The 101,850-nt window shown below is 45.2% G+C and overlaps 6 protein-coding genes across 6 annotated transcripts; 2 read left to right on the forward strand and 4 right to left on the reverse strand.

The window, feature by feature from the left end:
• Nucleotides 1-3,291: 3,291 nt before the first annotated feature.
• LOC149307753 (tetratricopeptide repeat protein 34-like) lies at nucleotides 3,292-13,451 on the forward strand. Its single transcript, XM_089537160.1, has 7 exons — nucleotides 3,292-4,598; nucleotides 5,135-5,360; nucleotides 7,190-7,382; nucleotides 7,998-8,164; nucleotides 9,153-9,423; nucleotides 11,859-12,073; nucleotides 12,933-13,451. The coding sequence occupies exons 1-7, from the start codon at nucleotides 3,307-3,309 to the stop codon at nucleotides 13,449-13,451; spliced, it is 2,883 nt and encodes a 960-aa protein (XP_089393286.1). The 5' UTR covers nucleotides 3,292-3,306.
• Nucleotides 13,452-15,846: 2,395 nt separating this feature from the next.
• On the reverse strand, nucleotides 15,847-20,195 carry LOC149307754 (kelch-like protein 38). The gene is made up of 4 exons (XM_089536803.1): nucleotides 20,123-20,195; nucleotides 19,347-19,425; nucleotides 18,051-18,278; nucleotides 15,847-17,284 (listed from the first exon to the last, which is right to left on the reverse strand). Exons 1-4 carry the CDS (start codon nucleotides 20,193-20,195, stop codon nucleotides 15,847-15,849), a joined length of 1,818 nt encoding a protein of 605 aa, XP_089392929.1.
• On the reverse strand, nucleotides 20,192-49,572 carry LOC149307755 (uncharacterized). Its single transcript, XM_089536805.1, has 12 exons — nucleotides 49,476-49,572; nucleotides 36,648-36,749; nucleotides 35,260-35,316; nucleotides 34,270-34,426; nucleotides 33,677-33,913; nucleotides 33,031-33,137; nucleotides 32,333-32,434; nucleotides 31,247-31,430; nucleotides 31,006-31,112; nucleotides 25,803-25,974; nucleotides 24,600-24,706; nucleotides 20,192-20,235 (listed from the first exon to the last, which is right to left on the reverse strand). The coding sequence occupies exons 1-12, from the start codon at nucleotides 49,570-49,572 to the stop codon at nucleotides 20,192-20,194; spliced, it is 1,473 nt and encodes a 490-aa protein (XP_089392931.1).
• Nucleotides 49,571-53,212, forward strand: LOC149307756 (guanylin-like). The gene is made up of 3 exons (XM_089536806.1): nucleotides 49,571-49,636; nucleotides 50,591-50,783; nucleotides 53,145-53,212. Exons 1-3 carry the CDS (start codon nucleotides 49,571-49,573, stop codon nucleotides 53,210-53,212), a joined length of 327 nt encoding a protein of 108 aa, XP_089392932.1.
• A 4,693-nt stretch (nucleotides 53,213-57,905) lies between these two features.
• On the reverse strand, nucleotides 57,906-60,802 carry GUCA2A (guanylate cyclase activator 2A). The gene is made up of 3 exons (XM_089534286.1): nucleotides 60,731-60,802; nucleotides 59,279-59,462; nucleotides 57,906-57,970 (listed from the first exon to the last, which is right to left on the reverse strand). Exons 1-3 carry the CDS (start codon nucleotides 60,800-60,802, stop codon nucleotides 57,906-57,908), a joined length of 321 nt encoding a protein of 106 aa, XP_089390412.1.
• A 12,585-nt stretch (nucleotides 60,803-73,387) lies between these two features.
• LACTBL1 (lactamase beta like 1) lies at nucleotides 73,388-87,825 on the reverse strand. The gene is made up of 8 exons (XM_089534391.1): nucleotides 87,672-87,825; nucleotides 86,842-86,926; nucleotides 81,064-81,205; nucleotides 79,395-79,504; nucleotides 78,232-78,389; nucleotides 77,655-77,902; nucleotides 76,322-76,427; nucleotides 73,388-75,959 (listed from the first exon to the last, which is right to left on the reverse strand). The coding sequence occupies exons 2-8, from the start codon at nucleotides 86,860-86,862 to the stop codon at nucleotides 74,981-74,983; spliced, it is 1,764 nt and encodes a 587-aa protein (XP_089390517.1). The 5' UTR covers nucleotides 86,863-86,926; nucleotides 87,672-87,825; the 3' UTR covers nucleotides 73,388-74,980.
• Nucleotides 87,826-101,850: the final 14,025 nt, after the last annotated feature.

Genomic DNA, 101,850 nt, shown 5'->3' on the forward strand with positions numbered 1-101,850 from the left:
GTCCCTTGCATTAAATGGCAGAATCAAGGTTTGCTTATGAGAATGTCTATATTTTTAAAATATGTTCAATTCGTGGATGCTTGAATCCGTGGATAAAAAATCCATGGATGTGGAAGGCTGACTGTACAGTGGGCCCTCTCCTTACCCGGGTGATCCGTTCCAGATCTTCCCGCATAAGGGAAAATCCGCCTATGCTAGAGCCCCATAGGAAATAATGGGGCTCGTGCATGTGGCAGAGCGGTGCTTGTGCACCATGGGCACGCACGCCATTGTTTCCCTCCCCGAGCGGCTTCTGCATAAGCTGGAAGCCGCGTAAAATGCATCCGCACAAGACACGGGTGCATTGTATAAGTATAATGACAATCCAGGCTTGAAACCAATGGATAAGAAAAGCAACCTCCATGTTAGGAAAAGGTTGGTGTGACAGGTATTGTTCCACTTATGCACCTCCTCCTTTTAAAAAATTCATGGGCTGCACTGTATCCAAAGGAAGACTTGGGATGTGCTTTAATATTTCATTAAGGTTCGTGGAGGTCTGTGCTTCTCTTTCTTCTACAATCCTCTGCTGTTTCTCTTTCTTGTGTTGCTTTCGAACCCAGTTTGGGAGATACTTGCCCCTCTCCGAATTCAATGCATTTAAGTCATGGAGGAAAAATGACTCAATTCTGTCGTCCGGGCGCCACAAAAGCCCTAGGGAGGTAAGGTAAGTTTTCAGTATCATTCTGCTGTCGCTTTGTGTTCTGCTTCTTAGCTATATTTATATGCTGTTTTCAACCTCTTTGTCTTGTTATTATATTTGATTATTGGCATTGCTTCAGCACTTTAACACAGGGGAATGCCACAACCCATTTCTTGTAAAAGGTAGATGTTTGCGGATCAGTGGTGTCACCTCCACTTTGATGACATGTAAAAGGGATCCAGGAGTCCATGTAGACCATAAGTTGAACATGAGTCAACAGTGCGTTACGGCAGCTAAAAAAGTCAATGCAATTTTAGGCTGCATTAATAGAAGTATAGTGTCCAGATCAAGGGAAGTAATAGTGCCACTCTATTCTGCTTTGGTCAGGCCCCACCTGGAATATTGTGTCCAGTTCTGGGCACCACAATTCAAAAAGGATGTGGAGAAACTGGAGCCATGTGTCAAAAGGAAGGAGACTAAAATGGTGAAGGTTTGGAAACCATGTCCAATGAGGAATGACTTAGGGAGCTGGGGATGTTCAGCCTGGAGAAGAGAAGGTTAAGAGGTGATATGATAGCCCTGTTTAAATACTTGAAGGGATGTCATACTGAAGATGGAGCAAGCTTGTTTTCTGCTGCTCCAGAGACTAGAATATGGAACAATGGATGCAAGCTACAGGAACAGAAATTCCACCTCAACATTAGAAAGAACTTCCTGACAGTAAGAACTTTTGCCAGTGGAAGATGCTTCATTGGAAAGTGGTGGAGTCTCCTTCTTTGGAGGTCTTTAAATAGAGGCTGGATGGCCTTCTGTCGGGGATGCTTTATAGAGAGTTCCTGCATGGCAGAATGGGGTTGGACTAGATGGCCCTTGGGATCTCTTCCAACTCTACAATTCTATGATTCTATTCTATGATTCTAAGGTGTCACCTGGTGTGGTCCATGCCCACTGCACCCACCTAATAACACTGCTGTTCTCTGCCATAGCTCCTCTGGTTAAAGGCCCAAGAACGTGCATCATTTTTCTTCTCTGGGACTAAGCAGGCAAGCCTACTGTTTACTGTCTCCTGGGAAACAGGCATGCAGCAGATTGAACTGCTGCCGCTTTTGTCTATTCTGTGGCTTTCTGCTCACAGAAGCTGCAGAGCGCATGGAGCACCAAAGTGAAAACACAGCCTTCACTGGCATTCATTGTCTCCAGTGGATTCAGGATCAGATGCTTTCCTTGTCCCCACCCAAGACTTTTATAGCAGGTGAGTTACTACCTTGTCTGCAGATTCTTGTTTTCCAAGTTCTTATTTTTGACAGGTGCCAATAGAAGGAAGAAGGAGTGGGTTAATAGGAGGAGGTCTATAGTCTTTCATTCCTGGTGCAAATCTCCCCCTTTCTCCTGCCACTCCAGTCTATATCTGGGAAATATGTGACGATAATGGGACTGAGCATATAAGCAGGAAAAAGTGGCTCAATCCTGGGTTTTCTGAAAGTGGGTTCTGCACAGCCAGCTTCGAATGCAGCCCAAACATCCATGTGCAGTGTACTTTGGTCAAAGACCGTAAATACATTAATGATGAGTGTGCATGCACCATTGGATTATTTTTCCCCGCCTTCCCACCATGCATGCACCATCACACAAACACACCACCAGTCACCGCCAATTGCATGCCCCCTTTCTCCCCATTTCACCTTATATCTGCCCGGTTGAACTGCCTGGTTTGTGGATGTTGCACTTACATCCACTGCATTATCGGGAACCTTTCCTGTGTGTAGTACTGTCACGTCATGGGGTGTGGGATAGCTGGATGGTGGCAACAATCCACAGTTGTGTATGCGCACTGAAACAAACAACACATATGGCAAGCAATGGCACCAATGGCTGGTCCTAGGGTGCATGCTCCAGACCGCTTCTGTATGTAGCCTTACTGTCCTGCATTTCCACACTGGTGTTGGGCTGTTCATGTGCAAGTGGATGATGCACATTTCCCACTTTAAATCAGAGTAGCAGAGCTTCTTTTCCTTCTTCATTCCTAAAGAGATCTTTTTGCAAACTAAAAGGAGTTTCAAAATACATGGTGAAAACAATGGGACAATATATTTACCAATTTCATAGTCCAATAGTAGTAGATTTCATAGTCCAGTGCTTAAACCACCACATCAACCAAGCTTCCTATTCCGAAATATCTTAATGGTTTTTGATAAGACAGTCAACCTTACGATTCCCTCAACCTAATTTTTAATTATCTTCTTCTCATTTTTTTTAAATTTAAAAACAAAAACAGCTTTGGAAATGAACTAGAAATGAAAGCCGGCGATAAAACGGTTTCTATGCTCAACTTGACATCCACGGATCAGGCCATGTATCTCTGTAAAGAAGGGGACCAACAGTTAATCGTCAATGAACTCTCCTTGGCCACCGCTTTCTATACAGCTGCATTCAGCTGCAATGGTCAGATAGCCATTGAAAAGGTGGCATCCCTCGGAGAAGAATCTGGCGCAAGAGTAATCGCCGTTTTGGAGAGATGGTGCCAAGGTGGAGGCCCCATTCCCCAGGTTCAGTGCGACATCCCAAATATCCCGATGCTCAGTGTTGGGATCGCGGCCATTTTCCTCTCCACCCTCAACCCCAACAACATGGTCGCCTCTCTGTACAAGATGGAAGCTTTGCTGAAACTGGGCCGCTACGAGGAAGTGGTGAGTCGGTGTAACTCTCTGGTTGGCACCCACCATTGCTTGGAGTTGGTCCTCACTAGGGCTTTGGCCTTGGTGCTGCTGAGGACACACTCTCAAAATGGCCTCATGGACTATCTCTATACCTTTACAAAACATCGAGAGAAGACGCTAGAGTTCATAAGCAGTCGGCAAAAGGAGCACTTGCAGCAGGTCGTCCATGCCTGCTTTGACTTCATCTCACTTGGGGTAAATGGTCATTGCACCCTACAAAACTGGCAAAGCACTTGCTATGACTTTCTGGCTACCTTAGTACCAGAGGACATCCGTGTCCGCCAGGTTCAAGCAGCTCACCTGTTTGAAAAACAACAATATAAGGAGTGTGTGTCTGTTTACAGTAAGGCTTTGGATGTCTTGTCAGCCAATGGTGCAACCTGGGATGACAGACAGCCTGGTCTTCTTATAGGCAGGGCAGCTGCGTACTTTTCTCTAGGTGGGCGAGTGCCAGAATTAATGCAGGACTTGATGGCAGCCTTTGAGTTTAGCCCCAGCTTAGCAAAGAGGTGGTTTGATGAGCTTTTCTCTGCTGCAGACATTGAGAGTATACAAAAAATCTCCAGAGCAGCCGTGGAGGAAGGGTTTGCATCCTACAGAGAAGCCGTCCGTACCAGGCTTGAAGTCCGAAGCGATGGCAACAAGGGGCTGCTCTCTGCAGTCATCTCCACCCTTCATTTCCTCATTCAGATTTCTCCAGCGGCAAGGCGTGAACTCAATGTGCGGCTGGCCGACTGTTACATCTTGGAGGGCGACATCAAGAGCGCCTTGGACATTTGCAATGCCCTTCTGGATTCTGAGCAGGAGACATACCACAACACCATTCTCGCCCTGCGAGGTTTCTGTCATCTTCATGCCAAAAGGTGTCAAGAGGCCCTCCGGGATTTCCAAAAGATCATAGAGCACAGCTCTCCACATCCCATCAGCTGCGTCAAGGCACTTTGCGGCCGTGGCCTGATCCGGGCTTGGGAGGGAAGCACTTACTTTACAGCCCTAGACTATATCACTGCCTGTAGGCTTAGATTCGAGGAAACCAGCTTTGTGATCAAGGCCTACATACCATGGAACCAAAGAGGCTTCCTTTTGGTTGTTCTCCAAGAGGAAGCACAGAAGATCCTTGAAAGGAAACAGAACGCAAGCAGCAGCTCAGCTCTCCAAAGCAATGCAATAAATATGCTGAATGGATTCCAGATGAAAGAAGGGTAGGTAAGGCTTTGGTGGGCCAATGATTAAAGACAGGTGAGTCAATTGTGTAGTGAATGGATTGTGATAATGATAAATTATCATGTTTTATTCAAATGTCTTAATTCAGCTTTTGTTGTAGATGTTGTGTGCCTCCAAGTCGTTCCTGACTTATGATGAGCCTAAGGAGACCCTATCATGGGGTTTTCTTGGTTCTTCAGAAGGAACTTGCCATTGCCCCCTTTGACAGTGTTTCCTTGGCTTTAGGCAACATCCTTCCTTTGCATCTGTCCTCCAAAGACCATCATTAAAACTGAACTTGTCCCCTTAGATCTATACCCATAAGGTTTTGAATTTCAACTGACATTCTCACACACACAACTGACTTAGATAGGTCTGTCTCTAGACTCTCCGCTCCATCCCATGTATCTCAGGAAGGAGGCTCAAGTCTATGAAAGCTCATGCTACCAGCTTCTTCCTTTCAGTTAATTTCAAAGGTGCTACAAGATCCCATTTATGTTCTGACCAGAGTCTTCTTTCTTTTTGCTTTATTCAGGAATGCATCTGCGGCTCACCAGCTGGCTTTTCTCCTGTTGGACCTAGATGCTTCCAGTGAAGCATCTCGGATCTTATGTGCTGATGCTCTGTATCGGATGGATCAAATGAACAATGCCCAGAAGATCCTTCTAGTGGAGCTCTCCAAAACATCACAGAAATCTGCTATCCTAGCTAGGCTGGCTCTGCTTCAGTTGAAGAAAGGCTTTGTATATGACTGTAACCAGGTGTGCAGTGGGAAAAATAGTTATGTCAAGTAGTATGTGGTCTACACATAGCTATGCAAAACATTAGATATCCACCAGAATTTTTGGGCGGAGAGCTGATAGTAGTGGGATGCGTTGGCCAGGGTATCATTGAGCAGAGGGGGCTCTCTATGGGTGAGAAGATGGATCTCCGCCAGCAATGGGGAACTGGAGAAGGATGCTTGGCCCAGTTTCTCTTCCCATTTGGATGGGAAGAGGAAGAGGCCACAAGAGGAAGATTTTTGGCCACCTGAGATTCTGAAGAGACTTGGGCCCCATTCCCACTTACAGATAAATTGGTGTGCGATCCGAATCGATGGATCGGTTCGACAGCAGAGCATGGTTCCCACTACATTTGTCCCAATCACATTTTTCCCCACTACATTTATCCTGGTCACATTTTTTCCCTCCAAAATAATCCACTTGTGGTTCACATTCAGGCATGGATCGATTAAAAATGGACCCGCTCCAGCCAGCCGAAGGGCAAATGTAAATTGATTCTGATCTGCATGTGATTCACACTTGCACAGATTTGATTTATCGAAAAAGAAGCAGAAAAAAATCAGCGTCAAAAAAGACACAGGTTAAATGGGTCTAGTGCAAGACACCCCCCCTTGGAAACACTTCAGCGATTTGGATTAAGTGGGAACCAGGGGTGTTTGAACCGGTTCAACCCTTTAAGCAGAGGCTGGATGGCCATCTGTTGGGAATGCTTTGACTGAGAGTTCCTGCATGGCAGAATGGTGTTGGACTGGATGGTCCTTGTGGTATCATCCAACTCTGTGATTCTGTGATTCTATGATTCTAACCCGATTCACGGTCCGATTTAAAAGGTAGTGGAAATGAGGCCTTGACAGGGTACTTTGCTTGTGGAGGTTTTTCTGTGCACAACCCAAGGTCTGACTCTGGACCTGTGTTGGGCAGAGAAAAGCACCAACCCAACTGCCCTGGTCCAAGACGTTTTGCTGCCTGAGACAAAAGGGCAAAATGGTGCTGTCTCCTTCCTCTCTTCCACTTGTGGAGTCCTTGTTGGAGCCAGGACAATGTCTTCCAGGGCCCCCTCCTCCTCACTTAAATTTTATCATATAGAGTTGGCTAAAAAATGTTTACACGGGGGCTCAACAGACCACCCCAAAAAGCCGGTCTGTAGCCACCTGTTTTTGCTCCCGAGAGAGTCCGCAGCAGCCAAACCGCACAGGCTCCGTCTGCATAAAAAAGAACCCGGAAAAAACAGGTTGTATTTGGCGGCGTAGGCGCCACCATCAATGTGCCATTAGCACACTGTGCCACGTCAGTGATGCAAGCGTGGCATCCCAATGTACGGATGCGGTGGCGCACTTGCGTCATTATGGCAGCCCCATGGGGACAGGAAGCCGCCATGATGGTGGCATCCGTACAGACCAAGGTTTGGGAGTGTGAGGCTGATGTACACTCCCGAACCCTAGAATTGGCACCAGCACGCCGCTTCCCACCCGCCTGTATTGGGCATTAGTTCTGATGTCCTCCTAATGCCCCCCTGCTGCCATCTTTTTCTCTGGGTCTTTCTACCACCCCAAGGGGGCAATATTGCCCACATTGACAATCACACTAGGATGGCTCAATTGCATCAGAGGCAACACTGGAAGAAGGCATGGCAAAAGCAGGGATCCATCCAGAGAACCTTCAGGACTTAGTTCACATAACCGCCTCTAATAAACAATAATGACTATGGCACAGTGACCGTCCTCTCAAATTAAAATCAATGTTATTCCAGAATCTGGTGGGGGTGCAATGTCTTAATTCATCTTCTATCTGCCTTTGCCTCCCTACAGTTTTTGAAGAAGATTGCCCAAAGTGGAGAGATATCCAGCTTCTTTGTTTTGGTGAAAATTTTGAAAGACGAAGACCGGACCTTAATGCAAAGGCACTGCCATTCGAGGGCTTTGACTGTCCTGAAGCACAAGCAAGGTGTGGACTACATCAAAGAAGCCATTGTCTACCTTTCCTTTGCCATCTCTGCCACTGGTAAGATGCTACAAATATTATCTTCCAGCAAAAAGACGGAGAGTGATCGATATGTAACTGATATGTCAAACTAGTCACCTCTTACCTTTATGTTTGGAAAGCTTTTTTCCTTTGCTTTCAGATACCTGTGTAAACCTTGACAGGTAATTCAAATCCTTGCATGCACTTTGGATTTGGATCCAAATTAAACCAGTCCCCAGTAAACCAGAGTTTCAAGACACCGAAAAGGGTGCATAGGAACAATTGAGCCAATGGCCCACCTTATCTCCCCATCCCAAACTGCGGAAAGGGTTCATTCATTCTCTCTATTGGAAAACCCACTGGATTCCATGGATCTTTGTCTGGCTTTGTCATGTTACCACAGTGATTCCCAAATTGTGGCTTTCAGGTGTTTAGGACTTCACTCCCAGGATCCCAGACCATTGACCAAGATCATTGATACTTCTGGGAGCTGAAGTCCAAAACATCTGGAGGACCAGATATTGGGAATCATTAATAGATCTTCCACATCTGCAAGAGCCATGAAAGCAAATATCATTTGAAGGTCAGCAATGGCTCAATAAAGAGAGTATTTGTCTGAATTTAGGGTTTTTCCTCCCTCCTTTTCTTATCAAGGTGGTTTTGCTGTGGATTCCCTTCTTGCCCGAGCCCGTTGTTATGGACAGCTTGGCCAAAAGAAGACAGCTATCTTCGATTTCAATGTGGTCTTGAAAGAAGATCCTACAAATGCTCAGGCTCTTTGTGGGAAAGGATTCATTCATTTAACCCTGAACCAGGAAAAGGTAGGATTCAGCTTTCATCATTGTCATTATCTTCATCATCGCCATCATCCAGCGGCTCTATGTAGCTCTTGCAAGGCCTGATTCCCACAACCTTTTAAGCCGGATCGCAATTTGGTTCAAAGCAGTTCAAACAACCCTGGTTCCCACTTAGTCTGAATCGCTGAAGCTATTTGGCGAGGGGGGGGGCATGTACCAGACCCATTTAACCTGCATATTTTTGACCCTGATTTTTTTCCCGATTCTGCGCAAGTTTGAACCACAAGCGGATCGGAATCGATTCAAATTTGCCCTTTGGCCTGCTGGAACCAAATCATTTTGAATCGATTCATTGTGAAAGTGAACCACAAGTGGGTTATTTTGATGCCAAAAAAAATGACAGAAAATGCAATTGGGGCAAATGTAGTGGGAATCGCACTCCGACGTTGAATCAATCCGGATTGCGCACCGATTTATCTGTAAGTGGGAATGGGGCCCAAGTCTGTCCTTGAATTGCTGTGTGTTCAATCAAACGTTTGTAATGGTAAGTCAAGGCAGCTATTGTTTTCTCATGTTTCCCCAAAGCAAACTATGGGGATGTAGTTTTGTGAGCTACTTAGCCTTCTATGTCAGAGAGCTCTGGTTCCACAACAAACTACAGTTCCCAGGATGCCACAGTATTGAGCCATGGCAGTTACAGAGGCATCAAACTGCATTATTTCTGCAGCATCAATGTGTCCTACAACATTTTGATAAGTCAAAACACTGTGTGAGAATCACAGAGCTACTCAATCATTAGGTATTCTAGTTTTCTGTGTTTTAGTTTTGCTTCGGATTGATACAGGCCACAAATATTTGCTGATTTCCAGGTTTCTCTTTCCAAAACCCCATTATCACCAAACAGAGTAGGAGGCGCAAAATGATCCTTTCCTTAGCAGCGCAGATGACGCTAACATGCATCATGTTCTCTTTTATCGGCATTTTATCATTGGCTTTTGTTTTATTCACATAGGAAGCTGTGCGCGATCTGACTGCGGCCATCAAAGCCGACCCAGTTTTGGCCGTTGCTGAAATCCTCTCGCTAAAGCCGCAAGCCCAAGCGCTGATCCACCGGTGCTTGTTTTCTCACTGCCAGGATGCACTGTCCGAACATGATGCTTGCAAAGAGCCCTGCTGTGGAGAGACTCTGAAGGATTGTGCCATCATTGCAGAATCGCTTGTGAAAATAAACAGCAAGGACGCGAAAAGTCACATCCTCTATGTGGACCTTTTAGCTGCTGATGGTAACAGTTTTCTCCCTTGCGTTATTAATTGTATTATCAGTGTCCTTCATTTCTGCATATTGATTATGGCTTATAGCCAACATGACTTGGATGTTGGAATATGCTTATCCAAGTTGCAGGTTGCAACAAATATAGAGGGGTAACTAATACCTTAAGGGACAGGATCAATATTCAAAATGACCTTATAATACAGCGCGCCTGCTCCATATGTGGGCGCGCCATACGCGGTCTTGCGCGTACACGCTCAAGCCGCGGCGAGCGCGCAGGGCGGAAGGGGCGGTGCGTCCCATTCAATTGATTGGGGTGCGCGCCCGTGGCAACCTGCGCACCGCCACGCCGCCGCACCACCATGCACGAGCCCCATTGTTTCCAATGGGGCTTGAGCATAGGCGGAATTCGTCTTACGCAGCGGGATCCAGAACAGATCCCCCACGTAAGGAGAGGGCCAACTGTATAAGTTAATATATAACCTGATAAGGAATGTATAGTACAATATGAATTTTGTAATGAAGGAACACGTTTGTCGATTTGGTTTTCTGGATTTTCATCTCTGAATTGAAGTAAATTGGATACAAATATAATAATAATAATAAATTAATTATTTGTATCCTGCCTTTCCCATTTTGAGGATCAAGGCAGGAAACAGCAAAGTTCAAATAAAAATTATGTAATCAATAATAAAAACATTCTCTTAATTTCTCCAATCCTCCTGCCCTCCCACTTTCACGTATAAATCATATCAATAAAACCATAGGATAAACGATAACATTATTCAAAACAATTAAAACAGGAGTGGCATTAGGGGAGGCAGGTTTGGACGGACAAGTAGTTATTTTCTATTAGGGGGTCAGTCTGGTGGTGCATGCACATGGTTGCACTGCTGCAGACATGCACCTAGCATGCCACCATTAAAACTGATGGGACTTGAGGTCTCATGGTTTTTGGCGTCCAAAGGAGTGGGGACGAAACTGAACCACCATGGATATGAAGGGCTGACTGAACCCCTAGGCAGAAAAAAAGAAATAGGATAGGAGAGCTTGACAATAGTACATGTGAAAGGGATCTAGACCACAAGTTGAACATGAGTCACAGCTGCCCCTGGATGTTTTAGGATTCAACAGCTAAAAAGCCAATATGGTCCTAGACTGCGTCAATAACAGTATAGTGTCCAGATTAAGGGAAATAATAGTGGCCCGGTCCAGACAGACGCAAAAGGATGCCCTTGTCACGTGCGAGGGGTGGCGCTTCTAGATGCCCCTCACCCCTCGCATGTGACGAGGGCATCAAAATAGTGGCTTCCTGTGCAAACGGGCACTGCCATTGTTACATACCGGACGCATAGCGTCCACACGCCGTGGCAGCATTATGATGTTGCAGGTGCATCATTAGCACACTGTGACATCATAATGGCGTCGCAAAGAGAACCTGCTTTTCGCAGGTTCTTCTTGGTTTGTGGGGAAGTCCCGCGGTCTGGAGGCTGCGGCTTCCCCGCGGACCAAAACTAGGTGCCAGGAGACCGTCCTTTTTGGACGTTCTGTCCTGCGCCAGTGCCACTCTATTCTGCTTTGGCCAGGCCATAGCTGGAATATTGTGTCCAATTCTGGGCACCACAATTCAAGAAGGATGTTGCCAAGATGGAGCATGTTCAGAGGAGGGTGACCAAGATGGTGAAAGGTCTGGAAACCATTAAGCCCTATGAGGAGTGGCTTAGGGAGATAAGTATGTTTAGACTGGAGAAGAGAAGGTAGCCCTGTTTAAATATTTGAAGGGGTGTCATATTGAGGATGGAGCAAGCTTGTTTTCTGGTACTCTGCAGCAGTGGTCCCCAAACAGTGCTCTTTAATAGATTTTGGATTTCAGCTCCCAGAATCCCAAACTACTGGCCAACATAGCTGAGGCTTCTGGGAGCTGGAGTCCAAAAACTCTTAAAGGTCACAGTTTAGGGACCTCTGCTGTAGAGACTAGGACACAATGTGTCCCAATGTCCACCTTGTTCTATGTCTGCTCACCTGAAGTCTGCCATGAGATATGCCATGCTCTTCCAGGTAGTTCTGCCACCTTCCAGAAAGCTTTTCTGGGGCACAAAGTGGAGGGGCTTCACAGATATGTTTAACCATGTGATCAACAAAATCCAAGTGTTCAATGTTGCTCAAGTTGTACATCATGTTGCCACTACCAATTCGGGTATTTGGAAAATCTGGCCCATATGTAAGACGAAAAATTTGGATATATACATATATATAATAACCCAGTATATAATCATAGAGAGGCGGGATTATTATTATTATTATTATTATTATTATTATTATTATTATTATTATTATCCAGTCCAAACTCCCATCTGGCCTCCTTTTGAAAACCTCCAAAGAAGAAGGAGATGAGATAACGTCTAAAAGAGAATTGATCTTTTGGTATTTGTTGATATTTATTGGCAGGGAGACACAAAGAAGCGTTGACTTACCTTGAGGAGACATTTGGGGAGAAGGTGCCCGATGATGCCACCAATTTGCGCTTTGGCTTGCTTCATGCCAAGGAGAGAAACATGACCAGCGCAGCCCACGTTTTGGCAAGTTTAGCCACACAGAACTATGAAGAACTAGGATATCTTCTCAACTTCTTAGACCTCAAGCAGAGAGAAAACCTTGCTCAGGTCAGTCTCCAGCTTCCTTTACTGCCAAGTATTTGCTCCCAAGGAGTATCTTTATTCCATGCTGGAACACCTAAAGTGTCTCCACAATGTAAGCTTGTCACTTCATTTCCATGCACAAAAGATTTTGAATTTGAATCGACATTCTCACACACACACACCAGGGTCTGTCCCTGGACTTCCGCTTCACCAAATGCATCTGAGGGAATGGACTTGAGTCTAGAAAAGCTCATGCTGCCAACTTCTTTCTTTGGTTAGTCTCAAAGGTGCTACAAGATCTCTCTACATATGTATGTATGTGTTTGTCTTGGAAATTATCAATAAATAATGCATACACACACACACACACACACACACACACACACACACACAGTGCGCCCGCGTCATATGCACTATATGTGGCTTTCAGCATATGCTGAAAGTTGCGCAGGAGCACACGGGGCACAGTGGGTGGTGCATCCCACTTAGATTAATGGGGCACATGCCTGTGGTGCACGCGCACTGCCTCACCACCACACTGCCACACTGCCGCCACATGCACAGGCCCCATTACTTTCAATGGGGCTCAAGCACACGTGTTTTTTCTTTACGTGGGGGGGTCCGGAAGGGATCCCCCACGTAAAAAAGGGGCACATTGTATATGCATTTATATATTATATATATATATATATGTGTGTGTGTGTGTGTGTGTGTGTGCATATTATATTATATTATATTATTAATTTAAAAGGAAAGTATCATGGATCTACATAGGATCCAATGGATTCTTCCATGGTTTATGAGTCTCAAATGGAATCGGTCTGACTTCAAGGAAAAGAACCAGTTTGGATTGGGATAACTAACTTTTTCCCCCTATCCATAGGTCGCATCCAAAGAAGGAAATGTATTGGCGAAGAAGCAATGCCATGCAAAGGCTGTTGGCTACTATTCGCTGGCTGTCTTGGCAAGCAAGAGTAACCCTCGATATCTTCGCCAGCGCTCCGCTTGCCTAGCCTACCTAAAGGACTACAAGGCGGCCTTGAAGGACATGAGTGTTGTCCAAAACCATGGGACGAATGCTCCAAGGACTCGAGTGAAAGACTATTGCTTCCAGGGCCATATGCTCTTGTCCATTTCAAAGGAGGAACTGGCAGTTGGGCAGTATATGAAAGCCTTTGAACTGGAAGAGTCCTTGACTCTGGCCAATATACCAACTGGTCACGATAGAGAAAGACTGTCCAAAGCATTCCTCGAAATGGCCGAATCTTGTTTTGCCATGAGCCACTATGAGGACGCCTGGAAGACCACAGAATATGGGCTGATGGTGGACCCAGATAACCATGAGCTTAAAAAGCTTAGAACAAGAATTAAGCGGGAAGCCTGTGGTTGCAGGGTTCAATAATTTGCTCTCTGTTTCCATTCTGTAAATGGTAGTTTTTTGTGGGTGTTTCGGGCTCCATGGCCATGTTCTAGAAGAGTTTATCTCTATGTCTCCGACTGATGCAGTGACCGGGGATGGCATCTCTCCTCTCGTGGCCTGTCTGGAGTCGGTAATGGGCTGGATGAGGGAAAACAGACTCAGCTTGAATCCAGAGAAAACGGAAGTACTTGTGATAGGTTCTCCTGGCCCAGGGATGGCGGTGGTTCCACCTGTCCTGAATGGGATCACGCTTCCCGTGAGGGACTCTGTACGCAGTCTGGGGGTGCTCCTCGACTCGTCGCTCCACCTTACATCTCAGGTGGATGCAACGGTCAGGAGCACCTGTTATCAGCTTCGGCAGATACGCCAGCTGCGTCCCTATCTGAGCCAGGGGGACCTAGAAACAGTGGTACACGCTCTGGTAACCTCTCGGTTGGATTTCTGCAATGCGCTCTAATGGGGCAACCCTTGTACCATACCCAGAAGCTGCAATTAGTGCAGAATATGGCAGCAAGACTGGTCACTAATACATCTAGGACCAGTCATATAACACCGGTCTTAAAAGACCTACATTGGTTGCCTATTCGCTTCCGGGCGCAATACAAGGTGTTGGTTATAACCTATAAAGCCCTAAATGGCTTGGGCCCAGGGTACTTAAAGGACCGCCTCTCTCCGTACAATCCGCCCCGCACACTCAGATCCACCGGGCAGCATTTGTTAAGAGTTCCGGAGGCTAGATTGGTTAACACCACAAGAAGGGCCTTTTCCATCTCGGCCCCCACCCTCTGGAACTTGCTGCCCATCGAGCTCCGTTCAGCAACCTCCCTGGCCCAATTTAAGAAGGGGCTAAAAACATTCTTTTTCAAGCAGGCTTACCCCTGATTCTTTGCCCTGAGAGTCCTCTTCCCCCCTCTGTCAGTTGTTTGTGATCTGGCACAAGTTCTTTTATTACTGTTTTAATGGTATTGTTTTTATAAATTGTATTGAATATTGCTGTTAACCGCCCTGATGTTTCGAAGGGCGGTATATAAATAAAGTTATTTATTTATTTTATTTTATTTATTCCTGACGTTTTGCCTCCGTCTGTGGCTGGCATCTTCAGAGAAGACGAATGGCCTTCTCTGAAGATGCCAGCCACAGATGGTGGTGAAACGTCAGGAATAAACTCTTCTAGAACATGGCCATGGAGGCCTCCCCAAACCCTCAAAAAACCATAGATGACAACCATGAAATCCTTCGACGTCACTTTTATTTTTGGCTTGTCTGCATAGGAGAGTATAATATATTCAAAGTGCTCACTCAACCAGTTGAAACAGAGAGTTCTTTGCTAACTCTTATGTTATGAATATGGTAATATTAGATGCAAAGCTGATGGTAATTTTCTAAAAACTCATTAAAAATCAAAGAAACAATGAACAATACTTAAAACAAGTGAATTGATATAGTAAGGGACGCCCTGCTCCATTGGAGGAGGAACAGCAAAGCCATCATCTTGCATCAAGAAACCATTCACACAATGCCACACTCTGCTTCTTGTTGTTCTTGTTGCTCTTTCTGTGTGCCTTTGACTCATTTCTGACTTACAGCGACCCTAAGGTGCAACTATCCTGGGGTTTTCTTGGCAAGATATGTTCAGAGGAGGTTTGCCTTTGCCTTCCCCTGTGGCTGAGAGAGTGTGACTTGCCCAAGAGCATCCATTGGGTTTCATGGCCAAGCTGGGAATCAAACCCTGATCTCCAGAGTCTAATACTCCAACCACTATGCCACACTGGCTCATCTCGTTTTAAAGACTATATGGTACTAAAAAGACCACTAGGCATCCAGAACATTAATCATTCGGACATAAGACAGACTGGAGGAATGGTCACTCTTCAATTCTACCTTCAAGGCTGGATGCCAATCTCTTAGACCTCATTCTCTGCAGGTAAATAGAGCCAGGGTCCTATTTACTTCAGTAGTAAGTTGCCTCTGATCGGGACCTATAGAGAAGAGGATGATTATGGCTGCACCCGCACTGTAGAAATGCTCCAGGTTGACTCTGCTTCAACTTCCATGGCTTAGTGCTATGGACGTCTGGGAACTGTAGTTTTGGGAGACATTTAGACTGGTGCCACAACAAACGACAAGGCCCAGGATTCCATAGCATTGAGCCATGGCAGTTAGAGTGGTGTCAAACTGGATTATCTCTGCAGTGCAGATAGCAGCACCCTACCAAGGCCACATTCCCCCTTTACTCTTTTATACACATAGCATAGCAAGACTCTGGTTCCCAGGAGGTCAGCAGTGGCCATCTGTAATTTTATTATAATTTATTTACAAGCGCCCAAGTGATTTCCACATATTTTAAAGGTAATGCAAGGCTGCCCCGGGCCATCAGCTACTTGCAGATAGCTGCGGTCGGGACGAGAGAGGTGACCTGGAAAAGCTGAAGGATGCGGGGTTTGGGTTGCAAGAGAAGCCCACATGCGAACCCGCTGATACCTTCCCGGGGCACTGGGATTTCCTTTGTGCCTCGATGCCAGCGGGGCTCTCCGGGTTCCCAGTGGTAAATCACTTTGTAGCGCTGTTCTAAATCCTCTCCGCCCAGCACATAAATCCTTTTGCCACAGTAGACCACCCCTGCGTTTGCAATCCCACGGGGCAGTCTGGGGATGGCAAAACTGCGGCTCATGTGGCCCGCTTCGTTGACAAAGAAGCACCTCCGGCTGCTGTGCCGGTTGTCAGCTGCCAGCTTCCCTCCCAGGTTGGCTTTCTTCTCAGAGTATCCCCCAATCACATAGATCCCATGGTCACCAGCAACAGCTCCTGCAGCAAAGAAGCCAATAGACAGAGGCACCTGGGTCCATGCGCTGGAGCCGATGTCGTAGATCAGAATCCCTCGGTGAAATAACCAGTGAGATGATAAGCCCGTCGCACCTCCCAGCAGGTACAGCTTGTCCCGGAAGACACTCGTAGCCGGGTGGCTCAGGGAAAATGGAAGCTTGGTAATGGTGTCCCACTTCCCCGTGGCCAGGTCCAAACTCTCGGCCAAGTTGAGGAAGCTTTGGAATTTGCGCCAACCACCGAGGACATAGAGCTTCTGGTTGTGGAAGAGGAAGCCATGTGCTACCCGGGCCAGAGACATGGAAGGGAGCTGCAGCCACTGGCCTGTGAAGGCACTGAACTCATGGACAGAGGTGGAATAAGCACTCTGATAGACACCTCCGGAGACGTAAATCTTATCCCCTGCAGAAACACAAGAAGCATGGGTCACGGACGGCAGGCCAGGAAGCTTCTCCCACAGTTCAGCCAGAGGCTCATAGCAGCCCATGTACGCTTCTTCAGTCTCCAGTTCTTGATACTCGCACAACTGGGTGTCGATGAATGCAATGTGTGGTTTGTACATCCCCCTTCTCAGCCCCTTGCTCTGACGCAACCTCTCCTCGCCATCCAGGATTTTCCACGTAAGGTGGAGATCCTTCTGCTGCTCCAAGTCCTTCTGAAGTTCATACTGCTCCTCCAGGCTCAACAACGGGAAACGGACGTGCTGCACTAGCTGCCCAAGAAGGGGTCCGCGCAAGCTTGGATGCCCTTGCACCCAGCGCCGCACAGCCTGGTAGACTTGGTACTCCGAAGCAACAGCCAGGTCACTGGAGGATATCAGGGCGAGCAGCGTGCTGAATTCCAGATGGAGGAAGCCGCCTGTCTCAAAAACCTGGTCAAAATTCCTGATGAGGAGCTGTACAATTTCATGAAGGAGGGTCCGACTCTTATGCACTTGGGCCAAGGAATACATCTCAAAGCAATTCTGCACAGAGAGGTTTGTAACAAGGAACCTAAAGGAAAGGGAGGGAGGAGAAGGATGGATATAGAGACTATCTCAAACATCTTATCTCCTTATAGCAGCACCTGCACTGCTGAGAAAACGACATTGTTTTAACTCTCATGGCTCCATGCTCTGGAATTCTGGGGTTTGTAGTTTGGTCCGATATTTAGCCTCTCTGTCAAAGAGCTCTGGGGCCACAATGAATTATAAAGCCCAGGAGTCCATAGCATTCAGTAATGGATGTTAAAGCAGTGTGCATTAATTCTGCAGTGCATAAGCAGCCTATATAATGTCCTCTCTCCCTCGAGCATTTTAAGTTCCTTCGAGAAGGACGTGAAGTGCAACAACTAGTTTGAAGACTGCCGCTTCTGTTACTGTGGAGAGACTCCATTCAAACAGGGTGTGTGTGCATCCACACTGTAGAAGTAATGCAGATTGATACCACATAAACTGACATGGCTCCATCCTACAGTGTCTTGGGATATTGTGAGACACCAGCACTCTTGGGAGGAGACAACTAAAAACCTTGTAAAACTACAAATCCCAGGATTCCATTGGATGGAGCTACTGCCTCAAACTGCATTATCTCCACAGTGTATATGCATCCATGAACTTGTCCACTTCGGACTTGTTGCCTTACGCCTGAGGGAAACAAGGATGGGTTGCAGCCATCTGTATTAGAGCCAGGATGCTTATCACGCAATCTGCGTTTGCACATGATGCTCGTGCATGTGCAGCTAAAGTGAAGTTAGGCAAAGCATGGCATGGGGGCTTACCGACAGCAGAGGTTTTGCAATGGAACAACCTGCAGCTTGCTGGCTCCTGCGAAGAAGAAGGGGGTCAGCTCGGGAGTGAGCTCTATGTCCCCTGTGTAGATGTATTTCAGAATGCTTTGGATGATCGACGGAGCCACGTCCTGAACCAGAATCTCTTTTCCATCAGACTCTTTCCAGCTATTGATGAAAATGTCCTGAAAGTAGGGGCTGATGGCTGCCAGCAGAGCTCTGCAGAGGAGAAAAGAGAGGCCCGTTTCCAGGATGCCGAGTTCAAATGCAGCTTGGCGCTAGGTCCTATGATCTCTAACCTTCCAGCCATGGGGAAAGGAGGTTTCCAAAGACATGGAGGATGGAGATGATGGATCCCTGTGGCTATTGAGAAGACAGGGTCTCTCATAGGGTGGCCCCCCAAGAGAAAGGCCTCGTGCTTCTTTAAACTCTGGTGTCTCCATCCAGGGAGTACTAGAACAATGAACAAGTAAGACACCCCAAGTTCAATCCCCCAGGTCTTCAGGAAACAATGGAAAGAGCCTCCAAACCCAGAGAGATTCTGCCAGTTGGTGTCGACGGTACTGAGCTAGATGAGTCAGTTTAAAATAGCTTCCAATGTTCTTAAGAGATTTCTGTGGAGGAAGAGCACCAGCAGCGCATAGGGCCTCCATCCCTTATTCCCGAAAAAACCTAAACCGAGTTCCTCAGATAGAACTTTGATTCATCAGTAATGCCTTCCCTCTGGGTGCACTTCTACAAGACTTGCATAGACATTGGTAACACAGAGAATAATGGTGTGCCTATGTGCATGCAAATGAAATGAGAGAAGAGAAAGTTATGGGAAACAACGCATGCACCAGTGCCAGAATCAGTGTTAGGAATAGAGTTCTCTATTTAAACACTCCCCCTAAACTACAATTCCTAAGATGCCCCAAGTGTGTGTGTGTTTGTACTATATAAATATAGTACAATGATTTAATCTTAAGGACCTCTCTTCTTGGGGTACCGTGACATCTTTTAAGTTCTTCGCCAACCGACAGACCTGAGGAATCCTTAGGGTACAGTCACAGCATGTGAAAGTGGCATGAAACTGATGTATCTGTACAGTGCAGATGCACTTCTGGTCAATGTTTTTATCCACCTAGCCCCAGTATAGCTGTAATTCTCCAGGCCCAGGTCTGTACCTATTATCTACTGCTTGATACAGATACAGAACATACAATAAATAAACTGGAGACAAATCGGGGAATGTAAGATAGGAAGCCAATAGGTCTCTGTGCCACTCAAGCAAAACCCATGGCCTACCTGTGGCAAGGGAACCTCTGTCCATCGGCTACAAGGACAATATCACAGAGCAGCTCTTCCTGGTACATTTCTGCTAGACCTGAAACCAAAGAAAGGATGAAGGCCAGCAGATGAAAAAAGGCATAGAAGTCGGAAGGATCGCCCAGATTAAAAGAATCACAACCAGTCCCTTTGGAAAAGACCATAACACTTGCTTCTTCTCCATTGGTTTGAAGCCTGAGATTCCTAACTCTGATTCTACGAATCAATGATTCTAGGAGTAAAGAAGAAGCGTGTTTTATATACCAAAAAATGTGCATTGAATGGGCACGCTTTGGAGAGGGGAAAAATGCATATCATTTTGTGTGAAGTTGAAGGCTTTCATGGCTGGCATCCATAGTTTTTTGTGGGTTTTTCGGGCTCTGTGGCCGTGTTCTAGAAGAGTTTATTCCTGATGCTTTGCCAGCATCTGTGGCTGGCATCTTCAGAGAATGCTGGCATGGAAGAGAGTCACACAGTATATATATACCCACTCTCTTCCATGCCAGCATTCTCTGAAGATGCCAGCCACCGATGCTGGTGAAACGTCAGGAATAAACTCTTCTAGAACATGGCCACATCGCCCGAAAAACCCACAAAAAACTATTTTTTGTGTTACTTCCCACACAAAAGATCCGGAAAGTGCAAATGAGCACCTGGCCTGATGAAATACAGGGGCGTACATTATGTGCATCGCTGCCGCTCCTCATATATTTTGGGATGTTTCAGCTCTGGACTCTTCTAAGCTTTTCACCTACCTTTTCTCAGGCCAAGCGGCCTGGGCTTGAGCATCGCAGGCTCCCCCTTCTTGTGGCTGGAGCTGGAGCTCATGGCGGCCGATGAAGGGAATGGACGAGATGAAAAGTGAACCCTGGCAAGAGAAGGAAAAGACAGAGAACTGGAGAGAAGAGTTAGTGGTACCTGGTGGCTTCTATGGAAGACTTTGAAGGAGTTATCCAGGGGCTGAACCTGTTTGGGGCCACGGGATGCAAAATCGGGGTGGTGGTGGGGTGGGGTGGTGGTGGTGGTTTGCCATTCATTACTATAGTGTAGTGGCATCACTAGGGTTGGTGTCACCCGGTGTGGTAACTCATGGTGCAACCCCCCATTGATCGTCTCCCATACCTCACTATCCATTGTCCTTAGTGATGTTTTTCATGATTCATAAATCCCATACATCACTGAATGTAATGGAAGTAGCAGTAGTGGTTTAAATGTTGGATTGCAATGTTGGACTGCAACAGAGACCAGGGTTCAATTCCTTGCTTGGCCATTAAACCCACTAGGGAGTTTATCACACTAGCGAGATCCTGCGGGATAATGGAAATTAAATGCGATATAATGCAAAGATAACCCAGAGATGCTCAAAGTTTATCACATTGCGTTGTGGTTAACGTGAAAGAACGCCAAGTTAATCCGCAGTTAAAGCAGAGGAAACCGGTAGCTTTTTCCATTCGGCACAATTCGGCACAAACCGAATTGAAAAAGCTGCTGTCTTCCTCCACTTTAACTGCGGATTAACTTCGCGTCCTTTTGTCTTAGCAGCAATTACTGTGACAAACTTTCTGAATTGGCAAGTTCTGTTTAAATTTGAACGTAACTTAACTCTCGTTTAACTCCCGTTTTCCCACGGGATCTTGCTAGTGTGATAAAGTCCTAGGTGACCCTGGGCAAGTCACGCTAGATGATCCCTGGGTTGCCTTCAGATCCGATGACTTAGTGATTGGACCCTACTCTGGCTCTGAATTTTAAAAGCTTTCCATAGTATTAGATGGGGATAAGTAACTTACCTTTTCCAATTGTCCCTAGTCTTGCCTTGCCAATTTCCCTCTCTCTGACTCTCTTCTCAGGCCAGCAAGCAACTCTTGCTGCCTCTGTCCCATCTCTGGGCCTTTCCATAAGGTGAGTCCCTGGTGCAAGGTAAACCTTTGCAGGACACTGTGAAATTTTGTCATTGTGACATCAGCTGGGTGTCTAGTTCAGGGTTTCTTGGCAAAACATCTGATTGGCTGGAGGAGAACCAATCCTGCCATGTTGGGTTTAAGTCTGTGGTTTGGGAACTGATATTGACTAGTGGGAAGGATCTTGGCTAGTAAAGTATAGACTCAGGGAAACCATGGTGTTGCATTTTAAAGATAGAGAGAGAGATAGATAGATAGATAGATAGATAGATAGATAGATGATAGATAGATAGATAGATGATAGATAGATAGATGATAGATAGATTTCTGAAAAGTCTATGTTTTCAAAACCTGAAGAACTGATCCTTTGCCCCAACCAACTTGGGTAGGTCCTTGAAAGTTTGGAATAGAGCCTAAGCCCTTTCAGACTACCCAGATATAGTGGTATATGCCATTTTATTTCGGCTGCCGTTGTTGCATGCCTTCAAATCATCCCCAAGTTATGGTGAACCTAAGGCAACTTTGTAAGTCGAAGGCTTTCATGGCCGGCATCCGTGGTTTTTGGTGGGTTTTTCCAAGCTATGTGGCCAAGTTCTAGAAGAGTTTATTCCGGATGTTTTACCAGCATCTGTGCCTGGCATCTTCAGAGAATGCTGGCATAGAAGAGAGCGGGGTATATATATACTGGGTGACTCTCTTCCATGCCAGCATTCTCTGAAGATGCCAGGCACAGATGCTGGTGAAACGTCAGGAATAAACTCTTCTAGAACATGGCCACAGAGCCAGAAAAACACACACAAAACTAAGACAACTTTATCTTGGGGTTTTCGTGGCAGGTTTCTTCAGGGGGGGGGGGGGTTGCCGTGGCCATACCCTGAGGCTGAAAGAATGTGACTTTCCCATGGTTACCCAGAACTCCCAATCTGAGCCACTCCATTCCAACTTTCTGTGGTCGGCTCATCGGATGAGCTGAAATTCCCTGCAAGTCCGTAAAAGTCCACTATCCCTTTGAATTTTCCCATTTTGGTTAGCTGTGAATGCTGTGTCTGTGTGAATTGCTATTTTTTGTGTGCATGTGGATGTGACATTCTTCTAAATAAACACTTTCTTAATTCCTCCAAACCTAGAATTATCCTCTTTTAGTACTGGTATATACAGGTGAAAATGGTCCAAAGGTTATCCAATCCTCTTACAAAAGCTAATTTTCGCAACTTGGGTTGGACTGGATGGCCCTTGCGGTCTCTTCCAACTCTATGATTCTATGATTCTACCTTTTAGGTTTAGGTAACAATTAGGTTTGTGTAACAATTGTTTGGGTAATAATTAACATTGTCCGTGGCATCATATTTCCATTTCTATGTATGGTTGTGAAAGCTGGACACTGATACAAAGAAAATCACTCCATTGGAAATGCTGGAGGCGAGTTCGGAGAATATGATGGACCGCTAAGAAGACAAGCAAATGGGTCCTAGAGAAAATCAAGGCTGAGCATTTCCTAGAAACCATGGCAATCCATCATATTCTCGGAGCTCACAACTCACAACTTTTGCAACCATATTTTTTGGTGGTAAGACAGAGTGTTTGGATCTCGCGTGGTTTGGATTGCAAGATCCACGCAACGCTTTAACCACAAGAGAACTCTGTTTTGGGGAAGTCAAATTTTGGCATTTCAAATTACCTGGTCTAGATTCTGCGGTGGGATGGATGAATTAGAAATTCTCCCCAAACTAAAAAAGTCAAAACTGTATATAGAGCATCAAGCGATGGTCACATCATCTTGCAGAATATCTTGGTGGGTCTCCAAAAGAGCTCTGACAGACTACAAATCCCAGGATTCCATGGGATGAAGCCATGGCAGTTAAAGGGATGTCAAACTGCTTTATTTCTCTGATGGGGAAGAGCTACCGCTATCGGTTTTGTTCTTAATACTTTGTTTGTTTGTTTGTTTGTTTGTTTTCCCAGCTGCCTTTGCAGATTTGGACACTAGACATCCAGTGTATCCAAAGAGAAAAGACGCAGCGAGGCAGAGTTTGGCATGCATTGAAGACTTTATTGCATTTTCATGTACCATCCACAGTGAGGCAGCAGCCACAAAGGGAAAGAAAGGATCAGATCCTCTTCCAAGGAGGAGCAGCCTGTGTTCATGGCTAGCTGAAGTCTGGACTTTGCTGCTACGTTTATGGAGAACCCTCCTTCGTAACTGGATGTTTTTGGCCACCTCCTTAAGTAAAGAGAACAGAAATTCAGTGTGCAAATAAATCAGGACTCATCACATTTTGCTTTACCGGCATAAAGACCAGTTTGGTTTGCCTTGGCCATTATCTAATGCAGAGACTGAGGGGTATAAGCATGGTATGAACATAGTCGGTGGTACGATCAGAGGAAAACTGAATGCAGAAAGTAATCACACTTGCAGTGATATGTATTAATACTGTCCATTTTCAAAATGGTTGCTTATAATACAGATATCCTGACACTTGACAAACTAATTGATACATGGAGGCCTAAAGTCTGTTGCTTGTCCTATTAAGTAGACCCACTTTAATTTAAATATCTATTGATTCATAATTTAATAATTGATGTATTGGGACTAATCTAATTGGGACAAGATTCAGGCTGCAATGTTCCAAGAATCCATTAATGCCAGTTCAGATGCTGCTGAGAGGAACTTGCTGATGTCTTACAGTTCAATGCTTTATCTTTTCCTCTTTGTTCCAAACAACTGTTTTGAAGTCAGTGGCAGAAAATAACTCAAATGGTATTCAGTCAACCCTTTATCCATTTATCTAGTTGAACTCAATGGGGCTTACTTTGCAGACAGTGTACATCAGATCAATTTGCGACTACAAACTGGCCAACAATGCTCTATATAAAATATCTTTTTAACTTGGTTTATAGGTTTTATGGTCCCTAATACAACATATATAATAAATATTGTCATTAATACGTCAGACTTTTTTTTTTTTTTGAGTTTGTGAATTCATTCATTCCACCGCAGAATCGAGACCAGTTAATATGAAATGCCAAAATCTGACTCCCCCCAAAGAGAGTTCTTTCATGGTTAAAGAGTCGTGTGGATCTTGCAACCCAAACTCCACCAGATCCAGACACTTAGCTCCTATTACCAACAATAAATAATCGCACTTGGAGCGTTCAATTTGAATTGTGAGAAATGTGGACAATGGACATATTAGAAACAATGCCAGCCAAGCCATGGAAGGAGAAGTGGCATGGAGAAGCAAGGTAGACAGGCATCTTGAGAATGGCCTGGAAACAGTGGCATTTTCGGTGAGGACAATGTAAAACAGCCCAGCTTTATGACCTGAACACTCACCTGAACAAAAGGAAGGTGGGCAGGTGAACCGCACTTTATAGTCGAAACAGAAGCCTCCTTTCCCCTGGTCAGCGTTGATGCAAGCAAATCCATTGACCACATCGTTCCTATACATGGGAGAAGAACCAGGGAAGAAAGGAGATGTAACAGAGACTCAAAGAGTGCCATATAAATAACAAACATTGCTCAGATATCAAAAGCCTGTATTATACACTGGCCTCATTCCCACTACCTTTTATACCAGATCACTATTCGGTTTGAAGCGGTTCAAATGACCCTGGTTCACACTTAAATCGAATCGCTGAAGCGATTCGGTGAGGGGTCCGTGCGCTAGATATATTTAACCCATGTCTTTTTGATGCTGATGTTTTCTGCATCTTTTTGGATAAACTGATTCTGCACAAGTGTGAACCAGATGCGGATCAGAATCAATGTAAATGTGCCCTTTGGCCGGCTGGAGTGGGACCATTTTGAACCGATTCATTCGTGAATGTGAACCATAAGTGGGTTAATTTACAGGGAAAGAATGCGATCAGGGCAAATGTACTGGGAACCACACTCTGCTGTTGAATCGATCCATCAATTCAGATTGCAAACCGATTTATTTGTAAGTGTGAATGAGGCCAAGGATGATAAGAGGGACTTTAAAAAGCAGATTCCATTTCCCACCTCATTTTCATTGTGAGTTTAAGTCTATTGGCTTTGCTTTATTCTTGGGCTTTGAATTTTGTTGTTGTTGCATTCCTTTAAGTCATTGCCAACCTGTGGCGACCTTATGATGAATCTATCACAGGGTTTTCTTGGCATGTTTCTTCCGAGGCGGTTTGCCATTGCATCCTCTGAGGGTGAGAGTGTGACTGACCAATATCATCCAGTGGGTTTCCATGGTTGAGCAGGGATTCGAACCCTGGTCTGCCAGAGTGTAGATGATCATTTGAACATGAGTGGCCTATTCAGTTTTTGATGTTGTTGCTGCTGCTGTTGGTTTACAGTGGCCTCTCTTTGCATGCAATATAATTTGCATGCAAAATAAAGTAGTGTGCCAAATCGCTACTGAGCAAGAACATGAAACACTACATGAATATTTTCACTTGCTATTGTTCTGTTTGAACGGCAACAAGGCAATGAAGAACTCTGCTCTATCAGCGTTAAGGTACTGAATCCATAAACCCAGCCGATAGAAAAAGAACGGAGGAATCTCACCGGGCAAATTTTTGTCCCGTCTGCTGAGCTGGAATACCATCCACGGTTTGAACCTCGAGCGCAATTGGCTTAGGGCAAATCGCATTGGGATATTCCTTCCTGAAATAATAAATCAGTTCGTAGTCTCCAGTTGCGCTGGGGTTGTCCCGGTTCAACCATTTTGTCTTGCAAACTAGGGATCGAGAAAACATGGCACTGTATTAGAAATAGTTCCAGAAGCATGACCTATTCCCCCAAGTTTCCCTCTGTTTATACAGTCGGCCCTTCTTATACACGGATTTTTTATACACGGATTCAAGCATACACGGTTTGAAAATGTTCCAAAAAAGTATAAATTTACCTTGATGTTCCATTTTTTATAAGGGACACCATTTTGCTATGTCATTATACTTAATGGGACTTGAGCATACACGGATTTTGTTATACACGGGGGATCTTGGAACCAAACCCCAGCGTATAACAAGGATCCACTGTAGTTCCAGGAAAACTAAACTCAATCCATTAACATCCCAGTCTTAGGACCTTACCGCACTACACGAATCCCACTCAGAAACAGGATTTAAGAGTAGAAAAAACCCACAAATTCGGGGTGTTTTCGGATGACGTTTCTTCTAAATGTGAAAATAAGGCAAATGGAAAGTGGACAAAATTGGCACCTTTTTAATTCCGAGAACTTCCCAAAGTGTTGATTTTGTCCATTTGCCATTCACTTTATTTTCGTGTTATTGCTGTTTGGGGCAAATGCGTCTGAAAAAACTCGTCACCCACACTGCAGAAACGGAGCAGTTTGGCACCACTTTTAGCTGCCATGGCTCAGTGCTATGGAATTCTAGGATCTAATTTTGTGGGACGTTTCGCCTTCCTTGTCAGAGAACTCTGGTGCCTCACCAAACTATAAATCCAAGAAATCCATAGCACTGAGCCATGGAAGTTAACGTGGTGTCAAACTGCTTTATTTCTGCAACACGGGAGCAGCCTCCGCTATGACTGAGGTCTCTGAGCCTTACTGCATTGCAAAAGTTAGCCGAGAGGCAGTGAGATAGAAGCATTTCTTCCATCGCTGCATGCCCTCGAAGCACTTCCATTCTCCTCCCGAGGGTCATAAAAGCATGCCTTTTGTCACGCTGGGAAAATCTGTTGAGCAAAAGGTGCACTCTTATGACCATCTCCCTCTGGAAGGAGAATGGAAGTGCTTCGAGGGCATGCGGAGAGGGAAGCAGAAAGCCACTTCTATCTCACAGCCTCTCAGTTTACTTCTATAATGCAATAAGGCTTTCTTTCACGCAGCTGTTCCACTTTTACAGCCATGGTTACATCCAATGGAATCCTAGGATCTGTAGTTTGGTGAGACACTAGTGCTCCCTGGCACATAATTGTAAATGGCTCCAACAAACTACAAATGCCAAGAGTCCATAGGATGGAGATATGACAAAATGGAATCAAAGTGCTATAACTGTGCAGTGTGAAAAAGATTGAAGGCAAACTCCCATTGATTCCAATCGATTCATCATCATCATCATCATCATCATCATCATCATCATCATCATCATCCTATTTATTTATATCCTGCCTTCTTCCCCGCATAGGAACCCAAAGCATGGCTTAGTCTAGACAAGACCCACAGTGTTGTAAGATGGAAAGCAGTCGAACTGGAAAGGTTAAATGGACTTAGGAGACTGCCTTAATAACTGTTGTAAAGTTGTCTGGCGCTTTCTTTTCATTAGGGAGATTGGACGATAGGTCTCAGAGAGCTAGGAAATTCCTGGAAGGCGGATGCCATTCCTTTGCAGTTGAAAATCGGTACGGCTGATGAAACAGCAGAGATCTTGCAAGATTAAATAGTTGCAAGAAGAATATTGAAATCCAAGTGCCATCTGATCCCACTACTTTCTCTGTGTTCGCCAACAATGTTTTAAAAGAATCACTGGAAATGGTCACTTTTATTTGAATTTTTTACCTGGTACAGGAGCTTTGGGAGTTGTTTGTATTGGCAGAGTGTCAATATGTATAGTCACCGGATTTATTGGAACAGAATGATCCTGACCTATGAAGGAAAAAAAAAAGATTGTCCTTATTGTTTTCCTTAGAAGGCTTAGCAGAAAGGGGCAATGTAGAAGAGACACCATCCCTGGGTCCAGCTAAGTACTATTTTATCAGTTTCGGAGTTAAGAAACCTGAAGGCAGTAGGGCAGCAAAAACATTGACTGTCATATACTTTAAATACTCCTTTCTTTATCTCTAGGGATGCATCTCCATTGTAGAAATGATGCATTTTCAGAGGAAACCCCACAACAACCTTGTGTTTGTGTATGTCTCCGTCACTCTCGACTTATGGATCTCAGATGGGTTTCTTAGCCAGGCAATACTCAGAGGTTGTTTTGCCAGTTTCTTCCTCTGAAATATAGCTTGGGAATTTCTTGGTGGCCTCTCATCCAAGCGTTCACCAGGGCTGATCCGGCATCACATTCCCAAATCTTAGGGGACCTGGTGCCTTTAGGGTACTTGCTATAGGATTGCCATAAGTCAGAAGCAACTTGAAGCAATGGCATCTGGTGTCTAATCTGCACTGCACAGCAGAAATAATGCAGTTTGACACTGCTTGAACTCTTACGGCTTGATACTATAGAACCCTGGGCTTTGTAATTTGGGGAGACATTTAGCCTTCTCTGTCAGAGAGCTCTGGTCCCACAACAAACTACAAATCCCAGAACTCTGTAATATCAAGCCCTAACAGTCAAAGCGGTGTCCAACTGCGTTATTTCTGCACTGCAGATCCGACCTGCGTTGTGTTAAAGAATCCCTTTAGGTTTTAGATAGGAATAGTCCCCAGCCTTGCCCTGAGGACTGAATCTGGGAAGTCCTGCATGCAAAGTATGGATTTGCTCCTGAGCAATGGCCCTTTACAACACAGTTGCAAAGTTCAGTTTGGAACCCTGTTGGCCGCTGTCCCAGCTCCCTTTTTATGCGCCTACGTATGTATAGGTTGGCCTTCCATTAAACACTCCCAATGGTATTTTATGGTGGGTCATAAAAATACAATCATGGCCACAAAAACAACCCTATTACCAATATGTAGTAAAGGGCAGAGCAACACACAAGAGAGTCATGACAACTGTTTTTAAAAGGTACATCAGAAAATGAGAAGACATGACGGGAAGGGGAAGGTGAGAGCTGCTTCTGGGCCAAGTAGGACCACGTCTGATGGTGAAACCATCGCCATCCTCCTCCATCACCGTTACCATCACCAGCTTTATTTACGTCCCTTTCCTTCTCCCAGCCTGGGACTCAAGGCTGCTTACAAATTAAACACAATTGCTGGACCTTTTACATTATGGAATGTTATCCATGCCTAGTTGTGCAGCAGAAACTCCTCTTTGTTGTTGTTGTGTTCCTTCAAGTCAACTCCAACTTATGGCGACCCTAAGGAGAACCTATCATCGGGTTCTTTTGGCAAGATTTGTTTGGGAGAGGGGTTGCCATTGCCTTCCCTTGAGGCTGAGAGAGTGTGACTTGCCCAGGGTCACCCAGTGGGTTTCATGGAATATTGCATCCAATTCTGGGCACCAAACTCAAAAAGGATGTGGAGAAATTGGAGAGTATCCAAAAGAGGGGGACTAAAATGATGAAACCATGTCCTATGAGGAACGACTTAGGGAGCTGGGGATGTTTAGCCTGGAGAAGAGAAGGTTAAGAGGTGATATGATAGCCCTGTTTAAATACTTGAAGGGATGTCATATTGAGGAGGGAGCAAGCTTTTTTTCTGCTGCTCCAGAGAGTAGGACCTGGAGCAATGGATGCAAGCTACAGGAGAAGAGATTCCACCGTAACATTAGGAAGAACCTCCTGACAGTAAGGTCTGTTCAACAGTGGAACACACTCCTTCCTTGGAGATTATGGTGGAGTCTCCTTCCTTAGAGGTCTTCAAACAGAGGCTGGATGGTCATCTGTCAATGGGGATGCTTCGATTGAGAGTTCCTGCATGGCAGAATGGGGTTGGACTGGATGGCCCTTACAGTCTCTTCCAACTCTATGATTCTATGAAACCCTGGTCTCCAGAGTCGTAGTCAAACATTCAAACCATTACCCTTGTACTGAATTGCAAGGACATGTAAAGGGACATCCGCCATGCCCAATGTACATAAGGACTGATGCCATGCCAACAAACCAAAAACATACCTTTCACTGGACTGCTTGAAGTGTTCTGGACTTGTTTCAAGGTGGGGTTTAGGGCAGGAGGTGTCACAGTCTCAGGTCCAGATGTGTTTGGAATTTCACCACCTGCCAAATACATATATATATATTAGTTGGGTGCCAAAGGTGGAGGACTGGTGAAACTGTGGCCTATAATTAACTTCAACCCTTCCTTTTCTGTCTGCTTAGCCCAGTCTTTTGTGATCTTTGTTGCTGTTATTTTATCCCACCTTTTTCCAAGTTCAGGTTTTTAAAAAGCAGTTAAAATTTTACAAAATTTAAAAAGGTGATAAGACTATTAAAGAAAAGGGGACACTCATAGGGCAGTCCTTTCCAAGCATAAAAATCCACTGCTAATGGATCTTTGACAACAAGGAGAGACTTATGCGATATGGCAGCCTTCTTGACCAGATGCAGGGCATAGTGTGATAAGAATCAAGCTTATTGAGGGCTTCAGTATTGAATTTATTGCTCTGGAAGTCTGGGAAACCCTCTGGGGTGCCATAGTAGAGGAGGAAGCTCCAGTTTTGTTAGTCTTGGATATCTAAAAGCAGTGTTGGTTGTTATACCTAGGATAAGGCTATATTTGGAGTGGCTTGATTCTGGATAGGCAATTGAGAGCCATTAAGTAGGCAATAAGACCCACTCCAGATAGAGATAGTTTGTTGATCTGGATCAACACAGTTGGCTGTATTTTTGGCCTTTCTTTGTGGATGTGGGTTTAGGGATTGCCATAGTGAGCAACTACACTTTAACATCTTATGGTAGTCCCTTGTGGTCCTTGTGGTCTCTTCCAACTCTATGATTCTATGATTCTATGATCTAGTGATGCACTCGTCCAAGCATTAGAAACAGTGTTTCCCCAGCTTTGGTCCTCCAGATGTTCTGGACTTCAGATCCCAGAATTCCTGAACGTTGGCCAAGTTGGATGAGGTTTCCAAAACAGGAATTTACCCTTGTAGGACTAAAATTTGGAAACCACTGCAAGAGAAGGATAGGAATGGAAACTTACCAGAGCAGAAGGACTGTGGGCAGGTGAACCGCACCCGATAGTCATAGCAGCGTTGTCCTTTCCCCTGTTCCTCATTGATGCAGGAAAAGCCAAGGGTAGCATCGTTTCTGTTCAGAGAATGAACCAAATATATTAGAGGGTCCAAAGAAAGCAACACCTGTGACCAAACCAAGCTTGCAGAAGCATCCCATTGAGGACCGCCAACTGCTCCATTTTGCAAGAGAAAGAGCGAAATGCTTACACAATGAACTTCTGCCCAGTTTCTGAAGCTGGGATCCCACCCACGGTTTGGACCTCAATGTCACTTGGTTCAGAGCAAATTTCTTGGGGGTATTCTTGCTGGAGGTCAGCAAGTAGTTCATGGTCCCCATCACCGGAAGGATTGTCCTGGTTGAACCAACGGGTCTTGCAAATGATAGGAACTTCTGTCAAAAGAAGAGGGAGGGGGTCAGTTGTATCAGGAGAAGTTCTTGCATTCCTTGGCTCAGAGGGATTTCCCACTCCTCTGAAGGAACAGTTCAGTTTCATCACCATTGTACTAGTTTCATGCATCTAAAGTTGTGGTCTCTACAGAGTGGGTTTTGTGTTTCTCAGGAAGGACTCCATCATCATCACCGATGGAGAGGAACCAGTGGTGAGAACATAGTCCTCTTACTACCACAAGACCATGACTAGTTTCATGCATCCAAAGTTGTGGTCTCTGCAGAGTGGGTTGTGTGTTTCTCAAGAAGGACTCCATCATCACCAATGAAGAGGTACCAATGGTGAGAACATAGTCCCCTTACTATCACCAGACCATGACTGAGTAAGGGATCCCTGCTTTGTTACCACTATGTCTCTTCTGAGGAAGCCCACGAAAGCTCATGCTGCTAACTCCTTTCTCTCATTGAGTCTCAAAGGTGCTACAAGATCTCTATAGATACTGATTCTACAGACTAACATGGCTACATATTTGAATTCTTGCATTATGATTGCCGCAGTTCCTATTATGTTAAAATTCAATATAGTGGTGGCCCCAAGGAGGGTCACCTTGCCTTGTGATTCTGGGTACGGTTGCAAACCTTGCACTGTAGTTTTTGGACTGGTCTGGACTTGTTCCAAAGTTGGGCTTGGAGCAGAAGGTCCAACTACTCCTGGTCCTGATGTGATTGGGCCACCTGTGGAGAAAGAGCCTGTGTTTGATGGGAAAGGATGAGATCTGGTTGAATGGACTATTCACATGCGCAAATAGGTACCCATCGCCTGTGAGGCATTGACAGGTAACCGGAGGAGTTGTGTACACATCCCAAGCTTCCCTCTAACAACAGTTTTGCTATTGCTTACTTACCTTTCACTGGGACGGGTGGGCTGTTTTGGGCTTCTTCCAAGGTGGGACTAGGGGCAGGAGATGTAACACATTCTGATCCTGGTGTAGTCTGGACTTCACCACCTGCGTAAGTAGGGAAATGATTTTACTATCAATTGTAGCTGTGTCTTTCTCATGAGTCTCCCATAGGCATCTGGGTGACCACCTCAGCAAAACAAAGCTGGACTAGATGATCCTTTGGTGCAATCCAACAGGGCTTTTCTTACATTATTATGCTGATGGATAGAGAGCCTGCATGGTGTAGTGGTTTGAGTGTTGGACTATGGCTTTGGAGACCAGGGTTCGATTCCCAGCTCAGCAATAAAACCCACTGGGTGAACGTAGGGAAGTCACATGCTCCCGGCCTCTGTCAGAGTCAAGCTCCAGTGTCACAAAAAACCCTACAAAATCCTGAATTTCGTACAACTGAACCATGCCGGTAAAAGTGCGTCAAACATCATTGACTCCGCAGTACAGATTAGGCCTTAGTCACAGGGGTCCCACAAGGAATAGAAGAGTTTTCTGTTGTCATTTGTTGCCTTACCGATTTTCAATGTTCAGAGATTGAGGGAGAGAGGTGGGTTGGAGAGGAAGAAAGCAAAGGAGAAGCAGATGCCAACAGTCAGATCCAGGAAAGGTTTAGTCACCAAGAACCAAGGAACACAGGTATGAACTCTTACCGGAGCAGAAGGACTGTGGGCAGATTAACCGGATCTTGTAGTCAAGGCATTTCTCTCCTTTCCCTTGCAGGCTGTTGATGCAGGAAAAGCCAAGGACGACACCGAACCTGTTCAGGGAATAGATGCAACAGCATTAAGAGGAACTCAGCAATGGAGTTTCCCCATGCAACAATATTGATGGGTTGAAGGTGCCATGTGTCTGTTGGAATGAGGACAATATCATTAAGCAGAATACATGAAGCATCAACCACGGCTGTACATACAGAGTGTGCTATTCAAGTCATAGACACCAGGTCTAACAAAGGAGGAAAATACATGTGCATGTGTGCACAGTTTTCAAGACTGTACTCTTGCCCTGCGATTCCTCTCCCTTCTTCTGAGACATGGAGAAGAAGGTAAGAGCCAAGTCCTGAGATCTGGCAACCTTCAGTTTAGGGTGTCATGAAAAGAAATACCCAGAAATTCATTTCCAATCGATGAACCAAAAGGCTTGCAATTCTCATGCAACTACTGAACCACAGTCACCCTAGACTTCATTCCATCTACTCATGTCTGTAAATAGGATATAAAATCTGGACGTTTGAACCCAGACCACCGTCAAACTCCCCCTCCCACCTCAGCGTTTTACAGACTTTTGAAAACTCACGCAAAGAACTGCTGTCCAGTTTCGGAGGCTGGAATCCCGTCCACAGTCTGGACCTCTATCGCTATTGGATTGAAGCAAACGGCATCAGGATTGCTATCCATGATATGGAGGAGAATTTCATTGTCTCCAATTCCAGAGGGATTGTCTTGGTTAAACCAACGTGTCATGCAAGCTGAAAAGTGGAGTGGGAAAAGGATTATGAGAAAGTAAATACCCAGTTGCCTGAGAGGGAAGCCGCTGCGGAAAAACGAGAAACAGCGATTGGAGGTGAATGGCCACAACTTTATTAACACAACAAAAACCATGACAGCAACCAAAAGTAGGGTTGGCTCCAATGCATAAGGTCAGAATCTGTCATCCACCAGTCCAGTACTGAATGGATGAACCAAAGCGCTTGATCTTGGCCAAGCTTCGGGATGGCAAGGGATTATGGAATAATGCCCCACGCTCCATCGATCGCTCAATCGATGATCGCTTATCCGCATATGCGCATCATTGCATGTCTATCCCTTGCCAACGGGGGACGCTGTATCGATGATGCCCCCGCAATGGCAACACTGCATCGCTCGCAACACCCCCGTGTCCAAACAGACTCCCAATCCAGCGCTACGCAGCCCTGGAACGAGCCAATCACGGCTCGAGCGGCCCCACGCAAGGCATTGTGGGGGCGCTTGAGCTGCGAGTGGCCCAGATACAGCCACGGGGCTTCCCTGCCAGCAACCCAGCCATCCCGCCGAGGCGGGCGGACGCCTTTTGTAAAGGGGAACGTGTCATCCTATATCAACTTGTTTCTTCCACTACAAGGGGATTTACTCAGAGTTTGTGTAGTGGTTTGAGCATTGCACTAAGACTCTGGAGAACAGATTTTGAATCTCGGCTTGGCCATGGGAGGCTGTGCACTCCAAAGTAATACAACACCCCAGGTTGTGCCTGAGATGAAAACTCTTTGAGTTCCCGTCGTCTAAGGTTCATTCTTACCTTTCTGAGGAGGTTCGGAAAGTATCCAATCAGAGTCGGTGGTTGGTGCTGGAGCTGTCACACATCCAGTTTGTTCACCGTCTTCTACAGAGATGAGAGGAGTAAATTGTGAGTCCAACTTTGGACAAGCAGAATACAGAATCATTGAGTTGGGAGAGACCCCTTATGTTTCTATCTCCAGTGAAACAAGAAGATAACCTAGATGAGAATGAGGGCCAGCCAGGCTACCAAGATGGCCAACCATTCTCCAACACAACGTATTTTCTTTCTTTCTTTATTAAAAAAGAAATATACAACTTTTATTGAGTATAAACCTGGGACATACACAGACCCAAAGATCTGGTTCAGGTCCAAATTTGGCTTTTTTTGGAAACAGCTCATTTCTGCTTGGACTGATTCAGAGCCAGTTATATTTGGACTCACATCCCCAAACCAAATACAAGTATGAGAGCATGAAGATTCATGCCTTCTTTGTCCAACCAAGGAAAAATGTTTAAAAATTAAAGTAAAAGTGGGCCAGCAGGTTTAGCAGATACACATTTTTAAAGACTATTTGCTTTTAAACTGGGGTGCCTGTGATTTGGTGTCTGTGGTGCCATTCTTACCTTCATTCGGACACTCGGCACTAGTGGTCTGCTGTGTCACAGGCGGAAGAGTTTCAACTGGAGGGAGAGTTGTTCGTATCTTCACTGGAGCCACAGGTATCTTCACTGGAGGTAAAGTTGTTTCTGGTCTCACTGGAGCTTGAGGCGTATGGGCTGGAGGAACAATTGTTTCTGGTCTCACTGGAACTTGGGGTGTCTTCACTGGAGGTAAAGTTGTTTCTGGTCTCACTGGAACTTGAGGTGTCTTCACTGGAGGGAAAGTTGTTTCTGGTCTCACTGGAACCTGAGGTGTATGAGCTGGAGGAACAATTGTTTCTGGTCTCACTGGAACTTGGGGTGTCTTCCTTGGAGGGAAAGTTGTTTCTGGTCTCACTGGAACTTGAGGTGTATGAGCTGGAGGAACAATTGTTTCTGGTCTCACTGGAACTTGGGGTGTCTTCCTTGGAGGGAAAGTTGTTTCTGGTCTCACTGGAACCTGAGGTGTATGGGCTGGAGGAACAATTGTTTCTGGTCTCTCTGGAACCTGAGGTGTCTTCACTGGAGGGAAAGTTGTTTCTGGTCTCACTGGAACTTGAGGTGTCTTCACTGGAGGGAAATATCAGAAATTGAGCTTAGGATGCAAGCTTGGAAGGTAGTGAATAGAAGGCTGTAATGGATTCTCTCTAAGCATCTATTTGATGCTAAAGAAGTGCCTACATTTCTATTATACCCTCTCTCTCTCTACACACACACACACACACACACACACACACACACACAGAGTAGATGGAACACGGGACTTTAGCAGAGAGCATTTGAGATTCTTAGATGCATCTCTTTGACCATTGGAAGTTGGATGCTGGGACAGATGTCCACTTGGTCTGATCTAGTAGGAGTCTTCATAAACTTGTCCATGAAATCCTACTGCTTCCTGAAAGGGTTCCTTTTGCTTATGCTGTGCTCTGGTTTTGTACTTGTAAAATACTCATATGACTAGGGCGTATTCATTTTCTAGGACACATACATTCTCTTTCATATAAACAAGTTGAAAGAGCCCTTTTCTTGGAACTTCACAACATCCAGATCTATATCCTTAATCTTTGTTTCAGGTCAGATGTGTGCAGCCTTTTACCATCCGCATATGCTGTTGGATTATTATTCCCCTTATATCTCAGCACTAGCCATGCTGGCTAGGGATGATGAGATTTGGAGTCCAACAACATCTGGAGAACCATCTTTGCTCCATGGTCCTTCAAGACCAAAACCTACGCATCTGGAATCTTGGAGCATATATGCTTGATCAGGGTTTTTTATGCCCTTACAGATCTGCTCCTTCTTCTCTATTTGCACCAGATGGTGCAAATGTGACTAGTGTCCCAATGGATCCTGCATTTTCCTTCCATCCTTACCTCCTTGCTGGCTTTCAGAAGTGGTTTTCTCTAATTCAGGCGGAAGCGTCTCGACCGGAGGGAGAGTCGTCCTTGGTTTGAGTGGACCTTGTGGGCGAGGAGCTGAAGAGAAAGATCAGATTCTCAGATTTAAAATGGAGTTCTGGAAAGAGATGGGCGGAGGTCCCCAAGATGGCAACTCTAGTCTCAGCTAGAATTGTCCCATTGTATCACTGGGATTCGCACAGGTATTGGCTCAGCTTTCATCATTCAATTGCAACTGGTAATTGTGTTCTATGAGACTTACTCTTGGGCAAAGGACTACTGCATTGCAACCTATTCTCCCTCTTCCAACATTCATAGGCAAAGTAAGTCTCTGAAGATGCCAGCCATAGATGCTGGCGCAACGTCAGGAATAAACTCTTCTAGAACATGGACACATCGCCCGAAAGACCCACAAAAAACTGAAGTACATAATATTGCTGTTGTGCATTTTCAAGCCATTTCTGACTTATGACAACCCTAAGGTGAAACTATCATTGGGGTTTTCTTGGCATGATTTGTTCAGAGTGGGTCTGCCATTGCCTTCCTCTGAGGCTGAGAGAGTGCGACTTGTCCAAGATCACCCATGGTTTTCCATGGCCAAGTGGGAGTTCAAACCCTGGTTTCCAGGGTCCTAGTCCAACACCCCAACCACTACACCACACTTTCTCATCCTCAGAGAAAACCCCACCTTTGCACAAATCTTGCCAAGAAAACTCTGTGATGGTTTCAGCTTAGAATGGCCATAAGTTGGAAAAGATTAGAAAGCACAGGACAACCCTATTCCCACTTACAGATAAATCGGTGTGCGATCCAAATCGATGGATCAGTTCAACAGCGGAGTGTGGTTCCCACTACATTTGCCCCAATCACATTTTCTTCCTCCAAAATAACCCACTTGCGGTTCCCGTTCACAAACAAATCAATTCAAAACGATTCGGTCCTGGCCGGCCGAAGGGGTAATTTGAATCGATTCCGATCCGCACGTGATTCACACGTGCGCATATTCGATTTATCGAAAAAGAAGCGGAAGAAATCAGCGTCAAAAAGAAGCGGGTTAAATGGGTCTGGAGCATGGTCTCCCTCTCCGGATCGCTTCAGCGATTCGGATAAAGTGGTTACCAGGATCATTTGAACCAGTTCAAAGCGATACACGATCCGGTTCAAAAGGTAGTAGGAAAGAGGCCGCTGCAACAGATAAATAAGTGCAGAATGCAGGTGCACTGTGTAAGAGATGCAGTCCTCTCCTCTGTCTCTAAACCCCCCATCTCTAAAGAGTTACAAAACCCTGAGTCCTGGGTCTTCCACCCTTCGAGGTTTGCATGCAACACCCACATGCATTTGTGTGTTACAGATTCCCGTTGCGCACCGCAAGAGGAGTGGCTGAACTACCAGAGGCTGAGAAGAGAAGGAAAAATACTGACCTTTGCTAGGAGAAGCTTTAGTTTCATCAGCACCTGCAGAAAGAGAAGCAGTTGTGGGCAGTTTCGGTTGGAACCATCCAGATGCTGGCAGCAATATCTGGTTTTCTTTAAGTGGATCACAGTATGTGTGTGTGTTTTCTATGTTGTTGTTGTTGTTGCTGTTGTTGTTTCTTCACTTACATCCTCCCTTTCCCATAAAATGAGGACCCAGAGCATTGTTGTTGTTGTGTTGCTGTGTGCCTCCAAGTGATTTGTCATGTGCAATTTTATTAATAAGGTCAGTATTATATTGATTGTATCTTTGTATTTTGTATTTATTTTATCGGATGTAATCCTGCCTCGATCTGCAGGGAGAGGCAGGAAATATAAATATATTATTATTATTATTATTATTATTATTGACTTATGACAACCCTAAGGAGAACTATAATGGGGTTTTCTTGGCACGTTCCTTCAGCGGGAGGTTGCCATTGCCATCCTGAAGGCATGCAACAATAACAACAATGTTTTTTTGTGCACTGAGGCACGTTACAGACCGCAAAGAAGGGGCGGTCTCACGCCGCTGCTGGTTGCAGCGTCCGGGAACCGCAAAAGCCAAATGGCGCAGTTTCCAGACGCTGCAAAGAAGGAGTGCGATTTTAGCGCTCCTTCCTGCGGCCTGGAAGAGACGCCGCGAGTGCCGAAGCGCGCACTAGCGGCATCACTTCCGCCGCACAACGTGCGGACTCAGAGCTTCCGCTACGTCAAAATGGCGGCACCCATCTATATGCGGCACCGCCATTTTGATGTAGTCATTACGTGCGAGGGGCAAGGCGCGTCAGGAAGTGCTGCCCCTCGCATGTAATGACGGCGCGATGACGGCGCCTCATGGGCCTGTCTGTAAAGCACCTGAATTCCAAGGGGAACGGGTAATTTTATTGAATGCCTTTCAATAAAGCCACCAGATCGATCAGAGGAGCAGGTGCCACCATTGATGCCCCAATGGTCAAGACGAATGGCAGCTGGTGGCTTCCAAATGAATGACGTGGTGAATCTCCTCTGTAGTTTTTTATGGGTGTTTCGGGTTATGTGGCCATGTTCTAGAAGAGTTTCTTCCTGACGCTTCGCCAGCATCTGTGGCTGGCATCATCTTCTGAAGATGCCAGCCACAGATGCTGGCGAAACGTCAGGAAGAAACTCCTCTAGAACATGGCCACAGAGCCCAAAACACCCACGAAAAACTATGGATGCCGGCCATGAAAGCCTTCGACTTCACAAACCTGCTCTGTGTTTTAGTATGAACTTTAAATGAGCTGTCCGAGGCACTGAACCCATTTTGCGCATACAATTCAACATCTTGGACAGCTTCTTCAGGTTCAATCCCTGGGCAGATTTACCGCTGTATTAATGCGGGAGACATTTGCTGTTGAAGATGTCAGGATAAGCAAAGAGGTAGCCACCTTATTATTATTATTATTATTATTATTATTATTATTATTATTATTATTATTATCCATAGGGGCCATTTTATTTTATTTTATTTTATTAACCAATAATATGTATTAGATTTTATATACACAAGTATGTAACAATCATATTCCAACACGCATCATGTTTTGCCACCAATTTTCCCATCTTCACGCCTTCTTTATGCTTAAACACCGCTATCCAATTTTCAACATTCAATTCAACTTAATTATTTCGTCCTCTTATATCGATGATCATTCAGATTTGCAACACGTTCGCTATTGCACATCTATTTCCCATTTCTCTTAAAGACCCCGCATCGAGATATTTAAAACAGTTATATACAATTGCTCTGTCACAAAGTTGACACTTTTTGCTTCGGTTAATACCAGTTCTGTAACATATATAGCTATTTCTTCTCTCTCTCTCTCTCTCTCTCTCTCTCTCTCTTTTAGTATTATTTTACAAAATAGCTTAATTGTTTTAATTGTTGGTAAGGACATTTGGGAATATTTTATATAGCTTTCCCTGTACTTCGTCTTTCCTTACAGTATTGCAATACCAAATTCCAGTCTTCCTTCCATGGATGGGGGACACCTGGCTGAATGAAACTACATGTGAAAGGGATCTGGGAGTCTAAGTGGACCACAAATTGAACCTGAGTCAATAGTGTGATGCAGCAGCTAAAAAGGTCAATGCGATTTTAGGCTGCGTCAATAAAAGTATAGTGTCTAGATCAAGGGAAGGAATAGTGCTGCTCTGGTCAGGCCCCACTTGGAATATTGTGTCCACTTCTGGTCACCACAATTCAAAAAGGACATTGAGAAACTGGAGCATGTCCAAAGGAGGGCAACCAAAATGGTGAAGGGTCTGGAAACCATGTCCTATGAGGAACAACTTAAGGAGCAGGGGATGTTTAGCCTGGAGAAGAGAAGGTTAAGAGGTGGTATGATAGCCCTGTTTAAGTATTTGAAGCGATGTCATATTGAGGAGGGAGAAAGCTTGATTTCTGCTGCTCCAGAGAATAGGACTCAGAGCAATGGATGCAAGCTCCAGGAAAAGAGATTCCAGCTCAACATTAGGAGGAACTTCCTGACAGAAAGGGCTGTTCAACAGTGGAACGCACTTCCTTGGAGAACAATGGATTATCCTTCTTTGGAGGTCTTTAAACAGAGGCTGGATGGCCATCTGTCGGGGATGCTTTGACTGAGAGTTCCTGTATGGCAGGGGTTTGAATTGGATGGCCCTTGTGGTCTCTTCCAACTCTACAATTCTATGATTCTATTCTATGCTTCCAGTGTTTGAGCGACCTTTCATTCAACAAAGCTGAAGGCAGCCTTTCAAACTGATGGGTCCTACATTGTGTAAGGTCTACTTCACTGAAGGGTTGGAAAGACTATTCAAATCTATTTCAAAATTGAATAAAGGGGGGGGGGGGACATGTTTCTTGGGTGTTGGGAAACCCTGACAAACTACATGGGCAAGAAACATCACATTTTAGGATTGGAGTGGAATAATGCACAGAATAATGTGCAGAATAATGCGTGGAGGGGGGCGTTGTACAGAAAAATGGCATTGTATGTGCAGAAAGGGACTTTAATGTGCAGGAAATAACATCTGTATAGAAAATAAGATTCATGCACAGAAAACGGCATTTTTTTTAGTAGATGAAGACAAAAATCCTGTGCCGAAGATGCCATTTTCTCTGCAGGAAATGTGTTTTCTGTGCAGAAATGTTTCCTACACAGATATATTGTTTTCTGCACAGATGCACACAAATGAAAACCCTCACAGGCATTTTATTTTGCACAGATCCAAGTCCTGAAAATTGCATTTTTCAATTACTTTCTATTGCAGCAAGGAGGAAAATGGAACAAAATATGTATGAGAATGAGATTTACTGTCAGCATCAGCAGCAGCTTAAATTCAGAAGTATAGATATATACAGCTAATGCATATCTGCTCCTTTCCCAGTTGCTGGACAAAGACAGAATAAGTAAATATGATGTACACTTACCACTAAGGGAGACAGCCAGCAATACTCCAATGAGCTGAAAGGAGAAAGCATAAAGTGGTTAAAGCCATACAAAAAAGGAGAGAGTGCAGGGAGGAATTACAATGTAATGCCATGTTCAACTTCAATATGATTAGAAGACTTTATTCCTGACGTCCGCCAGCACCTGTGGCTGGCATCTTCAGAGAATGCCAACCACAGATGCCAGCGAAACGTCAGGAATGAACTCTTCTAGAACATGGCCACATAGTCCGAAAACCCCACAAAAAACTATGGACGCCGGCCATGAAAGCCTTCGGCTTTGCATTCATTATGATCGATTTTGCTAAGATGTACATCTAGGTCCTGCAGCATGACTCTATGACCCTCGGCTTCTGAAATCAAACCTGCTCCGATGCATTTGGAGGCATTGGTGGGTTCAACGGTTAGAGTCGTCCAACTATCATGGCTCTGCCCATGATAGTTGTTCCGATCTTTCATTAGAGTCTGTCTATTTTATTTCTATCATTAGTTGTTTTTATTCTCTTTTATAGATGATAGCTCTTGAAATAAATATTTATACAGAACTGGTTTTAAAAAACAGTCAAAGGACATTCTGCAAACAGGATTTGGCTTAGAAAGTGATCGAAAGGAAAAAGATCTCACCACGCTTTGGAGTCCTCTCATGCCCGACATCCTTGTGGTCAGTGTAATGTGGCAGGACCTGGGGTCTGGAGGTTTTATGGGTTGCTGGACATTGCTGCCATGTGTAAACTGAGCTACTGCATTTCCTGTCCAGCTGCATTTCAACCCCGTTGACATTTGGCGAGAGGGAAACCTTTCCTTCTTATCCCATCCATCTTGTGCTTAGGTTTCTCCATCATAACCTCTAGCAATATAGAGCAGAAGACGCCTCTCTGGACACCATTCAGAAAGGCCAAGGGTCAACCATGAGAAGGCCATTGCTGGAATCCAGTTTGAAGCCATTGCTCCATGTCCTGGTCTCTGGAGCTGCAGAAAACAAGCTTGCTCCATCCTCAATGCGACATCCCTTTAAATGTTTAAACAGGGCTATCATGTCAACTCTGAAGAGGTCAACCTCCTTGAGAAGTTATCATGGAGGAGGGCTTCCACAACCTCTCCATAGGGAGACCTTAAAGGGTTCCCTGGAAGGTTTCATACTATGTCTGAGAGGTGTCAGATCCAAGGGTGTTACTAGGGGTGTGTAGGGAGTGAGAACCACACTGGGTGGCACCTTAAGAGGAGTGACACCACTACTCCCCAAACATTGAAGATGTGGGGTGAGCTGTGATTCAGTAGATGGAGAAAGGAGATGCTTGCTCACCAGTTAGTGAGGTGCTTGTGTCTTCTGCCCATTGAACCTTAAAGGCATGGGAGGGTTAGTGAAGCTCAATGGGAAGAGCAGGAGATGCTTGCCTTGCTTGTAGTCACAATGTCTTCTTCTCTATCCACTAAGGCAGTGGTTCCCAATCTTCCTAATGCCGCGACCCATTAATACACTTCCTTATGTTGTGATGACCCCCAACCATGAAATTATTTTCGTTGCTACTTCATAACTGTAATTAAATAGGTGTTTTCCAATGGTCTTAGGTGACCCCCATGAAGGGGTCCCGGCCCACAGGTTGGGAACCACTACACTAAGGCATGTACAGACTATACCTCTTCCTCCACCTTCCTTTCCTGCCTGGCCATAATATTTTAAAAGCAGCCGAGGAAGTGGTGAGCCAAAAGATTCATTCCCAGCCAAATCAAGTTCTACCTTGGAGAGTGGTGGAGTCTCCTTCCTTAGAGGTCTTTAAACAGAGGCTGGATGGCCATCTGTCAATGAGGATGCTTTGATTGAGAGTTCCTGCATGGCAGAATGGGATTGGACTGGATGGCCCTTGGGGCTTCTTCCAACTCTATGATTCTATGATTCTAAGATAGTCGGTAAGGATGCAATGGTAAGGAACATTTCATGACATCTCCAATAGCAATCCAATAATATCTTGATGGGCCACCCAATCCCTATCCCTGCTATTGTTAGTCCCAACTACTATAGACCTGATTTACCACTCAAGAATGGATCCAATGGGTTTGCTTTAACTAGGACTATCCAATAATACGTGGTTCTAAAGCAGAGTGCTTGAACACTGCATAATGTTCTTCTTTGATAGTGTTATTGCTTGTTTTGCAATTGGGCTTTCATTGGTTGAACAGTCCTGGATTTCGGAGCAATCGATCAAAGCAGACTTGGCCAGATGGGATTTGGCTAGTTAAATTTCTTAAGATGACTTTCATCCCTGCAGGCTTCTTTGGTTCCCTGGGCTTCAGTTGTCTTTTCTGAGTCACTTTCATCCTGAAACCTTCCTTCCTGCTCAGAGCCATTTCTTATCTCTAGTCTCTGTGTGAAGGTCAAAAGATCTGAGGTCAAACAAAGGTGTTTCGCAGTTCTCCCTACAGATACAGACAAGAAAGCAATGAAAAATCTATAAGGTTGGCCTGTCTTCCTTCCTTCCTTCCTTCCTTCCTTCCTTCCTTCCTTCCTTCCTTCCTTGTGAAAGGACAAAAAGAAAAGGCGAGAATCATAGAATCGTAGAGTTGGAGGAGACCCCAAGGGCCATCCAATCCAACCCCATTCTGCCGTGCAGGAACTCTCAATCAAAGCATCCTCGACAGATGGCCAACCAGCCTCTGTTTAAAGACCCCCAAAGAAGGAGACTACAGCACTCTCCAAGTGTTGCAAAAGTCAGCAACCATCGGGATCCTCAAACATAGCATTATAGAATGATAGAGTTGGAAGAGACCCCAAGGGCCATCCAGTCCAACCCCATTCTGCCATGCAGGAAATCTAAATCAAAGCATTCCCGACAGATGGCCATTTTTGTGGGGTTTTCGGGATATATATCCCACTCTCTTCTATGCCAGCATTCTCTGAAGATGCCAGCCAGAGATGCTGCTGAAACGTCAGGAATAAACCCTTCCAGAACATGCCCACAGAGCCTGAAAAACCCAAAAATCTACACATGTCAGTCATGAAAGTCTTCGACTTCACAGTTTTGGAAGTGATTGTATCCACAGTTGCATTAAGACTGTTGTTCTGGTGTTTTACCAGTGTGGTGGCAGGCATGCATCTACATGAAATCGATTTATTGCTGGAGTTTATTGCATCCGGCAATAAATGTATTGATTTGTAAATGTATGATGGAGCAAGGATGTTGGACTAGATAGGACTTTGTTCTGACCATGCATAGCTCTTCTTATCTTCTTAACTTCCACCATCCTCATTATTGGATGATAAGGACAAATGGGAATTGCAGTCCAGCAGCAGCAACATCTGGAGGTCCATACATTCATCATTAAGGTTGCCAGCATGAAAACTGGGGAGGACTCCTCCACCTTTAATGGTTGCGTAGAAGATGGTATTTCAGCCAATGTTCAGCCAAACATCTTGATTGTGTAAAGGAAAGGGCAACCAGGGAAGAAGGAACCCCTGTTGAAACTCTCTCTTCTACGCAACCGACGGGAGACCTCTCTAGTTTTCGCTCTAGCAACCTTATCCACCATCCTAGCCTACAGTCCTCACATTTGAAACATTGAGGGCAGAGAGGAAATGCTCCCGCATGGCTCTGCAAGTTGAACTGGTTTGGCAGTAGCTGCTGTGCACAACAGCCTTTGAGACTTTTACCTATCCTGTGGTGATGGGGCGATTGCCCCACATGCCCAGAAGAAAGGTTTCAGCAAACTCTGGCATGATTAATACACAGGACACCTGCATGTTTCCATAGCTTTCTCTGTCCTGAGGCTACTCTGAGGCTTTGTTTGTGGGCAGGTGATCCAGTGACACAGTACCTGCCTTTCCAAATGGTTGATAGACATCTGCAGAATCAAAGCATTGGAAGAGACCCCAAGGCACTTCCAGTCCAACTCCATTCTGCCATGGAGGAATACAACATCAGAACTCTCCCAATAGATGACTGACCAGCCTCTATTTCCAAAGCCCCAAAGATGGAGATTTCACCACACTTTGAGGCAGCATTTCCCACTGTCAAACAGCTTTTACAGTCACTAAGTTCTTCCTAATGTTGTGCTTAAACACCTCTAAGGAAGGAGAGTGTGTTCCACTGTCCTTACTGTCAAGAAGTTCCTCCTAATGTTGAGCTGGAATCTCCTTTCATGAAGCTTGCATCCATTGCTCCAGATCCCAGTCTCTGGAGCAGCAGAAAACAAGCTCGCTCCCTCCTCAATATGACATCCCTTCAAGTATTTAAGCAGGGCTCTCATATCACCTCTTAACCTTCTCTTCTCCAGGCTAAACATCCCCATCTCCCCAAGTCATTCCTCATAGGGCATGGTTTCCAGACCTTTCACCATATTAGTCACCCTCCTTTGGACATGTTCCAGTTTCTCCACATCCTTTTTGAATTGTGGTGCCCAGAACTGAACACAATATTCCATTGATGCAATTGATGCTTAAACCCCTTCCAAAAACAGAGTAGTATTGATCTCCACCGACATAATAGGTGGCATGTTGGCTCTATTTTCTCCCTCACTCCAAATCCCCCGAATCACTTGAAACAAGAACCACAGAAAGAAACGAAAGTTGGAACTCAGTATGGGACTTAGGTCTTTTAAAATGAAACTATGTGTGCAAGGAGTAGCACTGAGCAATTCTGCAATGTCTGTGTCTGGATGGCCATCTGTCGGGGATGCTTGGATTGTGATTTCCTGCATGGCAGGGGGTTGGACTGGATGGCCCTTGTGGTCTCTTCAAACTCTACGATTCTATGATTCTATGATTCTATGATTCTATTCACCAAGGGGCTGCTGTGATGTTATTGCATATGGGAACCCATGGAATGATTGACGCACGTCACGCACCATGTTCCTGTGCCATCAGCTATTCTATTTCTCTCATCAGCTAGGATATTTAGGGTTTTTAGGGTGGCGTAGGTTTAACATTTTCATTTCAAACATCTCTAGTCCCAGTGAAGAAGGGTTGACGGAGCACCTGGGCAACAAAGTCCCACCGAAAGAGGGAAAAGAAAGGGGAGAGAGCATGATTCATGAACTCAAAGCATGCCAGATCCTTCTGGAGATATATCTGAGTTAGCAAAACACAAGCGATGAAATCAACTGAAAATTCAGATTCAACCACAAGAGGGCCCAGGTTGACATTTTGTTGTTATTTGCAAGCAATTTAACCCTATGAATTAGAAATGTCCACATCTTCAAGACTTTCTTTACTGAGTCTATCCTCCTGTAATGTGATGTCCTCTTTTCCCTATGTATCTTACTAGTTCTGTGTCTGGCCCACCCCACATATTCAGGGATAATCATATTGGTCATATAACAAAGTACAATAACACCCGAAATCCACAGAACAGCGATACCTTTGTTGTAGCTGTTGTTGTGTGCCTTCAAGTTGTTTGAAGCAGACTTATGGCAACCCTTAGGCGAACCTATCATGGGGTTTTCTTGCCAAGTTTCATGGCTATCCTCCGAAGCTGAGAGAGTGTGACTTATCCAAGGTCACCCACATGGCTTTGAGCTTATGCACAAAGCTGTGAGGGAGTGCGTGGAGCACAAGGGGCAGCGCATCCCATTTAGATGCATGGGGCACACGCCTATGGCGTGTGCATGCTGCACTGCCATGCCACTGCATGCACAAGCCCCATTCACTTGAATGGGGCTTGCGCATGCACAGTATTTGGCTTACGCGGGGGGTCCAAAACAGATCCCCCACATAAGCCAAGGGCGCACTGTATTCTTTCTACCCTGCTTTGCCCAACTGCTCATGCATGTATAGCTATGCGGCCATAGAGAGACCTGCCACTTCCAGCTTCTCTCTTTCAGACAGTTTGTTTTGTGATGAGATGATTCACAGCCGGACGAGAGACTGCACCGGGGTTTATTATCGATGTGTGACGTCTTTTGGCATAAGTGTGTGAGCATTTTGAGTAAACAGTGTTTAACAACTTGAATGGAGATTTCTGGGGAGTAAACACACTGAATCTGATAACTGTTTCGACCTTAGGTTGAGAATATGGGTTTGCAGAGGAAGGAATTTCAAAAAAGGGAATTAAATCACCTTTTCCTTCCATCTCCCCTTTGCTTTATTGGTCCCATTGCTTTCTAGTTTACATTCATTCCTTCTGGAGTAATGGGTAGAAACATGTAGATTTCTATTCCATTAAAACATTGGCATTGGCATCTTGGACTTTGGAGCAGAGGGTTTGATTCTCTCCTCTGCCGTGAAATCCATTGGGCGACCGGTCATTTAAATCGTTTTAAGAACAAAACATAATTAAGCTAATTATGATTTTAAAAAAATATACAGCACTTTGTTAATCATAAATTAACAAAAACGACCCCTTCAAAATGTGAAACTCAGTCGGACTCAATGCAGATTCCAAAATGGAAGAGGATGAAAACCTGGAGAGAAAGCATGGGAAATTACTTGTTTGCATGATAACTGCAGCAAGATTAATATGAGCATCATTGTGGAAAAGGACTGAAATGCCAAGATTAGATTATTGGTTTATAAAACTATATGACTACATGGAAATAGATAAATTGATGTATAGGGTCTAAAAAGTCAATGGAAGAATTGAAGAAGGAATGGGGTTCACTGATTGATTTCTTAAAGGAAAAAGGGAAATTGCTATGGAAGGATACGAAAGAAAAATTGAAGATGAACCACAGATTTGTGATCAATAATACTAGATAAGAAACGGATGAAAGTACATATTGCTATACAATTTATTTAGGGTTAGAAGAAGTAAGGAAGTTGATGTTTTAAATTTGGTTTATAATTGCGTTGACGTTAGAGTTTATTGTTAGGATCTGTTTTCAAATTAATTTTAAAAATTAATAAAATTAATTAATTTTTAATAAAATTAATTATTTTTTTAATATGAAAGTCAATTAAAATGTGCCGAAAAGCTGGCACTATTTGAGTCAACTCCGATGAGAATTTAATATGGGGCAAAGTTACCGAAGAATTGACCCGTTCGATTTGTCTTTAAAATATGACGGCGGAGTAGGATCAAATATTGATAGTGCAGACTTCTTTTCTGACAGCACTGTAAAATAAATAATGACTCATATCCTCATTAATGGTTGATGCAAGAAAATATCCTTCACTCAAAGTTTCTAACAAGATTACTAATACAAATTGACTCTCATGCCACTGGGCAGCTGTTAATGTTTGGCCATGATGTGGCTCATAAGGATTGCAAAAGCCATCTGCCAACTCACTTCAGCTTCAATATGGGAATGAGGCTCTTTTGGGGGAAGCAGGGAGAGGATCTCTACAAGCATTTGATGGCATAGGTCACATAAAACATGGAAAGTCCTTAAAGGCATGAGAGTGGCCACTCCATCTTAGGACCTTATTGCACAGGCCCTGGGGACGTGATCGGGGTGGAATAAAAGGGGGCAGGATGGGAACAGAATGGGGGCTGTCACCCATTTTATCACACGGGATGCCGCCGACACCGCTCATAGCATTGAACCAAGGCAGTTGAAGTGGAGCCATACTGCATTATTTCTGCAGTGCAAAATCCTTGGCTATGCATTAGGTGAGATTCAAAGATTTCTTCAACCTACAAGTCTGAGATGAAGAATGACTAAATGATAACCAAGGTCAGATGACGAAAGCATTGTTTAAGTCCAATGGGCTGAAATGTATTTTCCCAGGTTCGTGAAGAGAACTAGGTCAGGGCCCTCCCCATGGTTGTTGCTCCCCCAACACACACATACACACACACACCTTGCTTTTACGGGATGGCAATAAATTGTCTCCAGCAAATATGGCCAGATTAATAAATGACCAAGCCTGGTCTGTGTGGAGGCTTTATAAAGCAGTCCCTGTTTGTGGGGAAGGTACAGCCGGAGGGAGTTGGCGCTCAGCAACAAGAGGAGACGACAAGCCTTTCTCACCTGGAAGAAGGAAGAGGACAAGTATTGGCAGCAACTGAATGCACAACTGTTCCAGAAGGACCAAGACCTCAGACGGAGGAATCATGAAGACCATCATGGTCCTTGTCATCTTCACAGTTCTGATGGTGGCCCATGTCTCCCAAGCTTCTGTCCAAGTCCAGGTGAGATTTCTACCTCCCTCCAAAAAATACCCCCTTTGAGAGGAATGCTTCTAAAAATTGATGGTAACACAATGAGAAAGTAATATGTTACCCATAAGTCATTCCTTTTGTATTGAAGAGGGCCAAATGCATTTAGTTTTTGAAGTCCATCTCCATGGCTTTCCTTTCCTCCAGACTGAGAATGAGGTTCCCCCACTTTTTTTATGGCGCATGTCTCTGTTTGCAAACAGCCACAGTCCCATTCCACAGCCCCCATACAACCCATTTTTTCAATGTTAAAAAAGTGAAATCAAAGTGAAATCAAAGCCAGGCATGCATTACATGGCTTCTTCACCAGCCTAACAGCACTCCAGAAAGCCTTCTGAAAGGGTTAATGGTACAGTAAAAGTTTCCCATGGAGGTAAAATTCAGAGACATAGCCATGTTAGTCTGGAATATCTGTCTGCAAAGGGTTCTTGTAGCACTTTTTAGATTAATCATGCAAAAGAAATTGTAGCATAAGCTTTCATAGAAGTGGTCTACTTCCAAGTAAGTAGACCAAGGTCTAATCTGCACTGCAGAAATGGTACCCTTTTGCACCACTTTAAGTGCCATGGCTCAGGATAGCATAGGATGGGGCTACAGCACTTAAGTGCATGAGTTCTAGAGTGTAGAAGCAGTTCAAAACATGCTTGCTCCATCTTCTAATGCACGTCTCCAGATATTTAAAGATAGCTATCACATCATTTGTTGTTCCTGCATGGCAGGGGGTTGGATTGGATGGTCCTTGTGGTCTCTTCCAACTCTACGATTCTATGATTCTATGATCATCTCAGGTTCTTCAAGGACATCTCAAATTACTGAGATCCCACCATGTCCTAAGGCAGTCTTGGTGGGATGGAGAGATCAGGCTGGGGAGATGCTTGGCTTGGCCTGAGATTTTGCTTACTTTATGCTTTGGTTGATTTGGGGTAGGATGGAGAACGTTCCTTCTCACTGGAATCTGTAAAGAAGCTGAAGGAGATCTTGGGAACACAAGCAGGACCGGCTTCGTCCCGACTGAAGAGCCAACTCGCCTATGTCACCGTCTGCACACACCCGGAACTCCCCAAGGAATTCTACAGTGTCTGTCAAAGGAAAGAGGCCCCCCTGGTTTTCAAGAGGCTTAGTAAGTAGGACTCTTCTCGTGTCATATTCCTGTTGCTGGGAAGGACTTTGCATCTTTCAGCAAGGAGGGATGAAGAGGAGCCTGGAAGCTTCCAGGCTCAAACTTGGTTGCCACCAGAACCAGCCAACCTGATGAACCTATGCTAGTTGTCCCCATTTCACCACTGATCTATCTACCCCAACAATCCCCCTGAATCATAGAATCATAGAGCTGGAAGAGACCATAACAGCCATCCAGTCCAACCTCCTGAGGCTCCCTAAAGATGAAGCAGGAGGGAGAGCTTGGAAACGTTCCTTTTTGGACACATCATCCAGAAGAGTAATATGTTTCCAGACTCTTGGCTGAGTTCTTCCTCTATCCCTTTGCTGCCTGAGAGCTTTTCATTGCAAATGGCGTGGGAAGGAAGCCCTGGAGATTATATAGAAGCAAGCTCAAGGAATCTCTGTAGTTACAGGTGGGGGCAAAATAGTTCGGCAACAAGGATGGCTCTTCCATTAGGCAGCAGATACTCTGAGGTGTTAGCATGGTATTGGAGGGAGCAACTGTGCAATATATGACCCCACATACTCATACACACACTTAATAAGCCTGTTACCATCAGGTGTTCCCAATATCCTTGTCCCTACTATTCCTGCTGCCCCCGACAGCAAAATTGCTGGGATTAGTTCTGCTAAGCAAAGTCCCCCTTGTAATGTTTGTGTTGCATTATTTTGAGATTCCCAACCACACCTCCAGCTCCTGTGTCACCCCATTTCAACTCCGTTTGACTTCTGTTTCTCTTCTGTTGCATTTCTGTTTTACCTCCATCGCATGTTGGGCAACAATTCTGTTGCTTGTCCCAAAGCACTTGTCTCAAACATGTCCCAAACTCAAACACTTGCTTGCAACCTCTCTAGACAACCATTGCTCAATCGTTTCCACACTCTCTCCCCCAACCCAAACCATTTAGCTTTTGCTAAATCTAGGCTGAGCCAAGACATTTTGTGGCTGAGCTGCAATTCTTTGCTTTATTGACTTAAACCCCTATATCTTATCTCTTTTAATCCTGGGCACTTGCTTATTTTTCCCCACTTGCAGGATAATACTCAGTGTGTGTGTGTGTGTGTGTGTGTGTGTGTGTGTGTGTGTGTTTAAAACTTAAACTATAAATAAGTATGCCCTAGGAATCATCAACTCAGAAAACTGCTCAGGGAAGACAGATACGACTCTTCCATGGATACCAATAGATTGTGGAAATAGAGGCAGGTTTTCCAATAGACCAGGAGTGAGGAAAGCTCTGCCTATGCAGCCCTAAGCCCTGTTTTTGTCCCCTTGAAGAAATCTCCCCAAACTAGCATGATTTTGGCTGGTTTTTGGCCACCAAATGCTGGAAACCATCCACAAATGCAGTGGTTTCACTCACCCACCACGAAAGCACTCCATATCCATGCGATCCCTGTAAAAAGAGGCAAAACTCTTTGGAAAATGCAGACACAAAGTATTTGGAAGTGATGTTGCATCATTTGTGTTGTCCTAGAACAAAGGGGAAAGGTGCATAGGATGAGACAGGACCAAAACCCGAACTCTGCTGCTTGGGCAGTTGCTCACTTCCTCTATTGTTGTTGGTTTTGTGTGCCTTCAAGTCATTTCCAACTTAAGCCAAGCCCAAGGGGTCTTCTGGGCCTGAGAGTGTTTGACTCGCCTATGGTCACCCAGTGGATTTCTATGGCTGAGCAGGGAATCAAATCCTGGTCTCCGGTGACAGTCTCGATTAATCATCTCTGATCCCACAGTTGCTTTTTTAAATGTCCTAGTTCAGTGATGGCGAACCTATGGCACGCATGTCAGAGGTGGCACTCAGAGCCCTCTCTGTAGGCACATGTGCCATCGCCCCAGCATAGAGTTTGCTACTAGAAAGCCAGAGGGACATGACACTTTGCAATAAATAAGTGGGTTTTGGGTTGCAGTTTGGGCACTCGGCCTCCAAAAGGTTCACCATCACTGTCCTAGTTTTTCTCTCCTCCTTATGCTTCCCCCTTTGCTCTCCGCTTACTTTGATTGTTGCAAACTGAATATACATTGCAAAAATAGTTTGCATTCAATTCAGCTGGAGGTGGAAGGAAAGAAGAAGAGGAGTGAAATCTGGTCCTTCCCTGAAGACTCAGACCAAATCAAAATGCTGCAACCTTTCTTAGTTTCTCTCTTCTTTCCCATTAATAACTTTTCCCATTGACCACACTCTGATGCTGCTTGGCCACACATGTCCCAGTGCTCATCCGTGAAATGTTGGAGGGTATGCTATCATTTGGTTTACAAGCGCAGGGAATGCAAGGACCTGTCGAAATCTCACAGGCAAACTGGTGTCTTCTGTTTCTCAAACAGGCCTCGCAGTGCAGAACACGGATCAGTGTGAAATCTGTGCCAATGCCGCTTGTACTGGCTGTTATTGAGGATGGAAGATGATCTTGACTGAAAGCGCCTTTGCCACAAGACAGAAGATGGCCCCGGGTCTCCGGCTTGTTCTTTTCTTCTTCCGGGTGCGAGAAGGAGTATTTGTGCCATTGTGAAACTTCAGGCCAATTCTTGAGATCTAGCACTTCCAAATCTTGAGCTACTCTGAAGCGGAAAGTGCTAGAAGTTGCATTCGGAGACAATTTTTTGGGACTCTGGACTGAAAGGTCTTAGGGGTGGTGCACAAGTTTAGTTACGAAGCACTCAACTTACTCTTCTCTCCCTCCTCACTGTCATTGCTTGCCTTCATAGTTATAACTGTTTCCTTGTTGATGCTACATTAGAGTGGAAAACAAACAAAAGACAGAAGGAAGGAAGGAAGGAAGGAAGGAAGGAAGGAAGGAAGGAAGGAAAGAAGGGAAACAAAGAAATTAGCACAGGCTTTTGCAGACTCCACTCCATTTTGTCAGATGCAAGAAGCAGTGTTCACCTCTGAATGCTACTGCAATCAAAAGGCATTCCTCAGCCCTCTTTAAGAAAAGGAAAGAAATACTGTGAACATTGGCACTTTTGCCTAACCATGAAAGTTTTAAATGTTGCCATTTTTAAAGTCCTCTCTGATTTCATTCCAAATTTTATTATAGTTATTTTGAAATAAGTCAGTATTTTTGGAAGTTAACATAACACCTAAATATTTCACCTTTTTCTTTATTGGAAAAGCAGTTTTCCCAGTAATGTTTTCAGCCTCTTTTTCTGATAAGTTTAACTTTAGCATCATTGTTTTAGATTTGTTTATTCAATACCCCGAGACTTTCCCATATTGTTTAGGAATTTGAATTAGATGTTCGCTGGGATTTGCCATGGGATTTGCCATGGGATTTGCTATAGTCATCACCCTATCATCCGTGTATGCCCTTACTTTATATTTAAGATTATCGTGTCTAATCTTATTCAAAAGAACCTCCAAAGTTAGGATAAATAAGAGCAGTGCTAAAGGGCATCCCTGACGCATGCCTTTAGTCCTTTTGCCCTGGTGCTAAACGCATTTATTTGGCAATTTGGAAGACCAAGGACAACATAACACTTACGTTTTCATATTTGGAAATAACTCCGATGTTAGTTTTTATCAATGGTTAAAAGCAGGCCTCTGTCCAAATGCTGCAAGGCTGTTGATATATAAACCCAAACGCTCTCTAGAAAAGAACCTAATAACTGTTACAGTGACATTATTTCTTGCTATATCACTTCCACAGTGTGATGTTGTTATACCTTGTATATTTGCAACAAAGTTCAAAGGCATGGTTGTATCCAGATACAAAGGGCATGTGTAGCACCTTGGAGGCTAAAGAAGAGAAATACATTTGTAGCTTAAAGTTTTGTCGACTCAGTCTACTTGAATCTGGTGGTCACATCATCAGATTGCATCCGACGAAGTAGACTGCATCTACGTTGTGGAAATAATACAGTTTGACACCACTTTAACTCCCATGGCTCCATCCTACAGAATTTGTAGCTTTATGAAGCACCCACACTCTGTGGCAGAGAGGGCTAAATACCTTGTAAAACTGCACATCCCACATTTCCATAGATGGAGCTAAGTACTTAAAGTGGTGTCAGATTACATCATTTTTATAGTGTAGATGCATCCTGAGCAGAACTGAGCAGTCATAGGGAGACAATGGCTAACTGCAAGGCTTTTCCACCAAGTACAAGTAGGCCGCTGGATTAATGCAATTCTTGTTTGAGGACGGGGTCCAGGGTCATATGCTTGTTATAAGAGCATTCACACTTATTGCTAAGTAAGGAAGAAGCTTCTTGTAGAACCCCATAACTCTCTACTGGAGATGGGGTTCAACAAACACCTCTCAACCCTGAACTTCTTTCGGCTCTACTTTCAGTATCTGTCTATTGGCTTTGTTATGATGCCCCTGTTTCTGACCAAGTCAACGGTTGCCAAAGTACCACCTCCAGTTCAGGAGGAGGCTCCAACGCTTTGGCAAGCAGTGCTTCCATTTGGCTGTTTTTTGCAGCCACATCTAGCAACTCTTCAAGATGAGCACTTTAAGAATGCAAATATGTTGTCGTCAGTGTACATGCCTCAATAAATATATTATTGCATTAGCACTCTCTTGGGGAGGTTTTTCCTATGGCTAAAAAGAGACATTGTTAGCAACTAACTGAAGAGGAGAAAAAGACTGGGGAATCTGCAAAACCACGGAAAACATTTTTGCCACCTTGGTTCCCTTTCACCTACTGCCTGGATTGATGGTAGAATTGTGGCAGGTAGTAAGTGGCTCCAATGTCAATGGGGCAGTGAATCTGTTGCATGACAAAGGGCCTGAACAAATAAGCCAGAATAAAGCTGCTTCAGGTCACTTTGGAGGTATGCTGTTTAAATGATGCATGCATCCTAAAAGGCCAGAAGCCATGCCAAAGCTGCAGTTTTATTCTGGCCTATTTGTTTGGGCCCTGAGTCTGGATTAAAAGAGATTTTATGAACACATTTAGGGCATATTGTTCAGCATCAGGGTCAGGTCCTGTAAACTTGAGGCTAAAACCTGGAGCAGACCTCACCAACTTAGAAGCCACCAACTGCCATTGCAGTGGCATCAGACTGTACTACTCCTGGTAGACTGGCCTCTTTCACCACACCTGTGGGCATCAGGAAGCCACAGGGCATGGCACGCATATCTCATAGAATGATAGAGCTGGGAGGGAAATTCCCCAAACACAAAGAACCTCCCAGTTGACAGCAAAACATTGTGATGAGAACCATACTCCCCTTCACAAAGCAAGCAAATTGGGAACCACAAATCAGTTCTTTCGGGTTTACACAAAGCATATGACACACTGATGCTTGGGTGTTGTACCTTGAGCTCCACTGCAAGTAAATCCAAGGGATGTGATCTACTGGGTCCTAAAAAGATCTTCTGCCAACTTTCCCTGTAGACTCCGTAAACACCTTTGTTATTGTTATTGTTGTTGTTGTTGTTGGGTACCTTCAAGTCTTTCCAGCTTATGGTGACCCTAAGGTGGACCAACAGGTGACTTTGGGTGAGCCACACAGCCTCAGCCCCAGATAACCATGTGATAGGTTCCCCTTAGGGTCACCATAAGATGGAAATGGCAATCCATTATTACATCTCTCTGTCTTCTTTCTCTTTTCATTCCTCACCACAACCTTATGACATACGTCAAATAGAAAGTGACGGTCATCACATCCCCCAAGACCTTCATGACTCAGTGGGGAGCTGGACTGGTATTCCCCTAATTTTAATCTGTTCCTCTAACCACTACCCAATGCTTCTTCTCAATAGCATTAATAGGAATAGTAAATGTTGTCTGCATTAGGAAAGTGAGGCCCAGTACAGACTCAGGAGAGCGGAGCATCTGCATGCTCTCGGGCCCTACTGCATGCCATGGGCGCCATCTTGGTACCATTTACACAGCGCATGCAACGATGTCATGCCTCATGCACCACGTCCAAATAGTGCGGCACACGAAGGATGGCACACAGCTGATCCAGGACGCTTATGGCGCCTTGGCAATGGTGGAGAAAGGAGCCACGTTTTGCGGCTCCTTTTTCCCAAAGCATCATTGCTGCACCAAGGCGCCTCTGTCCGCCCCTTTCTCCCAATCTGGCCCTGAGAAAGCTTTCTCTTGGCAAGTTCTTGGGTCCACATTTCTATGGCTATCCAGTAGAGGGCAGCAGGATCCTACAGTATCCATGTTCAGGAAAGTTGTGAGATGCCAAAAGCCCTTCCTTGTCTTTTTCTTAACATTTCAGGATTCTTGGGTGAACCAATGAACCTTTAAAGTTGCTTACTGGTTTCATTTTGGTTATGAACATTCTGTGATTCTAGCTCCAGAGAAAGAAGTGTGTAGACCCAAGAGTAAGAGAAACAGTTGGCCATAACAAGGAGGCAATGCCGTACCTTTTGTAGGTAACACGATGACTGGTAATACTATTAATTCTTGCCACATTAAGTGTACTTGATTCATAGAATCACAAAATCTTAGATCTGGAAGGGAAGATGAACAGACTCAGTCGAGAAAGCCCCAGCCCCAGGCCTGTAAGACTTGAGAAGGATATTTGATAACAGAGTAACTTGGAGGTCTCTCATTGACAGGGTCACCATAACTTTGACGTCAACTTTGCATCAGTTAACAAAAACAAACAATAGGTTTTAGGGCAGAGTGGCCCATATTTTAATGGTCATTTCATTTTAAAACAATAACATTCATCTTGACATTAAAGTCAATACTGCAAATCAGAAGCATGATGCAAATTTGCCATTCCCACAAATGGACCACTGCAGCTGGAAGCAGAAGATAGAGAAGGGAGGGAAAGTATATATAGCTTCTCTGTGTCACCATTCTATCCTGATTCCATTTACCCAAAAGTTCATATTCACACATCATTTCCAGATGACGCATTTCTCAAACTAACAATCACAAAGCACTGTGTAGCTAGTCCATCATTTTCTCTTTAAGAGATGGCTCATTCGAAGGCCAAAAGCTGAGCAGCAAGGGGCTGAGATGCCACAGCCTTCCATGTGTGCAAGTGAGCAGAGACATCGCCCATCGGGAAGGATGAAGCAAAGGCAGCAGGGTCAGAAAATGGAGACTAGCCAGTATTCAGCCATTGGGATCCTCGCTGAAGCCAGCAGAAATGGCCGGGAGGCTCTCTCCTTAGCATCCAGAGCAGGCAACATTAGCGCAGATCTCACAGATCTGTGCCTCTCTGGCAATGCCATCTGCGACCGAAAGAAAAGAAAGACAAATGATCCTTAGAGAGGGACCCCTTTTGTCCTTCAAGAGCATCCAAGAAAACCCATGTTGGATCAAACCAAAGGCCTACCAAGTCTGTCCTCGCAATGGACAACCTGTTACTTATGGCAGGGGTTCTCAAGCTTAGCTCTTTCATGAGTTTTTGGACTTCAGGTCCCAGAAGCCCCAGCCAGCATGGTCAATGGTTAGGGATTTAGGGTGCTGTAGTCCAAACAATCTGGAGGACGAAAATCTGAAAGCCACTAGCTTATGCCAGAAGGACATGAATGAACTCAGGCTTCCCAGCAATTGATAAACAGTGGCATTTCACTTCTAATACTGGAGGTAGTATATAGCCATCCTGACTACTATCTGTGGGTGATCCTAGCCTCCATGAGTTGATCCAAGGCTCTTTGAAAGTCAGCCTTGGATTCTTGACTGGGATACAACTTCACTATAGAAATAATGCACTTTGACACCACTTTAACTGCCATGGCTGCATCTTACAATATCCTAGGGTTTGTAGTTTGTACCCAGGGCACAATACAATCTGCTCAAAAATGGAGGTCTGCAGGCACCCATCTTAACTCTGGAGGGATGCCACAGCCGCAAGACATCCCTTCGGAGTTAAAAGAACTTGGTTTTTCCAGGTTCTTTCCCCGGCGCCTTGGTTACGTTGCGAGTGCGCCACTGTGATGTAACGGACATGCCACAATGTGCGGATGCTATGCATCTGTTACGTAAAGATGGTGCCGCCCATGTGGATGGGATGCCGCCATTACTCCACCGCCTGCATATAGTAGGGCTTGGGCCCATGTGGTTAGTGCACGGTCCTGAGCCCTACTATTGTGTACCGGGCCATAGTTGTGTAGAGAGAAGGCAGAACACCTTGTAAAACTACAAACCACAGGATTCCATCGAATCCATGGAACTGCAGCACTTAAACTGGTGTCAAACTATATGATTTCTACAGTGTATCTGAACACCTGGTCAAGAGTAATCTTGTAATCTTGGGATTACGGTTGCAGAATTCCCCTAAACCTAAAACTAACCCTAACCCTAACTCCTGGCAGCATGGATCACAGGGATACTGGGAGTTGTAGACCAAATGAGAACTTGTGCAAGCCCAGCTGTAGCCTATCTGGTCAGCATTAGACACTGCAAGACTCAGCCGATTTCCCTCCCATAGACTAGTCCAGCTGCCCATCCGCAGTTTGCCGCTTCTGTCCAACTATGAAAGCTTGCTGCCTTCTCTGGACTCAAAACTCAGTCAGGCAACTGCGATTGCCACATACCTAGTTGTCGGACCAGACTGTTGGCTTTGGGGCTGGCACAAAGAGGCTTAAACTCCGCGGGCAGCTGCGGGTTGGCGCACACATAGAGGGCTTTGTTGAAGCGCAAGCGAGGACTCTTGGGCGCCGCATCCTGGAGGTACTTCAGCTGCTTCACTGACTCAAGGGGGAAGGAGAAGTCCCCCACCTGTAGATGAAAAAGAAGAGAAAAGAAACAAATATCCAGGGTCGGTCCATCTCTTACTCCTCTGCTATTCTCAAGTGCCTTGAATAAATACCTGAATCTCTAAGATGGGTGACTGCAATGGGACCCCTCAGATCCCCAAAATAGGGGGGAAGGAATACCAGAAATGGTTAGATTCAAAATCTGTCTTTGAAAAAAGAATATTTTGGGAGGAGTTTAAAGAGGCTGTGACCTATATACAGTCGGCCCTCTCCTTACTCGGGGGGTCCGTTCTGGACCCCTCCGCGTAAGGCGAATTCCGCTATGCTCAAGCCCCAATTGAATGGGACGTGCCGCCCCTTCCGCCCCGCGTGCTCCCCGCAGCTTCAGCGCATAAGCTCAAGTCCGCATAAAGCACACCCACGTATGACGTGGGCGCGCTGTATGAGATACAGGGTTTCAGGAGCGGAAATTCACCCTCCGGAAGCCCAAAACAAAAGGGAGTCTTGATGTCCCTCAAAATAATCTGGGGGTAGGGAGACACATATACAATTGCCCCTCCTTTCTCGCAGACTTGGGTCCGCGGTCTTCAATATTCACGGAGGGGTGACCTCCGTTATTTCCAATGGGGCGCACCTGCATGCCATGCGCCCCACATGTGCTTGACGGGCACACACCCCATTCAAGCCTATAGAGCTTGAATATTGGTGAGCCGCCATTTTCGAGGTGGTGGTAGTGGTCCAGAATGGATCCCCGTGGAAATGGAGGGCCAACTGTACTAGCATTACCCTTTTCACTCAGGATCTGAGGATGTGGGCCATAGCTCAAGAGCCTTTGGGATACAATAAATCTCTTAGGTTGGAATCCTTTTGGTGACTCAGGTTAGTGTAACCGGAGTAAGTACTTTTTCTGATGTTACGCAAAGAGGTAGCCTATACCTCCTTGTCCAAGACCGAACTTATACAACAACAAATAAAGGACGCCTGGATGAATTTTGCCCCCGTCCCCAAGTCAGTGAGTCTCCAGAAAGATTTTGGATGAGATGGGATTGGGTCAATTGAGGGGTTGGGGTGAGACCATGGGTTACCACACCAGGTGACACCAACCCTATTGATGCCACCGGTGTTGTCCATGCTGTCTGCAAGCAGATCTCCAGATGTTCCAACAACCTTTTTCCCCCATCCTATATGGAGAAGCCAGGGATAAAACTGGGTATCTTTCGCATGCAAAGCATGTGCTCTGAGCTAAGGCCTTCTCCTTAAACAACATAGCTCTCTTGGGAAAGATCTTACCTTGACTGTGACCCCATCGGAGAAGGCCACCAATGCAAATAAACCGAGCGCCACTGCCAGGTAAGTATTCATGATGAGCTAAGACCACGGCTCTCTCTTGGAATGTCGCAGCAGATTGGATCTTTGGCTAGACAGCCACCAGGCTGGATTTTTAAAGGATTTGCTACCTGGTTATTGAATAACTATGTTATCATGGTACTGACTAGGACGGTTCATGCTCTCTTTCTCTGAAGATTGTAAAGTTGCAGCGGAGATTGCTATGCAGATGACAAGGGGAAATAGCTCCACCAAGAAGATAAACAATGCCCTTGTAATTTCTCAGGGCTTGTCAGAAATGCGCTCTAGGTTTATGGGGATCATCTATCCAGGGCTGGGATGGCACCAATGACAGGTGTTTGATGGATGACTTGAACAACCCAAGGACAAGAAAGTCACAAGGGGCCTAACCCTCCAGTTGAGAAACTGGAGCGGGTCCAAAGCAGGGCAACTAAAATAGCGAAGAGTCTGGAAACCATGCCCTATGAGGAACGCCTTAGGGAGCTGGGGATGTTTAGCTTGGAGAAGAGAAGGTTAAGAGGTGATATGAAAGCCCTGTTTAAATATTGGAAGGGATGTCATATTAAGGAGGGAGCAAGCTTGCTTTCTGCTGCTCCAGAGAAAAGGACCCAGAGCAATGGATGCAAGCTACAGGAAAAGAGATTCTACCTCAACATTAGGAGGAACTTTCTGACATTAAGAACTGTTTGACAGTGGAAGACGCTCCCTTTGAGAGTGGTGGGGTCCCTCTCTTTGGGGGGCTTTAAACAGAGGCTGGATGGTTTGGTATGCTTTGATTGAGAGTTCCTGCATGACAAAATGGAGTTGGACTGGATGGCTTTTGAGGTCTCTTCCAACTCTAGGAGTCTATGATTCTGTGATTCTATGATTCTATGCATATGGGCCACAGTGCCTGTTATTCATTGGTGGGCTCCCATCCAAGTACTAATCAGGCCTGAATATGCTTAGCTTTCAAGATCAGACAGGATCTGTTTCCTTTATAGTATTCAGACAACGGGTAGATGGAGCCAAAAGCGAAAGGGGTATTCTACCATTTCTCTTCCAACTGTGTGTTTGTGTCCCTGCCAATTCAGGACAGTTGTGGGGGTATGTTTATCCAGTGGACCCCAAATGCCACCTCCGTCTCACTGAGAAATGCACATCATTGCAACACTTTTTGCCTTTGACTCGACCAGGCTGAACTTTAGATGTAACAAGATGTTCCTTGCTTATTGGGGGAAATAAAATCTGGATCTTTTGAGCGTTTCAGGTTGTTAGATGTTGTGAAAACCCTTGACCTGTAATAAACATTTCTGCTTAGGTACACGAAAGATGTGTATATATATAACCCAGACTATACTGTTTTACAACAGCTTAGGTTAAATTTGGCTCCAGGGGAAACTATAGTAACTGACTACTGTTTTTGTTGAAATCATTTCTCAATCCGATTTCTGCCGGAGCTTCTGAGACAGCCAGCAAAGTCATGCAAATGTAAAGGTGCCATTGCTGTAAATATTAACATTAACAATTCACATTAGAATATATATTAAAGCTGTGCCAGTAATAAAGACAGGAGCTTAAAAACAGAAGCGTAAACCAGTTGCTGTTGTTATCAATTGGTCAAGTCAACTTTGACTTATGGCGACCCTATGAATGAGAGACCTCCAAAGCACCCAATCCTTGATAGAGTTTTGTAAGGTGGTCTTCCTCTTTTCCAAGTGCTTTCCACCTTATCCAACATGCTTGTCTTTTCTAATGAGTCATATCATCTCATGATATGTCCAAAATGCAATCATTTAAGTTGAATCATCCTGAGATCTAGAGAGTTCCAGCTTGAAGTCATATTGAGGAGGGAGCAAGCTTGTTTTCTGCTGCTCCAGAGACTAGGACCCAATGGAGCAATGGATGCAAGCTACAGGAAAAGAGATCCCACCTCCACATTAGGAAGAACTTCCTGAGAGTAAGGGCTGTTCAACAGTGGAACACACTTCCTTGGAGTGTAGTGGAGTCTCCCTCCTTGGAGGTCTTCAAACGGAGGCTGGATGGCCATCTGTCGGGGATGCTTTGATTTGGATTTCCTGCATGGCAGAATGGGGTTGGACTGGATGGCCATTGTGGTCTCTTCCAACTCTATGATTCTATGATTCTATGAATATACTCTTGGACCCATTCATTTGACTTTTTGGAAGTCCACTGTATGGTATCTGCAGAACTTCTCCAGGACACATCTCAAATGAGTTGCCTCTTCCTATCATCTTCCGTCCTTGTCCAGCTTTCCAACCACACATAGACATTGGAAATATCACGGCATGGATAACCGTGATCTTGGTATTCAAGGATATGTTTTTTACATTGAGGATCTTGACTAGTTCCTTCCAAGGCCTTGCCTTCTTCTGACTTCTTGACTATAGTCTCCAGTCTGTTTAATTACATGGAGATCTTTATATTAAAGTTCCCAAGAAGCTGATAACTGTTCTCTCTTCAATGGGGTCATGGACACTTTATTTTCAGTACTGTTTAAAAATCTGATATCCACCTTGACTCATAATAAAATATAAACAATATAATTTACAATGTTGGCTTTCCATGCTGACCAAAACTGGATTGGAGCAGCTGCCTTTCAGATATTGGTGAGAAAGAGGAACCGTCTTCCATCCTCATTCTTGAATGAAGACCAGTGACGCATGAAGTTCTTGGAAACATCATATAATTTTTGTGTGCAAACAGAAGGCCAGATATTGACCAGAATCCCAATGGTGTCTTACGCATGTGTAAGTTCCCTCTATGTTTTTCTCTGATATGGAATGGCTGCAATGATTTCAAGGTTGTGGAAGCTGAGTTGGACATTCAAGATACTGTGTAATTTGCACATGTGCACTTATGCATGATGAGCTACACACACTGTGCACTGTGGAACATTGATATGGATTGCACATTCAGATGTACATGCACATTTGTCTGCACATTCAGTTGCAGAGTACTGCAGTTCCCAATGAGACACAGTGAACAACTGAGTGCAAATTTGTGCTCAATCTTCTTGGTTGATACTATTAGACACATGAGCCCAAGAGAAAATATTGCAGCGTATGGTCAGCATTTTCATATCTGTAGCCCATGACACCCATTATCCCTGACCATTGGCGATGCTGCCTAGGATGATGGGACTTGTCACCAACCCCCCCGGAAGGTTGCTGTAACAGAAGGTGGTAAATAAGGAAAGTTATATCATGCCCTATAGGAAACAAGCATGGCATAGTAGACTGAGTGTTGGACTGCAAGTCTGGAGGCCAGGGTTCGATTCTCAGCTCTGCCATAAAACTCACTGGGTGACTTTGTACAAGTCACACTCTCTCAGCCTCAGGGGAAGGCAATGGCAAACCTCCTCTAAACAAAGCTTGACCAGAAACCTCTATGATAGGTTTGTCTTAGCGTCGCCATAAGTCGGAAAGTACTTGAAGACATACAACAACAAATATCCTGCACAGAATACAGTAGTCCCTTCCATTACACGGGGGATCCATTCCAGAGCCCCCCCTGTCTGCGTAAGGAAAATTGCACATATGCTCAAGCCCCATTAAGGATAATGGGGCTCACGCTTGTGGCGGTGTGTGGCGGCACATGGTACATGAGCCACGGGTGTATGCACCATTGCTTTTTCTGGTGTGCAGTGCTGCTTTTTGTGGCACGGCTTCCAGCGTATGCTGGAAGACACATATGACACGGGCGCACTGTATGCTGTTTTTTAATTTGTACAGAAAACAATACTTTCTGTACTCTAAAGAGCTTTTTCTGTGACAGAAAAGGCTGTTTTCTTTCTCCAAACAACCATTTGCGAATTTTGCACAGAGTAAGTTCTGAATTGCAAAGCATCTTTGAAAATTGTGATTTTTCCAAGGCTTTTTCAAAGCAGGAAGAAAATTGTTGAAATTACTCATTGCTTCCTCCGAGAAGAAACTGACTAGTTATATCTCTACGTCCCTGACATTGTGAAGAGAAATAGATCTTTACAACAAGGCATCGTCGATAACTATGTTCGAAACAGAAATACCGACAGGAACGTCGTGATAATCCCATGACAGATAACTTCAAAGCCATTTCAAGAGGTAACATTTTAACTCCTGCAAAGGGTACCAAAGCTATAGTAGTGGAAGCCTTGGTTTATAGGCCACTATAAACTATCAACGACAGTTCATAAGAGACTATAAACATTTCGAGGTTGGGCAAGAGAAATAATAATCATAATTATAAAATATCTGGCTAGAAGGTGGAAATTTTCAAGGTGCATTGCTAGCAGAGCTAACCAAAATAGGAGGGGAACATAAACTCATAATACATTTTGGTCCCTCCACAAAACTAACCCTAATTCAGCAATAATTTGGAGAAATCGTGACTAATCGGATTGAGAAAGATTAATCCTTTCTTCATCCTGGAGAGAGGTGAGTAGTGGGATGCCATAGGGCTCTGTCTTAGGTCCAGTGCTATTCGACATCTTTATCAATGACTTGGATGATGGAACAGATGTCACACTTATCAAATTTGCAGATGACACCAAGTTAGAAGGAGGAGTGAATACTCCAGAGCAGTGATGGTGAACCTTTTGCAGACCGAGTGCCCAAACTGCAACCCAAACCCCACTTATTTATTGCAAAATGCCACATCCCTCTGGCTTTCTAGTAATGAACTCTGGCAAACTCTGTGCTGGAGCAACAGCATGCATGCTCACAGAGAAGGCTCTGAGTGACACCTCTGGCACACCTGGATCCTTGCACTCCTGTGATGATATGTGTGCGCTAGACGTATGCAGATCATGAAAGGAGGCCGCGGCCAAATCCCCAAACAACAAACAGAATGCTATAAGAGCATGTTGTGCGCCTTCAAGTTGCTTCCAATTTATGGCGACGCTAAGCCAGTGTGGCATAGTGGTTTGAGTGTTGGACTACAACTCTGGAGACCAGGGTTCAATTCCCAGCTCGGCCATAGAAACCTATTAGGTGACCGGGGGCATGTCACATGCTCTCAGCCTCAGGGGAAGGCAATGGCAAACCTCTGAACAAATCTTGTTGAGAAAACCCCATGATGGGTTCACCTTAGGGTCACCATCAGTCAGAAACTACTTGAAGGCACACAACAACAAGGAGAACAAGGTGAATCTATTATGCTGATGGGCCCTGGCGGTTGCCCAAATAGGCTTTCTGGTTTCACCTTTTGCTCCTCTCAAGGCGGATGGGCAGGTAAGCTGAATTTTTTTATGTTCCCCTAAAAATGCATGGATTATTTATGCACTGCCATAGGCAAACTGGCACAACCTACCCAAAACAAAGCAAATTGAGGTCATTGCTTTGGAAAGCTTCCAGTCAAGCTCAGCAGCCATGGGTATAGCATACCCTCTGACATTTTGTAGATGAAAAGCAGGGCATGTGTGACCAAGCAACATCCAAGTTGGATCAAGATGGTAAAAGGTATACATGAGGAAGAGCAGCTGAGCTAGGAGAGGCTGCAGCAGTTTGCTATTGCCTGAACCTCTTCTTCAGAGGCTTTACCTGGGTTTGTAACTAGAACTGCAAACTAGTTGCAAAATATTGTATTGCATTGTTGTTGTGTGCGTTCAAGTTGTTCCTGACTTTTGGAGACCCTAAAGCATGGGTTTTTCTTGCCATGTTCCTTCAGAAGCAGTTTGTCATTGTAATTTTTTGAGTCTGAGATAGTGTGACTTGCCCAGGATCACCCAGTGGGTTTACATGGCTGAGCTGGGATGCAAACCCTAGTCTCCAGAGTCATACTCCAACTAATATAGTGCCTACTAAAGTTGACAGCAATGGCAAACTCTAGCTCCGTTACTCCTATGTTTGACCTTTATTGCTGCCTCTCCCCCATTCTTGTTTTGCCTATGGGTTTTACTTAGCAACACAGAATAAAAGTCCTTCAGGCAAACATGCAGCTGTTAGCATCTGAGGAATAAATAATGTAATGGCAAACAATGCACTGGATGTAGAGAAATGGAATCCCAGCCCAACCTAGCCTTGACACCTGAAACTCGCTGAATCGCAATGCCAAAGTCCATTCTTAAACATACGGCACATGGAGAACCGTTGGTGATAAACTGCATTATGGCCCCCCTGGTGACGCAGAGGGGAAACCAAATTAGTCCAGATGAATGGCTTCAAGGGATGTAGCCTATGACCGTTATCATGGTAATAAAGCATTCAGATCTTCAAGGATTTGGAGAGATTCTGGTGCGTGCCACAACATTGATGCCCACTTGACTTAGAAGGGAAAAGAGCACATGCAGGACTAGGATTGTTCTAGCAGAACCTGATTTTTCCTCCTTGGGGTTCCCACATACCAGTCAATGGAGTGTCCTCTGGGTATTCGCCTGAACTTTAAAGCAGCTATCTATGGTCCGGTACATACCGACCCAAAAGGGCAGGCTGGAGGCGGCTGCTTTTCCTGCGGAGGGACGCCACAGCAGCCAAACTGTGTGGCATCTCTCCACCCCATCTCTGCCCCCAAAAGAACCTGGAAAAACTGCGCAGACGTCATGAGTGTGCCATTGGCACACTTATGATGTAAGCCATGAGCAGTAATGTCTATACGCTGCACATCGCTTACGTCACAATGGTGGCCCCCGTATGGACAGGAGGCCGCCATTACACTGCCGCCATGATGTCCTAGGACAGTGATGGCGAACCTATGGCACACGTGCCCTCTCTGTGGGCATATGCACCATCGTCCCAACATAGAGTTCACTAGAGTTTGTCACTAAAAATCCAGAGGGACATGACACATTGCGATAAATAAGTGGGTTTTGGGTTGCAGTTTGGGCACTCGGTCTCTAAAAGGTTCTCCATCACTGTCCTAGGGTTAGGGACCGTGCGGTTTGTGCGCGGTCTCTAACCCTAGAATCGCCGCCTGTTAAGAAACTTCACACTTAAATACATATTAAAACTAAGGACTACAGATAAAATGAAGGACTCGCTCATCAAATAAACTGATAATGAATTAAAGTTGCAGATACTTCAACTGCTGCCACACTGCAGAGTTAATGGAGTTTGACAGCACATTAACTGTCATGGCTCCATCCTATGGCATCCTGGGATTTGTGGGATTCCTACAGTTTAGGAAATGAGAACGTCAGTGGGTAACCACCCTCCAAACTGTGTCTTATTCTGGGCACTGTGAACTGGGACAATTTGTACCAAATTTTGCACAGATGAAATTTGTTAAGCGTCCCCTGATGAAACCTTCTGTGTTACAACAGAAACCAAAGGGTTTCAGCTGAATAGGCCACCTTGTGAATTTTGCATCACGCCTTGTTCAACATGGTCAGCGGGTTAAATGCGGAGCCACATGGAGGCATGAAAATTTAATCCGGCAGCTCTTGAGCTTGCTTTGTAGACAGCAGCACAGGTCAGCTCCTCTGAGATGAGAATGGGACCAGGCTCCACGGCAGTCAAGAAATGCTCCTGACTGCCCTGCAGACGGAAACGTTGTGCTTCATTTCCAACAGACGCAATTTGCACTTGCAGATCCGAGATATGAGCTTTGCCCTGCATTGTGACAAAGGCCTCATTCCCACTACCTTTTAAACCGGATCACAAATTGGTTTGAATCGTCTTAAATGAGGATGGTTCGCACTTGAACCGAATCGCTGGAATGATTCGGAGAGGGGGGGCCTTGCGCTGGACCCATTTAACCCACGTCTTTTTGACGTTTATATTTTCCGCGTCTTTTTGGATAAATCAATTCTGAGCAAGTGTGAACCGGACGCGGATTGGAATCAATTTATATTTGTCCTTCGGCCGGCTGGAGGAGAAACATTTTGAACCAATTCATTCATGAATGTGAACCACAAGTGGGTTATTTTACAGGGGAAAAATGCAATTGGGGCAAATGTAGTGGGAACCACGCTCCGCTGTCGAATTGATCCATCGATTTGAATCGCAAACCGATTTGTTTGTAAGTGGGAATGAAACCAAAGTGAGTTACGCTATTGGCTCTAACCTCCCTCCTAAAATCAAAAGGTATACAGTCAACCCTCCGCATTTGCAGTTTTGACTTTTACAGATTTGATTCATATGTTCTCTCTAGGAATGTCTAGGTCCTCCAGTATTATATTTCTTTAAAAGAAATCTTCCTACCACCAGATGGCAACATAATGCAAAAGAAAAAGCACTGCTCCTTTTCTTCCAGCAGCAATTCCCAACTTTGAAGCAGAATCGATTTCAATTTTGCCATAGAATTTGTGTGCAAACAGCACCTAACAAGCAAAATCCCCCCGAGACACACACACACACACACACACACACACACTCAGCTATGCTGCAACAGATGTGCAAGGTGTCTGCAAGGTATAAAGAGTGGTGTGCATATTTGTGTGCGTTCAATGAAAAGCAGCGTAATCTAAATCTTTAAAACATACCGAATATTAATAAATCTGCTTTGTTTGGTGATTGTCATTTGTCTTGGTGCCTTTACTTGGAGTGATCACAGCACAAGAATGTTAGGCCTATACCGAATTGTTGTTGTTGTTGGGCACGTTCAAGTCATTTCTGACTTATGGTGACCTTATCATGGGGTTTTCTGGGGCTGAGAAGGTGTGACTTGCCCAAAGTCGCACAGCGGGCTTCCATGGCTTCCATGGATGGAGAGAGGAGCTGATTCTACTATGAAAAGGCACAAGACAGTGGAGAAGAATCAACTCCTTTGAACCATCCTTCCAGGTAGTCTATTCCACTGTGAGATAGTTCTTATACTAAAGAGGTTCTTCCCAATTTGAATTTGAATCCACTGGTTCATGTTCAAGGGTGAATCTACACTGTAGAAACAATGCCATTTGACACCATTGTACATGCTGTAGCTCCTTCCTACAGAATCCTGGAACTGGTAGTTTTGCAAGGTCTTTTTTGCATTCTCCACCAAAGAATGTGAGTACCTCACCAAAACACAAGCCCCAGGAATCGGTAGAATGGAGCCACAATAGTCAAAGTGGTGTCGGACTGCATTATTTCGGCTGCGAAGGAGCTCTGGTGGCGCAGCAGTTAAATGCCAGTTCTGCAACCACAATGTTGTTGTTGTTGTTGTTGTTGTTGTTGTTTAAATCTCTTTATTCCACAAGTGATTACACATCCTACAATCTCACATACAAGACAATAAATTTCTATTATATTACCTGAGTAGACTTACAAATCAAACATTCTTGAACATTCTCATGTATCACAAAAGACAAAAACTGATAAGATGAAACATAAAAGTGTTTCCTCCTTTCATCCATTCATAAGTACTTTTTGCTCATCTTAATCCACTTTAATAGGCTTCTCTCTCATTCTCTCTCTCTCTCTCTCTCTCTCTCTCTCTCTGTATATATATATATATATATATACAGTGCACCCGCGTTATACGTGGGCATACTATACACAGCGGCACGTCCCATTCAGATGAATGGGGTATGCATCCATGGCGTGCACACACCGTCGTGCCACCGCACTTCCATGCACATGAGCCCCATTCAAATGAATGGGGCCCAAGCATACGCAGAATTCACCTTACATGGGGGGGGGGAGGGTGCAAAATGGATCCCCCACATAGTCAACCCACCATTGACCCAATTATTTTTGTTGTTGCTAATAATTTTATTGTAATTTAAGATATTGGAAATTAACTTGCAGCCACAATGTTGTGAGTTTGAACCTGCAAGGCTCCAGGTTGACTTGGCCTTCCATCTTTTTGTAGGTCAGTAGAATGAGTACCCAGTTTATTGGAGGCAACTGGATCACACACTGTAAAACTGTGGTGTAGGGAGTGCGAATTCACTGATAAGCAATATAGAAATGTACCTGCAATTGCTATTGCTAGATGCACCCAATGTTGCCATCGTGTGACACCACAAGGACATTGGCAAGAAGACCAATGGCGAGAGGGAATTCCATTGGCACTGGCATTGTTTTGCTTCTGGGTGCAGAGCTTCATGGGGCATACATAAATAAAATGGCCTAAGACACTTTCACTAATCTGTTGGTGGATTACCTCTAAGCCGTCTTAACTCTGATCAGCCAAAAGCTCAGTCTAAATGAGAATGCAGAGCTGGCGGGATTCACTTTGGACAATGCAAATGCAAAGGAGGATGCGTCCAGTCCTGCCATTGTCCCATGATATAAAATCAGTTCTCCATAGCCACAGATTTTGTTATCCAAGGGTTCAACCATCCATGGCCATGAGAAGTCCTTTAAAAAATAAAACTTGACAGAGCTACCAAGGAGTGAAAATGGTTCAAATGAAGATATACCAAATAATGAATTATGTAGCCTCCCAGTTTCCTATATTCTTCACCCAAGATACCCGGCAAGACAGAAACGGCGCATAGATCAGCTTTCAGATGGCTCACAAGTTCTCCAAAACAATAATAATAAAAAAGGGGGACGTCAACGTTTATTCCCATTTTGAGGAACTGAAACGTCGCCAAGAGAATTTTATCGGGTGCATTAAGAGATTTCAGGTTTTAGATGCACTTTAAGAGCAGCTGCCACTGCTGCTCTCATTGCATGAACAGAAGCGAATTGATGCCTGGTGATCAGCAGGAAGTGGAGAAGGTTTTCCTCACATGCGAGCCACCCATGATCCTGGCAACCTCCCAGCAAAACCTGATGGCTCTATACCAGTGCTTCATGCTCTCTGTCTATACCTTGAGTAGCGCATGTCTTGTCTAAATCCTGCGAGGGGCATTTTGGAAATGGTGGGTGGTCTCTCTGGGAATTGAATAAAGTCGCAGGGAGGACTTGCCTAGTAGAGTATTGACCCAAGGCATTCCTAGTGGAGCAATAGGAAGAGGCCAGTGCCTACCTTGTTTGGGATTAAATATACTCATAGGCCTCATTCCCACTTACAGAAAAATCACTTTCCCATCTGAATCGATGGATCGTTTTGACATCGGATCGTGGTTCCCACTACATTTGCCCTAATCACATTTTCTAGCATGGAATCAAACCAAAAAAAGCCACTTGTGGTTCCCATTCACAAATGAATTGGTTCTATTTAAACCAGTCCCTGAAGCAGATAACGCACTTGTGGTTTGCACTGGGAAATGAATCGATTTAAATAGAATTGGTTCTTCCTTTTTATTAAAATGGCATGTCCGCTTCAATAAACCAATTCCAATCCACATCTGGTTCCCATTTGCGCTGAACCAATTCATTAAAACCGAATTGTGCAATCGAATCCGATTCGGTTCTGGTTCCCACTTGCGCTGATACGATTTGGTTGAAAAGAAGCGGGGGAAAACAGCGTCAAAAAGATGAGGGTTAAATGGGTCTAGAGCATGGTCCCTCTTTTGGAACTGCTTCAGCAATTGAGATTAAGTGGGAACCATGCTCATGTAAATCGGTTTGAGCCAAATCACAATCTGGTTTAAAAGGTAATGGGAATGAGGCCATACTTTGGAGGGAAAAGAATCTTTTATTCGGAGTGCAGAAACCATGAATAGCTTGTGAATGAATTTCATCAAGTCTTGCCATCATAACTGGCTGCCGGTTAGCATCCAGGCAAAGTACAAAGTGTTGGCTATTACTTTTAGAGCCCTACATGGCTTGGGTCCTAGGACCATTCTGGGTGTCACTGGATACATCAATTCATAATCCTTGCTGGGTGCAGATTCATAATCAGAGCCCCCTTTCTCCCATCCAACTTCTTTCTAATCCCGCGATTTCAAATTGCACTCCCATCGTATTATCTCTCCATCCTTAATCTTCTCCAAAGCCCTGAGGGTGACATGCCTGGACTGTGGGATTTGGCCTCTGACTACAATTTTCATTTGTTCGTCCCAAAAAGATGAAACACTGAGATTCAGGTCACTGCAGCAGCTCAAGTCCAGTGATCTCTAGCATCGCTCCTGCTTGGAGGTGCTACAAAAGGGAGGAAGATGAGAGTCTGCCAGGTCAGCCGAGGCAAAGTAGTATTCCCCTTGCGGCACAAAAGAGGTAGCCAGGCAAATATGGGAGGCTGCTTGCACCATTCGTGCAGCCTGCCTGTTATCCAAGGAGTTGTCTATGGCTGCATCCGCACTGCAAAAATAATCCAGTTTGAGCCAACTTTAATTGCCATGGCTCAGTCCTATGGAATCCTGGGAATTGTACTTTGTCGTGGCACCAGATCTCTCTGGCAGAAAGGCAACATATACATTCAATAATAAATATATTTTTTGCAATCTCTGAAGATGCCAGCCACAGATGCTGGCGAAACATCAGGGATAAACTCTTCTAGAACATGGCCACAGAGCCCCCAAACCCCGCAAATTACTATGGATGCCGGCCATGAAAGCCTTCGACTTCACAATAAATATATAAATACTGATCAATCCATTCTGATCAAAGCTCTTTATTGGCAGGGTACATTTTACAAGTGGTTTCATGTAGACCAACATGTGTGTCTACATGCATAACCCTAATGCCCCAGTCCAAATGCATACAAATGCGCACACGCTTACAAATACTATTCTACAACGGAAACAGGCAGACCACATATGAAGGGAGCTGGCTCTCATAAATCTCCATCCATTCACCATCGTCTCCTACAGTTTGTGTAAAGAAAGACTCGTCGCAAAAACTGACACGCTTTCCAAGGCAAACTAAGGTTTGGATGCCATTGGAGACCTCTTGAATGCTGAATGGTGCGTTCGCAAGTAAATTCCATTGATTCATTGGTTGTTCTCTAGTTGGGACTACCAACAGCATTCCAGCCAAAACCAGATCTTCAGGCCAAATCCCAAATTGGTGTGTGTGTGTACATGTTCATGTGGGTGCACATGTATGTGTGTCCACATTAGGGATGGAAAGAATATTTGCTGTTACTCATTTACCAGCTGGAAAATGGGTTCTCTGGGAAACCTGGTTGGAAAGAATCACGTAGAGGTCAGAATTTTGCAATTTTCACTTGTATTCACACATCCCAAAGTGTTTTGTGAAAATATTCTACCAAATGAAAGGTACTCTAAAAACACATGTGGGGAATTTGTGCAAAAAGTTTGCATTTTTGTGCAAAAATAAATAAGTAAGTAAAATTTTGCACAAGGAACCCACTTCAGTTTATTGAAACCGAGTTTTTTGCACAAGCACAAAGGGTGGTTTTTGCACAAGTCCCAAAGTCTTTGCACAGGATGCCCTGCCTGTATTTCCACATGGAGTACTTTCGAGAAGCATATTGGGGTGCATGGTATAAAAAAACGCATGGAAATATTCATATTCCCTCAAAAACTACAGAAATGAGTTGTCTTTCCATGCAAGGATGAAACCATCACAGACTGGCATCCCTAATCTACATGTGTTATATTTCTACAGTTCTGTTTAGCTAGGAAACAGGATCGTTCCTCTGACTTCAGCTGCCTCGACTCAAAGTATCGCTTCTGAACATGGAGATAAGTGCAGCCTTCTCAAAGGTGCATCTTCCTTGGCACACCGCTATATATGTAGTGCTCAAGTAGATTTCGAAAGGGGACCCAGACTATAGCCTCCCTTTCTCTCTTTCACGCTACTTCCTTCTCATACTCCTTCTTTCTCTCCACCTTTTACAACTGGTTGCATACCAGAACCTTCTCATGCTCAGAATCTAATCTAGGACATGTCCTAGTAATGTACCATCCAACTATCTCAATTTTGCAGGGACAGTCCCAGTTAATCCTCTGCCATCCCACTTTGTCAGATGCTTTTAGGATGCCCCAGTTTCTCTCTCCTCCTCTTCCCACTTTCCCACTTTGTCCTCAGCTTACTTCAGTCACTGCAAACTGAGCTCAAACTTAGTTCAGCAAAAGGGAGAGGAGAGGAGAATACTGCTCTTCCCAGTTGGCTCAGGCAAAAACAAACTGCTGCAGCATCTCCTAGCTTGTGTTTTTCCTCCTTAACAACTTTTGCCATCTTGACCACGCTCTGATGTTGCTTGGCCACATGAGTCCCAGTTTTCATCTGTGAAATGTCGGCGGGTGCGTAGCAACATGGCCCCACATTTTCTGTTTCGGTGGAGTACAATTACCCCCAAGATCTTAGGTCTCTGGAGCTCATTTGAGGCCTTGGAGATGCACATCTCATGACAGCGTGGCCTTTAGAAAGTCTGTCTGCCAGAAGCCAGCAAGTCCCTTTGGAGGGCAGAGGAAAGTTCAACCACTGGTAGGATGAAGTCACAGGTTCCTCAGTGTCTGCTCAAATAGTAAAATGGCCACTTTGCTGTTAGCAATTAACTGTAAAACACCGGCTTGCGATGGATCCGTAAGACGTTATATGTGTTCAGACCAGGAGCATCAAAGCCAGGGGATAATCCCTTGCGGTCAAAAGGGTAGAAATTGAAGAGCTGCCCATCTTGAGTCTCCAGGGACACTGAGGCCGAGCCGAGGTGCAGGGTGCATGGGAACTCCTTATCAAACACCACTTGGAAAACACGGTCCTCGAGGTGGTGCAGCTTAATGGTCCGATAATTCTCAGGGATCAGCTCCTCAATGTGTGGCCCAAACTGCTGCATCACCAGCACCCCTCCAGCCCCAACCTTGATCTCATAGAAAGTCAGGTTGGAATAGGTGTAGTAGCCTACATAAGGGGTGGGACTCGGTGGGGGGTTGAGGCTTTTTTCCGCTTCCCGGAAAGCAGATTCCATGGCAGGGATCAGTTGCTCATAGGTCTGTGCCACAAGGTCTCCTCCTTGGGGGCGAGGACCGGCCATCAGGACAATGAAGCTCAAGCGGAGCTTTGGGAGAAGGGAGAAGGTGGCGGAGTAGCCATCCAGGTCACCATCCTTCCTGATGATATCATACCCAAGTTGCTCATTGATTTCCCAAGGCGTGCCAGTCTTGTTGGCAAAGTACTCACTGGAGCACTTGAAGAGAGGTGTCAGCATGGTCTTCACAGTGTCCGGCTCCAGAAGGCGCCGGTGGTAAGTCCCCAAAAAGACCATTGCTAGCTTGGCAAGATCAGCAGCCGTGGAGTACATCTGGCCGGAAGGCCTGTACCAGCCCAAGTCATAGAGAGGGGCAGGTTGCCCGCTGCCATAGAAGCCGACAGCCATCTGGGAGCGGATGGGCGGTGTGATGTCGAAGCCTGTGTCCTCCATCCCCAAACGGTCGAGGATATTCTCAGACACCCATCGCTGGTATTCACCCTCGGCGGCATGTTCTGCTAGTACGTGCGCCATTAGGGAGAAAGCCAAGTTGCTGTAATGGCACCTAGAGAAGAAAAAGCACAAAGAATCTTTGTTTTCCTTCCGACTTGAGCAACTATTTTAGGACACCTGGGACATTGACTGTAGGCTCTGAGGGGATGGACCAGATAAGATTCAAAAGAGGAAACTCTCTGCCTAGCTCAGACATGACATTCTTGAAGCATTTGAAATGATCAAATGTCTCCATCGTGTTAAGGAGAACCATACCTAGGGAAAATTATTAGAAAGAATGGTATCTGGAAAGGAGTGAATGGGAAGAGTGACTTAGGCTAGATCAATTATGGAAGGAGGAATCATTTGGGCACATCCAAACATGGCACTAGAATTGCCAGGTTGCATAATGGCCACCTGATAAGGAGGTCTCACCTGGTTCCTGGGTCAGCCACCAGGACGTCATCTTTCAGTAGGGCCAAGGCTTCTTGAGTGGTCCCTTTCCACAACAGACTCGTGGAGCGCAGCCGCCGGGGCAAACCTAGGGCACCAAAGACAACCAAAGGGATGTCAAACTTCCCATCCATATCCTCTCCTTGTAAAGGAAGACGGAAGACAGGGGACCCATTTACACTTCAGAGTTATAGCCACCTGATACTATTTTAACAGCCATGGCTCAACCCTACAGAATTCTGGGTTTTGCCATTTTGAGAAGGGTTGAGCATGTTTTGCTAGAGAGCTCAAGTTCCTTGAACCAAATAGAAAAATTTAACTATACATCCCAGGACTCTTTAGGTGGTACAAAAGTGCCTTGACTGAGTACTGTATAAACACACAAGAAGCAAAAGAAATCTTGGCTCCCGAGTATTTATGGTAGCTTTGTGGAGCTGGGTGCCCAAACTGATCTGACGAATTAGTGACGGGACTGTCTGGGGATTCCTGGAGAAGTTATTTGTGCCAGGTTTCAGTCAACAATGTGCACACTCACATCCACATAGTGAGAGGATTTACTACTTAGGTCCAACACTTGGCATTAGCATGACTCACTTGCAGCAGAGTAAGAGTATTAATAGCTCAGGAATCCCAGATCGTGAACCCAATGTGCCAAATAAGTTTCAGCATCACACTAAGATGTGTTATCCCACATTAGCCAAGGTTGGCTTTCCTTTGAGGAAACCATGAACCTTCTGGGATGCTCAGCAGGGGCTTTGCCACAGGTGACATTGGCTGCAGAATTAATCCAGTTGGACACTGCTTTAACTGCTATGGCTCAGTGTTGTGAAATTATGAGATTTATAGTGGAACTATTTAGGCGTCCCTAATGGTGGAACAGTAAATCCACTTTAGTTCCTAGTTTGAACTACAATGGAGCTACTCAAGTTTCTGAACCCTGTGTGCCTTCAAAACATTTCTGGCATATGGCGATCCTAAGGTGAACCGATCATGGTTTGTTCTGGGGCTGAGAGTGTGCAACTTGCTAAATGGGAACTCCATGTGCTTCCATGGCTAACACTGACTAAACTCAAACTCTCTAGAGCCATAGTCCGATGCTCAAACCATGATGGCTCTGCTGAACCCTATTCCACCAAATTAGTTCAGCACCTTTGCTCCTTTGAAGCCTAGATGGAAAGCCAGTGCAGATTCACAGCCACCACCAGCCCACCCAGGTTTGTCAGCCCTGATCATCCTGGCATGAAATCTAATGTGGATCTTATGCGCAGACCTTGGGCAGGTCTTGGTCTATTCTCGCCCATCCACAACTCCTCACCTGAGAGCTGGCTGGCCATTCTACGCAGCGTCACCGGTGACGGCTTGAGGGGCAGCGATCCTTTCTCCAGGAAGATCAGTCCATCCGCTGAATACCTCTGCTCAGACTCCCTGAGCCGTCCCAGAGGGTTTTTAATGGTGAAGCTTTGGGCATAGCGTTCCAAAGGGTCATCGAGCGACGTCACCTTCCCTTCCTCCCACAGTTTGTATAGCATGATGGTGGGGAAGATCTTGGAGACGCTGGCAATCCTAATGCACATCAAGCACACACACACAATAAATAACAAGAGCAGCAGTTCTCAAACTGGACCTTCCTCCATCCCTCCTTAGAGAACTTGAAAATGGTAGAAAGACTTGGTAGACCATGGCTAAGACCCTATGTTGTGTAGTGCAAATCTCCACAAGTGGAGTTAACCCATGTTACACAGCCCTTGTATTGGATGGAAACCTTGCACAACTGAATATCATCAGGACCCGAGCCCCTCAGATTTCCTGCCTTATAGAAATATGCGTTGTGTGCCTATAGCATTTTAAGACTGGACGGTGGGTCAACATCATCTGTCTAGCCATAAGCTCACCTGTAAATGGTGTATTCATTGGGAATGCCAGAGAAGGGGTCGGAGCCATTGCGTTTCCCAAAGTTGCCTGTCCACAGTACGGTGTCATTGTAGATAACAATGGCTGACAAAGCTGGCAGGCCAGGGCTGCGGATTTTGTGACGGAGAAGCATATCCACCTGAGGAAGTTAGCAAGGAGAGGAATCCAAAAGGTTGTTCAGGCAAAGCAATATAGACTTCCATTTTTTCAGTATGGGGTTGGGGATGAACCGACTTTGGGCCTATGGGTTAGCCATTGTCTTTTACTAAAGTCTTGAGGTCCTCAAGGTGACAAAGGCATCTGCTTGGAATTCTAAAATCCTGACTCCAGGGATTTGTTTTGAGTAACAGAGCTGAACGATACTCAATACTCATAGTCCTCCACACAAAATCCATTCCTCATTACCCAAGCTTTCTTCATCTCACCAGTCTGCTTTAGGACCTGTGTTAATGTCAGACGGAGCAATAGCAAGTGCACGGAGGTCTACTGCTGTTAAAAAATAGGTTTGAGCATTGGACTAGGACTCTGGAGACCAAAGTTCAAATCACCGCTTGGCCATGGAAACTCACTGGACGACCTTGGATCGGTCGCATACTCTCAACCACAGAAAACCCCATGATAGGGTTGCCTTAGGGTCACCACAAGTTGAAAATGACTTAAAGGCACACAACAGCAACAACAAATCCAGTAATAGCCACAGTTTTCCAACTTTGGCAAGGACACAGGAGGAGGGCAGCAGGATTGCAATAGACTAATGGGTGCAAAAAAAGCACATTGTGGCCTAAATCCTATTGTTAGTCCCGACAAGAGTAGAATCAAATGGATTTATATATTTGTTGACTCACCATTCAACAATAATGTACTCTGTTCTAGTCTGTAAAAAAGGCTTACATTTGAAATAATGTGCATAAAAGTATGCATGATTTTCCTTTAACTTTTAGGGAAAGCATTGCAAAGCATTGTGGAAAGGGGAAGTTAATCCTATGTGCTAAATATGTATGGAACTTAATGGACAGATTTATCTATCCTGATCTACCAACTGATCTGCTTCTTCCATCTGCGCATATTTGTAGGATAGCACTAGATGATTCGCATGACCCCAGGCCTCTAAATGGTGTAATACATAAATCTCACAATGACATACCTTTTCCAGAGCATCCTTCAGGACTGGAATCGGATGGTCAAGAGGCACAGGGTCTGGGTACCGGGGACACATCTGCACCGCCTCTGGCTTGACCTCCATCACTGTTGGACCTAGGGACAAACCCAGATACACCGAAGATCTTAAGTAGTCATTATTGAGGAATTTTAACATGGTTGATTAGGATTCAAATATGGCCTCCAATATTAAATGGGAGGTTGTGCCAATATACATCACCAATGGAATGCCAATCTGAAATGTTCGCTCAGCTTTCAGACATAAGGGAAAGTTCTTTTTCTTTTGGAAATGGCTGAAAGAAATCTGAGGAAGGACTTCCAAGAGGGTGCTATTGTAAACTTCAAGGAGGACATGAAAATGGATTACAAGGCTCCACTTCTAGGGTAGGCATGGATGCAGACTGGCATTTCCCATCTGAAATCGGATGTAGACCAGCAGGACAGTCACTTGCTAGGTGTGCGAACATGGCTCACTTCCACTTATGGTTATGCTCTGGCTGTATGTTTGTAACAAACCAAATGCCACAGAAACACCATAGCTTGAATCCTGCTGGTGTCTTATATGTTTGTGAGTTCTATCATGTCCCTCATTGGATATTTTTTGTCTAACATGGAAAATACACATTCAGATCAATCTCGTAGAAGTGGAATTGTCAATGGGGCTCATACATGTGAATCCACATTGCATATTGATGTTCATTGCACATGGATGTGTATGCATATCCAGGATTACTTAGGGCCCAAACAGACAGGCCAAAATAAAGCTGCTTCAGATCACTTTGGAGGTATGCTATTTAAATGATGCATGTGTCCTAAGAGGCTGGAAGCTGCGCCAAAGCTGCGCTCTGGTCCTTAGGACTGGAGCATGGCTTTGGCGTGGCTTCCGGTCGCTTAGGACGCATGCACCATTTAAACAGCATACTTCCAAAGTGACCTGAGGCAGCTTTATTCTGGCCTGTCTGTTCGGGCCCTTAACTACACATGGAGAGATTTACACTATGCAATACCACTGTATGATATTGGCCTGTAGGCCTCCTGCATCCTTGCAGATAATATGTCCCAGAGCTTGGTTTTTTCCCCTGGGTGACAACTCCCAGCATCCCCTAGCCAGGATGGAATCAGGCTGGCTGGGGGATTCTGGAAGTTGTTATCCAAAGAGGCACTTTTTCCAAATGGGGAGGTCAAATTTTGAACTCAGCTGGTCACATTCTTTTTCACTCTGGCAAGCTGTATTTCACTTCTGTTTCTGCTGTTTTCCTAAATTGATGGCCAGAATCATATGGGTTAGTCTGAAGTAGAGTAGACCCATGAATCAATTGCTGAACAGTGAATCAACATGTAGGTAAACCACAATGATTCAGTATACTTGCTCTTGCTAGAGCTAATTGTAGGATTTAGCCCTATATTTGCATATACAAAGTATCACAAAATGTTGAAATACGTCTGTTTGTAACGCAAAGTGATTTTCCTCCGCTACAACTCTTGGGGTCAGAATGCTCTCGTCATCTTTTCAGTTGACAAATGTCTTTGATAATATGTAAGTGTCTATTCTACTCTGGAGAGATGGTCAGCACTACTGAGTTTGTGGCAAGGACAAGGGGCAACCCTTTGGCCACAAGTGGCTCGAACAGGTGGGTCCTTGCTTTGGTACTTACTGGGCTCCATCTTGGGAAGGCTGTACTGCCACAGGAAGCAGCTGGTCATGGCAACTGAGAGCAAGAAGAAGACAACCAGGGCTACATGGATCAATTTCACTTCCATAGCGGAGAGCCGGAAGAAGCTGTGCCCGCCAGAAGCCTAATGGGAACAGAGAAAATAGTTGACAAGGCTTTGGAAGGGAAGTGATGAAACACAATGTCCAGTTCTGGATACTGTGCTGACAAACTGGAACATCCCCAGAAAAGGGTGGCCAAGATAGTGACCCTCTGAAATGCTTAGGGCCAGAAGTGTTTGGGATTTCAGATTTGTTTATTTATTTTTGATTTTGGATTATTTGCATATACCTAATGAGCAATCTTGGAGATTAAATTCCATGACATTCATTTATGCTTCACACACACCTCTGGAAAACATGTCAGCACTTTCAGCTCTGCTTTAGGAAATACCGACCACCGAACGGATAGATCACTTTTGGGGGCTGGGTGAGGAATTTTACAAATTGCAATCATCATTGCAAATGAAGAATTTGGAAAGGAGAGTTTGAAGCCCTTGGCACTGAATGTCAAACAAAGTCCAGACATGGCCACAGGCCCAGATCTGCCCCTTTTCTACACAGCAAGGTCACCATTCTTCTACAGACACATCCAGAGGGGTTTTAGTCCTGTGAGTCAGTGGCAGCAAACACAAACACACAACAGCCTTGTGGCACCTTAAAGCCAGGACAAGTTTGGTTCGGGAGAAGCGTTTGCAGACACCAGCTTGCCATTCCTTTACTTGTGTAGAAGAAGAAACCTTAGGAGGTGTTGCCTGTGGAAGCAAAACTTGTTGAAATTCCTTCTTCTATACAATCATTAAAGCTACAAGGTCCCTCTCCAGTTTCCATTCTGACAATCCTACTATTTGTTGCTATTGTTCAGAGGGTTCTGCTTCTCAATAATATGTGGCTGAATAGTGGAGCTCAGGCACAGTACATACCGCCCCGAAACGGCAGGCTGGAGGTGTCCGGTTTTTCTCTGGAGGGACCTGCGCAGCGTCTGCCCCAAAAAGAACCTGGTAAACTGTGTTCTTTTTACAGTGCACGGTGCACATCACAAGTGCACCATTGGTGCATCGGCGATGTAAGCAACGCGCAGCGACATCTGTACAATGCATGTCGCTTACATCATCATGATGCCCCCGCTGTTACATGCTAGGGTACGGGAGCATGCGGTTACTGTGTCCTAGAACAGATCAAGCCCAAACTCCCCCTATTATTATTATTATTATTATTATTATTATTATTATTATTATTTTATTATTTCTATCCCTTTTTCTGTTAACAACAATCAAAGTGGCTTACAGCAAAATCAGTTTGATATACAATACATAGTAACATAGATTCCTAGGATATATATTAGTATATACTAGAATACATTTTGGTATACCTAGAAGCCAAGATGACCAAACTGAGACTGTCATACTTCGAAAACATCATAAGAGAGCATGACTCACAAGAAAAGTCAAAAATGGTAGGAAAGGTGGAAGGTAGTAGAAAGAGAGGAGGACCACATACTAGAAAGATAGACTAAATCGAAGAAGCCAAATCATTGGGCCTGTAAGACGTGAGAAGAGAGGTGGAGAATAGGGGTTCTTGGAGGTATCTCAATCATGGGGTCGCCATGAGTCAAAATCAACTCTAGGGCAGTTAACAACAACAACAACAACAACAATGACAATGATGACGATGATGACAATGATATAAAACAGGCAATTGACAAGGTGTTCCCACCAAATCTACAGCTTCTCCCTCCTCCTCCCCCTCTTTTCCATCTCCCCAGTCCCCGTTGTCCAAACTTACCAGTGAAAACTGGTGCTAGCATAAGGCCACAGAAAGTCCCCTCCTTTGGTGGTTTTGAGGTTTGGCAAGAGAGGCCATAATGGATAAGGTGGTGCTGCCTGTGGCGGAACTGCAACCCATACGGGATGCACCCCCTCCGCCATGTGCTGGGGCTGCCGCTGCTGCTGCTACAATGTCTGCAGTGGCTTCTGCTGCTGCCAACTGTTGCACATTTCCTTTGGTCCCCTTTGGGTCTGTCTCAACTCCCTCTCCTAGTTCCCAGTCTCCTGCTCTCATGGCCGCTTCTCAGGGACTTGGGTAGCCCTGCCGTCAGGGTGAAATCCAGATTTTCTTGGCTAAAGCCATGCGGTGGGGGATGGGGCATAAATCTGCCAGTTGCCAGAGTGCTTTACGCTCTCCCAGGCTGTCCAATGTTAAGCCAAAAGACTTGGAGGGAGGTGCACCTCTGTGGCCATCTGGCTCAGTCCTTCCCAACCTGGTTGCGCAGCCTCCACACATTTCACAGGGACCCACTGTGCGCCCAGGACCATCTTTTGCCATAGAGCAGGACAGTGGCAGAGAGCTCCTCCAAATTTCAAGAGGAGGTGAAGGAAAAACCAAGCTGGTGGGTCGACAATTGCTTATTTTCCCCACTGTCTTGTACTATTAAGTACTATTTGTTTGACAGTGGAATAGACTGAAGGGTTGTGGATTCCCCTTCTTTAAGGATCTTTGAGAAGAGGTTGGATGGACATCTTTCAGGAGTGTTTTCAATTGGTATTCCTGCATGGAGTTCTATAATTATCATTCCAATAATAATAATAATAATAATAATAATAATAATAATAATTTGTTTTATTTATATACCGCTATTCCAAAGATCATAGCAGTGAACAGCAAGTAAGCTAATTAGCAAGTAAGCTAATTTGCCCCCAACAGTCTGGGTACTCATTTTAGCTCCCTCCTCGGAAGGATGCAAGCCTGAGTCGAGCTTGGGCCCTTTTGCTGGTCTTGAACTCGCAACCTTGTGGTTTTGAGTGAATGGCTGCAGTACAGGCATTTAACCACTGTGCCACCAGGGCTCCTTATATAATTCTGACCCTTTATTAAAATCAGGGGAGATTGTGGATACATGCAACCGAATGCCCTGAAGTGCTCCTTTCCAGACATCCCATGCACAGATGGTGAGATCAAGGCCGTGGGGGTACAATCTCATTCCCCCTTCTGCACATAGAGGGAGGCACTGAACAGACCATAGAAGCAGCAGTATGTTTACAATTAATCTCATAATCAGAGTATGCTGTTCACATACTGAGCTCCTTCCAGTCTACCCCTTCCTGTCCATCAAATCACCACAATCTCCCCCCCACTCCCGAACATGGCTAGCATGGGGAACTCTGAGGGCATCTCCTCAATGCTGGCGCATTTTGGCAAGAGAGGGATGCCTCAACCCATGTCAGTTACTATCAGGGTTAAACGGCATGCTGCTCTGAATGCATAGTGTGCCACTGCAGGACATATCCTTTTCCATGCAAATAAGGATATGTCCACACCAAGCACTTGCAGCGGTTTGATGCTGCTTTAACAGCCATGGTCCAGTTCAATTGAATTTGGATTTGGAATGTCACAATGGAGGGCTGCAGATCTTCCGGGAAGATCCAGATCAAACGGTGAAGGGATTAAAGGAGGGTATATGGAGAATTTGGTGCTGAAATGGCTAGACAATGTCTGGACAGTTCACACCAGAACCAAGGATTAGGTACTGCGCCATCAGGACTATTCATTGTCGAAACAAGGAGAGGATATTTTATCGGAGCTGTGCAGATAGGGTCTTGGTTTAGGGCTTGAAGAGTCAACAATATGTATCATGTACCTCTGTCCACCAGCATTTTCCTGCCTTCTGCAGGGAATTTTCTACCCAAGGCCATCTCCACCGTTGATCTCCTAGAAGAGTTGATTCTCAGTCCCAAAGCTTTCTGAATTAACTCTCAAGGTGGAAAGAATATCTGAAAATAGTCCCCCCAAAATGGGTGGAAAAGATGTTTTCAAAGTGTCAGGACTGTAGTGGAGTCTCCTTCCTTGGAGATCTTTAAGGAGAGGCTGGATGGCCATCTGTCGGGGATGCTTTGATTTGGATTTCCTGCATGGCAGAATGGGTTGGACTGGATGGCCCTTGGGGTCTCTTCCAACTCTTGGATTATATGATTCTATGAAAACCTGATGAGCAGAATCCTGGAGATAAGAATACAGTTTGCATTGGTATCTGCTGGGGTTTGATTCCAGGACCGCTCATGGATACCAAAATGTATGGATGCTCAAGTCCCATTAAATACAATGGCACAGTAAAATGGTGTCGCTTATATAAAATGGCAATATCAATGTTTGCTTTTTGGAATATATTTATGTGTGTGCAGAGATACAGATATATATAAAACATTTCCAAGCCAAGGACGGTTGGATTTGTGAACATAGAAGAGTGACTGTATTCGCAATCCAGGACTTACTCTACACAAAATTCACACACGGTTGATTTAGCTGCCAAACGGCATTTTCTGTGCAGGAAACAACACTTCTTGCCTCGAAATACAGCTTCTGCACAAAACAGCCCTGTGCCAACTTTGCGTAGACTAAGTCCCGTATTGCAAACAGCCTTTGAACGCTGTGGTTTTCCAAGACCTGTTAGCAGCCAGGAGAAAATGGCTCAAATTACCCTTCCTTGAAGAAGAAACCCAGTACAAAGATGGCATCCTTAACCTGCTCTGCCTCCGTTTGAGCCAGTCCAACTCCTCCGAAACGCTCCCTATTCTCACCGAGGCACGGGGATTAAATCCATGAGAACTGGCCTAACAGGGGGAGGCGGAATGGATTTGTTCTTCTTCCTCACTGAGAGATTGAATATTAATTCTCTCTAATGCTGCTCAGCAGTGGAGGCAAAGTGGGGCTGACCTCGGGCTATTTATAAAACCCTGCAATCTCTTCTCAGCATCTGCTGGGGAGGAGATTATCGCAGCCAATGGCCAGGGCCTGCTTTCTTTCTACTACTCCGAGCAGCAAAAGCTAGAAGACCCCCCCCCCCAACGCTCTGACTTGGCACTTGTGTGGTCTATTCTCATCGCTGCCGTGTTTTCATGATCTGGATCTCCATCGCCCACCGGCCTGTTTTAAATTTACAAAGCAAGGGGTGCTGTTAGCATTTCTTACAGCTGACCTGGTCTGCATGAACACAGAACAGCGCTCGAAAGCATTCCTTCTGATATGTCACAGATGAAAGCTGGGGCGCATGAGGCCAAGCAACATCAGAGTGTGGCCAAGGTGGTAAAAGCTATCATTGAGGAAGAACAGACAAATGAATGGAGGCTGTAGCAGGTTGCTTTTGCCTGGGCCGACTGGGAAGGGTAAGATTCTGCCCTCTCCTCTTCTGCAGCTGAATTAACCGAGTGCAAACTACTTTTGGATTTGGAATTAATTAGACTCAGTGTGAAAAGAAGCAGTAGTGTAAGCTGTCATAGGATGATCCAGTTTGATACCACTTTAACTACCATGATTCAATGCTATCTAATTCTGGGAACTGAAGTCTTTGTGAGACATTTAGTCTTCTCTATCAGAATCCCATAGCATTGAGCCATGGCAGTTAAAGTGCTGCCAAATGCCCAACAGTCCCACATGTGCAATTCAGCTTCTGAACTGAATGTGTCTATTATGCATTGGAGGTGTCCGAGGTGCAAAATTCTATTCCGTGAAGAGTAGATATTTGGAGAGCTCTTTCTAGGTTCAATAGTGCGGAAGCCACCAGCTGCACTATTGTCACTGGTTTTCCCCCTCTTTTCCTTGGTTGGCATCAAGCCCAGGCAGCGTCTGCCACCTTGAAAGGTGGCAGACTCAACCCTCCAAAGGGCTGCCAATGATGAGCAACTCAATAGACTGCCAGCCCCTTCCCCGTCATCTTGTGGAGCCTTACCCGAAGCTGGATCCCATCCATGGCTTGCTACTTTTCTTCCCTCATGGCATTGACTGACATCTTTAAACCATCCAGGGAGTGGGCCCTGCAAGAAGAGGAGGGCTGGTTGGAAGAAGAGGAGAAAGGGACCTTTGGTGATCCATTGGGGAGAAGATCAGAAGCAGGTGGGGCACACGAAGTCATCCCAAAACATTTATAAAGGCGCTCCATTTCAAGCATATGGCTGCAGCAAGCACACTTGTCCCTCCATATTCGCTAGGGTTAGGGGCATAAGACCCCCGTGAATATGGAAAAACCGCAAACAACAAAAACACCACGTTTTTACCTGAAAGGACCTCTCTAGAAATCTCCAGGTCCTCCAGTTGCAACTTCCAACAGACACAGACCATAGAACTGCACTGCTACAAATGCCTAGTGGAGTATTCTCTCTAGGAATCTCTAGGTCCTTCAGTGCAACTTTTAGTTCAAGTTGACCACAGAGTTGCACTAGAGGACCTAGATATTCCTAGAGAGAACATATTAATCAAATCTGCAAATATCAAAGCCGTAAACATGAAGGGATGAGTGTATACCTTTGCAACAGTGAAAGACTACTTCAAGCCACTCAACAGTGGCCAACCGTAGAAGCCAGACCCATGGTGCAATTGTGGGCAGGTCAACCTCTCCAGCTATATTCTGCTGGAGCTTCTCATTTGCAATAGACATGGAAATAGCTCACAACCAGGAACCCAAACTACCATTCTGGAGGAAGGGGTCACAGACAGACACCCAGATTCCTATCCCACCATTGTGCCCCTTTCTCGCCATGCATAGCAATTGAATTCTCTTACCAGCTTTCCTGCTTTCGCCTTCTCTGTCCAAACGGTGAAGTATGGGAGTTTGAGGTCTTGCGTCCGGCTGCAGACGTTTAAAGACTGGACGGAGCACTAATCCTGCCTGCTGCAGATTACTCTCTTTGGCCAAGCAATGTGCAGGATGTCGAACATCTGGTCGGGGATGGAGTTAGCCCAAATAACCCAGCAGCTTTTAGGGGTGGGAGGGGAGCAATGGTGAAATTTAGCCATGCTAAAGCCCTCCCAGAGCAGTCACTGGTTGAGCTGTGGAGGTGTCTGACCCATTTACCTTGAAAAGAGGGACTCTTTTTTTGGACTACAACTCCCAGCATCCCTGGCAGAGGGATCAAGCAGCCCTGGGAGATAATAGGTGTTAAAATCCAAAAAGTTTGGTTTCTGCCGGTAGCAGGGACTTGGCATATTTCTCATGTCCTATATAGAGTTAAAGTCTTCATGGTGAAAGCGTTGAGCTGCGGATCTAGTGCCCCATAATGCAAGAAAACAAATGTGGCGCAGATGTAGCAAGTCACTGCAACGGCTCCATCCGCATCCATGTTAACCGTCCTATACAGTGGTGTCAAACTGCTTTAATTTTGCAATGTGGGTGCAACCTTGGTTAGTGGGAGAGGAATTGATGTCTAGGTTTGATCAGGTTTGATGATTTGTAAGTAATTGCTCCAAAGAAGTTACAACAGATTAGGATGTGGATTTTAATGCTGGCTGGAATCACCATATGAACAGGGTGGGAAATTTTACTCTTTCCATCCTTATTTTTGCTTCAGGACACACACACCATTTCAGAATGGAGTTTCTCTCATCTCACAGCTGCTATGGGGAGAGGGGACTTCAGCCAGCCCCTAATCTTCTGCAGAGAGACTAGACCCAGTTTGGGTCCCTGATCTATTCAATTGCATAAGGAGCTTAAGAGGTTCAGAACTCAACACGGGCTGTTGAGCAGAGAAGCTTGGTCCCCATCTGTTATTGCTGGGCTTAGCAATACGGTGGAGAGGGTGTTGTGGAATAGATTCTTCTCCTTGTCGTCCCACATTATTGCCCATTTACATATGTAAATCCATTGAAATGCATGCCATTAGGGCTGAAGGGTTAGGATATAAATACCTAAATAAATAAATAAATAAATAAATAAATAAATAAAATGGCTCTGCTCTGAGAAGCAAATAGCAAACTCCATGTCAGTCATGGCTGAACAAAACCAGAGGGATGGAGAAGCGGTTTGAGCATTGGACTATATGACTTTAGAAACCAGGGTTTGAATCCCGGCTCAGTCATGTAAAACCACTGGCTGACCTCAGGCAAGTCACGCTCTCTCAGCTTTCGAGGATGGCAATGGCAAATCCTCGCTGAAGAGACCTCCCAAGAAAACCCTGTGATCAGTTCGCCTTAGGGTAGCCATACATTGGAAATGACATGAAGACACATAACAACGACAACGACAACGACAATTTCAGTGAGACAACTTCTTGACAGCAAGAGCAGTTTGGCAATGGAACCAATTGCATGGAGAAGTGGTAGGTTGCCTTTCTCTGGATGTCTTCCAAAAGAGCCTGGGGAGCTGGAGATCCTGCATTGAGCAGAATTTGAATTCAGTGGTACAGGGGACCTCTTCCAAATCTAGGACTCTAGGATTCTATTAATACAGTGGTCCCTCCATATTTGCTGGGGTTAGGGGTGAAGGACTCCTATGAACATGGAAAAACACACATGAAAAACCACTGTTCTTTTTACCTAAGGGAACATCTCTCTAGGCATCTCCAGGCCCTCCAGTGCAACTCTGTGGTCAACATCTGCCAGATGTTGATCACAGAATTGCACTGGAGGGCCTACAAATGCCTAGAGAAGTGTTTTTTCTAGGGACCTCTAGGTTCCCCAGCACAACTGTATGGTCAGCTTCTGGCAGAGTTGTACTGAAGGGCTAGAGATTCCTTGGGAGAGCATATGAATCGACACGGCAAATTAATCAAATCTGCAAAAGTCAAAGCCTCAAATGTGGAGGGCCAACTGTAGTCTGAATTGTAGTCTGATCTCCTTCATGTGACAAAAATCCCATGTGACCGTGCTTCTCCCTCGCTCTTGCACATGCACACAAAGAGTGAGACTGGGTGTTGTTTGCATGCATGCATGCGTGCGTGGTTCCTCCAGCATCTCTCTCTAAAGCCCTGGGAGTCCCTGCATCTATTTCATCCTTGCCTCTGAACATCGGCAGGGGCCCAGCCTTTGGCAAGCTCCTTCGTTAACTCCCTGCCGGCAACCCATTTCCAGATAATGGCTCTCACCTCCGGATCCCTCAGCCCCATGGCAACAAGATCTTTAATGGCTATTAGCCATCAATGGGGAATGAGGACGAGGCAGTCTCAAGGACACTCCGCCAGCCCCCTTCTTTGCCATGGGGTGGATTGCAGGATACACACCCTTGTGTATGTATTTCATTCTCCTAAAATACACACATATGACAAAACACAGGCGCATAAGTACAATGTTGAATCATAGAATCACAGATTTTCAGTCCAGCGACAACTAGAGGGGGGCAACTTTCCCATCCTTGCAAACATCCAAGGCAAGCCACAGTTGTGTTGTTGTGGCTGTGTGCCTTCAAGTCATTTTTGACTAATGGTGACCCAAAGGCAAACCTCTCCTGGGGTTTTCTCAGCAAGAGTTGTTCAGGAGAAGTTTGCCCTTGAGGCTGAGAGAGTGTGACTTGCCTAAGGTCACCAGTTGGTTTTATGGTCAAGCTGGAAATTGAACCCTGGTCTCCAGAGCCATAGTCTAATGCTCAAACCACTAGGCCATGTTGGCTCCCTGACAGTTTTGTACATAGTAATAAAGCCTTCTTCTCCCACTGGGATGCAGTGGCCAGTATTGCATCCCAGGACACAATATAGGAAGGCTATTCTACATTTGGTTCCATTCCAATCCAGCACGACAGCAGATAGACTTGAGTGGATGTGACAGGGCCACCAGTAGGGAGCCTACATGTCCTGCCAGGCAGCCTCCTGAGATCTGGCACATGCTTTGCAGCCATACCTTCCGCAAAGGTCAACTGGTCTTGTCACATTGAAAGAGAGATGAGTTTTGATCCGGGTGGGAGCCATTCCAAGCTATAGCTTCACAACTGCCATGTCAAGAGGAGCTGCCAGGCATGGCTCAGTATTGGCTTGGATCAAAGTTGGACTCTGGACTGGCTTGGTGAAAAACCCCAGCAGCCATGTCTGCTCCATTCCCAGAGGTGTCCATTTGCTCATGCATCCATTTGACATCTAGGGAGTTAACTGATGTTAATCCCATGCGATGTTATGCCTTTTGCCTTTGTAGATGCCACTACAAGTCAAAGGAAGGACGTGGATCTTTCATATTGGTATTGATTCACGGGGAAACTAGAAAGAACAGTCTTCGGGATCCATTCCTTGAACGACAGCCGCAAGGATTTTCGGTGCTAAATGTTGGACATCTGCAATAGAATTGTGCAGAACTAAAAGGCACAAATATTCCCCTTTGATAAGAATGATGGATGTCTGGTATATAGGTAAAACACATGCAAAAATGTGCACATAGCAAAAAAGTAAAGAAAACTGTACCCATCCTGGAAAAAGAAAACCCAAACCATGGCAGAACTGGGCAGGGACTGGAGTTGTACATGAGGAAAGAAGAATGCTAATGTGCGATTTATAGATTGCACTTCCTTAGCTACTTCTGCTTTTCCTTGTAGGCTGTGCAAATGAATCTAACACACACATACACACACCAGGCATCTCTCTGATTCTTATGAGAAATGACAAGTTGTTGAGTATGTTTAGCTTGGAGAAGAGAAAACAGAGAGGTGGCACGATTCTTAATGTTGTTGTTTCGTTTGTTTGCTTTGCCACGGCTCAATGCTATGGACTTCTGGGATTTGTAGTGGGCAAGTCATGCTCTCTCAGCCCCAGAGGATGGCAATGGCAAACCCCCTCTGAAAAATCTTTCCAAGAAAACCCTGTGATAAAAATTGCCTTAGGGTCACGACAAGTCGGAAGTGACTTGAAGGAACACAACAAGAAAGTCTGTTGTCATTGGGGAGCAGCAGAGCTCTCCAACCGAGTAGGTGAAATATTTCACAAAAGGGGAGTCAAACTGCATTATTTCTGCAGTGCAGATCAGATCTTAGATCCTATGGTTGTTGCTTTGCATGCCAAGCAGTTCTTTGGGAGCCCCTGGATGCCGAGTTGTGAGCTTCTGCTGCCACCTGCAGGTTCTTGCTTACCTCTGGGCTACGGGGAGATCTGACAGATTTGCTAATCCTGCTTCCATGCGTGGGCACAACGGGAAGCAAGGAGCATGTTTTGAAAGAGTCATGCGTGTGGCCTTTTCCAACTGTGAAACTCGTGCGCCGCCTTCTCCTGCTGCCTTACCTGGCTCAGCATTGTCTACTGTGATCAGCAGCAGCTTTGTAGCCGGAAAAGACCATTCCCATCACCTGCTTTAAAGTGGAGATTGTACTGGGACCAGAGGTAAGCAGAAGCTGGAAGCAGGAAAAGCGGGCACCAACTGTTCCAACCAGAATACCAACCAGAGCTGGCCAAATGGGTGAAAGCATCATGTAAAGACCTCAGAGTGGGACTGAATGATCCTCAGGGTACCATCTGATTTTACCGTTCAGTTATTCCATGACTTTTGGTATAGTGACGCCCAAGAATAGCTGATTCTCTTTACAAAGCATTTGCTGGTTGTGTGTTAATCCTCCGCGGGACATTCTAACCCAGATATGATAAAGGGTTGGAATAGAAGAAGGATGGAGAGGTGGAACCAGAGAGCTGCTGAGCGCTCCAGGGAATGAAAATGGGGAACAACCAGTCATCAAAGAAGAATGGAAATGGATGGATTTGGAAGAGGTATCCTCACAGAAGACTCTCTCTGCAAAACACCTTGCACTGGTCTTCCCCCCCTGCAGACCCTCCGGTCTGAGCTTAGCCCCTTTTATGTTTGCAGTAAATGGGTCACCATCAGTAAGATAACGGGAGGAAATTACCCCTCATTTTATTCCAAGGAGCTGCAGGCCAGGAGCTTCCCTGTAGCTAAACAGCAGGCTTTGCAAAGCAAATTTGACTGAGAACTGAAACCAGCGGTGAGGATTAACCCCTTCCGTCCCTCTTCTTTATCCCCATGGAAGTCGAGAAGCATCAAGGACTCTGTCTGCTTCAGCTAGAGATGGAAAGAATACTTGGTTTCTTATCTTGATAGTGCATGCCTCCCTTCAGGTTGCCTGTTGAGTTTTGGCGACCCCAGAAATTTCATAGGGTTTTTCTTTCGTAGAGACTCCGATGTGGTTTTGCCAGTTCCTTCCCATGTAATATAGCCTACAGTGCCTGATATCCATTGACGGTCTCTCGTCCAAGTACGAAACAGGGCTGACCCTGCTTAGCTTCCAAAATCAGATGGAGGGGTCTGGTGCCTTTAGGATATTTAGACAACATGGAATCTTATCAAGTAGAATAACATCCCCGTCCCTTACAAAGTCTCCATCTGTGCAAAACGCACCATTTTTTGCATACAGAATATATACAGATGACGTTTCGCCCGCATCTGTGGCTGGCATCTTTAGAGGTATGAAGATGCCAGCCAGAGATGGAGGTGAAACGTCAGGAATAAACTCTTCCAGAACACGGCCACAGCCACCACCACCTCCAAAAAAAAAAAAAAACCCACCAGAAAACCATTGTTTTTGGCCAGTCACCAGAAGCTTAAAAGATATGGGACCACCTTAACTTCCTTAGGTAGAGAGTTTCATAAGTCGAGGTACAGCTACGGAGAAAGCCCTGCTATAAATCCTGTTCCACCATCACTGGGCCCTTAGACAATGATGGACCTGGAGAAATGGCACCATTTGAATTGCTCTATTGATAATGGAATGGAACCATTGATAATCTGGTTCTGGCCATTCCTGTGCTACTTCCACTCCAAAGGAAGACACCTGCCCCAGTGCTCTGCAACCCATTCCTGACTGTTTGATGCACCTGGGCAAACACAATGCACACCTTGAATCCTGCTGTGGGGGAAAAGGATATATATATATATATATATATATATATATATATGGGCCATTAATTCAGCCAGTTCCTTTGCTTTGGACATAGATGCACTGATAGGGCCCCCTCACTGCCCTCCCTCCCATTGCTACGTTTCTTGGAGCTATTATCCCAAGCGGTCTTCCACCTCCGCCTGGCTGACCCTGAAGAACCTGTGTTTCTCCCGCTGCTTTTATCAATACCAGGCGGATTATTATCCTGGCTCTTCCCCACTGTGGGGGTCTTTTTGCACAGGTTTCAGGGAGGCAGCCCCTGAAGCATGTGCGGATAGCTCTGTGCCTCCTTTGTTTGCCTTGGGTCTCACCTCTGCAGAAGAGGAGGGGCGCATGCAGTCACAGCATCACACATGCTGGAGCTGGAGATGACCCTGAGAAGGGGGGGGGGCTTCCTTTTGTGCCGAAGAAGTCCCTTCTAGCAAGCAGTGAAAAGTGTATACGTGTGTGTGTGTTTCTGAATGTAAGGGCTATTCTACTTCTTGCACAGTGACACCTCAGTGGGAGGTGACAATTGTGGTTGAATGTAGCCCAGAATGGCCAGTTAGACAGGGCTCAGTAAGTGAACTTCTGCATGGAGGAAGGAAAGGATTCCATGCTAATTCAAAAAAGGAGGAGGAAGGAAGGAAGGAAGGAAGGAAGGAAGGAAGGAAGGAAGGATAATGGAATGGGATGGAACCATTGATAATATGGTTCTGGCCACAAGGAAGGAAGGAAGGATGATGGAATGGAACCATTGATAATCTGGTTCTGACAGGAAGGAAGGAAGGAAAGAAGGAAGGAGGGAGGGAGGGAGGGAGGGAGGGAAGGAAGGAAGGAAGGAAGGAAGGAAGGAAGGAAGGAAGGATGATGGGATGGAACAATTGATAATCTGGTTCTGGCAGGAAGGAAGGAAGGAAGGAAGGAAGGAAGGAAGGAAGGAAGGAAGGTGGTGTAGATATGGAATAAGCGGAGCCATAATTGAGTATATGTTTATAGAGAAAGAATAGTATAAAACCTCTGAACCACAGAGAACTTCCAGTACATTATCTCAAGTTTCAGGAACAAAAGCAGATAATCTGGAACGAGACAAAGAGGGAGAAATCCATCCAAGAAGAATGCCATGTATCTTTCGGCCCAGGTTGCAGAAGTTGGGACTTTGGGGGAATGAGAAGAGAAAAATCGCCATGCTCTTCAGAAGGAGCAAAGCAAGGAAATGCTAGCAAGATGAACTGAGCAACAGAGAGGATGAGAGAAAGAAAGAAATCATTATATGACCTAGTGTGTCGACGTTGTTGGGTTTGGGGTTTCTTATGGAAAATATTGTTTTCGCCCCCCAAACCAGCTAACATCTCAGAGGAACAATGCTGGTCCAACAATGGTGGTGAGATTATGTTCCACACACCCAACAAAGCCTTTGGCTTGGAGGCATCCAAGTGCTGAAAGCCAAATTCTTGGGACTTAAGGGGGAGAGAGATGCTTCCATGCTTGAAAACCAACACGCCGCCTTTTCGGTTAAATGGAACTGACAGTGTCTGGCGCGATTAACAATAATGCAAATTTGGAAGAGCACTTCTGACCTGAATTTTGGCTTGGTCCCCTGCTACTCTGCCCACCCGATACCTCTTTCCTAGCAACAAAAATGGCCACTTGGGGGTCTGCGGTCCTCGTCCAATGAGATGCGTAGGCGATCTTGGTGCGTTGGCAACGTGCTGGACCACAACGGTCCAATGGCGTTGGGTTCCTCCATGGGTTCCTCCTTTTAATGACTCGCGACACCAGGAAAGGCGAGAATTTCGCAATTACCCTCATTTGGGACGAGACTCCTCCTCTCCTTCCTCCGCGGCTCCCCCCTCCATCTTTATGGATGGAAAAGCTGATCTCTCCTGATGCGCGCTGAACTTTCGAACCCGGGGAGACCTCATTTCTAGTTATTCGGGAGAGTCACCGAAAGTTCATTGCCCTTTCGCACGTTTGCACCACCAAAGGGACCATACGGGAGCACATCAAGAGTAATATCCGTCAACCTGAGGATGCTTTCAAGAACCATCGTTACATCAATGAACCCAACGAAACACCAGCCATTGTGGGGGGCACATCACAACAGACAGATATGGGCGACAATATCTCTTTGTGCATGGCGCTTGGTCTTGCCTTCCTTCGCACCAATTAGAAAGTTGGCTCAGTGTGAGTCGGAGGGGTCCCTCAGATTTGACACCCCAACCGGCCCAATTTTCCGTGGTTCACTGCTCTTTTCTTCCTGCCAAAGCTCATAAGGATCCAGACATCCATTTACCAAGCACATGAGGGGTGTGAAATCCCTTCTCAGGGAAGGCAAAGTTAATTAGAGAAGACTGAACAATCTCGGCTTCAGAGGGGCTGCAGGCAAATGAATTTCTTCCCATCGGGACGGAGACAGTTGCCAACTGGGCTAGCTGGCAAGAGTTCCCTTTCTCCCCGTTGCCAAGAAGCATTGCACACTGCTGATCTGAGCGGCCATTTTGGTGACTAGTGGCTTCTCTAATCGGGGGTACTAAAATGGCCGCCACAGAAACCTTTCATGCGGCTATGCTCAGCATGATGCTTTCCCAGTTGGACACCGATTTTGATTCGGGTGCAGGGTGTCATGTCAACGTCAAAGTTGGATCAGCTGTCTCCATAAGTGCCCCCCATGACAATATATTATGGGTGCCACCACCCATTTATACAGCAGAGGGACAAAAGAGAAGATAATGACAAGAAGGAGGAAAAGCTGCTACTACGGGCATTGAAAGAATTATCTCAGAGGACAAGACGTTGGTTCAGACAAGTCATCTTGATCTGTGATTCTCCAAGTCTCACCTCCATCACAACATTGAACCCCCAAGTGTTTCCCCCCCTCATTGCGTTTTTTACTATTTGGTCAAATGTCTGTACGAACTACTAGTATTTCTCTCTCTTTGCATTGCTAAATGCGCACACATGATTGATGAAAAAAAAATGCAAACGACCAGATCAGAACGACTGCTTTTTAATAATTTAGGCACGAAGGCAATGTTTATCGCAGTTTTAAAATGTTTGCACTTTTGCAGAAATGTGCAAAAGAAACTGCTTTTGAAAATGTGCAAATTGTCTCCAAGAAACACTGCTTCTCACCATCTAGGAGCAAAGGGGGGGGGGGAATTAACCATTCACCATATAAGCGCAAACTAAGTGAGAACTGATACCTCTTGCTGCTACTATCATCTGAGAGCCTGCACCAAGCTCTGCATGTGGAATTGCATACGGATTGTGCTGCACCACCTTTGTGTTGGACAGCAATGCTGTGGAAATGAATCCATCACTAAATGCACACCTGACTCTGCATGTGCATCTCTGTGCCTCGACATGCACAATGGCAGCATGGGCACAACACCACTTCCAGAGATGTGCACCGGATGCTGGCATTCTGTGGGAGCCAAAAATGTCCAACCTCTTCTGTATGGAAACTTGTATATTCATGAGGCATCAATAGGATTTGGGCCAGTGTGTCAAAGACTGACCCGAGGGCAAGGACAATGAGGAGCAGCCATACCATATCCTGAAATATGTGAAGCTGAAGGTTTTGATGGCCAGCAGCCATAGTTTTTTGTGGGTTTTTCGGGCTTATGTGGCCATGTTCTAGAAGAGTTTGTTTCTGATGTGTCACTAGCAACTGTGGCTGGCATCTTTGGAGAATGATGGCATGGAAGAGAGTGGGTATATATATATATATATATATATATATATATATATATAGTGTGTGATTCTAGGTTCGGAGGAGATATTTCCATGTTAATCTGTGTATTGTTCTGTTGTTTAACGCCAAGGCCTCAGGGTGGGACGATACGCAACAAGGATCCTGGAATAGCTGAGAGATGCCAACACCTGATGCCAGTCCTTGCTAAGTGGCATAGCCCAAGAGTTTCTTTCCTTTGCCCAACATCGACGTCCGAGTGCATCCCTGACAATGGTGCAGATAAGATGCCATGTGTTCCAGGGTGAAGAATGGCCTCAGAGCATGCATGACAGCTATTTCAAGAAAGAGGCTAAGATGTGAAACATGCCACTGGATTTACAAGTAAGAGGCAGAGGAAGAGAAGCTTCCCATTTGCATTTCTCTGTCAATGCATTAGGCAGAGGCAACCGCTTCAGGTGACAATGGCATCCCCACCTCTCACCTTGTTATTCCTCTGTTATGACAGGTCCAGATTATCAACGGTTCAGTTGTTGCAATGGCTCCACACCCACTTATGGCAAGGAAAAGGTCTTGTTTCTTTCCTCTTCTTTGTCTCTTCCAAAATCTCCTGATCATTTTGGCCAGCATCATATTATTGACATACGCAGGCTTAAGAAGGCGGAGTCTCCTTCTTTGGGATGCTTCTCAACAGAGGCTGGATGGACATCAGTCAAGAGTGCTTGGATTGTGTCTTCCTACATGGCAGAGGGTTAGACTGGATGGCCTTTAGGGTTTCTTCCAACTCTATGATTCTAAGTCCACTTTATGCCTTCCTCAAGTTGAATTTTGCCTCCTAACAAGTCTTGGGGAAGGCAATTCTTCTCCATCCCTAGAAAATGACAGCAGCCATGGAGATGAAAATGAGAACATTTGAAGAATCTGGGAGCAAAGAAGGGAGAGGTGGGGGAAACCTTTCAGAAATTGTCTTAGGAAAGGGTCTTCTGAGAAACCGCAGCTCATCTTTAATTGCAGACATGAAGCAACAGACAAGACTCTCGGTCGGGAGACACTTTGGGCCTTTAATTATTTAATCAGCGGCTTTCTCGCCATGCTCTGGCAGTTCCCTGGAAGCGCACACACGATCGTGCGCTGGGCTGGTGTGCGCATCATTTTGGAACGATTGCTTGAGTCAATTTCCTCCTCCGCTTGTTCAGCGTATGTAAGTGGGGCAACCCCCCAACTCGCTTTTTCTCCCCAGTGGGAACCCGTTCTTTGGGGCACTCCGTTCTCATCAGGTTATTGTTTCCATAGAATTGTCCTCCGTCGCATTCCTCCAGTTCAGAAGACAAGGATTGAGGGTGACATGCTCTGGGTCACTGCTTCGTGATCCCGAGGATATGGGACTGTGAATTTCCACACAAAGGGTGAAGTTGCCGTTGCAAGGGAGGGGAGAGGTGGAGGCCCGTCTTCCTTAGAGGAAATTCAGAGCCGATCCCTCATTGGCTTGAGCTTTGTTGCTTCTGGTCTGTTGCTTTAGCTGCAAGAAGAGCTTGCAAAGAACTGGCTGGAGTAGAGCCAGGTGAGCCACAAAATTGTGAGACCTGTACTCACAAAAGGAATTTTTCCAAGCTCTGGGAGAACGTCAGCCTCTCTAAAACTGGCGGCTGAATTAGGGCTGATCAGATGAACAAGAATACGGCCTCATTCCCACTACCTTTTAAACTGGATCACAATTCAGTTTGGACCAGTTCAAATGACCCTGGTTCCCGCTTAAATCGAATTGCTAAAGCAATTCAGTGAGGGCGGCCATGCACCAGATCCGTTCAACCTGCATCTTTTTGAAGCTGATTTTTTCCACGTCTTTTTGGATAAATCGGTTCCGCGCAAGTGTGAACCACTTGCGGATCGGAATCGATTTAAATTTGCCCTTCAGCCAGCTGGAACGGGTCCATTTTGAATGGATTCATGTATGGATGTGAACCACAAGTGGATTATTTTAGAAGTAAAAAAATACAATCGGGGCAAATGTAGTGGGAACCACGCTCCACTGTCAAATCGATCCATCGCTTTGGATCGCACACCAATTTATCTGTAAGTCGGACTGGGGCCTACATCTCCATTCACCATAGAATAATAGTATCTCAGGCCTGCTCTGCACTACAAAAAATATTGCAATTTGACACCGCTTTAATTGCCATGACTAAATGCTATGGGATTTGTAGTTTTCTGAGAGATTTAGCTTTCTCTGAAGGAACACTATGGTGCCACAATAGTGGCATGAAGTACTGTGGCTGGAATTCATGAAGTACTATGGCTGCAATTCACTCGGGGATTTGTGTTATTGTAAACAGCCTTATATCTTCTGGAAATAGAACTGAGAAGTTTTGCAACATCTATATTCTGCAAGAGGCTACTGTTGTGTTAACATGTACAGGAGCCATCAAAGTAATCCCTCCACAATGGGACTCGATGCATGTTGGTGGAGCGTCAATGTACACTGGCACACTCTTGCTGGTGTTGTGTTACACATTTTTGCAATTCACTAACAGGGCTCTGCAATGGGGCTAATTATGCATAAAGTTAGGCAATGTAGATCACAATACATTTTCCTTGTCATGGTGATCCAATGAGGTCTCCATACGCAGGGCCTGCAAAGGCAGCAAACGGCAAAGGAATAAGAGCCCGGAACAAATGCGCCAAACTTTGACACTTCACATTTATTTTGAAAAAAATGTCTTCTTAAAAATACTCCTACAAAGGCATTGGAGCAGCAGGTTTCTGTTTTCCTTTATAAATACATCTGGTTTATTATTCCCTCCCCTCCCCAGTAACATCCAAAGATGCCTGACGGAGCCAGGAGAAAGTTCTGGTTGGAATGGAAGACACAACCCCAAGGGACAAGGGCCGGGACGCCACCTACCTAGTCACATCTCTCTAAAAATACAAATACTGTCAGGGAAAAAGAGCAAGTGTCGCACACAAGGCCACAACCCATGGGCAGCCAGAGAGAAAACAGCCTGCCCTGAGGGAGACTGCCGGAGAAATGGGTCACCATTTTGCAAAGAGGCAGCTTGAAGAGGGAAGGAGGTGCAGGTCATTGTTCGGAGCCATGCCTGAAATGTTAATGCGTATGTCTTTCTCTGCATACAGAACAAAACTGGCAATGAATACTGAGCAGGATGTTGTCCGGGCTTGATTTTCACCTTCAGGGACTTAGCCAGGATTTTAGGAAGGGGGGGAGTCCAGACTAAGTGCCACCATTATAATGGGGCTTGGGTGCTGCGGCGCAGCAGCACACACCATTCATTTTTCTAATGGAAGGGGGGGTCCGGACCCCAAGATCCCCCCCTTGGCTATGTCCCTGTCACCATGAAACTAGACGGTGGGAGAAGAACTGCTCCCAAGCAAGGTCCGAATCTTACTTTCCGCTACTGTTTGCTTCTTACTTCCACCCATTAAGTTGTGGCCGTTTTCTTACCTTCCCTGGTCCTTTTCTTTCTTGGCGGATCCTAGCCGATCAGGGACCATGCACCGGATGTGATGATAGCCCAGACTATATGGTCACCCAGAGGTAGGTATCACTAGTCCCTTATTTCTGACCTTTTTTCTCTCACACACATGAGGGTGACTTTGTCTCCTGGAGTAGCTATGGGAAGGTCCTCACTGCAAATCCAGCATGTCAAGTCAAGTTACAATGGGTTTCTGAATGGCTGCCAGGACAGCTTTGGCTCAGACGTTGAAGGTCACCTTATAAGACTCCAGCCAACTCCCAATGGACAGCATCTCTCACTCAGCAAGACATCAACTTGGCCTCAGACTGAAACTGGCAGCTAGACAGTCCTCTAGTTCTGTGTGGGGAAAGTCCAACCAGGAACTGAAAGAGGGACTCCCCAGGGGCATCAACTATCGCATCCTCTCTTGTGACCCTAAAGGTTGCTGAAGACCAAGACGCTTTATCTGCCCATGGTGCATTTACTGGTGGCAACCTGAAACACTGAGAGGCATGTTATAGTTATGCCGCTGCTTCCAAAAATATTAAAAAATAAATCACAGTGAAATAGCGGAGCTTTTCAAATATTCGAGCAAAGCTTCTTCTGTATTGCCTCTCCTTCGTCCTCAAACCTGGTTCCTTCTAAGCAATAGAGATTGCTGCCTGGTTCAAAGCCTGACCACTGGCTCAAATAGGACATTATCATCAGCTCTGCCGGGCAACAGGTCTCCAGGGTTTTAAGGGTTCTTTCCCTAGCAGTCTCCCACCCAACTATTAACCCAAGGCTCCTTCATATAGTAAACTTGTAACACCATGATTTCATTTTATCTGTCATGCTTCCATCCTATTGAATCCTGGGATTTGCCATCTGGAGAGAGTCAGTGTGGTGAATTGGTTTGAGAGTTGGACATTGAGAGACCAAGGTTCAAATCCTGGTTCAGCCATGAAAACCCATTGGGTG

The sequence above is a fragment of the Sceloporus occidentalis genome, unplaced genomic scaffold, assembly GCF_023333645.1.
Source record: "Sceloporus occidentalis isolate IW3139 unplaced genomic scaffold, rSceOcc1.0.p SCAF_8, whole genome shotgun sequence".
Taxonomy (NCBI): domain Eukaryota; kingdom Metazoa; phylum Chordata; class Lepidosauria; order Squamata; family Phrynosomatidae; genus Sceloporus; species Sceloporus occidentalis.

What these genes read in the sequence shown, in the direction of transcription:
- LOC149307753 (XM_089537160.1), top strand. Translation starts at nt 3,307, where the DNA reads ATGGTCGCCTCTCTGTACAAGATGGAAGCTTTGCTGAAACTGGGCCGC. An exon ending in TAACCCTGAACCAGGAAAAG is followed by an intron (nt 8,165 to 9,152) that starts GTAGGATTCAGC and finishes TTATTCACATAG; the next exon opens with GAAGCTGTGCGCGATCTGAC. An exon ending in GGACCTTTTAGCTGCTGATG is followed by an intron (nt 9,424 to 11,858) that starts GTAACAGTTTTC and finishes ATTTATTGGCAG; the next exon opens with GGAGACACAAAGAAGCGTTG.
- LOC149307754 (XM_089536803.1), bottom strand. Translation starts at nt 20,195, where the DNA reads ATGAGCTCCAGCTCCAGCCACAAGAAGGGGGAGCCTGCGATGCTCAAG. An exon ending in GCCGCTTGGCCTGAGAAAAG is followed by an intron (nt 19,426 to 20,122) that starts GTAGGTGAAAAG and finishes CTTTGGTTTCAG; the next exon opens with GTCTAGCAGAAATGTACCAG. An exon ending in TTGCAAAACCTCTGCTGTCG is followed by an intron (nt 17,285 to 18,050) that starts GTAAGCCCCCAT and finishes CCTTTCCTTTAG; the next exon opens with GTTCCTTGTTACAAACCTCT.
- LOC149307756 (XM_089536806.1), top strand. Translation starts at nt 49,571, where the DNA reads ATGGTCCTTGTCATCTTCACAGTTCTGATGGTGGCCCATGTCTCCCAA. An exon ending in AAGCTTCTGTCCAAGTCCAG is followed by an intron (nt 49,637 to 50,590) that starts GTGAGATTTCTA and finishes GATTTGGGGTAG; the next exon opens with GATGGAGAACGTTCCTTCTC. An exon ending in CCTGGTTTTCAAGAGGCTTA is followed by an intron (nt 50,784 to 53,144) that starts GTAAGTAGGACT and finishes TTTCTCAAACAG; the next exon opens with GCCTCGCAGTGCAGAACACG.
- LOC149307755 (XM_089536805.1), bottom strand. Translation starts at nt 49,572, where the DNA reads ATGATGGTCTTCATGATTCCTCCGTCTGAGGTCTTGGTCCTTCTGGAA. An exon ending in TGCGTAGCGCTGGATTGGGA is followed by an intron (nt 33,914 to 34,269) that starts GTCTGTTTGGAC and finishes GTTTTTCCGCAG; the next exon opens with CGGCTTCCCTCTCAGGCAAC. An exon ending in ACTGGACAGCAGTTCTTTGC is followed by an intron (nt 33,138 to 33,676) that starts GTGAGTTTTCAA and finishes TTCCCTGAACAG; the next exon opens with GTTCGGTGTCGTCCTTGGCT.
- GUCA2A (XM_089534286.1), bottom strand. Translation starts at nt 60,802, where the DNA reads ATGAATACTTACCTGGCAGTGGCGCTCGGTTTATTTGCATTGGTGGCC. An exon ending in CCGATGGGGTCACAGTCAAG is followed by an intron (nt 59,463 to 60,730) that starts GTAAGATCTTTC and finishes TTTCATCTACAG; the next exon opens with GTGGGGGACTTCTCCTTCCC. An exon ending in CAGTCTGGTCCGACAACTAG is followed by an intron (nt 57,971 to 59,278) that starts GTATGTGGCAAT and finishes TTTCGGTCGCAG; the next exon opens with ATGGCATTGCCAGAGAGGCA.
- LACTBL1 (XM_089534391.1), bottom strand. Translation starts at nt 86,862, where the DNA reads ATGGATGGGATCCAGCTTCGG. An exon ending in CCTTCCCAAGATGGAGCCCA is followed by an intron (nt 79,505 to 81,063) that starts GTAAGTACCAAA and finishes GTTTGTCCCTAG; the next exon opens with GTCCAACAGTGATGGAGGTC. An exon ending in AATGGCCAGCCAGCTCTCAG is followed by an intron (nt 76,428 to 77,654) that starts GTGAGGAGTTGT and finishes TTGGTGCCCTAG; the next exon opens with GTTTGCCCCGGCGGCTGCGC.